At 41.8% G+C, this 127,871-nt stretch overlaps 3 protein-coding genes across 20 annotated transcripts in view; 1 reads left to right on the forward strand and 2 right to left on the reverse strand.

The window, feature by feature from the left end:
- Positions 1–19,628, reverse strand: part of card14 (caspase recruitment domain family, member 14) — a 20,932-nt gene extending 1,304 nt beyond the window's left edge. Inside the window, exons 1-20 of one of the 6 annotated variants that reach the window (XM_058068412.1) lie at positions 19,567–19,628; positions 19,405–19,469; positions 9,774–10,032; positions 8,321–8,458; positions 7,910–8,235; positions 7,555–7,713; positions 7,347–7,466; positions 5,723–5,848; positions 5,426–5,566; positions 5,228–5,350; positions 4,614–4,714; positions 4,274–4,335; positions 3,355–3,418; positions 2,536–2,752; positions 2,343–2,469; positions 1,841–2,081; positions 1,698–1,761; positions 1,445–1,565; positions 1,208–1,372; positions 354–472 (exon numbers count right to left, since the gene is read on the reverse strand). In XM_058068412.1, coding sequence (XP_057924395.1) covers positions 354–472; positions 1,208–1,372; positions 1,445–1,565; positions 1,698–1,761; positions 1,841–2,081; positions 2,343–2,469; positions 2,536–2,752; positions 3,355–3,418; positions 4,274–4,335; positions 4,614–4,714; positions 5,228–5,350; positions 5,426–5,566; positions 5,723–5,848; positions 7,347–7,466; positions 7,555–7,713; positions 7,910–8,235; positions 8,321–8,458; positions 9,774–9,987 — 2,628 coding nt within the window. In that variant the 5' untranslated portion in view covers positions 9,988–10,032; positions 19,405–19,469; positions 19,567–19,628. Of the gene's footprint in view, positions 1–353; positions 473–1,207; positions 1,373–1,444; positions 1,566–1,697; positions 1,762–1,840; positions 2,082–2,342; positions 2,470–2,535; positions 2,753–3,354; positions 3,419–4,273; positions 4,336–4,613; positions 4,715–5,227; positions 5,351–5,425; positions 5,567–5,722; positions 5,849–7,346; positions 7,467–7,554; positions 7,714–7,909; positions 8,236–8,320; positions 8,459–9,773; positions 11,042–11,063; positions 11,534–19,404 lie in introns of those variants that run through there. The other 5 variants (XM_058068369.1, XM_058068395.1, XM_058068404.1 and 2 more) reach the window with 5 other exon arrangements.
- An 83-nt stretch (positions 19,629–19,711) lies between these two features.
- Positions 19,712–39,870, reverse strand: LOC131126115 (FERM and PDZ domain-containing protein 1). 4 transcript variants are annotated; one of them, XM_058068319.1, is made up of 16 exons: positions 39,640–39,870; positions 36,270–36,383; positions 34,060–34,176; positions 33,807–33,970; positions 33,574–33,676; positions 33,455–33,500; positions 31,022–31,126; positions 29,691–29,786; positions 29,434–29,559; positions 29,223–29,342; positions 28,313–28,449; positions 26,978–27,197; positions 26,702–26,884; positions 26,414–26,558; positions 24,451–25,701; positions 19,713–23,413 (listed from the first exon to the last, which is right to left on the reverse strand). In XM_058068319.1, exons 3-16 carry the CDS (start codon positions 34,170–34,172, stop codon positions 20,637–20,639), a joined length of 5,586 nt encoding a protein of 1,861 aa, XP_057924302.1. In that variant the 5' UTR covers positions 34,173–34,176; positions 36,270–36,383; positions 39,640–39,870; the 3' UTR covers positions 19,713–20,636. The 4 variants fall into 4 exon arrangements, with proteins under 4 accessions (XP_057924328.1, XP_057924302.1, XP_057924310.1 ...); XM_058068336.1 differs by having other exon boundaries at positions 19,714–23,413; positions 24,475–25,701; XM_058068327.1 differs by lacking the exon at positions 36,270–36,383.
- A 19,265-nt stretch (positions 39,871–59,135) lies between these two features.
- On the forward strand, positions 59,136–120,290 carry LOC131126482 (axin-2-like). Of its 10 annotated transcripts, none has more exons than XM_058069088.1 (18): positions 59,136–59,300; positions 69,446–69,526; positions 73,362–73,541; positions 74,083–74,168; positions 77,098–77,268; positions 78,660–78,777; positions 80,958–81,069; positions 83,885–84,093; positions 89,023–89,160; positions 103,149–104,087; positions 107,447–107,587; positions 111,747–111,849; positions 113,636–113,776; positions 115,214–115,596; positions 115,677–115,817; positions 115,892–116,275; positions 116,360–116,485; positions 119,412–120,290. In XM_058069088.1, the coding sequence occupies exons 10-18, from the start codon at positions 103,267–103,269 to the stop codon at positions 119,536–119,538; spliced, it is 2,367 nt and encodes a 788-aa protein (XP_057925071.1). In that variant the 5' UTR covers positions 59,136–59,300; positions 69,446–69,526; positions 73,362–73,541; positions 74,083–74,168; positions 77,098–77,268; positions 78,660–78,777; positions 80,958–81,069; positions 83,885–84,093; positions 89,023–89,160; positions 103,149–103,266; the 3' UTR covers positions 119,539–120,290. The 10 variants fall into 10 exon arrangements, with proteins under 10 accessions (XP_057925071.1, XP_057925076.1, XP_057925081.1 ...); XM_058069093.1 differs by having other exon boundaries at positions 89,023–89,149; XM_058069098.1 differs by lacking the exon at positions 78,660–78,777.
- Positions 120,291–127,871: the final 7,581 nt, after the last annotated feature.

A 127,871-nucleotide genomic window follows, 5' to 3' on the forward strand; every position in this document is an offset into this window, starting at 1 on the left:
AATCCAGAAAGTCAGGAAATGTGACTAATTTAGAAAAGTCATTAGTTATAGTTACTAGTTACTTGGTCGCACGGCGGTCTAGTGGTTAGCGCACAGACCTCACAGCTAGGAGACCCGAGTTCAATTTCCCCGTGCATGCGTGGGTTTTCTCCGGGTACTCCGGTTTCCTCCCACATTCCAAAAACATGCTAGGTTAATTAGCGACTCCAAATTGTCCATAGGTATGAATGTGAGTGTGAATGGTTGTTTGTCTATATATGTGCCCTGTGAGTGGCTGGCCACCAGTCTTGCCCGAAGACAGCTGGGACGTCAAACAAGATGGCCGGTTTGCGTTTTGTGGACAAAGTGCTGACCTTCTGCATGACTTTCTTCACACACTGCAGGGTGTAACAGCAGTTCCTTCCCTGCTCACACTCCTCCAGCAGCTCAGACTTCTGAAGGCGGACGGAATGATCACTTGCGCTCAACATCTCTGCAACAATCGTGTTTTTTCAAAAATATCTTATTAGTCAAAAATATACGGATTTACGCGAATTGTACATATTTATTTGAATACATTCCTCATAATATGTCTACTATATTGGTCATGGGAGGTTAAAGGTGACTACAGGCGATCTATTTCATGTCTAGAGGGCTGTAATAATGTTCAAAACCGTACTTAGAAGGTCGTAAACAGGTTTTCTATGCTAGGATTATGAAAATATTAAACATATAAATAAGTAGACGAGACAATAATATATACAATAACAAGATATTGCAGTCTACTCGTATACTTTCTACTACGTTACACTCGTCTGCACTCAGTGTGTATGCTAGCAGCCCCGCCTCCACCCAAGGGCTCACTCAGTTCATGCCGTTGTTCTATGAGACGAACATGCCAAGATGCTGAAACCAATGAGTGAACCCTCTTCCTGTCTGTTTGGAGGCAGGAGACAACGGAAACAGACTTGTATGCACATGGCAATATATTGACGGTGACTATAGGGGTACTATTTCATGTCAAGAGGGCTCTAATAATGTTAAAAAACATTTCAAAAAACAGGTCGTAAACAGGTTTTTTGTGCTCTGGCTGTGAAAATATTCCATGTATAAATAAGGAACCCTACGTTGCGGAAATTCACTTATCACTGTCGGTTGTGGAACCGATTAACCGTGATAAACGAGGGACTGCCGTGGAAAAAACAATATTATTCGCAATGCGTCTTACCCGGTTCACAGAGCTCAAAGCCCTGCCAGCCTGCTACCTTCTTATCCAGGATGCGTCCCAGCATGGAGGGCAGTAACAGGACTGGTCTGCATATGGGGGGGAAGTGCGGGGTGACCAGCGTATACGGCATAAGGGTTACGCAACTTCTGGGTGCTGACGCGTCACCTACAAGAAGAGAACTATGAGCGATATTAAGAGTGCCGATGTCTTCTTACTTTTCCAAATGTGTCCTTGTACCCGAGTCGGCGCTCTTGGTCTTGTCGTTCTCCACGCTGACCCAAAGGGGGTTTCGACCCTGCAGTCCCAAGCTTACAATCCGCACCTCTTTCTGTCTGTTCTGGCCCACCAGGCGCCCATCCTTTTAAGAGACAACAATTAATTCCTGACTCGATGATTAATCAACAACTGGTGATGACCAGGACCACCATGAGGGTCATCATCTCCATTTCAACTGATACCTGGATTAGACGTGACTCCACACTCATCATACCTTGTGAGACTTCCGGATTTGAAAGTTCATTTCTTCGATCGCCCGAATGAGACGTTGCTGCGCTCTGCGACACAAACCAAAGATACGTTTTTCTCAGGTTCCTCGGGTTTCACGTCCAGCGTATCCATGTTGCGTATAAACACCTGTAGTAGTTGGCGACCAGCCCGCTGTGGAGTGCCAGGAGCTGGCAGGGGTGAACCTGACTGGCGTACCAAGAGCCGTCGGTGTCCGAGGGCCGGGTGTTGGTCACATGCAGGATGTCGTCGCAGGCCACGGCTAGAGTCCCGTTGGGACCTGCCGGGATGGTCACGTTGACGCGCACGTAGAAGGAGTCGCCGGATGACATTTCATTGTTTTGGAGTTGCTGAAGCAGGAGTTCATAATCTGAAAAATAGCAACATTAAGAAGACACGGACATCCAAGTCGGCGTTGTTGCTGGAGGTCAACCTGTTCGATAAATCATGTCAGGGACCATTTAAATGTTTATGTATGCCTTTCGGTCCTCATTTCTATGCATTCATAGTCGTTTTATATCCCTAATTTTCAATATTTTGGACGCAAAACAAGGACAAATTGTTAACCAAAAACATGCTAACCAGGGGCGGACTATAACCGAGGCTCCACTGTACATACGGTGGGACGTACCATGTTGCCTGGGCCGAAGAGATAGGTGGCAGAGATCAGTGACCTGGCCAAGAGCCCACATAGCTTCTTCTAAGGTGGAATCCTCCAGGACTACCCTGAGAACCTTCTGGTTCTGTTGGTACCTCACCTGCAAACGGTGATGGTAGCGTCAGACAGCTTCACATACGAAGCGTCAAATCGACCTTGATCTCACCTCCACTATCTGCGCTCCACGGCTGATTCCCACCGTGTGTGCAGCACTGCCTTCCGTGACTTCATGCACAAACACGCCGGTCTTATTCCCTCCCAGAACGGCCACCTGACTTAGCAGCGCGTCGCCCTGGAAGGAAATGGTGACCACGCGGCCGCTGATGCGAATCGCTTTTGGGCGGGAACGCACAAGGAACGGGGGTGCAAAGTTCTTGTCCAGACTGGTGGGAGATTAGAGAAGATGAAAACATCAAACATGGGGTAGAATCCTGCCACTGCTTGGAATCTAGATCGGGGGTGTCCAAAGCGAGGTGTTGCGGGTTGGCTTTTTCACCTTGATGATAAAACCGAGATGCAGTTTTTTTCTTGAAATGTGTAAATACAGGGCTGCACCGTGGTCGAGTGGTTGGCGCGCAGACCTCACAGCTAGGAGACTCGAGTTCAATCCCATTTTTTGCATGTTCTCCCTGTGCATGCGTGGGTTTTCTCCGGATACTCCGGTTTCCTCCCACATTCCAAAAACATGCTAGGTTAATTAGTCACTCCAAACTGTCCATAGGTATGAATGTGAGTGTGAATGGTTGTTTGTCTATATGTGCCCTGTGATTGGCTGGCCACCAGTCCAGGGTGGACCCCGCCTCTCGCCCGAAGACAAAAATGAATGAATGTAAATTGAGTATATTACAGTACATACAGTATATAAATACAGTATATACAGTCAGTATATTCTCATTCTTTCATTCTTCAGGATGTGCGCCTCGCTGGACACCCCCCCATCTCGAGATGTGTCTTAGACTTCCTGTTGGTTTGGGGATCTTCTCACCTGTACGTGTTGTTGGTTCTACCAGGCGTAAACTGTGATGATGTCTCTTTGTCATCATTCAACACTGGACAGAAGACAGGCTTTGTCATGTTTTGCCATCAAGGTGCTTTAACTGTGCAATAAACTGTGCAATAAATGTTGGTAAATTGTGTACATGTATAGCTGTTTGTGTATATGTGTGTTTTTTTTCATCATTGCACCTGAGTATTTCACCATCAAGGGGCTTTAACTGTGCAATAAACTGTGCAATAAACTGTATAAACATTGGTAAATTGTGTATATGTATAGCTGTTTGTGTATATGTGTGTTCACCATTGCACCTGAATGTTTCACACGCCACCCCCCCCCCCCCCAAACCCCCCCTCACTGTAGTTGGCTCTACCAGGCATAAACTGTGATGATGTCTCTTTGGCATCATTCAACACTGGACAGAAGACAGGCTTTGTCATGTTTTGCCATCAAGGTGCTTTAACTGTGCAATAAACTGTGCAATAAACTGTGCAATAAACTGTATAAACGTTGGTAAATTGGACAGAAGACAAAGACAAATCTGGACAGAAGACAGGCTTTGTCATGTTTTGCCATCAAGGTGCTTTAACTGTGCAATGAACTGTGCAATAAACTGTAAACACATTGGTAAATTGTGTATATGTATATCTCTTTGTGTATAAGTATAGCTGTAGTTGGTTCTACCAGGCGTAAACTGTGATGATGTCTCTTTGGCATCATTCAACACTGGACAGAAGACTTTGTCATGTTTTGCCATCAAGGTGCTTAAACTGTGCAATAAACTGTATAAACTTTGTTAAATTGTGTATATGTATAGCTGTATGTGTGTTTTTTTCATCATTGCACCTGAGTGTTTCACACTGCCAGTGGTTGGAGACCCCCCCTCTCACTGTGGGTTCGCAAAACTCACCACTGGGCAGGATCACAAAGTCGTCGTCCAATGAAAAATCATCAGTCTCCAATGTTTCCAGGCTGAAAATAAAAAAAAAGCATGTGTGAGATTTAGAAGTGAGGCATACATGCAAACACGTGTATTTTTTCCAAAACGTTTCGTAAACGTGGCGGCGCTGGGTGCCGGATGACTGACAGCTCAGACAGGTCCGACAGGTTAGACAAGCTGCCGTGATCACGTTGTGTCGAATAAATTCTTTCCTAACCGTGTCACAGAGTGGACGCCGTGCCAACACAGCCTGGCAGGCATCCATCATAATTTGCCGAGGGCCAAGCCAGGCTAAATATAACACACTCACCTGTTGTCGTCGTAAAGGGCCCCCTCTCTTCTGCGGAGAGACTGTGGACTGGGAGGTTCTACGTTTCGGGATCGGACACTACTCGCCATTGCTTCTTCGCACTTTAAGATACACAAGGATATATTGAAATATTATTAAGATTCAGTTATTAAGTCATTTCACATTCCAAAAACATGCTAGGTTAATTGGCCACTCCAAATTGTCCATAGGTATGAATGTGAGTGTGAATGGTTGTTTGTCTATATGTGCCCTGTGATTGGCTGGCCACCAGTCCAGGGTGTACCCCGCCTCTCGCCCCAAGACAGCTGGGATAGGCTCCAGCACCCCCGCGACCCTCGTGAAAATGAATGAATGAATAAATGCTCATAATGTCCAAAGTGATGCGTACTGACAGCTCCTTCCTATTTTCTAGCTTATTGCCTCCTTCCTGCTCTTTACTTTCTCTATCTGCAGTAGAGGGAAAGGAGTTTGATATCTTGTGGGTTCCGTGCAAAGTGATCCTGGTCATTGAGTGCCAATTATAACTCGAATTACGAGCCAGTTTGAGATGATCTTTCATTTAAATCTTTAACAATGCATATCTTTTGCTAGCTTAACAAAACCAAACTACACACCTCTGAAGAAAAGGGACTCGGTGATGATGGATTAATTGCGTCCATGCGGCATAGTCTCCGTCTATTTGGGAGTGAGGAGTCTTTAAAGTTGGACCTTGAGCATTCCCAGTCAAGTTCCGTCTCCTATAAAAAAAAAAATATATTTCATTGTTTTTTCTTGGTCTACATGCTAATTCACATCGGGTGGCATGTTAGTACATCAGGTCTCTGCCAGTCTTGAGGGTGTTTGTCATGCAAACTGAAGGCTTCCTTGAGCGCCATCATCTGAGACCTCAGGGTGTCCTTCTCAGACAGAATGGAGGCGATTTGGGTCTGAGCTTCGTTTCTGGAGAGGTATGCCTGCAGGACATAGAATTTGACTTGAATACCATTGTGGTGACATGTCCTGGTTACAGTCGGTACAGTACAGATCAATAAAGAGATATAATCAGTTTCTCAATATAAGTTCTAATCATGGGACGTGAAAACATTTCTGTCCTGCTTTTTTTTTCTTACCTGGTCTCTCTCGGTCTGCAGCTCCCTCATCTGGTTCTGGATCACAGTGCTCCTCTGTTGGTGCATGTTACAGTCCAGGGTCAGCTGCTGCACTTGGAGGGTCAGACATTCGCTCTGATCCAGAAGCTAAACAACACAACACCGTCCAAAGATGGACAAACAAAGTATCAGCACTGTGGAGATGTTGGTAGCAGTGAGAGACAGGAACTCTCTGTCATGGACAAACCACACAATATAGAGGAGTAGTGGAGGTCGTTCTCCAAGGTCACTCCCCCGGTTCCGTTCCCACAGTGAACGCGACAGGACTTAATTCATTCCACACCCCGTCCAGCTGGACCAGCTATTTATTATTAAATAGTACCGTATTTTCCGGACTATAAGTCGCACTTTTTTTCCTAGGTTGACTGTTCCTGCCACTTATACTCCAGAGCGACTTATACATGAAAAAAGTGTTTATGTTACATAAACACTGGACACATTTTTTTGTTTTTTTTTCTAATTATGCATTTTTGGCCTTGTGCAACTTATACTCCAGTGCGACTTATGTATGTTTTTTTCTACCTAATTATGCATTTTTGGCCTGGTGCGACTTATACTCCAGTGCGACTTATGTATGTTTTTTCTCTACCTAATTATGCATTTTTGGCCTTGTGCGACTTATACTCCGGTGCGACTTATGTATGTTTTTTTCTACTGAATTATGCATTTTTGACCTTGTGTGACTTATACTCCAGTGCGACTTATGTATGTTTTTTCTCTACCTAATTATGCATTTTTGGCCTTGTGCGACTTATGTATATTTTTTTCTACCGAATTATGGATTTTTGACCTTGTGTGACTTATACTCCAGTGCGACTTATGTATGTTTTTTCTCTACCTAATTATGCATTTTTGGCCTTGTGCGACTTATACTCCGGTGGGACTTATGTATGTTTTTTTTCTACCTAATTATGCATTATTGGCCTGGTGCGACTTATACTCCAGTGCGACTTATGTATGTTTTTTTCTACAAAATTGTGCATTTTTGGCCTTGTGCAACTTATACTCCAGTGCGACTTATGTATGTTTTTTTTTCTACCTAATTATGCATTTTTGGCCTTGTGTGACTTATACTCCAGTGCGACTTATGTATGTTTTTTTTTCTACCTAACTATGCATTTTTGGCCTTGTGCGACTTATACTCCAGTGCGACATATGTATGTTTTTTTCTACAAAATTATGCATTTTTTGCCTTGTTTATGTATGTTATTTTCTACCTAATTATGCATTTTTGGCCTTGTGCGACTTATACTCCAGTGCAACTTATGTATGTTTTTTTCTACAAAATTATGCATTTTTGGCCTTGTTTATGTATGTTTTTTTCTACCTAATTATGCATTTTTGGCCTTGTGCGACTTATACTCCAGTGCGACTTATGTATGTTTTTTTTCTACCTAATTATGCATTTTTGGATTTGTGCGACTTATAGTCCAGAGCGACTTATAGTCAAGAAAATACGGTAATACGTACATAGTCATACGTACACTTTGACCGGTTGAGCAAGGCATTGAACCAGGAACCCGCAGATTCCGAAACCGCCATTCTTTGCAGAGTCACGGACAAGTTGCACAATCACCACACTCACTTTTTGCTTCTCTCTGTGCAACTGTTCATTTTCTTCTCTGGAACATTTCAGCTGCTCCGCAAGCTCCACCTGGCTGTCTATGGCCTCGGCTAGATCCTGGGCCAGGATGTCCTGATGAGCCTGACAAAGGGCGAGATGAGATGAAACGCAAACGTCTCGCCTGAAACCGTGACGGACTCCCCCCCGATGTTGAAGCTGCTATTCTTACAGGGTTCAGTTTTTCCATCTTCAGCAGCTGGCAGCGCAGACTCCGTACTTCCTCTTGCAGTTGAGATGCCTCGGCAATCGGGACGCATCGGAGAGAGCGCCGCTTCTGGAAGTCGCTCTCCGTCTGGGCCTTCTGCAGCTCTGTTTGAAGCTGATATATCTACAGGATGGACACATGGACATCTTCTAACGGCAGGCTTGAGAGACTAGCCAGAAAAATAAATAACGTTTGTCTAACGAGGATACATGGATCATCTTGGAATGACACGTAACCCAGATAAGTGGAATAAAATGGATGACGAACCCGCAAATCAGATGCACTTTTCCACAAACGGCCATTAGCAATGACGACAAACCTGCAGGTTGAGATCATGGAGGCGCATACTCATGGCCGACTTCTCCTCAATGGCCGTCGTGTAGCGCGCGTACAAGTCGCACTTCTCTTCCTTGAGGTTGGTGACTTCCCGTTGCAGCGAGCACAAGTGTCTCTGAACACGTTTATACTCGGACTGGAGGCTCCGGGACTTCTCCTCATGCTCCATGACCTGCTGGATCTCAGACTCCAACGAGGCGCAGCGAGCATTCATTCTTCCGGCCTCACAACGGGCTTCCTGAAGCTCGTTCTGCATCCCGGTCACTGCTCTGATCAGGTACTCGGTCAGTTCCGAGTACTTTATCAGGCCTGTGAGGAGTCATTCAAGGAGTCAATCAAGTCAAAACAAAAGAAACGACGCACGTTTTCCAGCAAAAGAACTGAAGTAACCAACCACTGAATCTTGATGGTTCAGTACTGGGCTTGTGTCCGGTGACTTGAGTGTACAGGGTCGGGTAGTGGATCATGAGGCTCTCCAGCAGAGCCACAGCACCGTTTCTACCCTGCGTGCGAAGTAGATCCATCATATGGCCTGGAAACATTTCACATTATCATCAGATTCAATTAAAAAAGGTCTTTTCGCTGGAATGGGTGTAGATTCTCAAAGAACTAGAAAGCTTCCTGTGCTGGTTATGTAGTGTAGCTGCTCTATAGGAGTCCACAACTCAGTACAAAGGTCTGATACTTTGTTGTAAAAGTCTGATCCCCCTCCGGTGAGCTCGGATATGCTAATGTTGACAGGTCCGAAAAAACTAAATAAAACTAAACAAACCAAAAATGCAGGCTTTTCCTCTCCGTGGAAGGACGGCAATGACAAGAACCACAGAACCACCGCCGCGCAGTGCTTCAGTGCACACGCCGCCATCTTGTGTAGCACAACTTAGCAGCAGTGTATAGGCATATATAGGACGTTTACTTATTTTAATGCCTTATCGCGTTTCAATTTCATAAACCATCAATAAAAACATCAAAAGTCGCAAACAAACAAGGTTGTGCTACACAAGATGGCGGAAACAAAAACGTACGGCTCATTCGTTTTTCTACCCCTCCAGGATGAAGTGAGTACTGCAGCGCCTCCACGTACGATACATGTATTTCTGTGTATTTTATCGTCCCATTAGCAAGAATAATGACGTCATACTTCCATAGGAGACATGACACAGGCTGCAGGAAGTCATGGTGTGTCATTCATGTTCCTCGGAATCACTGCAGCGACAGCATTATTGATCAGGAAATGTGCAAATTCAGCAAGTTTTACTTAAAAATTTGACAACATTCTTTGTACAAAATATTACTAATACAGTTTGATGGACAAATAAATACTTATTGTATTATTATTTTTTATTTTTCCAATATAAAATTTCCTATATATTCAGAGAATATTTAATTTTAATTTGTATTTTTATTTGTATTTTAATTTTCTTTTATTTGAGAGCTGAAATATGAGGGATAAGTTGCAATGTAATACAAACAAACAAATAATAAAAAAAATAAAATAAAATAAGAAAAACAAATAATATGTATTGTTTAGAAAATTAAGTTGTGGAAAAAGTTGGGGATGGGAATGAAGTTATAATATTAATGGAATAAAGTATTAAAGTAGCAGTATTAAAGTATTAAATATTACGAAAAGACAAAAATGGAGTTAAAAAATGTAGAAAAAAAATTAAAACAACAACAAACAGCAAACATTTGGGAAAAAAAGGGCAAAGACTGAAGTGAAATGCTCAAATGCGGCATCAAAGAGGCAAGGTTGCATCCTTTCATTCATCATGATGTGGCATTCATTGGAAAATCTTTGGAAAACTCTGCAGACTTTTCCAAATGTAAAAAAAAAATTATCGTACTTGTTCTCATGGAGCGGTTGGTCAGGTTGTGGCAGGAAAGGATCTCATCCTCGTCCATCTCCGTGAGCACCCTGGCTTGTCGGAGGTACGGGATCACGATGCACGGCCGCACGCCCAAGGAGATCCGATGGCGATTGTCATTAATGAGTTCCCACAGTTCTTCCTCGCCCTTCTCCTTCAGGTCCAGACCTTCTGGCGTACTCTCTCCCGCCATTCTCGCCGTGTGTTTGTGTGAGTCAGCAATAAAAGCGTCTCGTCGCTGGATCCCCGGCGACAAAAACACACGTCAGTGACTCATTAATGGAACTTGACGGGAACGGCAGCCGGACTGGAAGAGGCAGAACCAGCAGTGCCGTATGAATGCGGCGTGGTTCCACACCCATGTTTGTTTGGGTGGAATCACGTGTGAGGAAAACCTGTAATTCAAGACCTTTTGTTGAAGTACAGTAAGGGACTGACAACATACAGTGAAGCTGAATGGACAAATAAAATTAGGGGATGTTGCATCACGTTTAAGGATAATAACACTAATAATAGTAACACTAATAGTACTAATAATAGTAGTGCTACTATAATAATAACAACGCTACTGCAACACGACTGAGACGTCAGACAGGCAATTCCTAATTATGTTCCAGTCAGAGGACAAAAACAAACATTGTGATCCGAGTTCAAAGTCCTGGTTGAAACGAGGAAGTGGAGGCGTCGCCACTGTAAACTATTTAACGTGCGAGGTGAAAGGGTTGATCTATTTTTAGCTCTGTTTGAGGCAAGCGAGCAAAGTATACGGTACATACTGTATGTCGGGGGTGTCAAACATACGGGGGGCGGGCCGGAATGGGTTTAATCCGGCCCACGAGACGATTTTATATAGTGTAAAAATTATCTGCATTTTCAATAAAATGAACTACTATTCTAATTATGACCACTGGATGGCGCTACAATAATTGAGTTAACTGTTTAGCTAACTGTTTATATGTCAATTCATTGTGTTTACTCACAACCAAGACGTCAGAGTGGAAGCTAGCATGATAATAATGTAAGGACACAAGTGTCATAAATGTCTTCCATATGCCGTTGGAACTGCATGGGTGACTACATCTTCCTTAATCACAAGCACAGGCATTACAATTTGTTGAAAATGTTGTAGCAATTCAATTTTTTTTTCCGATTTTCCTTACAGGGCCAGCTAGGTGGCTGACGGTGACAAGAAAAAACTATTCAAACAGCCAATTATGATGTAAGTTACTAATTCTTGAAGTTACTAGCAAAAATGAAAATCATGCGTACCTACGTATGACAATGTACTCAAAGAAATAAATGATAAATAACGATATTGTAGCAACCTGGCGGCGAGGTATAGCTTCAGTTAGCGTTCGCAATCAAAGCTAACGCCAACAAAATATTACAGTGGCTTTTAGGTTAGCTAAATGGTGGCGAGGCTTAGCTTCAGTTAGCATTCGCAATCAAAGCTAACGGCAACAAAATATTACAGTGGCTTTTAGGTTAGCTAAATGGCAGCGAGGTTTAGCTTCAGTTAGCGTTCGCAATCAAAGCTAACTCCAACAAAATATTACAGTGGCTTTTTGGATAGCTAAACCGGTTTCGCAGCCAGCTAGATCAAGACATTAGTTAACATGCAGGAAAAACACCGGCACGCCTTAAAAAGACCTAACACTCTAATTATAATTACAATGTTGTAAATGTAGCCCAAATGGGGTACCAGCCAGTGCCTTGTTGTACCAGTCCTTAGCCTGGCTAAATACAGAGGGTTGTGTCACACCCCACGTAAAATTTTGCCAAACCAAATTTAACAAATAATTCTAAAATCCTAATTCTAATTGTGGGAGCTATTTATTGGTGTGTTCCTAGGTTTTTGATATCTGTTGATTTATTTTTTGTTGTTGTTGTTTTGTTTGGATTCCTTGATGGTATTTTCTTGTTGGTTATTTATTTATTTTGTTTGTCTATCATATTTTGTTGGGGTTAATTGGTGGTTGATTTGTGGGTTTGTTTCATTGGATGGCACCCTGGGCACCTGCAATATATTTGGGTGGGCGGTGCTCAGGGGACCAGCATGCACCGGGGTGGGCCTATGGTTTTGTACCAGAGCAAGAGAGGCAATAGGAAAAGGCCCTTGTTCCTTTTTTATTCGTTTGCTTGCTTGGTAATAAAAGGAAAGAAGAAACGGAACAGGATTGTTTGGACTGACTCTTTGCCTGCGTGAAACAAACCCATGGTGCATCAGTGGCCGTTTGATTATAGGTTACGTTTATTGTTTTGGAGAAGGACAAATAGCCACTACACAAAGTACAAAACCTGCCCTTGGATAAAGGAAAGAACCCATCAATAATGGACTCGTTGGACTCTTTTGGACCTTGGATGAACGAAGCTCACGAATTGTTTTATTCATCTCCCATCTGAAATCCTGTCAGCTTCAAACTACGCCTGGCCCACACCAGCGACACACTCAGCTTGGCCATCAGAAACTGGTATGTGTTACTGCAAAAGCTGTATTGGAAAATGGTGATAACTCGGAGTTAAGTCGGCTATTAAGCGCTACTTTACGCAGAAGTGCTGGCGTATTTCATTCATTAAATCTACAACTCCAGTGCGCATCTATGCTTGCAAGAGTGGCTGTGCCGCCAGTGAGGATTATATTTGGCCTTTTACCCCCTCGCCTTCTGAATTAAATGGAATGGTTGACGGACTATATGATTAAAGATGTCTGATGTTAATACAGGGTCTCAGAACGATGTTGAAATACCAGCAACAAAAAGGAATATTAAATGGACATCGAAAGGATTGAGTTTTTACATAAAAACGTGTCAAGACAAAAGGAGTGTCAAATGTAGACAAGCCAAAGGGTATATGGAAAAAATCCGTGAGTTGATGGAATCAAACGAAAACGTGAAAACAGTTAATTCTGAACTTTGTAAGTTTATTGGTTGTTATCAAGACGCCCATGACGTGCATGAATCGTTCATGAATTTACCTTTACCAGAAGATGAAGCTGCAAAGCAAACGGGTTATTTTCAAGCAAAAATGACAATGTACTGTGATTTTACCGACAAGGTAAAGGCATGGTTAATTGAAGCCGGAAATCCATATGTGCAGCCGAATAAAGAATGTCCTGATCAGGATGTTGCAGATCTGGAGGAAATAAATCCTGAAGACAGTGCTTCTAACATATCACGTGCAAAATCAAAGTCTTCCAAGCATTCACAGGTATCACGCATTTCTTCTACAACATCTGCACGCATAAAAGCTGAAGCGGATAAAGCGGCACTAATGGAGCGTGTTGCCGCGCTGAAAAGGAAACATCTAATTGAAGCTCAGGAGGAACAGTTAAGGAAGCAAAAGGAGCAGCTGGAACTCGAAACAGAATTGGCAGCAACAAGTGCAAAACTTCATGTATTGGAAATCAACTCATCTCAATGTGGTTCAAATCGATCCGATGGCATGAACTCTTATTTTGAAAGGAACTGTCAAAGCACAAGTAAACTCAACCCAGATGCCGACACATTCCTGCCGAATAAAAAGGATGCAAAGGACAACGTTTTGATGCCTTATTCTATATCTCAACCACAGGTTGTTGGTTCCAAACAAAGGTCACATACCCAAATGAATGAAATGTTAATTAATGCTGAGGTTCCAACTCAAGCTGCACAAAGAAGGAATGAAACTCAAACTCATCCAACTGACATTACCACCATAATGCAAAGACAAAATTACATCACTTCCCTCCTGGTGCAGCAGAATCTATCCTCGGCCCTTCCATCTAGAAATATCCCAGTGTTTGATGGAGACCCTTTTCAATACAGGTCTTTCATTAGAGCCTTTGAAAATGGAGTGGAGGAGAAGACGGCTAATTGGAACGATCGTTTGCACTTCCTTGAACAATACACCAGGGGGCAGCCAAGAGACCTAGTGCAAAGTTGTCAGCACTTACCTGCGGAGCAAGGATATTGCAGAGCCAAAAATCTTCTCGCCGAACACTTTGGAAATGAGCATAGAATTGCCACTGCTTATATGGAAAAAATTCTCAACTGGACACCTGTTAAAAGTGAGGATGTTAAAGCACTACAGTCATTCTCCCTTTTTCTTAGAGGATGCTCAAATCTGACAGAACAGTTTATGTATATGAAAGAGCTGGACTTACCATCTAACATGAGGAGCATCATTCTTAAACTGCCATACAAATTACGGGAAAAATGGAGGAATGTTGCTTGTGATTTGCTGGAGCGACGTGGTCAAAGAGCGGTATTCACTGATCTTGTCACCTTCATTGAAAGACAAGTCAAAATAGCCTCGGATCCACTTTTTGGCAACATTCAAGACTCGCAACGTACCAACTTCAAGGCTTCCAATAGTAATCACACAAACCAAAGGAAAAAGCAAAGCAGTTTTGCCACTAATGTCACTGAAGTACAAGATTGTGGTACATCTCAACATACAATAACTCAAGCCAAAGTACCTTTTGTGCAGAATTGTCTGTTTTGCTCTCAAAGCAGTCATTCCTTGGACAAGTGCTCACAGTTTGAAGTGAAAGTACACCGGGATAAGATTACCTTTCTAAAGGAAAAGGGCATTTGTTTTGGTTGCCTGAAGCTAGGCCACACAAGCAAAGACTGTAGGAGTCGTTTGGATTGCAATGTGTGTCACCAAAAGCACCCGGGAGTCCTTCACATACACCGACAGGATACAGGCACATCCTCACCACAAAGGCCAAGTACTGTGAACCCTTCAAGTGTTTCTGCAAAGCTGTCTCAGACCTGTGGCCATATTGGGGCCGGTTGTGAAGATGACTCTGTCTTTTCTATTGTTGCAGTCAAGGTCAAGAGTCAGAAAAATAATCAAACTGTGCAAACATATGCCTTTTTGGATCCAGGAAGCTCAGGTACATTCTGCACAGATACTCTGGCAAGGAAATTGAACTTAAGAGGTAAAAAGGCAAGTATTCTGCTAAGAACAATGGGCCAAAGGAAAATAGTAAATGCTCAGATTTTGTCAGGACTTGAAGTGTCTGGTATGGATGGGAATGACTTCATTGAGTTACCTGATGTTCTAACCCAAAGGACTATGCCTGTGTCTGCAGTAAATATCCCACGACAGGAGGATGTGGACCAATGGTCTTATCTGAAAGGTGTTAAGCTCCATGACATCGATGCCGACGTCGATTTACTTATCGGTACAGATGCCCCAAAGGTAATGGAGCCTTGGGAGCTGATAAACAGCCAGGATGAAGGGCCCTATGCAGTAAGGACCAGGATTGGTTGGGCCATTAATGGTCCACTGCGCGGTGGATCTGACGGTAGGGGTAAGAGTGTCTGTCCTACTGTAACAACAAACCGAATCTCTGTTGATCATCTGCAAGAAATGCTGGTTAAGCAATACAATCATGACTTTAATGAGAAATCATCAGAGGAGAAGATTGAAATGTCCAGAGAAGACATCAAGTTCATGGATCTTATGAACAATACCGCAAACTTAATAGAAGACCACTATTGCATCGACTTACCTTTCAGACAGGAAAATCCCATGATGCCAAACAATCGCTGTGTTGCAGAACAGCGCCTCCAGAGCCTGAAAAGAAAGTTCAATAAAAATGGACATTTTAAGGAGGAATATGTCGCATTCCTGAATGACATGATCAATAAAGGATATGCAGAAAGGGTACCTGATGACCAAATGAGACAAAGTGATGGAACGCTTTGGTACATCCCCCATCACGGTGTCCACCATTCAAGAAAAGGTAAACTGAGAGTTGTGTTTGACTGTGGAGCTGTGTATAAAGGAACATCTTTGAACAGCCAGCTCTTGCAGGGTCCTGATCTTACCAGCTCTCTCATTGGAGTCCTCCTCCGATTTCGGCAAGAACCTGTGGCAGTAATGGCAGACATCCAAGCCATGTTTCATCAAGTTCGTGTCTCAGTCAAGCATGTTGACTTTCTCCGCTTCCTCTGGTGGCCTCAGGGAGATACTGCACAGTCTCCAGTAGAACATCGAATGAAAGTACATCTGTTTGGGGCTGTATCATCACCAAGTTGCGCAAATTATGCTTTGCGGAGAACAGCAGATGATAACGCACAACATTTCTCTTCTGATGTAGTGAACACAGTCAAACACAACTTTTATGTGGATGATTGTTTGAAATCCATGGCATCGGAAGAAGAGGCAGTGCAAATGGTAAAGGATTTGACTGCGCTTTGTCAGAAAGGAGGATTCAATCTTTCCAAGTGGATCAGCAACAGCCGCAAAGTGCTAATGTCAATTGCAGAGGACAGCAGAGCAAAGGAGATCATGGACTTGGACTTGGATACAGACCAACTTCCAGTAGAGCGAGCACTGGGACTACAGTGGTGCATTGAATCTGACAAATTCAAATTCAGGACGTCTGCAAAAGAACAGCCACAGACCAGAAGAGGTATTCTGTCAGTGGTCAGCTCATTGTATGACCCTTTGGGATTTTTAGCTCCATTCATTTTACCAGCCAAGTTGCTTCTCCAGGAACTATGTCGGAGGAACCTGGGCTGGGATGAAGCCATAATGGAGTTCTCCCGTAAGAAATGGTCCAACTGGCTTGAAGATCTTCAAAAGGTAGCAGAGTTTGAGGTGGATCGCTGTTTCAAGCCCAGAGAATTTGGAGACCACGTCGTTGCACAGCTTCATCACTTTTCCGATGCAAGTGAGGTTGGATATGGAACAGCATCCTACTTGAGACTACAAACTAATGGTAAAGTTTATGTTTCATTTCTCTTGGGAAAAGGTAGAGTTGCTCCACTCAAGCAGATGACAATTCCTCGCTTGGAACTCGTAGCTGCAGTTCTTGCTGTTAGGGTTGCTAAGCTGCTGCAAAAGGAGTTGCAGCTTCAACTGAAGGAATCCGTTTTTTGGACTGACAGCACAACAGTCCTTAAATACATACGGAATGAAACCAGCCGATTCCACACCTTTGTGGCAAACAGAGCAGCTTACATCCGAGAAGCAACTGATGTGGATCAGTGGAGGTATGTGAGCTCTAAAGAGAATCCAGCAGATGAAGCCTCTAGAGGAATGAGAGCTGAGGATTTCCTAAAAAACAGGAGGTGGATAATTGGACCAGAGTTTCTCTGGAGGCCAAAAGAGGAATGGCCTAAATTGGAGGTGGATCTTGATGGAGTTCCTGTAGATGATCCAGAGGTTAAAAGGAACCTGATGGTGAATGCTGTTATCAAGATCCAGGAAAATGCCACAACCAGCTTAATCAGTTACTTTTCCAGTTGGACGAAGCTAAAAACTGCAGTTGCTTGGTTTTTAAAGATCAAGATGATTCTCAAGATTCTGTGCAGGAAGAGGATGGAATTTTCTGCTGTTCCATGTCAAAGGGTTGAAGGAAGAATGCAGAGTTTCAAGGTCACACTCAGAGTTTGACGCCCGAGGATTATGACAAAGCAGAGAAAGCAATTGTGCAATATGAACAAAGAGAGAGGTTCAAGGTTGAAATTGCCTCACTGAAGAACGGGTTTAAAACCGTTTCTAAAGAGAGCTCATTGTACAAATTGGACCCAATAATGGATGATGGGATGCTCAGAGTGGGCGGCCGGTTGAATAAAGCAGCACTGCCAGCAGAGTCCAAACATCCACTTATCTTGTCCAAAGACCTGCATGTATCCACTCTTATTCTCCGGCACATACACCATCAGTTGGGACATGCCGGAAGAAATCACATGCTATCCAGATTGAGGCAGAAGTACTGGATTACTAATGCAAACTCTGCTGCCAGAAAAATCATATCAGACTGTGTTGTATGCAGACGTGACAGAGGAAAGCTTCTTGAACAGAAGATGGCAGACTTGCCTGAGGAGAGAGTGTTGCCTGACAAAGCTCCTTTTACGGACGTTGGGGTGGACTATTTTGGCCCAATTGAAGTAAAAAAAGGCAGAAGTCTTTTGAAAAGATATGGAGTGCTTTTCACATGTTTGACCAGCCGTGCTGTTCACTTGGAAGTAGCATATACACTGGATACAAATTCTTGTATCAATGCAGTTCGCAGGTTCATCTGCAGACGAGGACCTGTCCTAACTCTCAGGTCTGATAATGGCACAAACTTTGTTGGAGCTAACCGGGAGCTGAAGGAGAGTTTGGATGCTGTGAATCATGTCAGAATTCAAAAGGTTCTGGTCCAGGATGGCATAGAATGGAGGTTTAATACCCCCTCCGCTTCTCATCAAGGGGGTATTTGGGAACGCTTGATCCGTTCCGTAAAAAGGGTTTTCACCTCAGTTTTGCAACAGCAAAGCCTGGATGATGAAGGGCTCCAAACAATTTTTTGTGAGGTTGAGGCAATATTAAATAGCAGACCCATCACAAAGGTTTCCGACGACCCGGATGACCTTGAAGCACTCACTCCCAATCACATCCTGACGTTGAAAGGCAAACCTATCATGCCACCATCATGGCGGAACTCTTCTGGAAAAGGTGGCTTTCTGAATACTTACCTTTGATGCAGGAGAGACAAAAGTGGACAAGGCCAAGAAGGAGTCTCACCACCGGAGACATCGTCCTTGTGGCAGATGCTGCGGCTCCAAGAGGATCATGGATGATGGGGAAAGTTTTGGATGTCAAATCAGATGCTAAGGGACTGGTGCGCTCTGTGCGTCTTCAAACAAAGACCAGCATCCTGGAGAGGCCAGTGACGAAGCTCTGCCTGCTATTGGAAGCAGCAGTTTAGCATCATTGACATTGACTCACTGACTCTCTCTCTTTCTATGGCTCTGTCTCTCTCTCTCTCTCTCTCTCTCTCTCTCTTGTCTTTGCAGGTACTTCAAAAGGAAGAGACTGATTTATGGTGTATTCCATAATTGTAGTTCAGCTAAAGGAATAGCTCCTTTTTGGGACGTAAAAGTAATTGTGGGTTCATACACAATTAGGGGCCGGAATGTAGGAGCTATTTATTGGTGTGTTCCTAGGTTTTTGATATCTGTTGATTTATTTTTTGTTGTTGTTTTGTTTGGATTCCTTGATGGTATTTTCTTGTTGGTTATTTATTTATTTTGTTTGTCTATCATATTTTGTTGGGGTTAATTGGTGGTTGATTTGTGGGTTTGTTTCATTGGATGGCACCCTGGGCACCTGCAATATATTTGGGTGGGCGGTGCTCAGGGGACCAGCATGCACCGGGGTGGGCCTATGGTTTTGTACCAGAGCAAGAGAGGCAATAGGAAAAGGCCCTTGTTCCTTTTTTATTCGTTTGCTTGCTTGGTAATAAAAGGAAAGAAGAAACGGAACAGGATTGTTTGGACTGACTCTTTGCCTGCGTGAAACAAACCCATGGTGCATCAGTGGCCGTTTGATTATAGGTTACGTTTATTGTTTTGGAGAAGGACAAATAGCCACTACACTAATCCTAAAGTCAATTATCATGTATTTTGTTTTAGATACGCAGACACACCACGCCACCGTCCGACATGACGCGTGTAAATACTACCCTCTAGTGGTGAGCAAATTCATTACACGGCAAGTGTCGCCCAGCTCTCTCACCGATGTACTCTAAATGCGGCATTTTGTCCCACAAGTCAATTAAACTTTAACTTTTGAGCAGACATTTAGAAAGCAAGCATATACCACGATATTGTTGACTTTGAAATACCTCTCCCAATGATGTCTGGCTCGGCACTTGGGGTCTGGTTCGTGTTTGGGGATGCCCCACCGTCGCTTGTGTATGGCGTCACCAAGCACAATGTAAACAGAAAACACGTGACGATTTCAATTTTGAATGAAATGGATGCATGGGCATTTAAGATGAATTTACCTTCAATAAAGACAAGCGGCTACACTGGCCTAGCGTGTGGCTAGCATGTTGGCATATAGGAAGTAGATATGGAAGATCCGGTTTCTCTTTGCATGTTCTTTCCGGTCCATGAGCGGGAATCAAATCAAATCAAATCAAATCAACTTTAATTGTAGAGCCCTTTCCTGCATGCACACAAAGTGCTTTACAGAATTAAAAACAATTACCAATGGTTGTTTCAACGTGGCCGTTGTACTATACAGATGCATAGCTTCTTATTTACGCACAAATTGACCACAATTACTTGGAAAAATATTTAAAATATCTAAATATTTCACTTTATTTTGATAATGTCCCAGAATCAGGGTTGCCCTAAATGACAGTAAAATGACATATAAACGTATCAATGCAAATTTTAATAGTCAAACGGAGTGGTACAAAGCAAGAGCAATAAGTCATCATTTAGCCATTCAGACAATCCCTGATTAAACGCCGCTTGGTATGGCTTCAATGCATGCTTCTTAAGCACATATATTGATTTATATATGAAATTAACAGTTCCAGTCATGTGTTATATCATACTGATGCTGCGGTACAACAAAGTGTTCAGGTTAATCGGAATTTTTGTGGCAACATCGGAAAATTGCTCATTGCCAGTGGGCAAACAATAAGACTCGTTCTAATAAGTTTGGCCCTAAAGTGGAAAATAAAAGTATGAACAAATAAACTAAAAAATCTGCAAACCTAAACAAAATTATGCAACATTTGAATTAGGCTAACGTATTTTGGACGTCAATACTACCGAAGCAAAAGGCCTTCAACTGTTGCAAGCCACAACTCCCGAGACTAAGGCTGTAAACAATGACATAACATGGATACTTTTGTCTTTTCGACATTTCTTGCTCACGCCGTGGTGACCTTCATAAGTTGATTATTAGATCAACAATATCGAATACATTCAAGTCAGATCAAGACTGGTACATTTGCTGAGGCAACTTGCAGTTTGGTTAGCGGAGGTTTGCTGGGGTGGCTAAACACATGCACATGACCATTCCATCAACATGCTGCCGCTTTTGGGTTTGGCGCCGGCGTCACAGTGCCGTTAGCGTACGGAAGACCTGAGTGAGGCAGAAAACGGACGCGGTGAGAGCGGTGCACTGTTTAGCCAGCAGCTTGGTGCTCAGGTCGTGGCAGGTGCGATTGCCGCCCGCACGCTCGGCCGCCAGACACAAGTCCTTGAATGAGCGCGCCACGTCGGCTAGACTCGAGACGGCTTCGGCGTTCCTCCGCTCGCATCGGTCGCAACCGGAAAACCAAATGCATACGCCCGCCAACTCCACCAAGGTACGGAAGCTGTCAGCGAGTAAATTGAGCATTTCTTCCGGATTTTGCTCGATGCCGACGACCTTTTGGCAGCTCGTTGTGAGTCGCCTGGCTTCGGTTTGGAGCACCTGGTTGTTCTCTGTGAAGTGGGAAGCACACGTGTCCCTTGGGTGGCGACCTCCTTGACCAGCCGCGGAACGATCGGCAGCGCTTTTCTCCAAGACAGAAAGGAGCTGGTTGACGTCTACGCGGAGAACGTGGAATCCGGCGGGCGGCTTTGGGTAACGCTGCTTTCCGAGTCGATTAATGGTGTCTTTTTGCGTTTTACAGTTCATACAAACATCGGAGAGCGGCGAGAGGAGGGGGCTGAGCTCTGATGTCGGCGAGGTAAGAAAGGATGGAGGACCAGAAGGATCGGTCGTGAGAGGAAGAGCTAACCTGGAACTCGGCGGCTCGCCGCTGCCTTGGCATGAGAACTCATAAACGGTCATCTCCTCGTCGAAGCTGCCCCCCCCGCTGAAGCAGTTGGTGTAGACTGCTGGGCAGCCGCAGGCGTCCGTGTTCAAACCCTCGCAACGAGACGCCAGCGCAGGTTTCCAGCTTAAAGTAGTCCCTCCCTCTGATGACACCCCCGAATGGGACGGGTCCTCACAGACCTCAAAGACCAGGCAGCCTGAGGAAAGTGGGTTCCATGGGTCCGTGTTGGGTTCCGGTGGAATAGGAGGACTGATTAAGGGCCTGTCGATGCTACTTTGGTCTTTTTGGGATTGGCCGTGAAAATGTAGTCCCGGCCCGTTAAGATTTTGTGTGGTCACCACGATTGCAGGAGGAACGGAGGGCAACCTTGTGTCATTCATCTGGGATCTTGGAGCATCTTTGACAGGGCCAGGAGTGTCCACAGTCGGAATTGTGGAATGTCTTGCGGGGGTAAGCGCTATGGAAACTGGAGGCTGCGTTATCGGTCCTGGTGCTTTGTTTGATTCCAGCTGCTGTTGTCGCTGGGGTTCAGCCCGGACGGTTCTGTCATCTTCCAACATTCCTGGTGTTTCCCTCACTTCTGATCCTAAATCAGATTTGCTGGCCGGGGATGGAAGAACAGAAAACCTGTCCTCTACTTCCGATCCTGTGACAGTTGTATCCGAATCATCCGACTCCTCCGCCTGGAGTGTATCTCTGATACGCATGACATCATGGACGTCCATCGCCGTGTGCATGATGTCCGTGTTGGCGGAACACTGCCCGTCTTGGTTCAGGGATTCTTGGGAATGTGATAAAAACATGGGCAGCTTTTGGATCTTTTCTCTGAGTGTGGAAGCAGACAAACGGCCCATGACGTTGGGGGAACAGGACTGGAAGAGGAAGTGAGTCGGCGAAGGAGACCCTTTGGCAAGATTGTGGACCACGGTGGTGTTGGCGGGAAGTGAATCAGCACCCGAAGTGGACTCTCCTTTGGCTTTGTGGACAGTTTGAGTCTCGCATGAATTATTTAAAACGTCACTTTTCAATTCATCACTTGATGCTGTGATGGCGTTTGCCGCCAGCGTGTGTTCGGGATGAGCGTTCCTTTTCGTACCGCCGTCAGTGGCGGTGTGTTCAGGACGCGGACTACAATTCATGACTGTTGTCCGGTCATCTTTTCCACCCAAAGCATTTATTGCATCGTCGTCGTCAAAAACGTTATCGGAATTGGCGCCGTCTGCAACCTCGTCACTGGGAGTCCGACCAGAACAAACCACACCAGTACCTTCACCTTCATCGCTTGTGAGTAACTGTGGGTTCTTGAGTGCGTTTTCTTCTTCCTCGCAGCTGGATGTTCCTGTGCTGTGGTGAGCAACCGGCACTGGAAGCAGCGGGGATGAAGGTGGAGGAGGTGGCGGAGAGTACGAAGAAGAAGGCATTGCGTCATCATATTTTTGAACAGGGGCGCTTTTGTTATTCTGGTCCTGGTTGCCCAATTCCTCCTTCCCATCAGCTCTACGATCGGCGCTCTCCCACCCGTCTGGGTCCACTCGGCATCGCACAACAGTGATGGAAGGAGATCTGGTCTTGATGATGTCATTGACAGATTTTGATTCCATCGCGTCAGGTTCCATCTCCATGTCTTGTTTCCTTTTCCTGGTGGGGGCCAGGGGGTCTCTAGCTTGACCGCTGGATCCGAGACCATAAGCGATGAGAATGGGTTTGGTTTCAAGCTGGGCTGGTTCTCCTTCTGAGTGTGTCAGAGAGGAGACAGTCGGACTGGGATTCTGTGTTTGTTCTGAAGGTTCAGGGTCAGAGGTCAATGTGTGGGCATCAATGGCTTCTGCAAGATGGTTTTTACTTGACTTGGAACGGACCGGGTCCTGCGTTGATGCCGAATGAGGGTCTGGATAGGAGGCACCATCAGTTTCCTTGAAGGAACGACGCAAACGGGATCTTTTTCTATTATCGTATAAAGCTTTCCCGCCTCCGCCTTCCTTGTTCCCTCGTTGGCTCACTTCCTTCTTTGAGTCTGGCGTGGAGATTGTCATGTCACTCAAAAAACCCGCTTTCATCTCTGCACCATCTGCAAAAGGAGAAAAATACATATACATATTCAATATACAGCATGAAATACATTTATTGTTTATTATGATTTCGGCATTTGAATACTGATTGAGTCTTCACATCACGCACCGAAAAAAAAACAATCAGTGGTGAATATAAATATTGACAGTCATCGGGTCAAAATATTATTTTGCTGTCTTTTTAAATTATATGTATGCCAAACGGATGTCAAATATTAATAATTAAATAAATCATAGATCATTATTTCCTGTCTGCCACACCGTACATAAATGTGTAGTGTGAGAGCAGTCATTAAGGACAGTGTAATGACTGTAATGACCACAAGCTGCCACTAGATGGCAACAAAACCAAACATCTGGTCTGTTGAAATCATACACCTTATTCTCCATATACCCTGGTGCCTTGGTTAACGTTGTAATCCTTTCCAGAAGGATGGACTTAAAGCAAAACTGACTCCATCCATCCTGGACTCAGGGGCTCCTTTGGTTTTGGTTTGGTTTTCCGATTGGCACTCCCGCCTCTGGGTAATCCCGGACTAGTCGGCAGCCAATCACGGGGCACATTTGGACAAACAAACCAGAGAACCCGGAGAAAACCCACTCAACATGCAAAATCCACACAGAGATGCCCAAGCGGAGATTGCAAACCAGATCTTTCTGATCCCCTGTATGGTAAACATGCTCACCACCCGGCCACCATGCGGCCAGCAAATCTTCCCAAAGAAAATAATATAAATTCATTCATTCACCCAAAACATTTTAGAGACAATATTTATAGCTGTACATGCAGAAAATGATTAAAAAATAAACACTTTTAGCAAGTTTTGTTGGAAAAAGACAAAACCAAAACCTAAACAACACTTTTTTGTGGTCCATGTGTTTGTTATATCATGTCTGTTTTGGTTTGAGTTCATTCTGGAACGCATTAACGACGTTAACCAAGGCACCAGGTAGGTATTATCTAACAATATCTGATAAATAATGAAATAACATTTAGGAATACGCCAAGAACCAAGGAAAAACAAGCTTGGAGCACCTGTGAACTTCATGACAGTATCACCTTTAGGCCCCGCCCCGGAGCCTGGATCGTCAGGTGATGTCAAGCGATCCCTGGCATCGAAGAACTCCTCATCGGAGCTACTGTCTCCAAAGCCGGGTGGCGGCTGGAGAATGGGAAGCGGCCGCAGGTCACGTGCTGGGGCGTGTTCCTGCTCCGGATCCTCTCCTCTTTGCGTCCGGCTCCCAGGTCGGGAAAGGCTGCGAGCGCTGTCAGGGGTGATGTTGGAGCAAAGCTTGTAGTAACAGCGTGCGTCGCTTTGATCAAAGTTAAACACAAAGTCGGAGTGGGAGGAGGCGGAGGTTGAGGAAGGGGAATGGGGGTGTCGGCAAAAACTGCTGTTCCCTCCGTCACATAATCTTGTCAAAGCCTCGTCCGTGTGGTCAGTTAGCGCTGTTGTCCTTTTCCTCACATCATCCTCTTCATCCTCACTCGCCTCGGGGGGACTCGGGAGGTCCACAAGGCAGGACAGCTCGGCAAAACATGTGTTGTCGCTTTCCGAGTAGGAGCTGGTGGAGTAATTGGTGAGGTGAATGTCAAAGGAGCGTTGAGGTTCAGCTCCATCGCCACACATTTTTGCGCCGCCGTCGTCGCTGTAGGACGTGACGTGAAGAAGACGATGAGAGTGAGCCGGAGGAGGAGCAAGAAGGTGACCCTCGGAGTACGTGTGAGTGTACGGGTGGAGTTCCAGAGTGGAATATGTCTGGGCGTGGCTCGGTGTGGAAGCGCTGGGATGGAGGGAGGCACAGGAGCACAAAATCAAGTCGTCTTCCTCCAGGAAGTCGAGAGAGTCGCTGGAAGGGCTGGTTATGACACAGGAGTCGGTGTGACATGAATCTGACAGACACGGCTGGTCCTCAGTAACTGCACTTGCGGTCTTGGGTTCTTGGGGCTCGTTTTCAGGTTTCTCGCAGTCCTCGTCTGTCGCATGAATCCGTAATCGTCCGCCATTCTGGTTTCCTGTCTCTTGCTTGTCTTCTTTCTTACTCTCTTCAATTGTATCAGTTGGATCCTTTTCTGCGTCAGCATCATTTTCATCTTTCCGACTTCTACTTTCTCTGGCATGTTTGTTTATCTCGGGGTTCCTTTCAGGCCTGCGCCTTCCCTCTGGGCCCGATGAGGATCTGACACGTGGGCAACGTTTGCCATCACGAGACTGGCGGCTGACAAGCGGCTCCATGTCCAGGTCGGACGAGTTGTCAGAGTCGCTGCCGCAACGCGACACGTAACCTGTCGATGGAAATGGCCGTGAAAACATGACTTGGAACAGCGGAAGGCGTGTACTGTTCTTTTAAACAGACTCAATGTGGTCGTTCAAAAAAAAAAAAGAAATCATAGTGAATAAACAATTTATTATATATAGTGGAACATAAAAGTATGAACTATTGAGTATGGTTTGGAGCTACGGTAATATGAATACTGTTCAGAATATAAAAAAATATATGGTAAAATAGATACAAGACAATATGAACATAAAATAAAACAATAATAATAATGTTCAATTCTTCAATTAAAAAGAAATATGACAAAAATAAGTAAAAGAGATGTGAAAAAATAAAACTGTAAAATTGTATATACTAAAATAGATAATAACTTTTAAAAAATCATACAGAATAAACAATTTATTACATATAGTGGAATATAAAAGCATGAACTATTGAGTATGGTTTGAAGCTACAGTAATATGAATACTGTTCAGAATATAAAAATATACATGGTAAAATAGATCCAAGACAATATGGATATAAAATAAAACTAATAATAATGTTCAATTCTTAAATTAAAAATAAATATGACAAAAATAACAAAAAGAGATGTAGAAGAAGAAAAGAAAAAAAACAAAAAACAAAAACAAATAAATATAAATATAAATAAAAAAAAATAATAAAAAAAAAATTAAAAAAATTAAAAAAATTAATAAACAGAGCCTCAATGTGTGTACCTTCTTCAACTGACACTTTGTGCTTCTTCGGGGCATCCATCCAGGGAAAGATATTCATGGCGGGGTCAACAAACACTCGACAGTAGCCTGCTATTAGGCACGACATATCCTTGGCCGCTAGCGTCTCCAGTAGCAGTGTCATGGGCTGGAAGGACACCAAAGAGTATGAGAAAACCAGACCAAAAACATTGGCTGTTGTAGATACAAAAGATAGGAGCTCAAAGTCGAGACACTAATTCTTCACATCAAAATCCATAACTAAAGATCCAAACCTCCTCCCGGTCTCACCTTTATGTCCTGCAGGTATATTTTTACCAGGCTGACCTTGTCAGACTCCTGGATGAGCTCCAGGCGTGTGATGCTGTTAAATTCTGTGAGGGTGGACAGGATGCTCATTTTGTGGTTGATCACCTGACTCACGCCGTAGCGTGCGCCCACCAACAGGGTTACCGTGGACTCTCTGTCCTGCAGCTGAAGATAGAATTGATGGTTACCAGTACTGATACACGATGTCATGACCATATCATGACATACGTGTACAGTGCACAGGACTAATAGTCTTACCATCATAGTCGCACTAAAGGATTTCCCACCAAAGGACTTGAGCTCACTTAGTTCCTCCAGGTAGTTTAAGCGCGCCAGCTCAACTGTCAGTCCTTTCTGTTTGGAATCATTCTGGGATTGGCTCTTCTTCAATTGGAAGGTTATGGCCTTTTTCATGTCTTTCTCTCGCATGTTTCTCAACAGCGTGGAGGAAACAAAGGTTTCCATGCCCCACGTCTTGCTGGAGAAAGCACAGACACTCCGTCAGCAGTAATCAGTCGTACATTCATCAATTCATCTTTAGTTGTTCATACATGCAGGCAGTGGCAGTTTTAGCTTCGGGTCACATGGGCCATATTCTCTAGGCGGGGTTGCAAGGCGCTTTTGGCGCCCTCTACCTTCAATTGGAGTTTATTGTAATGGTAATGGTTTAATTTCATTTGAACATGCATCAGATTCCAATTGAGTGCATCCCATAATCAGTTCTCAGTTCCACATTTCCAAAAGTAGGAAGTAGGAAGAAGCAACGCTTATTAAATCCTACCCCTCCATCTGGTACTTTTACAATCAGGAACTGTTACATTTGTTCACTTCCTGCTTTCCTAATATAGTTAAAGTTTTTTTTTATTATTTCATTTATTTATTTTTTTTATCATGTACCGAAGTACGAGGTGATATGACCATACAATGACATAATGAAAGCTGAAGCGTTTATGGAATAAAAAAAAAACAAAACAACTTTAACTATATTAGGAAAGCAGGAAGTGAACAAATCCTTCAAGTACTCCTTTTGGACATGTGGAACTGTGAACTGATTATGGGATGCACTCAATTGTAATCAGATGTATGTTCAAATGAAATAAAACCATTACCATTACCATTACCATTTCTTCACCAAATTATTGACCATGAGCTTTCCTCTCACGTGGGAGCACCATACAAGCTAGAACCGCTACTACATGCTTTTAATTTCATATAATAGGGCCCCCTTAAAATGTTCTTAAGCCCCCCTAAATAATTTGATATTTTTTATTGATTTAAAAAAAAAAAAATCTGACAAATGTCATATAATAGGGAAAAAGCAGGCTAATAAACAAGCCAATAAGCAGGATAATACTAGCCTACTACTACTAGTAGTAGTAGTAATAATTAGAAGAAGAATAATGCTGATAGTAATAATAATAGGCTAATTAATAATATAATAATGATTATTAAATAATGATCACTGTCCACTGGACAAAATGGTTGCAGAGCTTGAGCTGCGGTTTTGCAGTGTAGATCCACGTGGGGGGCACCATACAAGCTAGAACCGCTACTGCATGCCTTCATCAGGACAAAATGCACGCGTGTCTTTACATGACTGTCTTCAGGCTGGTCTTTGGTGGCAGCCCGCAGCTCACCAGCCTCTCCTGGATGTGCAGAGCAGCAAGTCGCAGGGCAGTGTTACACCTCATCTCCACCGCAAAGCGCTCCTGCAGAACATCATTCACCCCCTGACAAAAACACAACTGTGTCATAACGGCGTCCCGATTCCTGATGTGCTCCTGTTTGCTTTCATCTTGAATAACATGGACTACTGCCAGGCTATTCTGTCGAGCTCAGGAAAGCTACCACAGCTACAGCATGTTCTTGTCTTCCACAAATCTAATTCTAAGATTGTTTTATTGATTTTTTAAATACGTGAATGGCCGAGCCCGATAATATTTCTCGGGCCTTTCTCGGATGGGCCCCTTTCAACTGTCTGGTTCGAATCTCGCAACTGCAGGAACCCTGGGAGGACTTATTTAGCATTGAATAGTGAATAAAATAAAATAAAATCTCGAATCTCACAACTGCAGGAACCCTGGGAGGACTTATTTAGCATTGAATAGTGAATAAAATAAAATAAAATCTCGAATCTCTCAACTGCAGGAACCCTGGGAGGACTTATTTAGCATTGAATAGTGAATAAAATAAAATAAAATCTCGAATCTCGCAACTGCAGGAACCCTGGGAGGACTTATTTAGCATTGAATAGTGAATAAAATAAAATAAAATCTCGAATCTTGCAACTGCAGGAACCCTGGGAGGACTTATTTAGCATTGAATAGTAAATAAAATAAAATAAAATCTCGAATCTCACAACTGCAGGAACCCACTCACACACTTGCTCACAATGCGTCAGGCCACTACCCAAAGTTAACTACATAATGGGGTTGCCGCCACTGCTCAAAATGGCCAAAATACAAGCTACAAGATGCTAATAGTCAACGCTTCCGCTGTTTACCTGCAGGTAAAAATACTCAAAGGCAGTCGGATCTCCCTGTAGTAGAGTCTCAGGTTGTTTGGGGACGAAACAAACACGGAAAAGACACCTGAAGTCATGGGACTCTTTCTTCTGGACCACCTGAGCTCTCACACACACACAAACACACACACACACACACACAGGTAATGCTGTATTGCCTGTACACGGTGTTATTTATATGTTTGTATACCTCTTGTATCTTCTCCTCGTCATGAAGCAGCAGCAGTTTAGTGACACTGTACTGCTGCTCCAGCACCAGGGAGAAATGTTCAATATTCCTTAGAGAAAGTTTTTCCTTGAGTGTCATCACGATGTCCTGACGCAAACATTAAATTAGAATACAAGTTTGGAGGTTAGAGTTTGATTAGAAAAAAAACCCAAAAAACGGAGAACCCAGAGAAAAGCCACAAGCACAAGAAGATGGTGACTGAAGCAACTGTACTTTACCTTGACTGTTGTGCTGGGTTCAAATTTAAAGGCTTTGGTCTGCCCATTCTCCAGATAAACCTTCAGAACATTCGGCAGGAATAGCAGCGAGTTGCCCTGCAAAAAAGTAAAAAGTAGAGTCATGGCGACAGACACCCGGAACGGCGTGAGCATGTCTTCGAGACGGTCAGGACATCGCCTCTGCTTCTTACAAACCCAGATTTGTCTCGGTAAACGTCTGGTTAGACATAAGGAATACTAGTGCTGCTCATACAGGATTTCATGTTTTCATGTTTTCCCAGTGTGTTTCCATGTACCATTCTCTGGCATTCCTGTATTTAAACTGACCGTGACACCCACTTCCATCTCTTCCTAACAAGGATCTTCCAGTCACGTAATCAGAGTCATTATTGGGAAACAAGACAAATATCGACCAGCATCTTCTCTGGGATTAGTAATGGCCACTCCAGCCTCTGTGGTTTTCCTCATCCAGCTAATTTCACATCCGCTAACAGGACGGGAGCAGCCAGAGCCAAGAGCCAAGAGCCAGAGCCTCTATGAAAAAACAGCAGCACGAGCCATATTAAGTGCATATGGGTATAGTCAGTGGCATCATTAGGCCTATTTTAGGGGGGCTTCGGACCCCCTAAAATGTTCTTAAGCCCTAAATAATTTGGTATTTTTATTGATTTTTTTTTTTTTTTACAAAAAAGTCTGATTAATTTCATATAATAGGGCCCCCGTAAAATGTTCTTAGGGTCCCCCTAAAATGTTCTTAAGCCCCCCTAAATAATTTGATATTTTTATTAATTTTTTTTTTACAAAACAATCTGACAAATTTCATATAATAGAGCCCCTTTAAAATGTTCTTAAGCCCCCTAAATAATTAGATATTTTTTTATTGATTTTTTACATTTTTATTGTCTTTTTTTACAAGAAAATCTGACAAATTTCATATCATAGGGCCCCCTTAAAATGTTCTTAAGCTCCCCTAAACAATTAGACTTTTTTATTTTTTTTTATGATTTTTATTTTTTTATAAAAAAATCTGACAAATTTCATGTAATAGGGCAAAAGCAGGCTAATAAGCAAGCCAATAAGCAGGCTAATACTAGTAGTAGTAATAATCAGAATAACAATGATGATAGTAATAATAATAATAGGCTAATTAATAATATAATAATGATTATTATATAATGATCAATGAATGGTTGCAGAGCTTGTGTACCTAATTTCCGTAAGTGACGCCATTGGGGTGATATCGCTCAAACAATATTATGTAACATATTCAAGCTCAAGCACAACAAAGTGAGGTCATTAGAAGTTGGCCAAAGTAACCTCGCCTCACTCACCTGAGCGTGTCCGTTCACTTCGACTTCCTCAGCAAAGCGGACTTTCACTGGGTTGGACTTCAGCTTGGCCCTCTTTTCCGGCGTGATGAAGGACGACTTAGGGCCCTAGAAGGTCGACAAGAATTAGCCTGTGGAACATTCTAACATTTCAATTACAAAGAAAAGTACCAATATCCATACAGAAATATCGATACCATCAATACCAGTTCTTTATGCTCTAAAATCAATTCTCAAATCAAAATATTGATACTTTGATACTTGAGTCATTCAGACAATACACGTCATTAACAGGAACAAAGTGGACCGTAACTAAATGATTGATATGTTGGCTAACGACTTTTTCCTCCGCATAGGCATGAATGAGTTTTACTTGGTATCCGATCAGAAAGAAAACGATTGGTATCGCACATGACTACTGGGCACTGAGTGAGGAAACGGGTAAATCCCATGACGACAATCTGGGGATGGGTCCGCATCAGGTGGGGTCTTTGAAGAAGCTGCCATCCAGGGAATGAAACGCAGTGGCGAAGATTGTATTGTATCCGGAAGTGAGGCTGGAATGAGCTCCTCCAACTCAAGGAAAATTGAATGCCCAATCTGAGACAATGTCTGTAGATGAAGTCTGAGGACTTGATCTACGAACAGTTGGGCTGTCTGGAAGCCTAAAGGGAACTTTTCTCGGGGGAAAAGGGTTGAGGAATCATCATCCCGCTGTGATGTGGAATGAAAAGGATCCGCCCTGATATGGAATCATTACGGCGATGTGGCAGCTCCTTAAATAGGGCCTACGATGATGCGGAACTTTGATTGTTGTCGACGCTTTAGTGTGCCGGTCTGTGTTTACCTACCTGAGCGTTATCCAGCAGCCTTTTAAGGGGCGGCCATCAATGGAATGAAAGAAAGTGGCAATGATTCTACCTCGTGGCTTATCCTTTATGATTCTGCATGATGCTTTAAGTCATGCATACAGTCACCATTGTACAGTAAAATAAAACAAAAAAAACAAGCTGCCTTTGGATTGTGTGTCGACATTCAGCAGTTTAACAACAATGTACCTTAACTGTGTAGACAGTCTTCCACCAAAATAAATATTTAGTGTAAATACTTCAAACTTCATATGGATTTATATGATCTGGCAGCCATGACTCAAATGAAACGAGAGTTGCTTCCATCAGCAGAGGCAGAAAGAAGAATTATTGAGGTTCAGTCACATTTATTTCGAGATCTCCCGACAACCAAGTGGAAACATATAAATCTGCTTGTGGGCTACTGATTGAAGTGCTGGACCTCGACACTTGCAAACCAAGCAGGCGTCCACCCTAACATACACAATGTGTCCATGTGGGGGCATCCACCCTCACATACACAATGTGTCCATGTAGGCAGCATTGTTGGAGTACTACAGTGTAGGACCTTGGTGATGGGGCAGTGTGATGCTAAGTTGACACCCTGATTTACGAGTATGTTGCCAGGCGGAAAACGTTGGTGAATGCAGTATACAGTATATGCATAATGTTGTTTTTTTATTTTAAATATTAAAAGGACAAGCTGTACAGCCCGGATATAAATAGACAAAGACAAATAGACAAATAGTTCAGCTGGAACTATTACCCCTGACACCCCTATGGAAAAGTCAGCATTTCAAAAAATGCTGCCAACGTTCGACAGACAGTACCAATTGCTGGAGAGTGTCTTTGCCAAACTTTACAAAGATTACATATTGCCATACGACTGTGGCGTCATTAGGCCTATTTTAGGGGGGGTTCAGACCCCCTAAAATGTTCTTAAGGTCTCTAAAATAATGTGATATTTCTTATTGATTTTTTTTTTTTTACAAAAAAAACCTCTGACTAATTTCATATAATAGTGCCCCCCTAAAATGTTCTTAAACCCCCCTAAATAATTAGGTATTTTTTATTGATTTTTTTCATAGATTGTTTTTTATTACAAAAAAAATCTCTGACTAATTTCATACAATAGGGCCCCCCTAAAATGTTCTTAAGCCCCCCTCAATAATTTGATATTTTTTATTTATTTTTTTAAACAAAAAAACTGACAAATTTCAAATAATAGGGCCCCCTTAAAATGTTCTTAAGCCCCCCTAAATAATTTGATATTTTTTATTGATTTTAATTTTTTTGTTGTTGATTTTGTCTTTTTTTTTTTTTTTTTACAAAAAAATAGTTCAGCTGGAAATATTACCCCTGACACCCCTATGGAAAAGCCAGCATTTCAAGAACTGCTGCAAATGTTCGACAGACAGTACCAATTGCCAGAGAGTGTCTTTGCCAAACTTTACAAAGATGACATATTGCCATATGACATATACCTAACAATGGTTTATTTGATCTCAAACAATGTTGACAATAATATCTTTGAACGTCAATTTGCGGGACAATAAACCGTGGGGACAGATTAGATATCGTGACTTACCAGCATTGTTCTGAGAATAGTCACCGATAACGCATCTTCACACTCTCTAAAAGAAAAAGGGACAGTAGTGTTCAGATACATTTTATACGGGTACTTGTACACACAACGCAAGCGTAGACCTGATTATTTCAGCAGCTTGCTCAGAGGTCAGATCATCAACAGTGACATTATTGATCTTCAGTAACTGGTCTCCAGGGACGAGCCGACCATCTGCAGGACCACCTGGGTGCACAAAATGTCCTTGTGTTGTCATGTCTGACCGAGTGTAATATACTCGTATTGCACAACATGTTTATTCAACAGGTCTCCTTTTATCTTCAAAGCAGGATAATTCCAATTCCGTGAATATTACCTGGGGTGACCGCTTCTACCAGGATGGGTGTGTGGGAGGAAAGGGTGAGGCCATGAGATCTGAAGTTTGGGTCCTGCTGGATCAAAACATTCAAGCGGAATGGGGAGTTCCTCTGGTCTGAAGTACTGCACTCTGCTGTCGTCCCATCTATTGCAATTCTGTCTCTGGGGGGGGGGTCGGAAAAGAGCATCAGAGTTATTGCTAGGAATGACTTGGGACGACCTCACACTAGCTTTAAAATGAGGTAGTTTACCTGCTCAAAGACCTGCTGCCCAACTCTCGGGACCGTCTCAGCCATCGTCCCACCACCTGCTCGACCCTGCTGGTCCTACGGGATGGGGAGTAACTCCTGTCCTGCAGTTCCATTTATCTAGAAGAGGATCACGAATAAAGCATTCGAGTACCTTGAGAAGGCCAGTGGGCTCTTGGATGGCCGCCATTGACCCTGGTTCAGATGTTAATTTATGGCCAGGGCAAATAAACCCGTGGCCCTCGGTTCTTAATAGATCTCAACATTCACGAGAGGACGGAGGGTTCTGAGAGCGTGATAAGAATTCTCAGACACCATCGATTTATATATATCGATTTATACCATCGATAAATATAATGAACTCCCCAAGTAATCATGACATTACTGAAGAAGCAGAAACAGTTTCAGATACAGTATATACATACTGGTCCACAATCATGGCTTACCGTTACATCCCATAATAACCATTAACGATATGTTGAAATGACTACAATAATCGATGGGTGGTTACACGGATAATCTTAGCAAGCTGAGGTGAACCAAACAGCTGCTGGAAGCAATCTCTAGCAGACGCACTTTGCTGATGATGGCCATTAGCGCCATCCATTAGAGGAACCACGCCGTCCAAGAGAGGAGGAGAAAAAGCAGGAGAGAAAAATGAACATATTTTGATCACAGCTCGAGGAGGCAAAGGCTTGGGATGAAGTGCAGAGTTGACACAGCGCTAATGTCTCCACTGGGATCTTGTCCCATAAGCACATTATCCATCTGTCTGTGGAAACCCCTCACTTGCTTCCAACTCTTGTTTTACCTCACGGTGCCACTCCCTGACTTTTCTGGACCCTCCTTCGCTCTAGCCTGTGTGGCATGACATAGCCACGGGTACAAGCCGGTGAAAGATAAACGGTGACACATCAGTGGTATTTGGTATCTGGGCCTTAAGTGGGGACTTAATGGACTCAGTCCACCTTTTAAGACCACCACTGTCACGTTGCAATCGAACAACCCATCAATACCAATGGGTCCTAGAACAGGACCATTGTTCAGTCTTTGTATGTCCCATCCGAGTCGGCTCCTCGCCTTCATAGACCGGGTAGACTACTGGTCTTTGTAGACCAGGCAGACGACTGTCCTTAGTAGACCGGGTAGACTACTGTCCTTAGTAGACCGGGTAGACTACTGTCCTTCGTAGACCGGGTAGACTACTGTCCTTAGTAGACCGAGTAGGCTACTGGCCTTCGTAGACCGGGTAGACTACTGGCCTTCATAAACCGGGTAGACTACTGGTCTTCGTAGACCGGGTAGGCTACTGTCTTTAGTAGACCAGGTAGACTACTGGCCTTTGTAGACTGGGTAGGCTACTGGCCTTCGTAGACCAGGTAGGCTACTGACCTTAGTAGACCGGGTAGACTACTGGCCTTCATAGACCGGGCAGCCTACTGGCCTTCATAGACAGGGTACGCTACTGGCCTAGTAGGATGCAGACCCCGAATTCAAACACAGCCATAGTCTCCCCAACGTATCCTTGGTCTTCTCCAAAGCCTCCTACCGATCGGACGTGCCCGGAACACCTCCCCAGGGGGGCATCCGGGAGGCATCCTGACCAGATTTCTGAGCCACCACATCTGGTTGCTCTCAATGCGGAGGAGCAGCGGTTCTACTCCAGGAGTTTCTCCCAGAATACAGTGCTTAGGAGAAAACGTATAGCTAAGCATAGCACAATCAGAGTTGCTCAACACTTACATATGACTGATAGAAAAATACTGGGAGAGGCAGACACACATAATATTGTTGCCATTTGTGTTGTTTTGTGACTCGGCTAATTAAAGTTAGTTGGTCGGTCCGGTGATTTGTTTTCATTGTACTTCTCTTAAACGTAATGTCTCGTTCTCCTGGACGCAATCATCTCGTATGGTAATTCATGTTAGCATCATGCATTTGCAAAGGCGCAGTCACACAGTGCAGGCAAATTAGATTACAACGTACGTCTGCAGGCGATGGCAGGTACTTTGTGCGTCACACGCACTTAGCCAGATTAGAATGAGCTTCTCCTTAACCTTCCAGGTCAGTTGAAGGCAACAGACTAAGCTATGGTATCACAGACAGTGTCTCTGATCCGCTACGCCCCACTCGGGACTCTCCAAATTGTTGCGTGTGGTCATTGGTTTTTATGTGGACGCTACAAATGGCTTCACATTCCCTGAACAACACACCTGATCTCAGGACTTTAGGTCAGGGCTCCATGAGGTCGCCAGTAAAAACCCCATTCTGCTAGCTCTCCATCCGTTATTGCCCTGCTGAGGAACAAGGTGACATGTCTTCCTCACCTGAAGACAAACATAGTTAGCAATTAGAGTTTGAGAAGGTACACATGGGCATCGAAAACGTATCAAATCAACGGTGGTACGTTCACAAGATGTGAGGGAAGCATGGAATAGCAAAGGTGTTAAAAAGGACACGAAGCAGGAAGACGAGGAAAAAGCACATCGGTGCTGCAAGGCTGCTTTTGCCTTGTGCTGTTGCACTTGCCCCGGCTCCAAACACCATCCATATTTTATGAGGGCCTTGGAAAATGTCCTGGGAAAAGTCCCATCAGCCCAACTGTCAGTTATTTCAATACGCGCCCCTAGCATTGCTTTTCCTACTGCGTTATTGAGTACAGGGTTACTACAGATTACACATTTCAAAATTCCTTACTAGACTAGCAGTAGCAGACTAGCTTAGAGCTGCAAACCGTGAATGATTGATTCATCGATTATCCAATAAATCGACAAATGGTAATGGCAATGGTAATGGTTTTATTTCATTTGAACATGCATCAGATTACAATTGAGTGCATCCCATAATCAGTTCCCAGTTCCACATGTTCAAAAGGAGTAGGAAGAAGCAAAGCTTATTAAATCCTACCCCTCCATCTGGTACTTTTACAATCACTAACTGTTACATTTGTTCACTTCCTGCTTTCCTAATATAGTTTACGTTATTATTTTATTTAATTATTTTTTGTCTCGTACCGAAGTACAAGGTGATATGAGCATCCAATGCCATAATGGGTACCATAGTAAGTGTCAATATAGTGATATATATAGCACATCATGACTGGTTCAAGACTCTTCATCCTTGTATTTTGCAAACATCAACTGCTTGTATCGTTTCTTGAATTGGCTCATCGTTGTGCATTGTTTGAGTTCCTTACTCAATCCATTCCATAGTTTTATTCCACATGGATTTTCATGGCTTTTTAACGTAGTCCTAGCAAATTGGTATTTGATTAATAATTTTTTATGTAATAATGTAAACAGAAACATTCCTAGACTTAAGTCTCTGAAATGTGAATATTTTTAACATTTCCCGAGTCATCCATGAAAGCCAGCTCATTATCAGATCAGTTTTGAAAACAGTTTTGCCTCCATTTTTGCCTTATCTTCCAAACCGCAACATATCCCCGCAAATGTCCCATTTCCCACCCGGTACATATTTCAATTGAGATACAGTTCCAGACTGTTTAAGTGAATTTCTGCAAAATAGGATTCCTTATGGCGGTTATGGCATAGAAACTTGTTTACAATTACAACCCTCTAGACTTGAACTAAGGCCCATATAACTCCTATGACCCAGTATACAAAGTGTCCGCTTTCTGGCAAACGGTGTTCTGTGTTTTTTTTCCAGAAAATCCGTTGTCTTTATGCACAAAAACGTAACTGAAACCGTAGTCCAAATTACCGAGCTCACCCCCTGTTATGTTTTATTATGAATGTACTTTTTTCTGGGTTTGAGTTTATGGTCTGACTTTATGTTAGGGTTTATGAATGTGTATGTGTCGTAGTCAAAGTGCTGCCCGCATCAATAATGCATTCAGATAATGCCAAGAACCTACAGTCATGTCAGCACATAGACCCGCGTCTGTGAACGAGAGAGCAAGGAGGGTGACTACAATACATGACATCCCAAAGATTTTCAGAAGGTTGCTGGGGTTATGCAAAATGCTCCCAGGACACGTGAAAAAATACCTGATGGATTGTGTTCCCTAACACTTCCACAGCCAAAGTAGTAACATTCTATCGGGACTTATTTGAAGGGATTGTGGTCACAGGTACTCCATTCAGGTTTTCGTCTTTGCACTTGGCTGATTACTATCTCTTCCCTCACATTCGCTTACTATATTAGCCAGGAAATTGGTGAATCCATCCATCCGTCCGTCTTCCAATGCTTATCCGAGGTCAGGTCGTGGAGGTAGCTAAAGCAGGGAAGCCCATATTTCCCTCACCCACTTTGTCCAGCTCCTCCTGGCGACTCGCAAGGTGTTCCCAGGTCAGTGGAGAGACATAGTCTCTCCAAAGTGTCCTGGGTCTTCTCAGAGGCCTCTATTAGTCAAACGTACCCTGAACACCTCCTGACCAGATGCCTGAGCCACCTCATCTCTCAATGTGGAGGACCAGCGTTTCCACTCTGACCTTCTCAACTTATCTCCTGGGGAGAGCCTAGCCGCCCTACAAAGAAAACGGCCAGAAACGGCAATCAAAACAAACATCCCTACCTGCTAGTGGGTTGTCCATAAATACTGAACATGGACGTATGGACGCATGGACACAAACCAAGGCCAAAACCTGCCCGGTTCCAAAGAAGATCTAATTTTATCTATCAATAAGATCCATTAAAACCAACTATTACTCTTCATGAGTATCCTTGCAGACCAGCTGTAGCAGTTTCATTGTGGCACACCCACCCTGAGCCATCGCCGGCTGTTAAACTTGACAAACGCAATTGCATCAAAAATGTATCCGTGGCTAAAAATAACACAATAAATTAGTAAAGCAGTCGGCCAATCTCGTATTTCATCTCTACTTTAATTCCAGATATGGCCATGAAACACACACAGTGCACACACACACAGTTACACAATGTATAAAGGACGGCCTGCAGGTCTCACGGCATCACGCGCATACATTGATGAGCACATAAAATGGCAACAATAAGGTTTGTCCAGGTCAGGGTGGCATGATGCGGCAAAATATCCACAGCGACCTTGTCCTGTAAAATGACTAGTGAGCATCTCTCTCTCTCTCTCTCGCTTGGAATTAAAGTATTGATCTGTCCCTGACTTTGATTTATTTGTGTAGTCATCAACTGTTCATCAAGTTGCTGAATAAAGAGAATGTTTACTTTTTTTTAATTGCAGTGATCCATCCGGACCATTAGCATCTCCCTGCTGATAACTCAATTTTTCACAACAGTCAGACTCTACATAAGAATATATAAAGAATATATAAACAAAATGCAAGCTTATGTCCAAGTTGTAGTATTAGTTAACAATTTAAAAGTTGCTAGCTGCACTCTATGCAAATATTGGTGGAGTTGGGATGTAGTTAATGTATGCTAATGAAGTGGTAGCTAGCTAATGTTGTTGTTATTGTTGCTACTTTTACAGCTTGCTAACATATTTCCTCCGACTTGGTGCTCAAAACGTACAATAATCATCCATGTGGTGTACAGTACACACACCATATACTGTATTTAACATACCGGAGCACATTTCTTAATCACTTTAGCTAGCCTTGTAATAATAACAGTTAAAGACCTTACCTATAGGCGGGGGGGTTGTTTGTGTCTCTAATCCCCCCCCGGAGAGCCACCGGGACCACCACATCAGACATGGAGTTATCAGAGCAGACACAGGAAGAAGAAAAGAAAGAAGAAAAGAAACAAATGTGAGTGGAGTCAGTATTCCAAAGGAAGTGTAAAGCCGCACATAGACGCTGTCTGTCCGCGATTAGAAAATCCCACAGCAGGTGAGACAGGCGGCCGGAAGGTTGAGGCGCGTGCACGCCGTTACCCCCCCGCCCCCTCCACATCCCGCCATCACCACACACACAAACACGAAGTGAATTCACCCCGATTTAATCGTTAATTCTGTTTAATATATTGATTATAACTTATATATGCCTTTTACAGCTTTTGTGTGGCGTACATTAACGTGTATTGTATTACTATATAACCCAAGTGGTATTCCCCAGAAAATTTATAGTTTATAGTTTATAGTTTTGGTTATTCACTTGGTCGTGTCATAAAATACTATTTTAATTAATTTCAATAAATACATATTTATATTGAATATTTACCACGACCTAATAACTGTTATATTTTGAACAGGAAGCGGTGTGCTTTATTTTGAAATCTCCTGTTTGCAGTCAATAAACGACTACAAGTTGAAATAAAAGTCACTGGATATTAATGGGGTTGACGAGGCGGGGTGTACTTCCGTTGTACACCATGTTGAGGGTTTAGACGCCATGATGGTGAGCAGAATCCGGAAACATTGCATTGTAAACGTGCCCTGGCACACTGCTCAGTGATCAATCAATTTGTTATTTTTTAAGCTCCCTTGTATGTGTCATAAATATGTTAATTGCTAATTTGTTTCTGTGTGTGGTTAGTGTCACACGTCAGTGATTATGATGATGATTTAGGTTATAGCCTAGCAAATGTGTTAAAAGTGGCTTTGGTAAAAAAAAAAATGGCGACATTGCTCCAAACAAATCATCCATGTGACTGTGGTGACACCTGGTGGAAGAAGTTGAAACACTACACTGAGCCCCGTCAGTATTGCCAGAGAGAGATCAATAATTGTTGCATTTAAATAAAAGATAATTAGTAATTATAACATTATAAAAGACATCCAAAAAATCCATAAAGTACCATAATTTGATCTGTTGAATACACGGCATTACCAAACACAAACATCCTGCACGTGGCCTGATGTCTCACGTGACTCGGGTGGGGCCGCTGTTGTGCCAGAGGCAGCTTTTATGCTATACTGCTTTTAGTTCATCTAAAAGCCAATATTTCATTCTAAACTACATTCTACTCCATATGTGTTAATGTTTAACTGTAATAGATGGTCCTGAGCAGTATGAAATTGTCATTTTTATTTCAAAATACGGTCCTTTTAAGCTTGTGGTACGACCATTTGTAATTTACTATCTGGCAACGTCAACCAGAGACACCGTTATGATGTTTTGTCATGGCCACAAGATGTCAGTGTTGCTCAAATATACAATTGCCTGCTAAAACCGTACTTGTTGCCCACAGTGATATTAAAATATATACATATTATTTTCTGTTTGTTTACAGTGTCATAAATACTGAGTAAGTGTATATTACTAAACTTATACTACTAAACTACTACTACTAAACTTTGTATGTATGTATGTATGTATGTATGTATGTATGTATGTATGTATGTATGTATGTATGTATGTATGTATGTATGTATGTATGTATGTATGTATGTATGTATGTATGTATGTATGTATGTATGGATGTATGGATGTATGGATGTATGTATGTATGGATGGATGTATGTATGTCATGTATGTATGGCTTGGAAAAAGCTCCACTAACATTTCACTGCCGTCCTGAGGAGGCATTGACTCGCACTCATTAGCCATAATTAGTGTCATTATTATAATATGAATGAATTTCCCAACACTAGCTTACAGATATCAGCTAGCTTGTTCTGTGTTGGAGTCCGGCTTGCAGTGTGAATGAAGTGGCCGTATGTGAAGAAAGCTGACAACAACATGCGGTTGTTGAGTTAACACTGTGACATTGTTGGGTAATGAGATAAAAAAGGGCAATCAGGATTTTGGATGGCCTTGGGATGGCAGGTGGGCCTTAAAACCAACGCCTACTTGACGCGGTTCCTTGCATCTTTATCAGGGAAGTGTTGGCTTGATGGTGGATAAGCCCCGGCAACGCTTCTTTAGTTTGAACTTGTCTTTTATTCATTCCATCGCTCTCAGTACCCACACCTCCACCGCGGCCCGGTTTCTCATGGCAAGCCTTAATCTCACGGCCTAATCGGCTGCAGATGCGAGGCTTTGCCATTCCCCACAGGGCTTTCCATGGGATATGGCCAAGTTTCAGAGGAAATGCTAAGGTACTTGGAGTAACAGTGGCATGAAGACACAGTCGGTACAGACAGCCCAGTGCGACTTTCCCCTTGAGTTGACAAGAATAACATGCAGACGTACCAGTACATGATATTGTACCAGTGGGAAAATCCCATCCCAACATTCCTAAAAGCATGCATGCTATTGTGAGAAGACTAAACCCAGGTGGAGCTCAGAGTATCCCAGTGAGGTATTAACGTTTTGCTTCTCCGAATGAGACAAATTAGCTAAGATTGTTTGACTTGAAGTTAAAATAAACATAACATAATTTTAAAAAGGGGGATAAACACGTTATTAATTTCAAACCAGGTCCTTTGAGAAGAGCTGGCGTTGGAACCTGGCCTTGGAGTATAGTTCCCTTGCAGCTCCATAATCAGACCATGGTGTCTTCCTGGTGTCTCCTTCGAGAACCTCTTGTCAGGCTGGGCTGACAGATGCAGACACGGGGGACAGTTCAAGTAGTTGAAAATAATGTAATAAAAACACAAAAATGTGTCCAAAAACAAGAACTCAGGGCGACGGTGCAAACAAAAGGCGGCACCGTGGGCAAAAAACCAGGAAGTGAATTTGCCGAAATATAGATGTTAAACCATGACCGACTGAGGTGACGATAAAAGTCATTATTCAAGCATTTCTGGGGTTTTTTCCATCACCAAATGAAGGTATTTGCTCAATTGTGCTAGCTAAAGATATAAGCTAAAACAAACACAGAAACACAATGAAAGAATCGGTTCAAGCAAGGGTAGTGACGAAAGCTGATTGGTCCAGTGTATAAAAGACCGGGCAGGGAAAGGAAGGGAGCTTTTTTGCAGCTTTGCTGTAATAAGACCCACTTACTTGTAGGTATACAGGGACTGCAGATAAGCCCGTATTGTTGTCAGGAATAAACAATCTGGTTCTGGTTCTAATTCTATAATTTGGTTCTTTAAGATTCCCTTATCCTCTATTCGAAACCCACTTAGGATTTCTACACTCTGGCAAAGTGTAGCATTTGTGATGCTTATATGGACTCGGACTGTTTCAGTGGCTCATCATCAGTGTCGCTTGCAACGTCTTTTGTGTGCCAGAACTGGCAGATGGCGAGTGTTAGCGTGGCCACAGCTCTTTATTTGTTCCCTTCATGTATGTTACGTCTGATTCACTGACACTGACCTAAATGCCTGTAGACGCAAATGAGACGAAAGACAATGTATGGCCGCATTTGGATGATGACAGTCTGGCTTTTGATAGAGCAGCATAACGTTGCCTTTAATGCCGTTAAGGCCTTTGATTTGTTTTGAATAAATTCGCCACTGCCCCCCCCACACACACACACACCCTGATTGTGCTGATGCACTGCACTTCCTTCGATGGGCAAATGCTGCTCAGTTATTTATTTTTTAATAAGCAGTGATGAATCAGTACGAGAATCTTCTGGCATGAAGAAAACCGATTGGTTAATCTCTGAATAAATTAGCATTTACTTCAAAAGGTTTCCACTTTTACACGCCGTTTATTCAAAGCTGGCAAATTTTCAAGATCATTGAATCAATTTGTGATTTGACCTTTGATTTGATGGTCGGTCAATCTTTAGGTCTCGGTCTTTCAGTCTTTCATGGACGGTACACCTGGAGACATAACCAAGTGCTAAAATGAGCCACAGGACCACCATCAATGCCTTGCCGCCCAGAAAAGCCCTCAGTGTTCCAAGGGAGGAACGAGGCCATCAAAGGTTCTGGCAGATGGCAGATGCTGGTGGATGTGGGGCAACGGCTCTTAGTTCCACCAGATAACAACAATAACCAACCTGAGGCCTGAGGCATACTTAGTGACGTGTACAGTTCCTGGGGAGAATTAGGGACCAGGAGACAATCTCTACTCCAGGCCATTAAGGAACTGTCGAAGACGGCAGAGAAGAGTAGCCGGTTCCTTACTGGTCTCTCAGATAATCTGGGATGGAGACGTTGTGGGCAAGTCAGCAAAACGACAACCCCAGTGATGTGTCAGTCCAGCCTCCCTCAACAAAAAAGTTGGTAGGTAGGTAGGTAGGTAGGTAGGTAGGGAGGTCGGTCGGTAGGTTGGTAGGTCGGTCGGTAGGTAGGTAGGTAGGTTGGTAGGTCGGTAGGTCAGTAGGTAGGTAGGTAGGTAGGTAGGTAGGTTGGTAGGTAGGTAAGTTGGTAGGTCGGTAGGTCGGTCGGTTGGTCGTTCGGTCGTTCGGTCGTTCGGTAGGTAGGTCGGTCGGTCGGTCGGTTGGTAGGTAGGTTGGTAGGTCGGTAGGTAGGTCGGTCGGTAGGTAGGTAGGTCAGTAGGTCGGTCGGTAGGTAGGTAGGTCGGTCGGTAGGCCGGTTGGTCGGTTGGTCGGTAGGTCGGTCAGTCGGTCGGTCGGTCGGTAGGTAGGTCAGTCCACATTCACCAGGGGTGATGTTATCATCCCGTCCTGTGTAGTCCGAGTCTATAGTAAGGCAATGACGTCTCCTTCTCTGTCCTTATAAACCACCAGAGTTGTGTTCCTGACAGATGTGGACGTCAATGTCATCTTTTAACCACAGCAGCAAAGGCAAGAGGAGACAGAAGCGCCACCGGCAACTTGGAATTCATTTTGACTTTTGAGGTGAAATTTCCCATGCCTCCCCTCTTCTATTGATGTCACATCGACCTCCGCTCTCTTAGTCACGCTGTCATTATCACATTGCTTACAGTCTAACATTATACCTCCATGACTTCTCCAACCCTTTCATCCTTGCCTGAAGGATCATCACCATTCTTGTATTTGTCATTTGTCCGTCCCCCATGATCGTGCCCAGCGCCATTCTCACGTTAATCTGCCCTTTTCATTTCCACTCTCCTCTGCTTATATGACATCTCTGTCTTTACTTTCTTCAACACGCCACACAATGACCCCATGAGGGCGGCATGGTGTGTGTATTTGCTACGGTAAGCTAAACCGTTTAGAAAACGCCCGATACTTCTGTACAGGGGGGCAGCATGGTTGCACTCTCCTAGTAACGGTATACCTGTGGCATACATTCACGTAGCCGGAAGTACGTCATCACGACTTAGCAGAAAAGGTTAAAAGTACCATTAACTTGTTTTTGGAAACTGCATGTTGAACTGAAAAACATGCAGCGTATCCTGACATGGGAAAAGCTCTGTTTGGACCATCCATCCATCCATCCATCAATCCACCCATCTATTCACTCATCCATCCATCCATCCATCAATCCACCCATCTATTCACTCATCCATCCATCCATCCATCCATCCATCCATCTATCCACCCATCCATCCATCTATCCACCCATCCATCCATCCATCCATCCACCTATCCATCCATCCATCCATCCACCCACCCACCCATCCATCCATCCATCCATCCATCCATCTATCCACCCATCCATCAATCCATCCACCCACCCATCCATCCACCCACCCATCCATCCATCCACCCATCCATCCATCCATCCATCCATCCATCCATCCATCCATCCATCCATCCATCCATCCATCTATCCACCCATCCACCCATCCATCCATCCATCCATCCATCCATCCATCCATCCATCCATCCATCCATCTATCCATCCATCCATCCATCCATCCATCCATCCATCCATCCATCCATCCAATCATGATGCTAAGAGTCCACTTGGCCGGTGCCAGTTGGTGCCAGTTGGCGCCAAAGATTATGTGATTGGCTCGCTGTTGTGCCAAAATAATATTCGCTCACCATGTTGCCATGGTTGCCGTTAATTCGGCACCACAGCGAGTCACTACGCGGCAACCACATAATCTTTGGCACGAACTGGCTCCAACTGGCGCCAGCCTCGTGGACTTGTAGCATCACTGGCGCAACTTGGCTATTAGACCCATACAGAAAATACATTTATAACACAGATATGAATATTTATTTTATGTTAGCATTTGTTTTTGTACTTTTTCATCATATCCCTATTGGACGTTGCATGTTCCGCTTTCCCCCCACATTCCCAGGAAGTGGGAGGAGATGTCCACTAATACATTTACTGATTATATATTATACTGCTATTTTGTTGCATCAAAATCCCTTTGAAAGCCAGTAAATCTTGGATTGCTTCCCCTATCAACTGTTTCAAACTTTACTGAAAAACACATAAACCTTTTATTCTTTTATTTAGATTTTTGATTCGCCGGGTAATGAGCCAGTATGGTCTTTGTAGTCGATGCTCACGCATGTTTGTCCAAGAGATTAGGAGTAGCTGTCACTAGTAATGAACTTCACAGGAAGCCAGCCCAAATATGTAAGCCGTTGTTTGCGTACGTGTGGGTGTGTTTAAGCTGTGCCGCGAAAGGCTGGCCTTTGAAGTCTGCTGCTTGGACCTTTTAGAAGTTAGCCGCTCCCAGGCTGTCTGAGCCTGTCCTTGTCTTTGTCAAGGGCAGGACACGCTGTGATAGAGATGGGAAAACCAGAGAGAAAGTCCTTTCTCCGCTTTGTCTATGGGTGTGTGCTATGAAAAGAAAACAAGTCAATTATCTTAAGAGCTCTCTAATTGCTTTTGAATGTGCGAGTCCATGTTGACGCCAATGTATGTGTGTTGTGTGTATGTGGGAGTATTTGTGGTGAGAATAATTAAATCGAGTATTTTTCTGGAATGACAACGATACATTGTTAAGCACGGTTAAACACCTATACTGAAATGCCTACTAGTGGTGTGTCGGTCATGAACGAACGGGTCAAAAGAACTACTTCTTTTTGTGAATGCAATGAACGAGGTCACCACCCCTAAAATACCCGTTCAGTCCGTTCAGTTGCAAATGCTTTTTTTTTGATTGGCTGAAGAGTCAGTTCACTGTTCTTTTTGCTGGGCAGGACTATTTGTGTGATTGCCTATCGTCGCGCCTCGCTCTTTGGGTGGGTGGGGTTAGCTGACTGAAAGACCGAGACCGAGAGATTGACCGACACTTGGTACACAATCCGTTCATTCATGACCGACAGTTGAGTCGGAACGAATGTGAACATGAGTGAATGGACTGACTCGACACGGTTGACCAGGCTAACGACTAATTGACCGAAATGAACGAAATGAACGAAATGAACGAAATGAACGAAATGAACGAAATGAACGAAATGAACGAAGTGAACGGATCTTTTTACTGAATGAACCGGAATGATCCACTTCACGGTTTTGCCCACTAGTCAGTAGCAGTTTTTGTGTTTCCTTATTTTTGCACTACTTTATTTTACATCCAATTGCATGTAAAGTAATGGTTTTATTTATTTCATATTGTTACATTGTTGTATATTTTTTTTGGCAGCTAATTAATGCACATAATGGAACACACCTGAATGGACTGACTCGATATGGCTGACCGAGTTGATACACAGTAGGAGATCACAGACTAACGACCAATTGACCGAAATGACCGAAATGAACAGATCTTTTTACTGAATGAACTGTAATGATCCGGTTCACTGGAAATGAACGGTTTTGCTCACCACTAAAACCTACTAGTTGTTTGAAATGTGATAAAAATAAAACAAAACAATTGCTAATTGACATCGCATATTCTCCGGGTAGTCCGTCTGCTGACTTCGTGGGGGAAACCGGACTTGGATAAATCCTGGGCTTTATCTCGCCCATGGGAAGCTCAGCGTCTCTGGCCCAGAATCCCTTTTTGATTGACAGTGAAATGAACGCATCTGCAATCTTGAAGTATAAACCAATTTCCAAGATTTTCATTCCGTTGTTCTGAACTGATCCGGAGATTTCACCAATACCTAGCGACTTTGTCTTCGTTAAAAACGACTAGCGTTGAGGAAAACGGTTCCATAACGACATTAACATGGTGTCAGTGTGTGCTACTTGGCGGCTCTTCTCACAGTTTCTCCTTTATCACCGCGCTTTGGCAAGAAACTTTGTTCAAAGCATATTTGCAGATTCTTGGACGCCAAAGACCAGACACCCACATGGGTGTGTTTGAACTCAGACTTGACTCACTTCAGTTCCATCTGTGTAGGTCTGCCTGTGACTCGTCTGAACGCAGTATGAGGGCAGCAGCTACACGGCAAAGTTTCAGCACTTTCTTCTTTGGCTGAACCCTCACCCACACCAGCACAATCTGGGGGACTGGAATAGATTTTACCAAGATGATTTACTGGTTTTACTTTTTATAATTATTACAGTTGCAGTCCTTTGTTGTGTAGCGCTGATTCAACATGCGATGCGTGGATATACTTAGCTCAATGAGAGGGGCAAAATATCCCAAGTACAGTGGAACCTTGGTTAGCATCATTAACTTAATCCAGAAGGTACGACTCTAACCAAAAACGAATGCTAACCAAATAAATGTTCTTTTCAGGACAGGATGTCTGAGTGAAAGAGGGGGGGGGAGTAAAGGGGAAAACAAGAGGAGAGCATGTCTTCTTCCATCCATCCATCCATCCATCCATTTTCCTCCGCTTATCCGTGTCCGGGTCGCGGGGGCAGCAGTCTCAGTCCCCGGCCACCTCCTCCAGCTCCACCAGGAGGACACCAAGGTGTTCCCTGTGAGAAATAATAATAATAATAATCCCAGGTCTGCCCCGGGGCCTTTTCCCGGCTGGGCATGCCCGGAACACTCCAGGGAGGCGTCCGGGAGGCATCCGGACTCGATGCCCGAGCCACCTTAACTGACTCCTCTCGATATAAAGGAGAAGCGACTCTACTCTGAGCCCTTCCCAGATCTCTTCGGGTGAGTCCAGCTACCCTACGGAGGAAACTCATTTCAGCCGCCTGCATCCAGGATCTCATTCTTTCCGTTATGACCCAAAGCTCATGACCATAGGTGAGGGTGGGAACATAGATCGACCGTGAACATCGTGAACAAGACCTCCTCCACCTGGGGCAGGACCTCATTCCCAACTCGGAGGGAGCACGCCACCCTTTTCCGACTGAGAACCATGGCCTCTGATTTGGAGGGACTGAGTCTCATCCCAGACGCTTCACACTCAGATGCAAACCGTCCCAGTAAACGCTGAAGGCCGCAGCCCGAAGAGACCATAAGAACCACATCATCTGCAAATAGCAGAGATGAGATTCCAAGGCCCCTGAACCGGACTCCATCAACACCTAGGAATTTTGTCCATGAAAATTGTGAACACAATCAGTGACAGTCTTTCGGACAGCCAGTTTTCGGTATAATTTGATGGAGATTTTGCAGCCTTGGATTTCCCCCCTGCTTCCCTGAAGTGCCGTGCTCCTTTGGCGATGTCGGGATTGGGTTTTGTCAGATGCTCATTCATGCCCACTTTTCCTTCTGTCCGGTGGGTAATTTGTTCACAGCTAAAATAACCATCAAAGTCATCCCAAGATCCTCCATGGAGACTTTGTAGATGCAGGACTTATTTTTGGATCTTTTTACAAGCAAGCCTTGGAATTCTGATCCACAAAAACCACATTGCCCAATTTGAAACGGAGCGTCGACCAAAACTTCAATGATCCACTTTTGTCTGATTGGAGGAAAGATTACCGATTTATACGTCAACACTTTTGAACCTTCAGTCAAGACTCATAGGCACTCGACGTTTTCAGTGATGGTGACAATAAGAAGAATCAAACTTTAGTATTATTGACTCAACCTTCCTTATCCACACGGATGGAAAGCCGATAATTCATTTGGGAAATGGTTGAACTCTTGCCAATGAAATTATGCATGGAGGACACTGCGGGGTCTGGTGCTTTCTGATAAGAACCCAAGATCAATATTGTCATTTTACACTTGGGTTTTGATTGTGTTTGGTAATGTTATCATCATTTACAGATGATATAAAAACTACAACAAAGACTGACATTTCCTTCTGTACGTGACCTTGAAATGGTGTTGGGTTTAGATATCTGGACGAAGTCATTGTCGACGATTTCTTTCTGTTTTCCGAATTGGCGTCGGATAGACCGTCACAGCCTTAGTGGATTTTCTGCAGCTGGTATTAGGAAAATGTTTGATAACAGATATAAATGCGTCTTTCTCGGTCCTGCTCATATATATATATAAAAAAAAATCTCTTTTTTTTTCTTTTTAGCAAAAAATTACTCCCTTTTTCCAATACATATTTACATGGCTTCTACTGCTAAATGGTGATACGGTAATCCCTCGTTTACAGTGGTTAACTAATTCCAGAAATTTCTGCAAAGTGGGATTCCTTCTTCATAAATGGAATATTTTTGTAGTTTGAGCATAAAAAAACCTGTTTACGATCTTTGAAATCCTTTTTTTTAACATTATTGGCACTCTCAAGACATGAAATAACACTTATAATCACCTTTATACTCCTATCACCAAATATAGTCGACATAAAACAACGTAAAGAAGTCATTTACAACACAAATAAGACTTATGAGTTTATCTTAAGTTTTATGTCGGTGTTGTTTACAGCCACAACAGTAGTCAGGATTTTTTTTTATCAGGGATTATTTTGCCTGCAATAAAAGGCTGTTGTACTGGCCATCAAGTCTGGTGTGTGTCTCGCTGTCATTTGCGTTTGCAATAAGTGAATTCCCACAAAATAGGATTCAAATTTAATAAATATAATATTTTTGAAGCATATAAAACCTGTGTATGGCTTTTTTTTTTTTTTTGCTCATATATTGACCATGTCAGGACAAAAGTATACAATCTGTTATGGTGAATACTAGGGGTGGGAATCTCAGAATTGAGGACGATTCGATACACATCTCCATGCACTGCTAGCGATACGATACTTTAACGAATCAGCGAATTCGGCCGACAGACGGTGCTTTCATGGAATTGTGTGCCTTGAACTGCTCGGCGATTTATTATTTAACGAGGTGGCCATGGATGTCTTTCTGCTGATGGTCCACCACCCAACCACGTTTATTGTAACTGAAATAGAGCAGCAGATCAGGTGTCAAACCGGAACATCTGATCGGGATTGTCATGTTTTAATCTAATCATAAATAAAAAAACACTTATTTACGTACATAAGAATTTCAAATACGGACTTGGATTCTTCCATTTGAGGAAATCTGATGAGTATCATACAAAGTCTTTAACATGAATGAGGATGTGCGAATGTAATTATTAAGAATATATTCAACAATTATGTTACACGGTACGCATAGTTTATTCTTCAGGTCTGAATTGAAATAGTGAGGTTTTCAACACGGAAATTCCCAGATGAATTAATTATGGAAAGCCCCGGGGAAATTTCCATTTCAATGGAACGGTAGTACGAGTTGTATACAAGCATTCAATAAATAACACATTATTTCAGCCTTGTCCGTGAGTGATATAATTGCTTAAATCCATGAAAAGCACACATCACAGGAGACTAACCGAGCCCGTAATGCCGAAGAATTGCATTGGTGAGTACTGCCGCCATGCCGTTGTCCTGCGGTTAATTGGTTCCAGCCCCGTCTGTGATAATTAATTTCTGAGATATACAATTCAATGTTAATAAATGTTCACATTTAAAGCATAGAATACATCTTTATGTGTCTGAATGGGTTTTTTAATACGTTATTACCACACTCCCGTTACTCTTGGTTTACTTACGGCACAACTCTGATGCTGCTAGCTAGCGAGCTAACAGCAGTGAGCAAGTAAGCAAACCATTTCTTTGAAATTTTAAGCAGCCAAAAACCACTTCCACACAAAATGGGGGGACTAACCACTCGACCTATGAAAATATAATAAAAGCCTTATCATTCCTTCGTCACACACTTTGTCGGTCTCTCTCTTTTGTTGCCTGGAGGCAAATTCACTCCACACAGAGATGGCCGCAAGTGGAATTGAACTCCGGTCTCCTAGCTGTGAGGTCTGTGGGCTAACCACACGTCCACCATGCAGCCCCTCCCAGAGGAGCATCCCATTGATGCTAAGCTATATTATTATTATTATTATTATTATTATTATTATTATTATTATTATTATTATTATTATTATTATTATTATTATTATTATTATTATTATTATTATTATTATTATTATTATTATTATTATTATTATTATGTATCTGTCACTGTGGTACAGTTGTGGGATTTCTGCCATCAGAAGGTCAACCAAATCATCAGAGATCTGAAACGTCGCCATGATTGTTATGTTTTACTAACAGATGGACACAGAAAGGCCAGAGTTTGTAAGACTAAATAAGATTAGCTCCAACTAACTCCAGGATGTAATTAGCGTACTTTGTCCAAATCCTTGCCCAAAAGTCGAGTGGAATATTGTGTTTGTCACACCATTACATTGGTCATGTATCCACATTGTTTTCCAATTCCGTGTGCATCTGCGGTTTGACAGATGAAACCGTTCTGCTTCAAACTAAGTCTGCCTGCCTGAAGGCGACCCGGTATGCAATTCCGGAACAAAGAAGCTTCTGTTTGATTTCTACACAGTGTGACCTTTTTTGATTGGGTGAGATTGCTTGGCATGGAAATCAATACTACGTTGCACATTTCAGGCAGCCTTATCTCTTCTCCACACCTTCTGCAGGTGGAGGTAAGGGGGCGGGGGGGCGGGGGGTTGTATATGTATGTATGTGTGTGTGTGTGTGTGTGTGTACGTCTGCTGGTATATATTTAACAACACTCGTCTTGTGTTTCCACAACAAACACACAAAAGCAATAAGTAAGAAAAGGAGTGAGGATGTACTACTTTTTCACTACACTTCCTAGCATGACCACAAGGGCTAGTCCAGTACTCCAATGCTGCCGAGCCATAAAATGACTGGAATAAATATTTTAATAAACATTATGACAGACATTTGTTATTGTCGCCGCTAACACGAAGAACTATTTTCCTGGAGTAGTGAAGCAGCGCCTCATGCTAATCCCGAGACGTCATGTGCTTGCTACAAACCAATGCGATAGGACACCAATCTGTACGGACTAGTGCAGGGGTCAGCAACCCGCGGCTCCAGAGCCGCATGTGGCTCTTCAGCGTCTTTGTTGCGGCTCCCTTTGCAATGTTTGAATATTTTTTGACACCCGAATGGGGAAAATGCAAGTTTTTTTGTAATGAGTCAAAAAATTCCAACTTTGTGTTAGACCATGAATGCATCCTGACTGAGTTCTGATTGGTGATTGGATGAGTACGAGGACGAGCAGACAGGATTGCTAATCAGGTCTGTCTCACACAGGTAAACATGAAGGAAAATAAGTCATACTTTCCCGGAGCTGTTTGACAGTTAAAAAAAAAATTGTTTAATTAATTAATTGAATTAATAAATAAAATAAAATAAAATATTATAATTGTTTATAATTTTGTTTTATAATTTTTTATAATTGTATTACAGTTTTATAATAATTTTATAATAATTTTATAATAATTTTATAATAATTTTATAATAATTTTATAATAATTTTATAATAATTTTCAAAAAGTCAAAGTTACAAGACAGAAAGTCGGAATTACGAGATAAAAAGTAAAAATTACCAGATAGAAAGTCAGAATTACGAGTTAATTAAAGTTAAAGTTGAGAAAACCAGAGTATTTATTCCTGATACAAACAATATCTAATACAGACATCCGGGCTTAGTTGCATTCCCTGTATGCCTACAGTAAGTAGGGTCTTAGTACAGCGCAGCTGCAAAAAAGCACCCAATCTTTCCCTGCCTGGCTTTTTATACATTTCAAGATTGTGCAAGACGTGGACCAATAAGCACGCGCCGTTGCCCTGGTTTCCATCTCTGTCTGTGTTTCTTGTCAGCAACGACGATGCCGGGACGTCTGGAACGTTCTGCCATTTCTGCGATAAGTGCAGATTCTGAAAGATCTAGAAAGCTTTCTGTGTGGGTTATTTGGTGTAGCCGCTCTATAGGAGTCCCCATCTCTTCGACTTTTCTTTATTATTTCTTATTCTTTATTTTATTTCCTAAGAAACATTTTGGTAGCATCATTTTGGTCACTAATTTTATTTCCACATGCCAATACTGTAGTATAGTAAAAAGCAATACAAGCGTATTCACTGTAAAGATAGACTAGGCGCATGTATTAATTATAATCTGGTGCATCTGTGGTTGATTCCCATTTGAGCCATATTGCATCCTGGAATGATCCATTATTACCATAACCTAATCATGATGAATAATCTTAGCATATTTCATTATTTTATGATTGAAATAGATCGTGCGGATGACCCTGTAACATTTGCAAAAACACTTCTATTGTTTGGTGGTAAATGGTTTCTTCCGGAGGAAGGATTCCTTATTAAAATTCCATGTGAAGCACAAATTACCATCCATCAAATAAAGGTTATTATTCATTTATTATTATTTATATTTCATCACAATCCACCAGACCTGTTTAAATATACACATCATCAGATGGGAATGCTTCCATATGGAAAAAAAATATTATCCCAATGGTCAGTCGAAATAATGAGATAAATTGAAATTATGAGATAGAAAGTCAAAATAACAAGATAAAAAGTCTAAATTAAAAGATAAAAAGTCTAATTTTTTAGATAAGAAAGTCAAAATTATGAGATAGAAAGTCATAATAATTCGATAAAAAGTCAAAATAATGAGATGAAAAGTTGAAATTTTGAGATAAAGTTGAAATTATGAGATAGAAAGTCATAATAATTTGATAAAAAGTCAAAATAATGAGATAAAATGTCGAAATAATGACATAAGTCAAAATTATGACATAGAAATTCGAAACAACGAGATAAAAAGTCAAACTTTTGAGATAAGAAAGTAATAATCCTCGTAAATTCCTCGTAATTTAGACTTTTTTTATCTCGTTGTTATGACTTTTTATCTTGTTATTTCGACTTTCTTATCTCAAAATTTTGACTTTTTTTCTTGCTATTTCGACTTATCTCAAAATTTTGACTTTTTATCTCAAAATTTTGACTTTTTATTTCATTATTAAGACTTTGTGTCTCATTATTTCAACTTTCTATTTCGTAATTTCGACTTTCTTATCTCAAAATTTTGACTTTTTATTTCGTAATTTCAACTTTCTATCTCGTAATTTCGACTTTTTATCTCATAATTTTGACTTTCTTATCTCAAAATTTTGACTTTTTATCTCGTAATTTCAACTTTCTATCTTGTAATTTCGACTTTATATCTCGTAATTTTGATTTTTATCTCGTAATTTTGATTTTTATCTCGGAATTTCGACTTTCTATCTTGCTATTTCGATTTACCATTGGGATAATTTTTTTTCCAGTGGCGGAAACGGGCTTCCATACTTCCAGGCACGGTTGACTGCTTCCAAATAAAACCTTCCATCTCATCCCAGAAAGGAACGCTAACACCTTTGTTGACTTTTCCAAAGTCCAAACAAAACCAGCCTGACGCAGTGTTAGCAGGTGTGATGAAACTAGCAAGCTACCCGGCGTGGTGTGGCGAGGTGTCACTACAGCGGTAGCGTAGTTCTTTGGTGTAATAATAATAGGATTGCGGATGATGGGCAAAATTCCAAATGCGGTTTTCCTTGAAGTTATTTCAGATGGGATTCCCTCAGCTCATTGAAGCGCGGCATCAACACCAGACAGACCTGTGGAAACATTCTCAGCTGCTGCTTTAATGTTGACGTTAGGATGCGCTACATGCACTAATGGCTCTGTCAAGATGTTTGCAAGGCTAGCACCCAACAGAAGATTGAGACTCACCAGATTTGGACCGGTCTGGTAAGCCCCCCCCCCCCTTCGTCTAACACCAGGAAATGAGTTTGTGTCAGGATTATTTTGCAGATGCTTTGAAGTCTTATTTTACTCCCTTTGCCTCCGGGGAGATAGCGTAAAAAGTAAGGAGTGGGGGGGAGGGGGGGGGGGGTTGTGTGTCTGCGTGGTACAGTTTGGAGAAATCTGCCCTCACATCCCAAATATCCCAAAAGGTTCACCCCGATCTTGTTCCTGGGTGGTCAAAGCGGTCTGATTTGCATGGGACTGTGCTGCATATTGCATGGGTGCGCTTGTTTTGCACACGTTACTTTGCACATCAATAATAATGAACCGCTGGTTTATTTATGCAATCATCGCACTGTGATGTATAGCTACTTATTTAAATGCAGTTATTGTATGCTAGCACTTGTTAGTCGGTGTTGACGTGTCATTTTTCCAAACGCTATTAAGATGAGAAGAAGAAGAAGAAGATGGTAAATGAAAAAGGAAAAAACGACTCCCACTGAAAAAGACATCAATATCCTCATATCGTACAATCAATAGTCGGCACCGAGTCCGTCCATATGAGCCTTGAGCCAAAGTCTTTGCACTAAAAAGAAGGCGGGGGAGGGGACGCTCCTGAAGCAGCTCAAATAACAGTTTGGCGTCTGTCTCGGAGATAAAATGAAGTCAAAAACAAATAGGCCTTAAACTGCTCATTGATGAAGGGAATTGAACACATTCACACGACACTAGAACATTTTCAAAATGTGTTAAACCTGATGATCAGCTAAATAAAATACGGAACCAAGTGTTTAAGCAAGGAACAAATATTTTTATTTGGGAGCAGTAGAAAAAACGAAATAAATGTCTTCCCTGGTTTATGTACGTTTATCTGATTGCATACTATATAGTGTACATCTGGTCAGAATATTAATACACTGCATGTGTGCAACTGATTGTATTTGTATGGCAAAAAAATCCTTGCTGGCAGCCCATTAGCTTGCAAATGCATGGAAACATACTCCGTCCCCCGTCCATGACACCATCAGCGACTGACTTCGTAGTTCACGAAGTCACTCAGCAGTTATTGTTAACATAACATAACATAACATAACATAACATAACATAACATAACATAACATAACATAACATAACATAACATAACATAACATAACATAACATAACATAACATAACATATCATAACATATCATAACATATCATAACATAACATTATTCTCCTGTTCCCTTTTTTTCTGTCTGACGAGACAGAAATTGGACTTTTTGGAAAGTTTGTCAAGTAACAGAAAAGTACAGTAAAATATAGTGGTGGTGGTGTGATGGTCTAGGGCTGTTTTGCTGCTTCAGGACCCGGAAGACTTAAATCCTGAAAGAGGATGTCCGGCCATCGGTTGGTAACCTCAAACTGAAACCAACTTGGTTCAGTCAAAATTACAAGATAGAAAGTCAAAATTATGATATAAAAAGTCGACATTATGAGATAAAAAGTCACAATTATGAGATTAAAAGTCGAAATTATGAGATAAAAAGTCAAAATTATGAGATAAAAAGTTGACATTACGATTATTGTTAGAACTTGCCTTCCAAGAGGACCTAATGTTTTGGTCAAGTAGTTTGGAAAATAAATTACTCACAAAAAATGCGACTTATACTCCAGTGCGACTTACGTATGTTTTTTCTACCTAAGTATGCATTTTTGGCCTTGTTCGACTTATACTCCAGTGCGACTTATGTATGTTTTTTTCTACCTAATTATGCATTTTTGGCATTGTGCGTCTTATATTCCAGTGCGACTTATGTATGTTTTTTTTCTACCTAAGTATGCATTTTTGGCCTTGTGCAACTTACTGTACTCCGGAGTGACTTATAGTCCAAAAAATACGGTAAATTTGTTTGAAAAATGTTTTTCACTCTTTTTCACACCACTCTAGATGGTGACATCATGGCAAGGGGAATCATCTGGCAACACCAAAAATCTTCTCACATCAGGAGAGGTCATTTTAGTTGCAAGCATGAATAAAAAATAGTATAGATATTGTACCGACCCCCCCCCCCCCCATCACGTACACAAGCAGCCATGAGCACAGAGACCTTCTTTGGTGGAGATGGTGAATGTGTCCCACCCGCTGTTGCTCCCAGAAGCGCCTTCCCGAGGTTGGGACAGTGAAAGGGACGTCCTGCTGTGCTGCCGGAGCGTCCTTGGCAGCGGCAGACAACGTCACTATCCCAGCGCTAGCAGGGGGCAATAATCACGTCAAGCTGCCCTGACAAGAGGCATTGAAATCATCTCCAGGCCCCTAAAGAGTTTGGCATCCAGCTGTTTCTTCTTGTACCACAACCGTCACTGACATTTAGAAAGAAGCATCGCAGGATTCCTTGTTGCTAGCCAAAAGTAGCATTTGGCACAATTGTTTACATTCGTGAAATAAACAGAAGCAGCATCAAAACCTAAAAAACCTCACAAATGGACCCAAACTTTGGGGTAAGGGTATCTGCAGTACATACAATATCCGCTTTGTTTACATTCTTGGTGTGCGGCAATCGAACGTTTCGTAAATCACAAGTGCAAATGACCCCAACCGGAACAAAACCCCCAGAACGGCTCATAAACAAGATGAAAACTAGACTGGACTCTAGAGGCCCAGCAGAGCTCATCCGCTACCCAGGGAGTCCGGCTTCCAGCAGCTCCGCTCCATTCATCACCTGCTTTCAATGGCCGCCACCAAGCCCAGAGGGCCAGGTAGGGAGCCTTGCGGCGCACATTGTTTTGGGGATTAGTCATGAAAGCAGTCTGGATGCTGGGGTTCTCCGTCTCAACCGGCCAAGGTCATCATCTCCTGCTCGGCAGGAGGTCATTGGAAAGAACCCTGGGAACCGGGCGTTTGGCTAACACGCTAGCAGTACAGCACTTTGGTTAGCATTGCTGAAAATATGCTAATGCAGTTTGCATGTCTGTCACTTTTATTTCTTGCTAATCCGTTCTCTGTTCCAGTTTAGACAAAGTGGTTGGATAGACTTTCCAGTTTAGACTTCCCAGATATTCCTGAGAAGGACTCGGTTGTGGGATGATTCTGGAAGATGACAAAGTCCGTTTGGATTAGCGAAATACCGGATCTTCCTCGGTCAGACATGGTCTTCAAAAATCTGTCATTGTTTTTATTAATTTGGATGAGTTTTGTTTTAGTTTGTCACGTCGTCTTTGGACGTCTGTCAGGACTCTGAATAGTTTTAAGCCGATTTGGCGTCCTGCGGAGCAAGACGCTGGGCTATTAAACCGTGATGGGACAGCTGCTCCAAGACTCGGATTGTCGTCCATACATACCCGACTAAAAAGATTACCGTAGCATGCTAGGACGCGAAGGGGGGGGGGCGGGGTTCTAAGCGATGCGGCAACCGTGATGCACAACGATTCGGAATCCGGTCCAGCCTGCCACAAACACACCCCTGTTGGGGTATTGGCAAGTTGTCATGACGACAAGGATGAAGTATTGCTCTGCCGTCGTCCAATCAGATCGAGGAACTAGCGTTGCAGCGTGAACAGGGCAGGAACGCACCTATTCCGGTTGCACAATTCCGAGAAAGGACAAGCGAAATCCAAGACCACCAAGGGAAAAACTGACAATCTATGGGATGTTGTCAATGGGATGCCATGGTTTAACAATGCACCATCAGCGGGGGTCTTGGATCCAGGGGCTGCCAGGTAGGGGGTCTTAATTATTATTCCGATAAAACGTCTTTCTATCCTGTTATTACTTTAAAGTGTTTTCCAGCAATGAAACGTTGGGTTTTTTCTACGACTTACTTGATGTTTGCTAAGTTGCTAAGCTATCCAGCTTCTTTGGTGCACTTTGCAAAAATGGTAAAACACTCCTGCAGGTGTTTTTTTTTTGTTTTTCTTTGTGAAAAGCAAAACAAAATTCCATGAAAGGGCTGGAAATGTCACGAAGCACCGAACAAACGTCCTGAACATCGTCGGGTATTAATTTGACTGCGGCGTAAAAAAGGCTAATATACGTAAAACTGCAGGTAGCCGAGTGAGCTAAAAACTCTCCTGGTGATAGCTTGAGTCGGGCCTTTTATCCCAAACTGCAGGGAGGATTTTTCCTTTCATTTTCCCCCCCCGTTTGACCAAAGGAGAAGCCCTGGCAACGTGAAAGATGGAGGACTTGGTGGGGGCGCATTCATTGTATTTGTCCGTGCACTGCAGGTAGCCGTTACGGTCATCATCGTCCTCTTAAGCTTATTACTACCGTTTATCAAATTTGACGTATTTGCAGTTGGAGTTAGATACTAAATACCGGCGAGTCCTTGAGTTTATTATTTCCGAGTAGTTTGTAGCATTTTTCCTCGTTTACCCCCCTCCCTCGCTCAACTGGGTTCCACGTAGCATGGCTTCTCTGTGGGTTGACAAACTCTACACAGATTGTCTTCAAGGCTTCCAACCTCACCATCAAATGTACATTGTCAGCATGGAAAGAACTCCATGCCTGTTTTTGTAGTAGTTGGTAAACCGCTAGTTAATACGTAATGGTAATGGTTGTATTTCATTTGAACATGCATCCCATAATCAGTTCCCAGTTCCACATGTCCAAAAGGAGTAGGAAGAAGCAAAGCTTATTAAATCCTACCCCTCCATCTGGTACTTTTACAATCAGTAACTCTTACATTTGTTCACTTCCTGCTTTCCTAATAGAGTTTAAGTGAATTTTTCATTTTTTTATTTTTTATTTTTTTGTCCCGTACTGAAGTAGGAGGTGATATGAGCATCCAATGCCATAATAGGTACCATAGTAAGTGTCAATATAGTGATATATATAGCACATCATGACTGGTTATACAAATATAAACTTTAAAAAAAACAGTAAAAATAGAACACTCATCAAGAAAAAAAAATTGAAAATTTAAAATTATGATTAATTATTAGGTCCAAATATGATGGGAATAAAGTTATTTTAATTGAATTAAATAATTGTTGTAATTAAAATTGTACGAGAAGAAAGTTGAAATAGTTGGAACATTTTTAAAAATAACAGAAACATATTTTTAAACGTCATTTAATGAGAATGAAATCAAAATATTTGTTAAAAAAGTTATTAAAAAATACAATAAAGTCAAAATATTGTGTTTTTTTAATTTTTATTTTCTATCTAATATCACTAAAATTTTGCTAAAATTTCTAAAAATTTCTTAAAAAATCGCTAAAAATTTATATCTAAAAATTTTCTTTTATTTTTGTCACATACCGAAGTAGGAGGTGATATGAGCATCCAATGCCATAATGGGTACCATAGTAAGTGTCAATATAGTGATATATATAGCACATCATGACTGGTTATAAAAATATAAACTTAAAAAAAAAAACAGCAAAAATAGAACACCCATCAAGAAAAAAAAATTGAAAATTTAAAATTATGATTAAGTCCAAATATGATGGGAATAAAGTTATTTTAATTGAATTAAATAATTATTGTAATTAAAATTGTACGAGAAGAAAGTTGAAATAGTTGGAACATTTTTTTAAATAACAGAAACATATTTTTAAACGTCATTTAATGAGAATGAAATCAAAATATTTGTTAAAAAAGTTATTAAAAAATACAATAAAGTCAAAATATTGTGTTTTTTATTTTTATTTTCTAATATCACTAAAAAATTTACAAAAAATTCTAAAAATGTCTTAAAAAATCACTAAAAATGTATATCTAATTTTTTATTTTTATTTTTGTCATGTACGGAAGTAGGAGGTGATATGAGCATCCAATGCCATAATGGGTACCATAGTAAGTGTCAATATAGTGATATATATAGCACATCATGACTGGTTATAAAAATATAAACTTTAAAAAAAACAGCAAAAATAGAACACCCATCAAGAAAAAAAATTTGAAAATTTAAAATTATGATTAAGTCCAAATATGATGGGAATAAAGTTATTTTAATTGAATTAAATAATTATTGTAATTAAAATTGTACGAGAAGAATGTTGAAATAGTTGGAACATTTTTTTAAATAACAGAAACATATTTTTAAACGTCATTTAATGAGAATGAAATCAAAATATTTGTTAAAAAAAGTTATTAAAAAATACAATAAAGTCAAAATATTGTGTTTTTTATTTTTATTTTCTAATATCACTAAAAAATTTACAAAAAATTCTAAAAATGTCTTAAAAAATCACTAAAAATGTATATCTAATTTTTTATTTTTATTTTTGTCATGTACGGAAGTAGGAGGTGATATGAGCATCCAATGCCATAATGGGTACCATAGTAAGTGTCAATATAGTGATATATATAGCACATCATGACTAGTTCAAGACTCTTCATCTTTGTATTTAGCAAACATCAACTGCTTGTATTGTTTCTGGAATTCTCGGATACGTGATTCATGAGATGTATTTTTGGATAGAATACTGGGTGAATGCTTTAGTTTTGTTTCGTTTCTACAGTTCTAACAAATGGACATTTGCGGATGTAGAGTTACCATTTACTTTTAGAGTTGCACTCAAAATGACCAACCATCCGGAGTACAGCGCTAACCACTCGCACAGCCCAACGTAATTCAAAAAAATATAATAAAAAAAAACAAATATAACAAACTTATGTGTAACCTGTTGACAAATGTAATTAAAGTCAATGTTTCAAAGCACTCATCTTAACAACCATCACAATTGAACAGCCTTATCATTCCTTCATCACACACTTTGTCGGTCTCTCTCTTTTGTTGTCTGGAGGCAAATTAGCCATTTAGCTTGTGCTCTCCTCCTACTTCAGTCCAGCCTATTGGTAGTAGTGGGTGGTTGACAGTCCAAGTAGTCCAAATAGAAGCTGTAGTAATGCGTATTAAGCTGTGCTAACCACTCGACCGCCGTGCAGCCAAGCAACACATATAATTTATTAATTTTATTAATGAATCCTACTTCACGGAAATTCATTTAACGCGAGTCAAGTCTGGAATTAGAGGGACGACTGTGATTAAGAAACTTTTCCGATGGGACGTGAGCCTTTGTACACATTGCTACAAATTGCTATACTGCAAAGAAGCTAGCTCTTGGCATAATGTTATCAATCCGAGTATGAGTTGGGAGATCCAATATGGAATCATGGATGGAGGTCACATGGAGGTTGTCTTTCTTCAGAGGTGTCCACTCAATGATTACGGGGTTATTGTTAGCCGCCATGAATTGGCGGTCACTTGTCAGGGAAGCGCATAAAAGTACGCAGTCCAACCAAGGACAATGAACGCATCCCAGCTTCCCTCTGATTTAATAAAGCCAGATGCGGAGCACACACAGGATTCTGGTCAGGTTGTAAACACAGATGTGAAATCAAGGTTTGATCTCCTTGAGGCTGCTCGGGGAGGAAGGGGCGGATGCAATGATCGGGGCTCCTTTTGTCTCCCATTTCTCCCATTAACTATCTCGGTATTGCCGGCAGCGTTGTCATTTGAGCTGTCCAGACGCCAGCCAAGGTCCGGCATTGACAGAAGCAGCACAATAAAGAGACAGACAAATGCACCCAGAGGCTGAAGACTCGGGAAACAGCTGAGACCCACTCGTTTATTAACAGCACCATTTCCAACCGCCTAACATTCTAACATTTCCCCTCCATCCCATCCGAGACTCGCTGTCTTTCATCTCTTTGTTCGTTAGTTACTCGGCAACACTTTCCGATTTTGTTGGTGGACTCGCATTTCATGGCAAACTAATCAAATTACATTTTTTAATTATTTTACAATTGTAGTCAATCTACTGAGATTACCGATAATAATATCTTTAGCTTTCTTCTTGTGCTGCTGGTCTTGGAACAGTTCTAGGAAGATGACGAGATTGCGGTTCTTTCTTCCTATGATAGTGAAAGTGGTGCGGAAAGATGAAGAAGCATCCTCCTCGTCCTCCCCAGCTAATTCACACTGAATTAAAAAGTCTGCAGAGCACCAAACGGAATGATGTCCTTGAGGTTAATGCGGGACATCAAATATCATTTGTGGCTCAAAGGCACTTTGGTCTATGAAAGGTAATTTATAGTACATCTGCAGGACAGATTTGACCGAAATCACTTTCCCCTTAAATGGATGCTCATTCATTAATGCTGAGTGATCTGGAATGTACGTATCTTTTTAGCGGGTACATGCTAGTCAGAGAAATTAAACACTTAAGTTCCCAAACACGGAACAGAGACTGCAGATCGTATCAGCCAGTAATAGGACAAAAGTGGTTACCTGTGTAGCATTATAGAGTGTGCATACATGGAGCAGAGTACTGGTGGGCAAAACCGATCATTCCGCTTCATTCAGTAAAAAGATCCGTTCATTTTGTTAATTTCGGTCAACTGGTCGTTAGCCTGCGATCTACCCCTGTGCACAGACCATGCAAGTGGATGTAAAATAAAGTAGTGTAAAAACACCAAAACTGCTACTGACTAGTGGTGGGCAAAAACGTTCATTTCAGTGAACCGGATCATTCCGGTTCATTCAGTAAAAAGATCCGTTCATTTCATTCATTTTGTTCATTTTGTTCATTTTGTTCATTTTGTTCATTTTGTTCATTTTGTTCATTTTGTTCATTTTGTTCATTTTGTTCATTTTGTTCATTTCGTTCATTTCGTTCATTTCGTTCATTTCGTTCATTTCGTTCATTTCGTTCAATTAGTCGTTAGCCTGGTTAGCCATGTCGAGTCAGTCCGTTCACTCATGTTCACGTTCGTTCCGACTCAACAAGTCGGTCATGAATGAACAGCCGATAAGTGTTGGTCAATCTCTCAGTCTCGGTCTTTCAGTCAATCCATCTATCCATCTATCCATCTATCCATCTATCCATCTATCCATCTATCCATCTATCCATCTATCCATCTATCCATCTATCCATCTATCCATCTATCCATCTATCCATCTATCCATCTATCCATCTATCCATCTATCCATCCATCTATCCACATCCATCCATCCATATCCATCCATCCATCCTTCCATCTATCCACATAAATCCATCCATCCATCCACATCCATCCATCCATCCATCCTTCCATCTATCCACATAAATCCATCCATCCATCCACATCCATCCGTCCATCCATCCATCCAGCCATCCATCCAGCCGTCCGTCCACCAGCCATCCATCCACATCCATCCATCCATTCATCCAGCCGTCCATCCATTTACATCCATCCATCCACATCCATCCATCCACATCCATCCATCCACATCCATCCATCCATCCACATCCATCCATCCACATCCATCCATCCACATCCATCCATCCATCCATCGATCCATCTCCATGAAAAATTCACAGTTTGAAAACCAGTAAAAATTGTGAAACGTGATTGAATGTTTTGAACTTGTGAATGGTGTATAGAAGGGTTTAGATTCTGTTCCACAGATGGCGCTAATGCACACCAAAGCTGCTTGCCAACCGCCAATAAACAACAGAAGAAGAAAAACACCACGAAGAAGAACGTACCTTGACAACTTTCCGTTTGAGCGGGTACAAGATACCTCAATCGGATTGGGGAAAGGAATATTCCATCCCTGGGAATCCGATTATATATTCATTGGGATTGGCACTTTTCTTTGGGAATGAGATGTATACAAAGGTTACATTCTTTCCGTTTTGAGCAAATAAACCGAATGGAATTGGAATATTTGGGTCCATGTATACGTGGCTAATGATATCAATCTGATACGCCATTTTATGCGGTCATCCGTATTCTACATGAATTGAAAAGACATCTGTTTAGTTTAGTTTAGCAGTTTAGTAAAAAAAAAAAAAAATGAGGACCACTTCTGTTCATTAACGTCACATGACTGCCCATTGGTTTTAATTATGGTTGGCTCTTTCAACTGACAATCAAACATACTTCAAAAACCTTTGCTGTTTGACCATTGTCCCATCTGTGGGACGTTGGGGGAGGGGCTACATGCATACATGTAAATGTGTGCAGCCAATCTGTGTAATATCTCACCTCGTTTATCCATCTGTGTATTTGCATACACACACACACACATGCTCGTCATTGATGAGCACCATACCGTGCGTATGCGTGCACACTTTTACAGGCTTTTGCAGGATCGCCGCGTTTTATTTTCCCCACAGCTGCAAAGGGACCGCATTGATGTGTAACCCAAGCCGGCACTTTAAAGGGCAAGAGGCCCGGACAGACGTGCTCTCGCTAGTAGACCAGATGGGGCTTTATGATGAAAAGAGCATAATCCCCATCCAGGCATCACTTCCATCGCTAGTGGCCCACAAAGCCATTCACAGCTTTATTTATTGCAATTCATTCATGTTTATGTCCTGGTTTGCTACTTTTACCATGTTTCTATCTTTTACATTTTTATCCTGTTCTTCTGTCTGCTTTATTTCTTTATCCCACAACCTCCTCGACCAGCCCCCCCCTTTGCACTTGAAGACTTGCAAATGTGGTATTAGCTCAAATTCACAGAGCCGCTGCAAGAGCAAGTGATCTCTTTTTATCCACCGGGGTTCTTCTGATTGAGCTGCAGTGGGCGCACTGGGAATAAGCGCTGCACCGAGGCTGGCAAACGCCATGCTTCTGATTGGTATTCAATATGCGGTCACTGCAGGACACGCTGGTTTGGGGCTCAGGGTCTGCTAGTTCTCTATTGCTCGCACATAATTCCAATCATAGAAAAGGTCACTTACGTACAAACAGAGAATTGAACTCTCTAAATATTACAATTTGTGTATTGGGTGTGGATTTGTGTCCTTTTTGTGTGTCCTGAGTTTTGCTGTGATCCTCGAGGGAGCCTAGGATTTCTCTCTGATACTTGCATCACGCTTGCAGAACATGTCAGCCATTGGATTAGCATTTACATAAGGTACGCATGCAATTAAAAAAAGGGTGGTGTCCACAAAGAGACTCAGGCGTTGATGTCTGAAAGCATCTGTGTTTTTATATGACTTACATCTGGACTAGTAATATGATTCACACTAGTGGCTTGTGTTCATCTGTTCAGGTTAGGAATTAGAATTTGTTTTAAACCAGCACATTACACCCAGTTGAAGGTGTAGCACAGTATACCATCCATCCATCCATCCATCCGTCCATCCATCTGTCCATCCGTCCATCCATCCATCCGTCCATCTATCCGTCCATCCGTCCGTCCATCCACATCCATCCATCCGTCCATCCACATCCATCCATCCATCCATCCATCATCCATCATCCATCATCCATCATCCATCATCCATCATCCACATCCACATCCACATCCACATCCATCCATCATCCACATCCATCCATCCACATCCATCCGTCCATCTGTCCATCCATCCACATCCATCTACATCCATCCATCCATCCACATCCATCTATCCATCTATCCATCTATCCATCCATCCATCCATCCACATCCATCCATCCGTCCATCCACATCCGTCCATCTGTCCATCCGTCCATCCATCCATCCACATCCATCTATCCATCCATCCATCCATCCATCCATCCATCCATCCACATCCATCTATCCATCCATCCATCCACATCCATCCATCCGTCCATCCACATCCATCCATCTGTCCATCCGTCCATCCACATCCATCCATCCATCCACATACATCTATCCATCCATCCACATCCATTCATCCACATCCGTCCATCCGTCCATCCACATCCATCCACATCCATCCATCCATCCATCCACATCCACATCCACATCCACATCCACATCCACATCCACATCCACATCCACATCCACATCCACATCCACATCCACATCCATCCATCTATCCATCCGTCCATCCATCCATCCATCCACATCCATCCATCCATCCATCCATCCAACGGGCTGGTGGATCACCAAAGACAGGACTCCAAATGTTAAAAAATGAACGATTACCGTTCCCATTGATGCCCAAAGCCCAACCCTCTTCTTTTGCTGAGGTCACAACCGGTCGTACGGGCGCCAAAGGCCAGTCTACATGCTGATTTTCATATTTTTTGTAACCTTCTTAAACCTCATAAAGATTGCATTAATTTGCATTTTGCTTTGTTTTTTTCAATGACAAAAATCAGTATGATGTTGTGAGTTGAGTTGCAAGGTAAGACAAATTAGACGGCATAAAGAATTCATCAACTATTCAAGAAATCTGCCTTTTGAATATATTTTGAATACAAATGTTCCACTTCCGTCGTCTTCTGTCACACCAATGATTTTTTGTCCCCCCCCCCCCCCCCCACCGGGGAACAGAAAGCAATGAAGCATTCCAGCATATTCAAGAATGAAATTGCATGCTGATGATGACAAATTCATACATGTTGGCAGGTTCGCGCTAATATTGAAAGTCCTCCCTGTTCACTGTGGCCCCCATGGGGGCCCCGCCCCACTATTTGAAAAGCACTGTATTAGGCTGTTACACTGATTTTTTTTACACATTTTAGAGCTGTAATTATAACACCGTGAAACAGTGATGTGTTTGCCCAAGGGTATTTCACCATCAGAATCTCATACCGGCTCAGGCCTAATTACTAGGAGTGTCACCAGACGCCCAACTCACCAGACAAGATGATACCCGACATTGGGTCCTTGAGTGTTGATACAGGATTGAAATGACAGTGGGGAGGGGCAGATGGAGGAGCGGATAGTGATGCTTTTGTAGCAATGTGGAGATGGGAAATGGGAATGTGGTGCTGGGGAGACAATAGTCCGCTCCAAGACAGAAGCCCCCATACCTAAAAACTAAGGTTTTTCTCGGGAAGTGAAGAGTAAACCGGTTCAGCTGGGTGGAATGCTACCCTGGTTCCTGTGACCTCCAGGGTGGCACGTTGGCGACCTAAAGAGTGTGTCCGACCACAGTGCACCGTGCTCCAGTTTCCTCCCACATTCCAAAAACATGCTAGGTTAATTAGCGACTCCAAATTGTCCATAGGTATGAATGTGAGTGTGAATGGTTGTTTGTCTATATGTGCCCTGTGATTGGCTGGCCACCAGTCCAGGGTCTACATCCACTGCCTTCCGCCCAAAGTCAGCATGGTAAGGCTCCAGCATTTCCCTCGGAAGGACAGGCGGGAGAGAAAATGATTGGATGGATATTCATTGGCAGATTATGGATGCACAAAAAGGGAGGGCTCATTCTCTCCTGTATTCTCGAATAATAAATTAATATTATTTTAATAATAACAATATTTTTTAAATATTTTTAATAATATTTTTTATTTTGATATTTTTTAATTTTTATTTTTTTTTATTTTTGCCTCTTACCGAAGTAGGAGGTGATCCAGTCATCCAGTGACATAATGGGTACCATAGTAAGTGTCAATATAGTGATATATATAGCACATCATGACTGGTTATAAAAATATAAACTTAAAAATAAATAGAACACTCATCAAGAAAAAAAATTTGAAAATTTTAAATTATGATTAATTATTAAGTCCAAACATGATGGGAATAAAGTTATTTTAATTGACTTAAATAATTATTGTAATTAAAATTGTACAAGAAGAAAGTTGAAATACATTTTTAAAAATAACAGAAACATATTTTTAAACGTGATTTAATGAGAATAAAATCAAAATATTTGTTAAAAAAAGTTATTAAAAAACACAATAAAATCAAAATATTATGGGTTTTTTCTATTTTTATTTTCTATCTAATATCACTAAAATTTTACAAAAATTTCCAAAAATTTCTAAAAAAAATCACTAAAAATTTATATCTAAATTTTTTTTTTTTGTCCCGTATCAAAGTAGGAGGTGATATGAGCATCCAATGCCATAATGTGTCATAAGTGTCAATATAGTGATATATATACTAGCACATCATGACTGGTTCAAGACTCTTCATCCTTGTATTTAGCTTTGGTGTTACTTCTGTGATTGACAGGTGATGATTTGATATCATCCACCCAGCAGGAATGGACTCCAGCGTCGCCGTGACCCGTGACCAGGATAACCAGTCTAGGAAGTATGTATGTATTATTGTGTACCTCTTATATGATGGTAGTATTCTCAATGCAGCTGAGCTAGCTATACAGCACGGCAAAATGAGGTGGCGGCGACAAAGAGCTTTGAGGAAGTCGACACGTATCTCCAAGGACACATACCACCCAACAGATCAAAGGACCCGGAGGACGTGTTTGATGGGGAAACCACACTGCTTTTCAAAGCATTGTCGTCCCGCATCTCACCATCCCACCCAGGCCCACCATAGAAATTCTAATACATGCGCCTGTCAGTTAATTGAAGCTCCATTCCGTCCCCCTGGGGGGGCTCGGCAGGCAAGTCTTTGGAGAGCATCTTTGTACCGCTGCATGCTCATGGTTAATTATTGTTCCCCAATCACCTCCTCGCTAAAGTCATTTATTGTTCTGTCACTAATATCTCGGATTGGGAGAAGACAGGGTGGAGATCACAGTCGTTCCCATACGTCCCACCCGTCTAACTTTGGGGGTGTTTGTGTGTGGAGGGGATGGGTGGGGGGTATTTGGGAGTGTTTGCATTTGATCATGGAGGGACTCTTTGTATGTCTGTCTTTCTCGTAGAGGACATAAGGAGGACGTTGCTGGCTTTTGTTCTGCGGTTTTACATTTTTTTTTACAGCAGTCCTGTCATTGCAAGAAATGAGTACAATAAAAATCGAATTATGACAATATCATAATAATTATTATTATGATGACACATCATCAGTAGGGTAAAAATAACCTGTCTCACGACGGTCTAAACCCAGCTCACGTTCCCTATTGGTGGGTGAACAATCCAACACTTGGTAATAATAATAATAATAATAACTATTATTATTATTATAATCATTATTATAATAAATGAATAAATGAATAAATAATCATAATAATTATTATTTTTATTTTTATTATTATATTTAATAATAATAATTATTATTATTAATATTCATATTGTTATTATTTTATAATTCATATTGTTATGTTATTTATTAATAATAACAATAATAACAATAGGAATAATAATAATTTGATCATGGAGGGACTTTTTGTATGTCTGTCTTTCTCGTAGAGGACATGAGGAGGACGTTGTTGGGTTTTGTTCTGCAGTTTTTCGGGGAAATTTTTGTTGCAATTTTTTTTACAGCAGTCCTGTCATTGCAAGAAATTAGTACAATAAAAATCGAATTATGACAATATCATAATGGACGAGAGAAGAGTTCATCCCATAATCAGTTCCCAGTTCCACATGTCCAAAAGGAGTAGGAAGAAGCAAAGCTTATTAAATCCTACCCCTCCATCTGGTACTTTTACAATCAGTAACTGTTACATTTGTTCACTTCCTGCTTTCCTAATAAGTTTTTTTTTTCTTCTTGCTATCTTGCTAGTATTGAACATAAACCAATGTAAACTTATGCTTATTCTGGTACCAACCAGTACTCAGTACTGAAATGCTAATGCTTCTTTTTGATTGACAGTGCTCTGTGACTTCACTTTAAATATGGAATAAACACGAGACCGCCACTTTTGGTGCGTATTTATCTTTATAGCCATCAACTTGTGGGGTGGTAATGACGAGGAACGTTCAGTTCAGTTTTACATTTCAAAGAATGCTGAATAATAATGTGATAAATGAAAAAAAAACAGAAACATGTTCTTTTGTGTCACAATTAAGGTCGAATTTCTGTTTGTTTTTTGATTTAGTATTGAACGTGTAGGTGGGGGTCATTGCTGATTGATCTTGGTTGGTTATCCTGGGTGGGCGGAATAACCCGAGGCCTCAGCCCACTCCTTTTACGACCAGTTGTCAAATTATCTTTTCAATTAGTACTGAATCTATAAGTTTGTTATCGTAAGCTGAATGTTTATTTTCTGTGTGTCTGTGAAGGAGGGATGCTCATGCTTTTCAATGTCAAAGTTGCCGGGGTGTCCAACGTTCATCATCCCTTTTAGAGCTGTCGACTATTTGTGTTTTATTTTGGACGGGCAACATTTGATTATATAATTGTACACCACTTTATTTACGAAGCAGATCCATCATCTTGATGCTAATTTGTGCTCATTTGTCATTATATAAAAGGCGTACTGTCTGATAAAAACTGTTATAATCCAAAACTACAAACAGTTGAAACAGATATTCTTTGACATAAGAATATGACCCCCTTGTAGGGGAGCAGAGTGGGTGGTGGACAGGAAGTGACATCAGGGGTTCGTTTGTTGTGGGCTTTGGCTGCAACAGGAGCCCTTGTAATAATAATAATAATAATAATAATAATAATAATAATAATAATAATAATAATAATAATAATAATAATAATAATAATAATAATAATAATAATAATAATAATAATAATAATAATAATAATAATAATAATAATAATAGTAATTATTATTATTGTTTTATGTTATGTTATTTATTATTATTATTATTATTAATAGTAGTAATAATAACAATAATAATAATAAAATAAAATAAAATCATTATTATTAATAATAATAAATAACAATAATAAAATAAAATACAAATTATTATTAATATTAATATTGAATAAGAATTATATAATTATAATAATTGCATATAATTGCATAATAATGCATTACGTGCATAATAATAATTTTTCATTCATTTTATTGTATTTTATTTTATTTCATTTTATTTATTTCATTCCATTTTATTCAATTTATTATTATAATTGTATTTAATATTTATTGTTATTATTATTATTATTATTATTATTATTATTATTATTATTATTATTATTATTATTATTATTATTATTATTATTATTATTATTATTATTATTATTATTATTATTATTATTATTATTATTATTATTATTATTATTATTATTATTATTATTATTATTATTATTATCTGGTGCCTGTCTCACCAAACAATTACTGACACCTAGTGGCCCATGTAGATTACTACACACACTACATCTATGAGTGGATGGTGGTCTTAATGTCTTATATTTATATTTGAGTTGATTAAGCCCTGTTTATACATGAAAATGCACAATATGGGCTGAAAAAAATACAATGTACTTTTTGGACTAATAATAAGTTGTAATCAAGCATGAATGAGGAATCCTGTATTAATTAAGACATTTTAAGGACGCACCACGTAGCGGGGGAGGGGGGGGAGGCTGTATTTCCATATATGTGGGACCATCCACTGGTTTTGAACAAAAGCATTGCTGCCATTTGCCTTGCTAATGTAGTTTTTACTTAAGCACCCCGGCCGGCACGGCCATTCATTTCAGGGATCAAGTGCATGCAGTGAAAGAAAGAGAGAAAGCGGGGGTGTAGACGAGAAAATGTTCAAAGCGTGCAAGGTCACTGTCACCCTTGAAGGTCAATATCTGCACCTTTTCAATATCTGCATGCAAACATCCTGTAACTTTGGAGGGCTTTTGTGGGAATGTCATAGAATGTTAGATTCCATGCATCGAAAGCAACTATGCACAATAATTTGGGATTCTACCGGGTTGCCTTTAGCCGGGTGTGTTTCCTCTGAAATCCAAAATGACAGCCAACCATTTCCTGCAAACATAAAAGCCCCCCCGTCACTGGATTTTCCTCTGATTGGATCAAAGCTTTGACCTGTGTTGCCAAGTGACCTTTCCTGATCCCATTGGAGCGTGCGGAGAAGGGGCCATCGGCTGTCCACCTGGGAATTGCTTCAATGCGGGCACATTGAGGGGCTCTAACCTCGGCTCTTTGATGCCGTCACGTGGGGACGTCTAATTCCCTCGTGGTGCTGGGAGTTCTAGAATACATTTCCTGCAATAAGAGTTATGTATGCGTACCTTGAGCGCTGACGTGGTCTTTCTGTTTCAGGGTGCAGAAAGAGGTGGCGGTGGGCGACCACGGTGGAGACCACAGTGGGGAAGGTGGCTCGGCTGGCAGAGCTCCGAGCTCCCATGAGGAAACGGAGACGTTTGAAGAGGACGTTGAAGGATGACAAGGAACAGCTGGAGAAGAAGTGGCCTGACCGGAGACTGTGGACGACATGTGATGGTTTGTCCTTTGTTCAGTAATGAGACACATGAGCTCATTAAAACGTCGTAGCACAACGCCGGTGGGCAGGCATAATGACTAGAGTAGGGCTTAGTTACTTCCTTTATTGATTGCTTTTTATAAATATCATTTAATGTCAAAATCTGTGACGTTACATATCCCGTTTTATGTGACATATTCCTTATTTTATTCCTTATTTGACAATAACTGGACAGAACCTCCATGAATCGAAATCTAAACCAAAGTTCTGATACTTTGTTGTAAAAGTCTGGTAACCTTCTGGTGAGCTTGGGTTTGTAGTCCTCACACTTACAATGAAGGCATTACGCAGGTTCTAGAAAATCATGGTGGGTAAAACCACACCCACTTCCTGTCTATGTGGATTGTGCCCAATCAGAGTATGAATACAGTTAATTTAGATTTACAGTGAACAGATACAAATACAGATAGTGGTGTACTCACTCATCCCTACTATATATGTATGACATTTTCAAACCCCCCCCCCCCCCCCCCCCAAAAAAAAACAACCCTCCCCTCACAGGAACGTTACCATGTGGATAGTACCTGGAAGAAGCCAAGAACTGGAAAGTCAACTCCAGCAGAAGGAGGTGTGGAGAAGAATGAGAGGTAGATTATTGTCTTTGCTTCAAAAGACCATCACATCACCCGCGGAGGGATGTGGGGGGCACACTCGATAGACACCTCGGTTTCCATAGAAACCACGATCCCAGTCACACCTGCAAACGTAGAGTTCACCTAGCATGTGAACGATATGTTTTCTCTGCTCTAGCTACTAAAATATTCTTTCCATATCATGAATCCTACTTCATGGAAATTCACTTATTCAATTAACCTAGCATGTTTTTGGAATGTGGGAGGCAACCGGAGTACCCGGAGAAAACCCACGCATGCACGGGGAGAACATGCAAACTCCACGCAGACATGGCCGAGGGTGGAATTGAACCCGGGTCTTCTAGCTGTGAGGTCTGCGCGCTAACCAGTCGACTGCCGTACAGATCGATGGAATCGTTCACCTCAAATCTCAAAAGTTGAGCTGCCAGAGTGTTCAAACGGGACAATGATCCCAAACCGGAATGATTAAGCAAGCCTTCGCCAAGACCAGATCTCAACCTGTATACGGGTCTGGGTCGGGATCCCAGCCCTGACAATTCCCCGAATGAAACTAATGTTTTGGATTAGGAGAGAAAACGGGAGTGAAACCAGAGAGGAGATCCAACCTCCATTCCTGTTCTTACTGTTAGCTTCCTGCAACCTCGGCCTTATTATATGTTAGCGCCTGCTCTTGCTAGGTCTCGCTAAGCTGTTTGGTGATATAAACGTACATAGCTCATTCCACACACAAAGGCCGAGTGCTCCAGTGTCAGCATTTTGTCAAATGGGCTCCCCAGCCACCCATCACCCCCCTCACCCCCCCTCACCCTCCCAACACCGACAGTACTTGCACACAAACATTTGGAGAAGGAGAAATCTGGTAAATCTGCCCAAGTCAGGAATGTATTTTCATTAGACAAGTTTGTTTGAAGGGATTGCTAGCTTGCAGGAGAAAAAGCTATCTGCTTCAAGCTATCACAAACTGGTGTTGGTGGAATAAGTTGACTTAGCCAGACTATCATCTCGCTGAGGAGACAGCTTCCGTCTCCAATCCCCGCTTTTGCTTGTGTGTGTTGGTGTGTATGTGTGTCTAACCTCTATTAGCCAAAACCATCACAACCTCCTGGACTCGGACCTTTTCAGCCTGTGCATGTATTTCTTATGCTTATCAGAAGTGTTAATTGTCAACTAAGGAAACAAAGGAATTCATATTGGAGTCATATTGGGAGGCTTGTTTAGTGGAGGAAGATAAGGATGAAGGAGAACCAGGAGACAAAGCCTGGATGCTGCTGATGTTTCTCCTTTCTTTATAAGAACAAGAACTAGCATTGGTACGTCGTAGCATAGCTGCGCGTAGCTGATAGCACAGCAATTGGCACGTGAACACACATTAAAGACGTAAACATACACACTCACGCTTCCTTTGCTTGCGGGACGTGGCAATTGCCATGGTAACACAATGTACAGAACAGGGGTGGGATATTTTTAAGACATGGAAACAACAACAGGGACAACAAAGGGAGGAAGAGAACTGAAGGGGGGGTGGGGGGGTTGGGGGGGTATGAGTCTTACATCAATGTAAGTGTAAGCAGATGGAAATCTGAGTTGTGTGTCTCTCCAAGGTCACAGTCTAGAACCATCTGTACTTTGCATATAAGGCCAATATTTATACGTGGATGGCCTCTCAAGTCAACGAGGGCATTTGTTTAATTGATGGAATGCAAATATGTCCATTGTAAACGAATTTTATGTGTTTAATTCAGAAAAATATAACATTTTTTAAAAACTAAAGTCAATGTCTCAAAGTACTCATCTTGACAACCATCACAATTGAACAGCCTTATCATTCCTTCATCACACACTTTGTCAGTCTCTCTCTTTTGTTGTCGTTTTTGTTATCTTTTGTCAAATTAGCCAATTAGCCTGGGCTATCCTCTTACTTCAGTCCAGCCTATTGGTGGTAGTGGGTGGTTGATGGATGGATGGATGGATGGATGGATGGATGGATGGCTGGCTGGCTGGATGGACGGATGGACAGATGGACGAATGGACGGATGGACGGAGGGATGTATGGATGTATGGATGGATAGACAGATGGACGGATGGACAGATGGATGGACGGACGGACAGATGGATGGATGGATGGATGTGGATGATGGATGGATGGATGCATGGATGGGTGGATGATGGATGGATGGATGGATGGATAGATGGGTGGATGGAGGGATGGATGGATGGATGGATGGATGGACAGATGGATGTATGGACGGATGGATGGACAGATGGATAGATGGATGGACAGATGGACGGATGGACGGATGGGTGGATGGGTGGATGGGTGGGTAGATGGATGGATGGATGGATGTGGATGGACCGATGGATGGATGGATGAATGGATGGATGGACTTTATTCATCTCCAAGAGAAATTCACAGTTAACAGTCCAAAATGAATTTTATGTTTATGCACACAATGTCATTCAGAAAAACACAATTAAAAAAAAAAGCTAATATAACAAACGTATGTGTAACCTGTTGACAAATGTAATTAAAGTCAATGTTTCAAAGCACTCATCTTAACAACCATCACAATTGAACAGGCTTATCATTCCTTCATCACACACTTTGTCGGTCTCTCTCTTTCATTGTCTCCAGTCCAGCCTATTGGTGGTAGTGGGTGGTTGACAGTCCAAGTAGTCCAAACAGAAGCCGTAGTCATGCTACGCTTGATCAAACGTATTAAGATCGCTGCCTAAGAGATGTTAGCTTCCACTTCATTAGTCCAGGTCATAAAGGAAGGTAAAAATGAAGGTCATGACTTTGTGCATAGCTACTAGTTTGTTTTGCTGTGTGACCCTCAACTATAATGAAACAGGATGAGGGAAAAATAATTTGTGGATTATGGAGCATTGTAATATTCTGTTTGTGTTTTTGATTGTTGGCTAGGGAGCTCACAAAAGAGACTTCAGGAAAAGGCGATGAAAGAGCAAAGATGGACTCGTATGGAGGGATGGGCCCGAGAGAGAGAGAGAGGGCAAATCGTCCTTGGTGATCAGGGCTTGCTCGTCTGTTCCTTTCCTTTGTCCACGAGGATGAAGGACGAAAGGAGGCACACAGGTGAGGCAAGTGAAGTATTCGGTTTGCTGCTTGCATATTTTGAACAATGTCCAACAACAAATGTAGGAACAATATAAAGCCTTCTGATCGTAAGTTGGGTTTTTTGAGTTTCATAATATTACAAGAAAAATAGTACAAGAAGAAAGTTGACAGTAAATTAGTTTGTCCCCCCTTAACCTAGGTGATTATCCATCCATCCATCCATCCATCTTCTAGCGCTTATCCGAGGTCTGGGAAGCCCAGACTTTCCTCTCTTTGTCCAGCTCCTCTTGGTGGATCCCAAGGTATTCCCAGTTGAGACATACCCTGAACATCTCCCCAGGGAGGTGTCCGGGAGGCACCCTGACCAGATGCCCAAGTCTACTTTAAGTTTCTCTCGGATTTCTCAGCCACCTTACGAAGAAAACAAATTTCGGCCACTTGTACCCACGATCTTGTCCTCTAAGTCACTACCCAAAGCTCATGACCAAAGGTGAGGGGTAGGAACGTAGTTTGACCGGTCAACTGAGAGCTTTGACCTTGGGTCAGTTCCTCATCGCCACAACGGGCTGATGCACCAATCTGCCTGTCCATCTCAGGTTCCAACTCGGAGTGATTATACACACTTTTATCGTGGTTGTTTTGTGACTATTGCAGGATATCGCTTCCCCAAAATGTGTCCAGTTCTGGTCAGTTTTTGGTGTTGAGGAAAGCAGTTCTGGCAAGTTGATAGGGTACCCACTGAACTGAGCTAAGACTAGATCAATGTCAGCAAATGATATCCAGACGAGGAAAGGGATTGAACTACCAGAAGGCAACATAAAAGAAGTACAGGACAGCTACAAAAACTGTACCAATACCAAAACAAGAAAGCTCCTTCCAATGCATGGACGCTTCTACCCCGAGTCCAGCATCCCGAGGCTGTACACAGAGCAAAAAGGGCCGAGGACTAGTGAGCGTCACAGGCCCGATCAGGAAAGAAAGAACAGGCCTCCAAGAATACATCAAGAAGATGGCCCCCAAGGACGACCAGCTAAGTGAAAGCCTCTGGCAGCACAAGCCGAGAACGGGGGAAGAGCCAGTTAGGTTTACTCTAACTGAGAGCGATAGAGATATATTAAATAAAGGTTAAAAATGACTTTTGATTGATGGAAACAAGTCTTGGGTCCTCTACCAACCAGCAAGCTCTCTGTCCCTGGTTTACACCAGTTCTTCTCAGTTCATTTCTGTCATGTTTTCACGGCCGTTCCAATTAGAAAGGGGGGACTGGTTTACACATGTTGGGGAAATCTTTTGAAGCTGCAGATTCTAAAATCAGTACTGTCAACAATTGTACAAAATTGTATTGAATTATTGCCGTTGTGTCACCAAGATGACAAAGTCTGCAAGGCAACCAATACTTTCACCCTCAGATGGAAGGAAATTGGTGAGCATGCACTGGAACTGGACCCTACCCTGAACTGGAAACTACCGGAACACCAGTGTCATCGTCCACAGTGAAGCCAACATTACATCGTCATGAACTAACAGGTACCAACCCAGGAAGCTCCAACATTGACTAGCCAGATACCTTGTGGGTGTTTTAACAGGTCAGTGGCCGCGCATCAACATAAAATGAAAACATCTCAAAACTAAAATGAAGCTTCTTGGATGGCGTTTTGGAAGCCCAGAACTCAGCCATTTGGAAAATCTTTGGACTATGCTCAAACGCCAGGCAGTGAAATTACAAGCCGGAATTCTGCCAGAAGGTTGTTGATGGCTACAAAATGAATGTGCTTGAGATGAAACTTTCTAAGGGACGTTTACCCAACAGTGACAGTTCTACCGAGGTCACTGCAGCCCAGATTTCCTTATATGGGCCTGCCTGGATGAGTAAGGGCTACCGGGAAATATTTATTTCCGGTGTGAGGCAAAGCTAATTTTGTTTAGCTTAGGCAAGCATCACACAGAAGTAACTGAATTTTATGATTTTCGGCCAGCAAGAGAAAAATATGCTCAGTCAGTTAGTCAACGACACTTCACACGGGACGGTTTTGTGAAATTGGGCCACAATACGAAACTGGACTACTTTTGTGTAAGTCATCGATCAAAAAGGGTTCGGCAGCTGTCCGGAAGTCCTCGGGAGCATTTATATGGAGCGACTAATAACAGCGGAGAAAATTACACAGACTGTTGAGTGGGCGGCAGGAAAATCCATGCAAACATTGCAAGAAGAGGCACCAAGCCTGGAAGATCTGGAAAGCTTTGTGTGGGTTATTGAGTATAGCTGCTCTACAGGACTCCAGAACACAATACCAGGTCTTCTTTAAGGACCCAAAATGACCAGAACTGCACATGTCGACCGCTGCAGCTGAGAAGTAAATAAAACCAACTAAATAAAACTAAAAGATGCTGCAATGCTTTGATGGAGGAGAAAGCAGTAAGTTTAACAGTTAGCCCGTTTAACTCTCAAAGTGGGCTAATTAAAGCTTGAGAAAAAAAAAAAATCCCGATACCCGAGTAAGGTCAAGCGGTCGGTTGTGGCGCTTGAGGCAACCCCTCGCCTGTTAGACAGCACGCTATTAGGAGCACAAAAGGCTAATGTTGTTTTTCTGTAATAATGGGCATTATTTTTCACTTTTATGTGTTCCTCCTATGGAGAAAATAGGACTGATCTCCGCCTTTGTGGTTGCGCCAACTGCTTACTTCCACCACCCACACAACACATTTTCCCAGGCAATATTGTTCCTCCACACAACAAATAACGATACGCCTAAAGCAGTTAACAGTGGCTCCACGCTCTGCTTCCTGGCTAGGGTTGAAATGAAATGGTAATTTTGACTTGAGGAGGATTTCAAAGGCTTGGTCTCTACTTTTCATCTTGTTGCATACCACAAGCTCGCCGACACATTCACGTTGGGATTTGCGACAAAAAAGCTTTGTGTTCTTGATTTTTTTTTTTTTCTACCATCTTCCCACAGACAAAGAAACGAAGCGGTGTTAAGATGTTTATCTTACATAAACATTCGCCCACGGTTTGGGGGAGATTTGATTGTTGTGTCATCGTCTGAAGAGTGTTTCCTGGTATTTAAGTAGAAATATTTGAAAACATTACTTTTTCACTCCAGTGTTATTCTTCAAAGGTCTTAAGGTCTGTTGTGTGGGTGGACAAGGAGTGTCCTCTATTGTCCATCTTAGTTTACATCCAATCATCCAAGGCTTGACGGACGTATCACTTGTCAAAAATAAGGGAATGAAATCTAAGAAACAAAAATTCTCGCATTTTGATGATGACCAAAGATCCCAAACAGAATCGCTTCTGGTACAAAAGATGAACCAGTTTTGGTTCAGAATGCAGCATTCATGATGCCATGCAGAGGTTGGGTAAATTCTGTGGTGATGGGAGTCGGACTATGCATCAGTTCATCGTGGCGAAGAGGGAGCTGAGCCCAAAGGCAAACCAGCCACCCTGATTTCTGGTTTTAGCTTTGGATAGCTTTGGGTTCGACCAAAATACATTTCCTGCGTAGGGTGGTCGCTTAGAGAGATTGTTCGAAAAGCATTAGGCTAATTGGAAGACCCAGGACAATTTGGAGAGACTATTTCCCTCAGCCTGGGAAAACCTTGGGATGCTCCGGGAGGTGCTGGAGACAAAGTATCCAGGGAGTCTGGGCTTTTCTTCTTGGATGGAAATGACATTTAAATCATCTGGTTTGATTGCTTTTTTTCAGGGCGACTTTCAAACTCTGGATTCAGATGACGTCACCGTTCTTGGAATGGGCAGTGTATCGACCTCCTTAACAAAACCATGGAAAAATACAACAACACGGCAAAATGCAAACGGTAAGAAACACTCATCCGTCAATACTATATCATTTTACTGCAGAACTAAAAGCTTGATTAATGGTAATGGTAATATGGTAATGGTTTTATTTGATTTGAACTTGCATCAGATTCCAATTGAGTGCATCCCATAATCAGTTCCCAGTTCCACATGTCCAAAAGGAGTAGGAAGAAGCAAAGCTTATTAAATCCTACCCCTCCATCTGGTACTTTTACAATCACTAACTGTTACATTTGTTCACTTCCTGCTTTCCTAATATAGTTTTTTTTCCTACCTAATATCACTAAAATTTTACTAAAATTTCTAAAAAATTCTAAAAAATCACAAAAAATTTATATGAAAAACATTTTTTTTTATTTTTGTCACGTACCAAAGTACAAGGTGATATGAGCATCCAATGACATAATGTGTACCATAGTAAGTGTCATAGTTTAAGTTAAATTTAAAATTTGAAATTTGAAATTTGAAATTTGAAATTTGAAATTTGAAATTTGAAATTTGAAATTTGAAATTTAAAATTTAAAATGTTTTGTCACGTACCAAAGTATGAGGTGATATGAGCATCCAATGCCATAATGGGTACCATAGTAAGTGTCAATATAGTGATACTATATATAGCACATCATGACTGGTTCAAGACTCTTCATCCTTGTATTTAGCAAACATCAACTGCTTGTTTTGTTTCTTAAATTGGCTCATAGTTATGCATTAGGTTTAGAAACCGTTCAATTCTGGCCCTGAAACCCTGTCATCGGGAGATAGTCGCGGTATTTAAGCGAAACAGTCTGTCTTTCCGTAGTTTGCCCGTGCAGGTGGATAAGGACCTGACTGTCATGTTTTTATTGTTGTTCGTTTATAGTTGGAGCTGTAGGGCACACCTGCTTCCGATTAGTAATTACTGTTACTATACTATATTTCACTTCAGTCCACTGTATTGTACATACTCTAGGTGTAATCCTTATCTGAGACTGTTCTGATACTTCCGCATACTTCTGTGTATACATTTCAATTGATTATGATTACTACTTTCTTCAGGTGAGAGTAAGTTTTGTTAGTCCACAGTTTTTCCAGAGACCCCTAGACCGACTGGAAGCGGAACCACTGGGCACGCCTGCAGTTGATTGACACGGTTGATTCTTCTTTGTCTCCACAAGCGGTGACTGACTACCTTCAAGCTCATTGTGGCTTTGTTGCTTTTTCTGTTTTCTCAAAACGAACTCTGCTTTGCTCCGTTGCAGTTGCTGACTATTCCAGCCGGCGTCTCCTGGAGGTATGCCCTGTGGTTCCTGGCCTTCCAGCTCGGCTCTTATCTGCCCTTATCTTATGCCTGCTTCCTCACGGTGTGCACCTTCTCGCCCCGTTGCTTTTTGTTACCCTTGCCGACTGAATTAAAGAAAGCTTTTGTCGCTGCCATCTGCCTCTTGTAGATAGTCAAACCCCAGCGCCTCACAGCTGTAAACCTATGGAAAACACTGAATGGGGATTTACCTAAGAAGCATGTTTTTGGAATGTGGAAGGAAGTCAAACCATTCCATGAAATCAAAATAGCAATGCCACAGTCACAGACACACAAATGAAATGTGCTCTTCACTCCCATTCCATGATCAGACAGCTCCATGGAGATTTGCCGTCATCCAGGTCGCTAACGAGGAAGGATGTTTTGTGATTTAAAAAAATACATTATCCATGTTTATTGTGGTTAATTGGTGGAAGTATCATGAAGTAGGAGCCAATGTTCATAAAAGTAATATTTTTATAGTCACAGAAAAACGCTTTCTAAATACAGGTTTTAAGACAATAACACTCCACTAGTCACTTATTATTATTAATAATTAATTATTATTCTTTGTTTACATCACATTGCACAGGCAGCCATGACCATAACAAGCTAGCAAGCTAAAAAGCTAGCCGGACCAATTTACTTATTCTAAACTTTAAAAAATGTTTCAAAATTTTTTTACCATTTTTTTCCCCAAATTTTACCACTTCCACACAGATTGAGAGGCAAATCTTTTTTCATTGGATCTCAGCCTAGTGGCCAGAATACTACATATGTATTACTATATAATTACTGTATAATTATTTTTTAAACACCACCATGGAATGTATTAATAACACAACATATTTTATGCTAACTGGAAAATACACAATTGTGGCATAAATTGTAAACATTAACCAAAAAACACACTGACCGGGGCGGTTGGTATCTAACCAAGGTTTTTTCTTTGAGACCTGTTGTCAAACCTTCCAAATGTTTTTTGCATCCTAAACGGTACAGTTCATTTTCACTTGTCATGTAAATTTAGCGTCGTTTTGGTTCCAGCTATTATTCGACCGTACGATTACAGGACTCTCAATATAGTAATTAGTCTGAAAGATGAAACACCTCGCCACGTCTGAAGATGTTGAGGTCGTCAGTTATTTTTGACAGAAAAACTTTGCCCGTGGGAAGGACAGCACTCGGATTCAGTTTCATTCTGCAGGCGGCAGCGACAGCTCTGGTGACTGGTGTTTGATTGCCCCATGAATGTTCTCCTCTTGGCGTCACGATGAGAAAGGAAAGCAGGGGTGGAGGTGAAACGATTGCCTGCGGATTTTTTTTTCTTTTTTTGTACGACCTGTTCTCTGAAATCACTATTCATCACTATAGCCAGTAGTGGTGTGCTAATATTATTTGGATGAAAATACTCGCATGATAAATGTAATCGACTTGGTTCACTTTCATTAATACAGTAGTCATGCTAAAATGTTGTGTTGCTGCTGGATGTTCACAGTATCCCAGTCATACTGTAAGTTTGTTTTCTTTTCCCCAAGAGCAAGGTTTAAGGCAACAATGGACGAAGCAAGTGCAGAAACCGAGAGACAGATGGACGGCCAACTGGAGTTCTGTTCTTTGCAGTGATCATTTCACTGATGACTGCTATGAAGGCACACCTTTACAAAGCTTGCTTGAAAAAGCATGCTATTCTGATGGTACACGAAAAAAAGACATTGAAGAACGATCACAAAGTTGGCACAAGAGTGTAAGTCATGTCTTGGTTACATAATTTCTTCTAGACACTATTCCGCATTTATTTATAAATTCCTATGTATAAATGGTATATTCCGGTATTTCGAGCATAGAAAACCTGTTTAAGACCTAATAAATGTGCTTTTTAGCATTATTAGAGCCCTCTACACATGAAATAACACCCCTGTAGTCACTTTAACATTTGTATTGCACGATATAGTTGACATAATAATAGCAAAGACAGCTAAGCTAATAGCTAAGACATTACATAGACATGACATGTTAGCATTGACAGGATATTGGTGGTTATCGTCTCATCAGTGTAACGTTGCTGACACCTAATGGCCAGTGCAATAGCGAAGTGAGGATGCACACAGGAGCTGCTGTTGGTCTCAAACACTCTCACTGCTAACTAGCGCTCGCTACATGCTAAGCATGCTCGTACTTAGCAACTCTTCACTTCCCAACATCTTCTAACTACTAAATACTCGCATGCATGAAGTCATGAAGCCCGCCATGGCATGTCCAACATGATAAAGCTAAAAAAGGTTCTCCTCCCATTCCATGTGGAAGTGGTAAGTTTTTGTCTTCTTTTGTTTAGAAGAAAGCTCGCTAGCTAGCGGCCATCTCAAGTCCCTGTGATGTAATTAATGACTAATAAGAATGTAAAGGTGACTATAGGTCTCATTTCATGTGTTAAAAAAACATGTTTAGAAAGTCATGAACAGGTATACCTCTAAGTACTCGGATGTTGAAATAAACAACTATAAGGTATTTTGCCATTTTTGTGATTGGAAAAAATGCTTAATTTTGGCAGATAAATTGTACAATTTGCTAATATATGCATAAGTTTTGCATATGATGAAACAATAACCACCAAGTATCCTGTCAATGCTAACATGTCATGTCTATGTAATGTCTTATTTGTTATTATTATGTCAACTATATTGCGCAATACAAATGTAAAAGTGACCATAGGGGTGTTATTTCATGTGTAGAGGGCTCTAATAATGCTAAAAAAGCATATTTATTAGGTCCTAATATTACTGTAGGCGGTATTCAATGGTCATACATTGATGAAAAACCGTGATTTAGTGAGGGAGCAATGTTTGAACCGTGATATAGCGAGGGACGCCTCGACGGTCATGAAAAACATGCAATGATTTTTCACCAGTAGGGGGAACCCTTTCACTTATCCATTTGGCTTCTAAGTGTGTGCTTTTAATTGAACATTAACTCTTGAAGATGAACAATGAAGATGTCCAATCAAGATTTGTCTTCTTAAAAGTACTTTAAAAATTCCTGTACTTCTGTACATTTTTTTTATTTGGAAAGAATATTGTCTTCTGTGACAAAGAGCCTCCCTTCTCGCTGGGAGAAACAAAGAGTGTTAGATGTAGTTTGATTACGTCGGTGCCTTGCGAATGGGCCTGTCTTTTCTCCCAGCAGTGAGAAATGCGTTGCGTTTGTTGTCACTTCAAGGCTTTCCAAAGGATGTGCTGGCATGAACAAGGCTCTGGCAGAGAGGAAACTTGGGGTGTTTGCGAGGGGTGAACTGTTATTTGCAAAGCATGGAAGCGACCATCACAACACCCACATCCGCAAGAAATGAAGCTCAGTCACACACAGAAAGAGAGAGAGAGAGAAATGCAGCTGTGACTGGCGATTTAACAAGCGAAACGGAATTTTTCTTTTGCCGAAAGACGTCAGATGCGTTGCCAGTGAGCGAGAGCGGTGGCGAGCGAGGAAGAGAAAGAGCAAAAGCATCTTTCCTGTGTCTTTTTTGCCCTCCCCTTGTGAAAGCAGCAACTGTGAATATACGTACGTTGTTGTGTTCCAGTATCCGCATGAAACGGAGATGGCGGAACGTTGTCACAGATACAAAGCAGGTTGCTTCCAGTTCTTTACTTGAGCTCCGCATAAACATGGAGGGAAGCCAAACATCCTGCATACCTCAGATGTTCACCATCTTCACCCCCGACCAACCAAACAGAGGGGTCCGTTAGGGGTGGAAGATACCACATCTTTATTCTCCCGTTGCACATGAGGATTGTGGATGAAGGGCGATATTTTTTTAAGTGTAGTTTTCCTTTAAAGGTCCAACAGTGCAAAATGTGAATTGTTAACACTTTTCAATAAGGTAAACATTACAATTACAATTACAATACAAGGAATGGAATAAACCTACCTAACCCTAATTACTCATTAGTTCCTCATCAGTTCCTCTGTAAGCAGTGTTGGGCACGTTACTTTAAAAAAAACATCGTTAGTTATAGTTAATAGTTACTTCTCATAAAAACTGAGTTACTCCACGACAAAAGTAACTACTTACCACCATTACCACCATACCATACCACTAGGTACCATTACAGAGGTTTGCATTTATTGCAGTGGACAGGTGTTTCTGTGGGTTTGAGTTGCTCACACAAGACGTGGATAAAGTTTTTTTTTTCTGATACATAAGGTAAATTTTTACCTTTGACATCAACGAGGTTAAAGTGGCGTCTGTAGTTCCATTTGGTAAACGCTGTTTGGACTTGCTCTAAACACCCCCCCACTCAAGTTCTCTGATTTCCTGAAGACGCAATTTTACTAAACCTTAACCAATCCTCATCGCTTATGTGCGCTAAACACCCGCCCACCGAAGTTCTCTGATTGGCTGAAGACAAGTTTACTAAACCTTAGCCAATCGCCATTGCTTTTGTGCTCTAAACACCCGCCCACCCAAGTTCTCTGTTTTTCCTGAAGACGCAATTTTACTAAACCTCAGCCAATCCTCATTGCTTATGTGCTCTAAACACCCGCCCACTTAAGTTATCTGATTGGCTGAAGACGCACTCTTACTAAACCTTAGCCAATCCTCATTGCTTATGTGCGCTAAACACCCGCCCACTCAAGTTCTCTGATCGGCTGAAGACAAGCTTACTAAACCTTATAGCCAATCGCTATTGCTTTTGTGCTCTAAAAACCCGCCCACTTAAGTTCTCTGATTTCTTGAAGACGCAATTTTACTAAACCTTAGCCAATCTTCATTGCTTATGTGCTCTAAACACCCGCCCACTTAAGTTCTCTGATTGGCTGAATTCGCAATCTTACTAAACCTTAGCCAATCGTCATTGCTTAATTGCTCTAAACACCCGCCCACTCAAGTTTTCTGATTCTCTGACTCTCACTGCGCTGCATATTAGTTAGATTAGATTAGATTAAATCGGTGATATATTTTTAGGCGGCTTCACTAACGTGCAATAACGGGGTGTCGAAAATGGTAACAGCTTTATGCTGACAGTAAAAGTAATAAGTTTGATTACCCGTTACTGAAAGAAGTAACGGTGTTAGTAACCCATCACTGTCGGTAAGTACTCTAAATGTATGTGCCTTAGTCATTAGTTAGTTAGCTAGTTAGCTAGTTAATAATAACAAATAATAGCACACTTGTTTGGAAAAGAACTAAATTGCCACTAGGGGGCTGAAAAAGGGAAAAGGGAACTGTTACACAAAGTCTTGTCTTTTTCAGCCCTTCTCATTTAATCCCTTTTATTTTATCCAGTACTGGCTTCTTTCTTTCATCAGCACTTTGAATACACACACAAACATTCTCTATTCACGTCTGCCACCCCCTTGCCCCCCAGCTGTCCACCCCCCCCCGTGTTGACCCGATGACACCGCTGCTGGTGTTTGGCCGTGTCCGGGTCTGATGTCCGATGTTCATGACATCATGCATCACTGCGACTCCACGGCTCGGAGCAGCTGGACTGTCCATTGTTGTCCTCACAGGGAGGGGCGTTGTTTCCAGCGAGGACAGGGCTGGTGTGGCACACTTCCTCGGACACCAAGCTCTCCTCGGACCACAACTTATTAAAACAAGAATGTGTTTGAAGTGTAGATGTGAAAGCATTCCGTGACGTCAACAGCTTCGCAGCGTGAATCATATTTGATCTTTCTGTGTCTTTGTGTCTGCAAGCAGATTTATTCAGCGAGCGTTACTATTGTATAATTCATGATTGTATACGTCAGCATGTGATGATTTATTGCTTCAAAATGAATTTGAAAGGGAATTTGTGCTTTGGGAGAGATACAAAAACTATGATTTATGAATAATGACTTTGTCTTTACAAAGCGGGCTTAATGTTTGATCCCCACACATATCCCGTTCAGCTTTCATGGCCATGCAAATTCACAGATTTATGGTCAAAAATATATATTTTTATTTTTAGCTCATTAACTATAAATCAGTAAAAAAATACAAATACATAAAAATGTACAGCATACACTTGTACTGCTTTTAGAAAGCCCACAATTTTTATGTTTATGTCGTTCTTTCATCAAGCTTTGGCATTGGGTGGTCCTTGAACCTACCATGGTTGCATGCTGTGCCTGGCTGTGACCAGGGACACACTGTATTTGGTTTTTACACTAAATCAAATCGAATAATCACATTTATGAGATGTTTGGGGTTAAAGTTGTATTTGTCATGACAGCGTTTGGGCAACAAAGCAGAGCTGGGGGGATTCCGGGGGCAATTTGGGTTGTAAAAATCCTCCCCCTGAGGACTCTAAGTGGGTTTCGAATAGAGGATAAGGGAATCTTAAAGAACCAAATCATAGAATGAGAACCAGATTGTTTATTCCTGACAACAATACCTAATATAGACATCCGGGCTTATCTGCAGTCCCTGTATGCCTACAAGTAAGCGGGTCTTATTACAGCGCAGCTGCAAAAAAGCTCCCTTCCTTTCCCCAGGGTGAAGTGACTGGGTGGATGACCCCCCTCGACCATCAACATCATTGTTGTTGTTTACAGTGGAGCACAACTTGAGCCATATACCGACATATTAAAAACCATTGTTCACCTTTTTAACTATTTTTAGTACATGTACATGTACAGTAGCATACATATGGACGAACAAATCAGCGAAGCTCATGTTTTTCCTTGAATTTCCCAGAGATCAACATCTGGAAAGGATTGTTGCTGTTATGAAAGACCCAGCAGCTGAGCTAAAGCCTGAAAGGAATGGTCCTCACAAGTTGAAATCTGGAAGCCTGGAGAAGAACCTCAAGAACAAGCATCATGTAAGCATCATGTAAGCATCTGGCTGCAATATGACTTCCATGCAACTCTGGTGAAAGTGCTTTCCTTGAATTCCTTGGCTTAAGAATACAGTGGAACCTTGGATAGTGTCTGTTCTGGTTACAGTTCACTAATTTTCTTCATATTTCAGTTAATACTAGTCAATATTTAGGAGCCCAATGTCCTACTACATGAACTTGTATCACACCTAGCTATCTAGCATAGAAAACCTGTTCATGACTTGCTAAATATGGTTTTTAACACATGAAATAAGACACCTATGGTCACCTTTACACTCTTATTAGTCACTGATTACATCACAGGGACTAGCTAGTGAGCTTTCTTCTAAACATAAGAAGAACATAAGAAGAAAAAACATACCACTTCCACATGGAATGGGAGGATAACCTTTTTTGGCTCTATCATGTCAGACATGCCATAGCGGGCTTCATGACTTCATGCATGTAAGGTAATGTGTCATTACTGCCACCTTGTGACCACAACATTACATATCAATTGTATTTCAATACGTATGCTTTGACTAATAATAGATTATAATCTACTACAAAACAGTGATAGATTAGAATTTAAGATTGAACAGTGCTGTCCATTCGACACACAGCTGCAGATATCTGCTGGAAAAGAGCGCCGCAGAGGACAGTCTATTTATATTTATAATGTATTTTCTTATAATATTTTATTATAATCTTATAATAACATTTAAATGTTAATTCAACTTTTATATTCATATTTAAATTTATCATTAGCATTTATATTTAGGTTTAACATTTAAATATATATTTATATTTAACATTTCGTGCTGCACGGTGAACAAGTGGTTAGCATGCAGGCCTCACAGGAAGGAGACCCGAGTTCAATTCCATCTCTGTGTGGAGTTTGCATGTTCTCCCTGTGCATGCGTGTGTTTTCTCCGGGTACTCCGGTTTCCTCCCACATTCCAAAAACATGCTAGGTTAATTAGTGACTCCAAATTGTTGCTGGCCACCGGTCCAGGGTGTACCCCGCCTCTCGCCCGAAAACAGCTGGGATAGGCTCCAGCACCCCCGCGACCCTCGTGAGGATAAGCGGTAGAAAATGAATGAATGAATGAATGAATGAACATTTCAACCCCAAATGTGAAGAATGAGCTAAATGCTAAATGCTAAATACGTGATTTGCTGATGTTTGGTACACGTGATCAACAGTAACGGGCGTTTCATCATCTGTTGTATTTTTAGTTGTTGAGTTTAAAACCTCTGACGAACCCTTCCTCGCAGGGGTCACAGAAGCAAAGCCTAGTCGAAAGACCAGAAGAAGCTCGCTTCCTCGGACACCATATGGAGAACTGTGCCCATTCCTTCTTCCTTTGAACAAACGCAAGGCGTTTCAAGTGAAACATTTGATGGCGTACACCACATGCCATGTGGGCTCTTGTGCGGCAACGCAAACTTAGTGACTTTTTGATATCTCCGTGAGTGCTGCCTGACAAGTTTCTGTCACTTGCCTCTTTTTATTCCGCTTTCTTTGGCTTCCACAGCAAGTATGTTTTCAAACCCCACTGATTGATTAGCATACATCCAGCACTTGTCGTCATGGCAAAAACTTCTTTTGAGTCTTCAGTAGGTTCCCCGTGTCTTTCAAGCAGCAGCTGTCATCCGCATCAACACAAGATGCATTCTAGGTCAGACAAAGACACAGACACACTCTTAACACTGTATAGAAAGACAGATAAAATGTTCCTTCCACCTTCAAAGGTGTCAATACAGAGTGTTTTATCATCGGCAAAATAACTTTTCAACTAGAGCGCAGAGAAAAGATGAAACGACGACTCTCTCGCTCCACTTACAAGCTTGAAAGTGTGAAAAGAACTAAATTGTTCTTAAGCGGGAAGACGCGTTTAGGAGGCTTGGTTTTTCATCTTTCCGTCCTTCCACAAAACCGCTGAGCACCTCCTAATGCTTTTTTATTAGTGTTGCTAAAGCCCTGGCACGCTGAGCACCGATCGAGCTGAACCAACCCGAATGAAAAAGTTTCAAAATTCACACCCCAGTCAGGAGAGGTTTTGAAATTCGTAAGAATTTGCAGTATGTATAGATCCGACAAAAGACATCCTAATAACTAAATTAGAAAGGTACGGAATAACAGGACTAGTCTTGAATTGGGTCAAAAGCACATCTACCAGTTTAAATATTACGGGTGGAGTACCCCAGGGGTCAATCCTGGGACCAAAACTGTTCAACTTGTCTCCAAGTCGGTAAATCTGTCACGAAAGATTTAAAGCTGGTATTACCGTATTTTCTGGACTATAAGTCGCTCCTGAGTATAAGTCGCACAAGGCCAAAAATGCATCACTAGGTAGAAAAAAAACATACATAAGTCGCACTGGAGTATAAGTCGCACAAGGACAAAAATGCATCATTAGGTAGAAAAAAACATACATAAGTCACACTGGAGTATAAGTCGCACAAGGCCAAAAATGCATAATTAGGTAGAAAAAAACATACATACTAAGTCACACTGGAGTATAAGTCGCAAAAGGACAAAAATGCATCATTAGGTAGAAAAAAAACATACATAAGTCGCACTGGAGTATAAGCCGCGCAAGGCCAAAAATGCATAATTAGGTAGAAAAAAACATACATAAGTCACACTGGAGTATAAGTCGCACAAGGCCAAAAATCTATCATTAGGTAGAAAAAACACATACATAAGTCACACTAGAGTATAAGTCGCGCAAGGCCAAAAATGCATAATTAGGTAGAAAAAAAACATACATAAGTCACACTGGAGTATAAGTCGCACAAGGCCAAAAATCTATCATTAGGTAGAAAAAAAACATACATAAGTCGCACTGGAGTATAAGTCGCACAAGGACAAAAATGCATCATTAGGTAGAAAAAAACATACATAAGTTGCACTGGAGTATAAGTCGCACAAGGCCAAAAATGCATCATTAGGTAGAAAAAAACATACATAAGTCGCACTGGAGTATAAGTCGCACAAGGCCAAAAATGCATCATTAGGTAGAAAAAAACATACATAAGTCCCACTGGAGTATAAGTCACGTTTTTTGTGCCGTTTGATTATAGCGGCAATTGGAATATTTCTTTCCATGTATACCATTGTTTTCGGAAAAGTCATTCAGAAAGATTCCATTGGGAAAAAGGAAAACCCCTCATGTAAACGCGGCTATTGATCCCAACTTCTGCCAACATCTTGGCAATAGAAATGTATTTCTGGGGCAAAATTGCGACTAACGAGATGATATTGTTGGTTGTAGCTGACACAAGACCAAACAACACACGGTTCTCAAACATGGCACCTCAATCCCACTATTGCTTCTTTGACTGTCTTGTTGTGAGGTGTTTCTTTGTAGTTGAAAAGTTCTTTTCAAGCCCCAACTTTGTGCCGTCTTCAGTTTTCGGCTGGCAAGCCGCTATATCGGCGGGACAATATATTGAAGGAAGAGCTTTTGACAAGACTTCTGAAGGCCCGGGAGCTGGTTCCATGGCTGCCTTGTGCAGTTTTCCCTTAACAGGCTTTCTCACGTGGCTGTTTAAAAAAAGACCAAGATCAAATGCAAACGAAGAAGTCATCGGCTTTCAACATACATCAGTGAGGCCCTGGCGGGGATGCTACCTGGCTCGCTTTTGTACTACTTTTGAAAAATGAGAAATTTGTGCAGTCTTACTTTTCCTTTTGCCATGTTCAGTTTATACAGACACACTTGAAGGAACAACTTGTAACTAGAGACTTTCCTAAATAGCATGTGATTGATAATTAAACAGTCCATTTTATGACGAGACAGTGAAACCTGGCTTAGCCTGTTTTACGGTAAAATTTCGCCTTGGTTTGTATATGTTGTCCGGTTACGGTAAAATATGGAGCGCGTCTTGTCGTGTTATTTTTTTTAATGCGGCAAGGGCGTCATCAACAGTGTTGGGCACTTTACTTTAAAAAAGTAATTAGTTACTAGGAACTTCTCAAAAAACGTAACCGAGTTACTAACTGAGTTACTCCACTACAAAAGTAACTAGTTTTTTAGGGGGGCTGAAGTTCTTAAGCCCCTATAAATAATTTGATATTTTTTATTGATTAAAAAATATATATATTGATTTTTTAAATTATTATTTATTATATATTTTATTTTAGGGGGTCTTCAGCCCCCCCCCCTAAAATGTTCCAAATTCTCTCCTAAATAATTTGATAAATAATTTGTAATTTTTAATAGATTTTTTTATTTTATTTTTTTTTTTTTTTACAAAAAATCTCTGACAAATTATAACAATACAATAACAATAATAGGGCAAAAGCAGGCTTAATAAGCAAGCCAATAAGCAGGCTAATACTAGCCTACCACTACGACCAGGAGTAGTAGTAATAATCAGAAGAAGAATAATGATGATAGTAATAATGATAGGCTAATTAATAATATATTAATGATTATTATATAATTGATCACGGTCCACTGGTTTTGCAGTGTAGATTGTGTGTACTTTAAATTTAATGGTGGCCTAAAACAATTGAGTATCTTTACTAAAGCTGTCCAAAATTGGGAAAGTTATATCCCGGTTCTTGTTCCTTATTTGTTTTTTGGATTTTTTAAATTTTTTTGAATGTCTACTACATTCATTCATATCCTGTGCATCTCCAGGGGGCTAAGCCCCCCCGTCCTCAGAACCTAGTGACGCCCCTGGTGGCCACAATGCTCCGTAGTGCTACTAGAGACCTGCTGTCATAGCAACACAGTTGAGGTGCCAGTCCTGTCTCTTATTGAGGTTATGCTTATTGTATCGTCTGTTGAAGTGGAACGTACGCCTTAGTGATGGGTTTCATTGTCTCATTTGGAGGTGTTTGAAATCCATCCATCCATTTTCTATGGCGCTAGGGTCAGGGGTATGCTGGAGCCTATCCCAGCTGTGTTGAAATGCATTTTGTTTACATTATGTGGTTGCCTTTGTGGTTGAGTTTAACAGCATTTCAAAGTAAAGGCTTTGAAAGGAACCTCAACTGAACTCGTTGTTGAGAACGTATCTGTCTGCTGAGCAAGCAAGTACGAACCAAATGTTTCAAAATGTCCACAATTTGGTTCGCCGCTTGTCATTAACGTTTGAGGACCACGGGTCTAACCCTCCTACCCAGACGCCCTCTTTCTCTCTCAGCAGTCAGCTGTTGGGCTCCTCCATAAATCTGTTTTTTATGAAATACCAGCGAGAACCAAAGGTCAAAGGAGGAAATGAACCGCTGTTTTTTCCTCTCCTTTCATGTTCGCCGCAGGGCGTCTCGCCAAGTGTGCCATCAGTCTCATTTCCACTTTAAAACAAAGTGGGCAACATGCAAGAGGGATGCTTGACCAGACACAAACAGTTTGTAGTCATTTGAATGATTTCATTCCCGCAGCTTTGTAGGAGTTCTTTCCTATGAACACATAATTTTCAGTTCCAAACGGGACAATTATAAATAGTTAATGGTGTTATATTTGTAGAAATAGTGGCCGTACGGTGTACGAGTGTTTATCATGTTGGCCACACTTTCAGGAGATCCTCCCCCATACCAAAAACATGCTAGGTTAATTGGCCACTCCAAAGAATGTGAGTGTGAATGGTTGTTTGTCTATACGTGTCCTGTGATTGGCTGGCCACCAGTCCGCTGGGATAGGCTCCAGTACCGCCCACGACCTTCGTGAGGATAAGTGGTAGAAAATAGATGGATGGACTTTGGTATAGTTGTTTAGATATTCTAATATTTTCCTGAAACGTACTTTTGTTCTATAAATGGAAAAAGGTCGAACTAAGTCTTTGTTTTGGTATGTTCTATGTGTTTGTCTGTATGCAGCCATAGAAGACAATATCCTGTGTGCCCTCAGTCAAAATCGTCTAAAACAGACGCTATTGAAGTAGCTCTCATTTGAATGATTTCATTCCCGCAGCTTCGTAGGAGTTCTTTCCTATGAACACATAATTTTCAGTTCCAAACGGGACAATTATAAATAGTTAATGGTGTTAGAAAATGGATGGAAGGATGTTGGTATAGTTGTTTAGATATGCTTGAAATATATCTTTTTGCAATAAGCTGGTTTTCTCCCTTTTTAGTCGGGAACTGATATTTTCCTGAAACTTACTTTTGTTCTATAAATGGAAAAAGGTCAAACTAAACTTTTTTTCTGGTGAAAGACCGGGGTATAATGTTTCTACGTGTTCCTCTGTAGGCAGCCATAGAAGACAATATTCTGTAATCGTCTAAAACGGACGCTACTCAAGTAGCTGTCATTTGAATGATTTCATTCCCGCAGCTTCGTAGGAGTTCTTTCCTATAAACACAGGACTAATGTGACAACCGGCCTGTTTGACAGGGGATCAAAAACATATCCCGCTCAATCAAATCCAAAAGAATTGATATCCTTTATTTCATGTTGAGGTTTTTTCTTGAGGCTCCAGGCTGACTTGGTGAGCATCAGCTGGCTTTTGCTTACCGCAAAGCTTCAAAGGATATGGCCGAACATCACATACGCTGTCTCTATACATTATTAAACTTGTAAGCCACCAAAAAAAAAAAAACTGGATTGTGAGAGAAAAAAGCTTGAGAGTGGGCAGAGAAAGTAATTATTCATCCTCCGTGTTCACACACGGACCCGAGCCTTCTTGGGCTCGCGTTTCAAAAGATGACGTTTCCTTTTTTCCCTCCTCTTTTAGCCGCGTCGAAAACCTCAGTTATTACCAGTTTTGATTTATTTATACAAGTCCAAACTCGGAATTAAAAGTGTATTTTGTCAAATTGAAGCTTTTAAAAGGCGCAGCCTTCACTCGCCGTAGCACAAAGACGAATGGCTGGCCTCCCCGATTTGAAGGGTGTTATGAACCATGTCTAACTTCAAAGCCTGTCTTAACTCCACACTTTAATTGTATCTTCTTCAAGCCCGTCTGCCTGACCGCCATCTGATTCTGCTGACAACTGCAGTCCTCTCCCTTTTTCATGCCCATCTTTCCGTCTCTTTCTCCCGCCGTCCGTCGTGACAGATCTTCTTAAGTCGCTCCGCTACAAGTGTCAACTCGAGCGTGAGCCTGAAATGACTTTTTGCTATGGATTTTGACACAGAGCACTCATTTCATGCAAGCGGCACGATTCCGCTCCCTGCTCTATTTACTGCAATTTTTCCCCTCATTATTTCACACTGAGCCTACAAACAGCCATTCACGCCTTTCTCCATATGGGCTTTAATTTGCCATTGTCCCCCAAGATATTCCTCGCTCAGACTTGAGATAAAGGGATAATCACTTCAAAGAGAAGCTAGAGGGGAGACTGCCCTCTCGCTCCCGTTCTGAAAGGAGAAGTGGACAATACGCTAATTGAGAGGGGGAACTGATCACAGGGTCTCTTCAAAGGGATGCGCGGCCACACCCCCTCAGACGCACTTAATTTTATTAGTGTTTATAGAGATGCTTCAGCCAAAATCATCACCCAACCCACCAAAGCCTTTGAACTCCCAAATATCGGGTTATGTGCAATTATCCGCCCTCTCCGCTTCTGTAGGATTTGCGTCGGGTGATGAAACGGAATCATGCCGGATACTGTGGGCTGATGCACATCTCAAAGTTCTCAAGAAAAGTCCCAACAAACAAGGCGGCTTCTTCCACGTCAAGGAAACATGCTAAAACTCAGATCAAGGAGTAAGCACGGTCCAAAAAGTCCAAAGCGACTGCTCCCCTCAGCTCCTCTGGATTGTGCCACTAGCCACGTTTACATGGACCCAAATATTCCAATTCCATTCGGTTTATTTGCTGAAACGGAAAGAATGTAACCTTTGTATACACCTCATTCCCAAAGAAAAGTGCCAATCCGAATTAATATATAATCGGATTCATAGGGGTGGAATATTCCTTTCCCCAATCCGATTGTATCCGCTCAATCGGAAAGTTGTCAGACTGCGTTCTTCTTTGTGGTGTTTTTCTTCTTCTGTTGTTTATTGGCGGTTAGCAAGCGGCTTTCGTGTGCATTAGCGCCATCTGTGGAACAGAATCTAAACCCTTATATACGCCATTTACAAGTCCAGTTTTATTTAAAAAAATAAATATATATCTATATAAAACACGTGCCGAGCTTAATTATAAAATATTAGCAAGATTGAACTTTATCTTTTCCTGTTCCCGGGTGCGTTCTTTCAGCGAATACTGAGATATGATGTAACACGCAGCTCCAGATGTTTTAACGCCCTTTTAAATCTTTTGATTTAAAAAAATGGAGGCGAGCAATCGGCACTGGACTGCTGCGGAAAAGTTTCTTTTTGATTCAAACTAAATTTCAAGTCTGGACGAAGGAAAAACTAGCAATACGGAGTTATTCCAACAAGTGAAAGAAAAACTCAAGGAAGTCGGTATCATGTCGGTTGATTATAGCGGCGCATGTAGACACGCGATTGGAATATACCTTCCCATGTATACCATTGCTTTTGGAAAGGTCATTCGAAAAGATTCCATTCGGAAAGAGAAAAACTCCTCACGTAAACGTGGCTACTGACGTAAACGACCTCTGTTAAACACACGCCTCATTTTTTATTCTTTATAAACACGAAGGAGGCTTTTTCAATCAAAACGGGGAATTTTTAACAAAAAATGGAGGCGAGCAATCGGCACTGGACTGCTGCAGAAAGTTTGTTTTTGATTCAAACTAAATTTCAATACTGGACGAACGAAAAACTAGAAGTACGGAGTTATTCCAACAAGTGAAAGAAAAACTCGAGGAAGTCGGTATCACGTGATGTTGGTGTTTACGTTTTACTGCGTATGCCCCATTGACTATTCTGGTTGATTATAGCGCGATTGGAATATTCCTTTCCATGTATACCATTGCTTTTGGAAAGGTCATTCGGTAAGATTCCATTCGGAAAGAGAAAAACTCCTCATGTAAACGTGGCTACTGACGTAAACGACCTCTGTTAAACACACGCCTCATTTTTTATTCTTTATAAACACAAAGTAGGCTTTTTTAATCAAAACGGCCAATCTATAACAAAAAATGTGTGCTCAACAGCACCCCAAGTCACCCTGCATTTAGTCGGAATGGTACAGTCCTGATCACAGGACACTTTTATATGATTCGACGGCAAGATTTTAGTCAAATCAGACTCCTTCAAAATCACTTTCACCGTGTTGTTAGTCTGCCCTGCAATTAAACAACAGCTTCATCTCCGATCTCCGCTGATAGACCAGGCGGGCATCGTTCCTCCCAATTAGCCTCCAGGTCACCCTGCTTTATTGAGGCATAATTGCCCTCCCATCCTGTCTTGGGCTTTTAAAAGGCTTTGGGTGGTTGTGTGAATTGGTTAGGGCACCAACAAAGGGGTCAGGGCAGGGTCGACATCAAAAAAAGGGCTTTGGTGTGGCTACTTTACAGCTCCCTCCTTTGTCGCGGATAAACACAAGTGTGGGCGTTCAAGGGGTCAACAGGTGTGGTCGCGGAAAGTGGACTCAAATGATCAATGGCGGCTATCTACAATCGTCATAACTGGGTGGAGATAGAACTTACGATCGGATATTTCTGAACTAGTCGGAACTTTCCTGTTTCCTGTTGCCTAAATCACCTGCTGCTGATTTAAGGTTCCATTTATTAGTTCTTTGTCTGAATATGTCGGTTTGATTCCCCGCTCGCGGTACGGTGCTTCAGTGCTTGCAACAATAATTACTTTTTACCTGCATTGGGTTTGATTTCTTTTACATTTTTTAAATCAAGCGGTCTAGATATATAGAAAGTTTTTTTATATTTTGAAGGAAACAACAACAAACATAACAAAGTACAAACCTTTCCTCCTTTTTTAACTATATTTTGGTAATATTATAACATTATCCTGACAATATTTAAATTTTACTATCATAATATTAGAACTTGGGATGAGTGGTGTAGAAATCCTCCCCCTGAGGACTCTTAAGTGAATTCAAGAATGAGAACCAGATCGTTTATTCCTGACAACAATACCTAATACAGACATCCGGGCTTATCTGCAGTCCCTGTATGCCTACAAGTAAGCTGGTCTTATTATAGCGCAGCTGCAAAAAAAAGCACCCTTCCTTTCCCGAGTTCGATTTCACCCTCGGCCATCTCTGTGTGGAGTTTGCATGTTCTCCCCGTACATGCGTGGGTTTTCTCCGGGTACTCCGGTTTCCTCCCACATTCCAAAAATATGCTAGGTTAATTGGTGACTCAGAATTGTCCATAGGTATGAATGTGGATGGAAATGGTTGAGGAATAATAATAATTATTATTAATAATAATAATGAGGAAAAATAATGTCATTTTAGTAGCTTGAGTTGAAATATACAAAAATATATATTTAAAAAAAAGTTAAAACATGTTTTTTAAATAGGCAAAAAATAGGAAAAAAAGTTGTAATATTATGAGGAAAAATAATGTCATTTTAGTAGCGTTTTAGTAGAGTTGAAATATGAAAGAAAATACACTATTTTTTAAAAAGTGGTAATATTATGAGGAACAAACAAATCAAGGCCGCACAGTGGACCAGTGGTTAGTATATTGGCCACACAGTTTTTTCCTCCCACGTGCATGTTCTCCCCGTGCATGTGTGGGTTTTCTCCGGGTACTCTGGTTTCCACCCACATTCCAAAAACATGCTAGGTTAATTAGCCACCCCAAATTGTCCATAGGTATGAATGTGAGTGTGAATGGTTGTTTGTCTATATGTGCCCTGTGATTGACTGACCACCAGTCCAGGGTGGACCCCGCCTGAAGACAGCTGGGATAGGCCCCAGCACCCCCCGCGACCCTCGTGAGGAAAAGCGGTAGAAAATGAATGAATGAATATTGGAACTTTTTCCCAAATTTTCCAAAAATAGCACATTTATTCTTTTGTTTTTTCTTTGTCATATTCCAACTTATTTCCTTTCATTTTCAGCTTTCTGCTATAAGCTTTCTATTTATTTCCCCACAACCCGACATGGAATAATGTCAGATGCTGGCTTCCATTAGTTCTCTTGTCCTGTGCCATCAGGAGAGTCTTAGAATTTCAGTGGTCTGACTTCCACGATGATATGCTCCATGAAGTTGATTTTCAACATCAAAGGGACCTTTGAAGCACCATGAGACTGGATCACTGTCTAAACCCTCTCGAAGAAGATTCTGTCACAATGACATTAGGGAAGTCATGTGAATTAAAAGACTAGCAAACAGCTCTTGCCTTTGCTCTCTGTCCAATTTTAGTCAAAATGTCGTACTGTGCCATTTTCCCTGAATGTGGAACTAATAACTGTAGTGGGTGACATCTTTGTGGTACGGCCTGAGACTAATATGTCTTCCATTTGACAAGGACTCGTATACGATTTCCCAGGCTGTGACTTCAATATGTTTTAGCTTGTTTAGATACTGCTCTGTATACGCGGCTATTATTCTATGTGGGGTTCATGTTCAACGTAGGAGTGGGAACAGAGAAAAAAGTTGCAATATTACAAGAATAAACTAGTAATGAGGGAATAATGTCATTTTAGTAGCATAGAACTGAAATAGCGATAAAAAAATTGTTATTTTCTTGTTAAATTGTAAAGAGAAACAAAGGCTTTTATACAGTAGATACTGTATACTGTTGATATATTGACTTATTTCATATGATGTGACACGGATTTGTCTCCTAGTGGCATAAACGGCCCCCGCCCTCCCTACAGCTTGTCTTTTTCTCTCACCATTAGTCCTCCAGACTTGTGTGTGTGTGTGTGTGTAGCGAGCTCACCGTGGTTGATGTAGCAGCGTATACAGTGGATTCCAGCATGTTCTCATTTCAGCTTTCCCGGCCCCTGCAAATTAGTGAATCTGTGACCAAAATGTTAAGTTGCGGGAAATGCTGACCGATGCCGTTCTTGCAAATGTTGATGGATCTGAAACAGGGGCGTCACTAGGTTCTGGGGACAGGGGGGGGCTTTGCCCCCTGGAGATGCACAGGATATGAATGAATGTAGTAGACATTTAAAAAAAAATCACCAAAATAAAAAAAGTACGACTAGTAGTAGTAGTAGTCTAGTATTAGCCTGCTTTTGTCCTATTATATGAAATTTGTCAGATTTTTATGTAAAAAAAATCTATTTAAAAAATCAATAGAAAATTACAATATTTAGGGGAGATTCACCCCCTGGAGATGCACAGGATATGAATGAATGTAGTAGACATTTAAAAAAAATCACAAAAAAAAAATACAACTAGTAGTAGTAGTAGTAGTAGGCTAGTATTAGCCTGCTTTTGCCCTATTATATGAAATTTGTCAGATTTTTTTGTTCAATGAAAAAAATCAATGAAAAAAAATCAAAAATCAATAAAAAAATACAAATTATTTATCAAATTATTTAGATGGATTTGGAACATTTTAGGGGGGTTGAAGACCCCCTAAAATAGGCATAATAACGCCACTGATCTGAAATCAGCATGAGGGTTATGTTAGTCGAGTGTCAAAAATAGTCACTCAGTCACTCCATTTTTCAGCATATGGATTTGTTTTATATATAGTCCGATCCTTTAAAAGTACAACACGACCTATAAAGTTAATCCACGCAATAATTGGTCTTGTTAGTACATATAAAGCGATGGTTGATATCTTTGACGTTCCAAAGCATCAGTGACTTGGCCGTATTGTAACATTGCTAAGGTCCTGACATGCAAGTAAATTAAATCATTCTACACACAAGGTTATGAAGCAATAATTTAATCACAAACGTATTTATTTGATTGACAATGCCATATGTATCAATTTAAGTACATTTGGGTCATTATGTTGCGTTTGTTGCTATTTCTTAAAGAAGGAACAAGTCGCGTGTTGTTATGTGTCTTCCGGGACCAGGCCAGTCTGTATTTTTTCCTCCGCTATGAAGTCCACATTTGAACATTGAGCTCAATTGGTCTAGAAACATCCTCCGTGGATGATACTTCATCTCCTGGCACATCACCTGGGCTGGAAATGGGGGGGTTTCCATTGTCCTTACGAGATAACACGCTCGGTGTGAATCCGGACCGCTTAACTTTGAACGATTCGGAATCAGGCGGGATGAGAACACGGACGGTAAGTTGTAGTGAAAGTGTTCCACGGAGCCCCACTCCACGGACGCTTTGATGTGCTGCTGCTGGGCTTTGAAGTTGAGAAACGCGGGGCTGTGTTTCTTGTTTGTGGGCGAGCAACACGACGAGATAAGAGGCTTATGTGTCTTGTCTATGGATGCGAGTCTGTGCGCCTGCGCGCCTGCGCGCGTCCATGTGGCTCAGATTAAAAAGGGGAGAAAAAAGTACAATTTGTCGCTCGGCGCGTCTCTTATAGCTGTGGGGGGAAAAGTGGGATGTATTCCACAACCGGAGCCTCCTCCTTTTTTGGTTTATTTGCCTGAGATTGTGACACCCCCTGAGAGCCGCATAGGAACGGAGCCTTCCTCCGTAGAGGTCAGTTCTTGAACGGAGCACGACGCATGTGGTGTGCATTTTTTTTGTTCCTGCATTACGAGTTTTTAAGAGTTGGGGACCGGAAATGGAGTATGAGTTGATATTTTTCCGAAAAAGTCCGATTGGACTCAGGCTGCGATGGTAGGTTGCTTTATGCGGTGATGGAACCTTTTACGCACGCACCGGAACGCATGAAAGATGTTCTTATTTGAGCCTCTGTTGGTTATTTCTTTATCGGTAATGACCTCTAACCTCCACATGACGACGTTGGAAGGTCATGTGAGATGTCTGCGATTGTGAGTGGGGAGCGTGGGTTTGTGTAAAATGTTAAAGAGTGATGAAGCCATGTGGTACAAACCAGGACTGAGAGGTAATTGTCATTGGAGGCTTTGGCGTGGACGTTAAGGACGTTAAGTGTTTTTGATGTGACATCTTTGGATCTCTGATTTATGTTATAAATAGAATAATAAGCCTTTCATTTCTCTTTTTGCTGTTTTTTTTAAAGTGAGTGTTTACTTGATGTGGCTCTTTGAAGTTCAGCAGGATACGGCTTTGATTAGATCAATACTTTGTGTGTTTCAGAGTGGGAAAAAAAGCTGAGAAGCTCCCCCGCTGCTTTCAGAGAAGTGAGGAGGATTAAGCTGGCGCTCGGCGGAGGCACCCAGCCACTCTTCTCGCACAGGCACCCGGAGCTGGAGCCATGAGCAGGGCGCTGACTGAGCACATCAGCAGTAGCTTCCGCGAAGATGCTCCTCGTCCTCCGGTGCCGGGGGAGGAGGGAGAGTCGTCATGCTATATCTCCAGCAGGTCTGGGAAAATGAAAGCCCTCAACAAGGTTAAAGACGCCGCTGTTGCCGCGCTCCCCGGTTCCGCACCACGGAGGAACGAGGATGGACTGGGGGAACCGGAGGGGAGTGCGTCCCCGGACTCGCCGCTGATCCGGTGGACAAAGTCTTTACATTTTCTTCTCGGCGATCAAGATGGTGCTCACCTCTTCAGGACCTTCTTGGAGCAGGATAACTGCGTGGACACGTTGGACTTTTGGTTCGCCTGCAACGGTTTCCGGCAAATGGACCTCAAGGATACCAAAACGCTGAGAGTCGCCAAAGTTATTTTCAAAAAGTACATCGAGAACACCAACATTGTGGCCGAGCAGCTGAAACCCGCCACCAAGACCTTCATAAGGGATAGTATCAAAAAGCAACAAATAGACTCGGCCATGTTCGACCAGGCGCAGATGGAGATCCAGTCCAACATGGAAGAGAGTGCTTACCAGATGTTTTTGACTTCGGACATGTACCGCAACTACGTGCGCACTGGCTGTGAGAACGCGGCGTACGTGAATCACGGGAACCTCAAGCTGATGTGCGGATATCTTCCTCCTCTTCTGGAGGAAGAGGAGTGGAGCTGTCATGACCTGAAGGCTAAAGCTTTAGCTTCTGTTATCGGACTGTCTGCCAAATCCCTGAGGGCCGCCGCGACCTTCGGGACAGCAGCTGGAATCGTGGAGAACGGTTGCAGGTGAGAAGACGTTCCAGAGCGGATGTGTTGTCTGTGGCACCGCAACATGTTTGTTTTCATTGGGTACTTCGCTCTTTTAAAGGGGGGGGGGGGGGGGGGGGTTGATCAAAGGCTCTCAGAAGAACATACTGTTATCTTTGTGCTCTCCTGTCTTGCAGTTAGTCAAGGGGTTAGGGGGTGGGGGGGTGTTGGGTACAAAACATCAATGGATCGCTGCCTTCCTTTTAAGTAAATGCTGTCTTGCAGGCAAGGCAGCCCGCTGCTGGCTTGCTCAAGTTTCCTGTGCTTTGAAACCCTTCCTCCGGTGCAGGCATGAATTCATACACAAAGTGCCAGACTGTTACAGCCACATGAAAGAAAAAAGTTTTTTTTTTTTTTTTTTTAAACGAAGCACTACAATTCTTTGTAGTGTGTCTAATTTTACTTATTAAAGGAAAACGGCTTTTTTTTGGGGGGGGGGGTATTGCCTGTCATCCACAATCCTTATGCAAGACATGGACACACGTCTCTTGGTGGTGTGTTCGAAAGATATAAAACAGATAAAAATAGGTCACACCAATGCATCCTAAAAAGACCGCTTTTAAAAACAAAGTTTTATAAACATGTTCTGACTATGTCGAACGCGGTATTTTGACATATTTTGACATATTTTAAGCATTAGCAGAACTTCCTTCCTGGGTGCCACAATGGATACTTACGCCTAGCGTTAGTTAACTTTGCCAACAGCTAGCGCTCCCGATACGTAGCGTTACCCTTGGGTGCTTGCCTCTTGGTGGTGTGTTCTAAAGATATAAAACAGATAAAAATAGGTCACACCAATGCGTCCTACAAAGATCGCTATTAAAAACAGGGTTTTATAAACATGCTCTGACCATGTCGTAACACGGTATTTTGACATATTTTGCCATATTTTCCGCATTAGCGGAACAATTAGCACCTTCCTGGGTGCCACAACGGATGCTTACGCTTAGCGTTAGTTAACTTTGCCAACAGCTAGCGCTCCCGATACGTAGCGTTACCCTTGGGTGCTTGCCTGAGGCATTGTAAGCAAGTGTGTGGTGAAGTAGTCGCTAGCCGGCACGTAGCTAGCAAGGTGTCAAAATGCCAGCAAAGTAGTTCTTCCGCTTAAGTCGATAGTCATAGCTCGGTTAATATGCACGTCACATTTTCCATGTCAATGGGTGTTGTTGCCGCTTTTTAGAGTTTATTGATTATCAGTACGTGCATTCAAACGAGGAAGATGCGTTCATGTCTCCCAGGATTGTCCATGATGAGCACATTTCTCCAAAAAGTGTAGTATTAGTGTAGTAGTAAAGGTATATTTACAAACGAAAGCCACTCATTGAGGGCGGCCCAAACTATGTGAACGTGTCACCCTGTTATTGGTAGAGCCCCCTTCTCTTTCTTGCATCACATGCCCCCCCACCCCCTCCCTCCCTTCTCCTGGCCCTCAGCATGTCTGCAGGTCAACCAATTTCCATCTCAAACATGTGGAACTAATTTTGGCACTGCACAGATTTTCTGTTCCATTCTTCCATTTTTTTGTAGCTCTCCCGTACACAACTCCAGAGTGTTAAAAAAAACAAAAAAACATCCCCGATTCAGCTCCACGACTTTGTGTTTTCCTTCCTCTGTCTTTGCAATCCAACACTTTTATCTCCCCTGTTGTGGAAAAAAATCTCCCTGTCAAAGCCTAAGCATGCTTTGCAGCGAGAGACAAGAGGGGAGGAAGAGGGAAGGCAGGAAAAGGGGGGTGTCATGAAAGGGAGAAGAGCCGGAGAAGAAGAGCGGGGTTGCAGAAAGCCCAGCTGTGCTAAATACCTGACTCCTTGCGTGGACCTTCCAAAGGTCAGGTTTGCGCTTGGGGCCTACGTCTTAAGTCACGCTGGGGTTCCTCTCTCAGCACTCCCAGCAGAAGGCATTCTCATAAAGAAAGGGGCCCTCCTTCCCCCCGTTGAATCTCCCCCACCCTCTTAAAAGCTCAAGTTCCCCCTTCCTTCTCTTCCTCATCCACCCCCATCACTACTGGAACTGGAATGCAACACAGCAGGAGAGTAGATAGTCTCACAGAAGGACTTCACAAAGGAGCAAGGAAGATTAGGAATGAGAGCATTCCCAGACTGGATGATGGAGAAAGAGTGGAAAGGGGATGGTGTGAAAGAAAGACAAACACTTTCATCTCTGACGTGGTTGACAAATCCTTTATCTATCTATAAATCTACACATGATGTCAGCAAAATAAACTTCTAAATGTCCCCAGACGGGTTTTGACTGTCCCACTGACTCACACTGAAATACCGTATTTTCTGGACGATACATTGCTCCCGAGTATAAGTCGCACCAGGCCAAAAATGCATCATTAGGTAGAAAAAAACATACATAAGTCGCACTTGAGTATAAGTCGCACAAGGCCAAAATGCATAATTAGGTAGAAAAAAACATACATAAGTCGCACTGGAGGTAGAAAAAAACATACATAAGTCGCACAAGGCCAAATATGTATAATTAGGTTAAAAAAAAACATAAGTCGCACAAGGCAAAAAATGAATAATTAGGTAGAAAAAAACATACATAAGTCGCACTGGAGTATAAGTCGCGGAGTATAAGTCGCTCAAGGCCAAAAATGCATAAATAGGTTAAATAAACATACATAAGTCGCACAAGGCCAAAAATGCATAATTAGGTAGAAAAAAAACATACGTAAATCGCACTAGAGTATAAGTCGCGGAGTATAAGTCGCTCAAGGCCAAAAATGCATAAATAGGTTAAATAAACATACATAAGTCGCACAAGGCCAAAAATGCATAATTAGGTAGAAAAAAACATACATAAGTCACACTGGAATATAAGTCGCACCAGGCCAAAAATGCATCATTAGGTAGAAAAAAACATACATAAGTCGCACTGGCATATAAGTCGCACAAGGCCAAAAATGCATAATGAGGTAGAAAAAAACATACATAAGTCACACTGGAGTATAAGTCGCACAAGGCCAAAAATGCACAATTAGGTAGAAAAAAAACATACATAAGTCGCACTGGACTATAAGTGGCATTTTTTGCGGGTAATTTATTTTCCAAACTACTCGACCAAAACAGACATTACGTCCTCTTGGAAGGCAAGTTGTAACAATAAAAGAATAGAGAACAGGCTGAATAGGTGTAAGATATGCTAACACAATGCTTATTCAGCTACACAAAAAAAAAAAACATGAACAGTGTCCAGTGTTTACGTAACATAAACACTTTTTTAAATTTATAAGTCGCTCTGGAGTATAAGTCGCGGGAACAGCCAACCTTATAGTCCGTAAAATACGGTATATGACATAAAAATGCTAACAGTTCTCCTTGGTTTTGCAGGGCGCACCATCGAGGAGACAACGCCAGCCCTTATTTTGTCAACTCTGGCTACATTTTTGCTCCTGCCACCAGTGCCAATGACAGCGAGATCTCCAGTGATGCTGCGACGGATGATTCCATGTCCATGACGGACAGCAGTGTGTAAGTGTTGGCGGTGGCCATCGTGTTGACCAAAACATTGCTTGATCACTTCTATTGTGTGGCATGCTGATTTTCGAGGTGAAGACTTTGTGCAGATCGTTTTCTTTTTGGTTGGTGTCTAGGTTTGGGCAAAATGTCTCCTGTGTGTGTCGTACACACATAAACCCCCAAATACATAATTAGTGTAGCCAACGCGTGTTCAGATATTTCATACGTCCTCCGTCTTTGTCGAGATCTTACTCCTTCATGGTGAGTGGTCACCCCAAACTACGTTCTCGTACATTCAGTCGGGACCTAGGCTTTCATCTGAAGCTTGTTTTGATTAATCGAGTTAGACCAATGGTTCTTCACTGGTGGGTCGGGACCCAAAAATGGCTCACGGGTCTTTGCCCGTGAAAGCAAACTGTCAAGATTGAGCGGGAGAGGAAGGACATGAGGTATAGACTTAGGATTTCGTCCGTCCGACACACAGTTGCAGATATCTGCTAGAGAAGAGTGCACCATAACAACACTGTGTCTTAGCTCTGCAGCTTGTGTTGTAAAGAGTCTTTTCGAGGTCTAGAAGGACCAAAAACACAAACTGTCACTGGTTTGGTTCGCATCACATCAGATAATCAATTGCTCTTTTCCAAAGTCAAAACTGACTTGTGCGAACGCTTTTTTTACCCCCAAAACCCAAATATAATATGTCTGTTTTCATGGCTAATGAAGGAAATGTCAAAATATTCAAATTTCAGAGGCTAAAATCAGAGATTATTTCAATTTTCCAATCAAAAAATGATCGATCAAACACCGAAATGGAGTTGTTCGGCTCTCGACATTAAATTGAATCGTCACTTCCTGAGTTGGGTCTACAACTTTGCAGAAAAATGACTTGTGAAAGCGTAATAATCAGATGGTAATTTCATCAATGCGTCGTTGCCAAGGCCTCCAGGGAGATGACTGTGTGAAAGACCTTCTGAAGTTTATTCTGGTGCATCACAGGTGGAGGGCGGCGGGAGGAGGGGATCAGATTGTCTCGATGTGGGTGGGGTGTTGCGTTGTATTCCTCAAACGTAAAATGTGTCTACTCCTCCATCCTTCTGACAGAACTGATCTTTTCCCTTCATACCATCTAATGCTCTTGTCTTGAAAAGCTAAAAAAAGGGGGGCGGGGGCAGGGGGGTGGGGGGATAAATGGCCGTTTTGGCCTCAAGACAGACTCATTGAAAAATGTTGGCACCAAATGAAAGGAGGCTTACTCACATGGTGGGTCGCTTTCTTGCCACTCGTTTCTGTGGCGTGCTGAGATCATGTGTCTGCAAGGCTTTCACAGAGGTTACTCATTAGCCCCTTTCCACCAAATGTTCAGGAACTGTTCTTGGAATTGGGCTTCCCGGAACTCAAAAGGTTCCTGTGGTCCTTTGTTTTATGTTATTGTGCGATGCAAACATGGCCAAATAAAATATGTGCTAACGGGAAAGTAATGGTAGTGGTAATGGTTTTATTTCATTTGAACATGCATCAGATTCCAATTGAGTGCATCCCATAATCAGTTCCCATTTCCACATGTCCAAAAGGAGTAGGAAGAAGCAAAGCTTATTAAATCCTACCCCTCCATCTGGTACTTTTACAATCACTAACTGTTACATTTGTCCACTTCCTGCTTTCCATAATACAGTTTTAAGTTGTTTTTTTTTTTTAATAATGTACCGAAGTAGGAGGTGACATGAGCATCCAATGACATAATGGGTACCATAGTAAGTGTCAATATAGTGATATATATAGCACATCATGACTGGTTATAAAAATATAAACTTCACAAAAACAGCAAAAATAGAACACTCAAGAAAAAAAATAAAAATTTAAAATTATGATTAATTATTAAGTCCACATATGATAGAAATAGTTGTTTTAATTGAATTAAATAATTAGTGTAATTAAAATTGTACGAGAAGAAAGTTGAAATAGTTTGAACATTTTTAAAAATAACAAACATATTTTTAAACGTCATTTAATGAAAATGAAATCAAAATATTTGTTAAAAAAAGTTATTAAAAAATACAATAAAGTCAAAGTATTATGGGTTTTTTATTTTTATTTTCTATCTAATATCATTAAAATGTCTAAAAACTTCTAAAAAAAACACAAAAAATGTATATCTAAAATTTTTGGGGAATTTTTGTAACGTACGGAAGTACGAGTATTATTAAAGCATCTTCTGTCTTTTAGCCCGTCTCCCCAACGCTTATCCTCTGCCTTCAAAACGTAGTCCTGCCAGGTTGGAGTGTCTTTAAAAGATTCATTTTTTCGTGACTCATGACCTATGACAGTTTGACTTGGACTTGCAAATAAAGACTTGTGAGCCTCTTGCCGTTCCTGCGGTGCCAAGTAGGCTATTGGTAGATATTTGCCCTGGCCGGACGGGGGCGCTCTCAATAATCCGACCCAGTCCCCTTTTGCACCTTCCAAGGCAGATGCGGGGAGGCTCAAAGTGCAAAGGAGTGAGAAAATAAAGCACACGGAGTATAAAGGGTTTAACTGAATCGCTTTCAGCCGATTGTTGGGTGAGGAGGGAGGGGGTGGGGGGTCTTAGGGGGATAAAAGGGTGGCTGGCTGCTTTGAAAACGACTCGCACAACTGAATAGGAAAGATTCTTGTAAAGTGGCCACCACGCCATGAAAGAGTGTCTTGTTTTCTCCCCCGAAACCTCCACAAAGCGTCGAGCCGTCAAACGGTTCACCAGGTCGCAGACGGTTCAGGTTGATCAAATCGTGGCGTGCACGATGTTTTACTTTGCTTGCTAACCAGGCTCCTTATGGCGCCGTGAGGACGGATGCCTTGGGATCTCAAGGGCACAGTTGAGGAGATACCAGGACTACCGTTGGCACCTAATTTAATAAAAGCTCATTTTGTCCTGTTCAATGTGACCGCATCACTTTAATAGCACTCAGCAAGGTCTTTGATGGGGATCTCTGCTGTCCTTGTCCTTGACTGATGCGCTTCTTTTGTCTTTCCACCCAAAAGGATTTCAATAACAGACAAAAAAATGTTGCTTCTTCCGTTCCTTTAAGGGAACAATTTGAATGTTTTCTTTTTAAATCGCTTAAAATGCCTTGTGAAAATTTTTGAATGTAAAAATTCCCAGATAAAGAGCAAGATAAGATTTTTTTTTTTGGGGGGGGGGGTTCAGTTGTTGCTTATATCTTATTTATGAATTTACTCGGACGCTGGGGAATGTTACTCCACCAACTTCAAACATTACCTTATCTTACAAACCAGCCTTTTGATGTTGCTCAGATCAGAGGCCCACAGCAAAGTACTTGCCAAACGTGTGCGTGTAGACATACTGTGTGTATATATATATATATATATATATATATATATATATATATATATATATATATATATATATATATATATATATATATATATATATATATATATATATATATATATATATACTATATATGTGTGTGTATGTGTCTGAGATTTCAAAGAAAAAGTAGCATTTGGGCTAGGTCAGACACTTCTGAGCGACCAAAACACCAAAGACGATTGGCTCCTGGTAACTGTCAACTTGACTCAAACGTCTCACAGAAGGACAAACTGGAGAAAATAAGATTCCCACATCATAATAATAATAACTTCATTGTCAGGAAACTAGAACGTACGCCGCCGATTCCCATACCGATCATCCATGAGTGAAATCAGACGATTCCGATCACATGGTTGGTCGGAGTCTTAGCAGGACTTCCTGGTAAATGAACGTAAAAAATGCAACTTATACTCCAGTGTGACTTATGTATGTTTTTTTCTACCTAATTATGCATTTTTGGCCTTGTGCGACTTATATTCCAGTGCGACTTATGCATGTTTATTTGTACCTAATTATGCATTTTTGGCCTTGTACAACTTATGTATGTTTTTTTCTACCTAATTAGGCATTTTTGGCCTTGTGCGACTTATAGTCCGGAGCGACTTATAGTCCAGAAAATACGAGTTTCAGACACCGGGAAAAAAGCCTCGACTTTTGTTGCCTTGCCTACCAAGAATGAGTGGTTTGTACTGGGAGGGGGTTATGTCAAATAGGAATGGGTGGCAGGCATCGTCTACATGAGAGATTTGAGTATTTTTTTTGTGTAAATAAATTCTAATGTGCCATTGTTGTACTTTACAGAGATGGAATACCTCCGTATAAGGTGGGCACCAAGAAGCATCTCCAGCGGGAGATGAATCGCAGCGTCAAGATCAATGGACAGGTTACACTTCCCCACTTTCCCGTAAGTCTTACTTCTTTAACGCCCACATCCACACTGTATGAAGAGTGAGAAAGTACGTTATAAAGGCATGATGAAAAAGGATGCTATTCTGCCGGTGCACAAAACAAGGAAAAATGACCGCCATGTCAAAGTTGCCACAGAACAGCCACATCTCGTTGACATGTCTACGAAACACAGTTCCATGATAGCGACAAGGCTGCATAGCATTTTTACATTTTATATAAACATCTTTTCACAAGGATATACTGTGTGGTGTGCCGGTGGCATTAGCCATGTTTACATGAGGAGTTTTTCTCTTTCCAAATGGAATCTTTCCATTTGACTTGACATTGACTTTTCCAAAAACAATGGTATACATGGAAAGGAATATTCCAATCAATCAGTAACTGTTACATTTGTTCACTTCCTGCTTTCCATAATACAGTTTAAGGTTGTTTTGGTTTTTTTAAATGTACCTCGTACCAAAGTACGAGGTGATGTGACCCTACATTGACATAATGTGTACCATAGTAACTGTCAATACTGTTTGTGTAGCGGAGTGATAGTACTCTGATGATGTCACTTCCGGAGTTGGGGCCAAACTGCTGGGTCGTGGGTGGCGCCGTGAACTATAAATGTAGAACATAATTCAAAAACAATATAAAACGTTGCTAACAGCTAATAGGCGCTGTTTAACTGGACCCTCTGACGTTGTCGTGGAATGTCCAAAAAAAGCCTCTTCTGTCTGCAGACAACGTTTTTGGTCTTCATATCTAACGCGTCTTTGTTTGTAGAAAAGTTGTGTGCTTTCTGTATGTGCACTCCATGTGGCTGTTTGGTCCACTTTTTTTTTCCTTCCTCTCACTTTTTTTTGTCTCCATCTCTTTTTTTTGCCCCCTTCCCCACTTGCACTCTTTTAATGTCTCCCTCCTGATTTGGAGATGGCTCCGTCTCCCAGGATGTACCAGCCCCAGGCAGGGGGGCCCCATGTAGGGCTGGCGCTCCTTTGCCAGCAGCCTTCTCTCGCCTTTGTTCTTTTCCCTTCATCCTGGTATACAAAGAAACGAGAGAAACAAAAAGAGTCAAAGTCAAGAAAGCCAGCGTTCCAAATGAAAGGGGAGTTACATATATTTCAAGGAAAAGTAGTACAATGTGATACTGTCGCAGTATCTCAGAGTATCTCTACAGATTCTCTTCTATCTGAGCTTTGCCTGTTTCGTCCCGCTCGCCCGCTCGCTCTCTTGTCGCCGCTTCCAGCTCGCAGTTTCTTATTGTCATTTTTCGTCATAATTCTCCCATTTTCTTGCCTTCTTTACTTGCCCCCATCTTCACTGTCAATAACTGGCTTTCATTGCGAGGTTTTAAAGCTGCGGCCCCTCCCACCCCGAGCATGTGTTTGATGTTTGACAAGGGCCCTTTGAAGTGTGCTGACTTCAGAGGCTGCCTAGCTGATGGCTCGGTCGGGCTACAGAGGGCGCAGGCGGGGGGCCGCCCCTCCGAGCAAGCGACCAACTGCTACACCGCCATCGCTAACGCTTCCCTCTGCCGGTCGCCAGCCTGGCGCTGCCAAGGGCGCGTTGGCCGTGAGGAGAGCCGGGGGGGGGGAGGGGCGGCGGTGAAGTTTGGGGTGAGCTTGAGGGCGAGGGCATCTGGATCATCGGGCCTTTTTGGAACGGTTGCATGACCGGATTAGGACAAGGGCGGCCTGATGAATGCGTCATCTTGCATCTGTCAGGAAGACCGCGCGGTTAAGCTAGCTCATATAAAAGTGTAAAGCTAATATGCCGCTGTGTTGTTTACCCCGCAGAGGACGCATCGACTGCCCAAGGAGATGACCCCCGTTGAGCCCTCGGCCTTTGCCGCCCAACTCATTGTACGTCTGGAGAAGCTGAAGCAAGAACAGGAAACCGTGAGCTCGCTAGCGGAGAGACTGCAGCAGATCCGAGAGGTAGACTCCCGGGGAGCCGTTCTACATTTCCACGCCGCTTGACTTCAACTTGAAACATCTAACCAATTTCCAATGCGGCGTGAGACGGCAGCGGCAGCTCGAGAATGTCGAAGAACCGGTGTCGTCTTGTCTCCGTCTTCCCATTTCCACGCCGTCCTCCCAATATTTCATCCGGCGGAACTCTCAAACTTATGTTTCTAGACGCACTTGGAAGTTTCTTCAAACAGCACTTAGCTACTCTCTGGTGGCACGTTTGCTGAATATGTGTAGTGCCACTCTTTGTGATGCATAGGCACACCCTGCATTATAGATGAAGCCTGTTAGCCGCGATAACAGTGCAGCGGAAAGGAAATTCTAATCGTTCTGCAGGCATTTGCTGTCAGAGAGTGATAGATATAGGCCACTGTGATTTCCACGGAATCGCGGAATTGACAAAAAAAAACGGAATCCACTGTTAAACGCGGGAACTCGCGGAAATTGACACAATGTGAATTAAATGTTGTCAACTGTGCGGGGAAGTATTTTCCGGGTGGACAGCTCAATCATGGCGGAATCTCACCACAAACACTATCCCGCCCCCCTAAAGTCGTTGTTACAGTAACCAGTAAAAGTTGCTGTAAAAACATAGAAACCCATTTCTCAAGGCTAGGTCACAAGTGCGATTTATTTTAGATTTTTTTTTTTTTTTAAACGTAAAAATGACCTAAGTTGGTCTTGGAACTTGAAAAAAAGGTCGGCGCCTGTGGAGTTTGTTTTACCCCCCCTAAAGTCGTTGTTACAGCAACCTGTAAAAGTTGCCGTAAAAACATAGAAACTCATCTCTTAAGGCTAGGTTACAAGTGCGATTTATTTTTGAATTTTTTTTTTACCAAAACGTACAAATGACCTAAGTTGGTCTTGGAACTTGAAAAAAAATGTAGGCGCCTGTAGAGTTTGTTTGACTCCCCTAAAGTCGTTGTTACAGCAACCGGTAAAAGTTGCCGAAAAAACATAGAAACTCATCTCTTAAGGCTAGGTCACAAGTGCGATTTATTTTGAAAAAAATAACAAAATCGTACAAATGACCTAAGTTGGTATTGGAACTTGAAAAATTTTGAAAAAGTTTTTTTTTTGTGAACGTAGACCAGCCGTAGTAGCCCGCACGGTGGATTTACGGAGTGTGAACGGAAGCTAGCTGGGTTAGCTTAGTTTAGCAGAGCATGCTTGGGCGGCTGTGCGATTCAGGCTGTTAAATCGTGCTGTGTTTTATGCTGACTAAAGTTCTGAAGATATAAAGACAGATAGAAAGAGATCATTGATGCATGTGATGGGCCGCCTACCAAGACATCTTAAAACGACAACCACAAATTTTTCTTGGCTTTGTAGATTATTTCCAGTCTTATTTTGAGTGGTTTCCAGTTCCCACATTTAACTGTATTCCCTTCCTTGCCCGACCAGGAAGAAGAAAGCAGCAACGACTCCCATCAGGCTCTTCTTCCATCCGGCAGCCAGTGTGAGGAAGACCCCCAAGCTATCCTAGATGAGCACCTCTTGCGGGTCCTGAAGACGCCCGGCTGCCAGTCACCCGCTGTGGTTCGCCACTCACCACGCTCGCAATCCCCCGAACGGAGCGGCGCCTCGCTCTCTTCGGGCCACGCTTGTCCGGGGGCCGCCAGGGTTCCAATGTCAGGGCGGCAATCCACAAAACACACTCACCACCACTACATCCACCACCATCACGCCGGGCCCAAGACCAAGGAGCAGGCTGAGGTTGAAGCAGCTCAGCGTGTTCAGTGCTTCTGCCCATCAGGAGGCACCAATTACTCGGACTTTAGCCCCGCGTGAGTGTTAGTTCAAAGCGTTTGGTCGCTTTTTGTACTTGGATGTTAAAGACGTTATTTCTTGAACGGCCTTCCTGCAGGACGCTGACGAGACGACCAATGAAATCCTCCACCGAGGGTTGGTCTTCACCATGCCTTCCGCTCGATGCATCTGACCGGTCTCAGAATGTCTGGCAGTGGATTCTGGAGAGCGAGAGGCAGGGCAAACACAAGGCCCACAGGTAATTGTTACCAACACGGCCTCGACACAGCGCTACTAGCGTGAGTTCTTACCCGTATGGCCCGTTTTGAACAGCTCTCACGGCCTTAAGAAACCCAACCCTCTGGACTCCAAGCCTGGTCGAATTCACTCCTTGTGGGGCGGAGGTGGCATCGGTTCCGGCATTCATCTCCGTGGGCACCACCCTGGCCATCCCTTCATACTGGACCCGGCCATTCCGCCTCTGCCGCCACCCAACACTTTAGCACAGCTCGAAGAGGCCTGTCGCCGACTGGAGGGGGTCTCTAAACCCCCAAAACAGAGGTTGGTCTCAGCTGCAATGACAGCAAAGCTTAGCAATCGCATGACATTTTCGTCTTTAATTCAAAATGTCTTCAGCTTCAGAGACAGGAACCATCCAGCCACGGCCATGCCTGCCGGAGGTAGCGCCAAAGCCACTTCGGGACTCCAGTCAGACGAGTATGGACCTTACGACCAAGTCGTTCACCTTTTTCATGGAACCCAGCAAAGATTGTGTTTGACCGACTGATTTTGCGCACACAGGTCCAAGGAGCTCATGATCACCTACTTCTTCTGTGGTGAGGAGATTCCTTACCGGAGCGTAATGAAGACCCACTGCCTCACATTGGGACACTTTAAAGAACAGCTCAGCAAGAAAGGCAACTACCGGTAAATATAGCACAAACACAAAAATGAAGAAAAACACTGGAAATAGTCCACCGAGTCAGAAACACATAATTAGACAAAATAAAAGTCGATTAATCGACAACTATTTTGGTATTGATTAATTCATGAATTAATTGATTTAAACATATAAACAATCTCTGTTTTCACTTTCAAATGGGGTAAAAGTACATATATACATTTTTTTCCCCTAGAAAAGTCAATTAATCGACAACTAATTAATTGATTTAAACATATAAACAATCTCTGGTTTCACTTTCAAATGGGGTAAAAGTACATATATATTTTTTGTCCTAGAAAAGTCAATTAATCGACAACTATTTTGGTATTTGATTAATTCATGAATTAATTGATTTAAACATATAAACTGTTTTCACTTTCAAATGGGGTAAAAGTACATATATATATATATATGTTTTTTCCTAGAAAAGTCAATTAATCGACAACTAATTAATTGATTTAAACATATAAACAATCTCTGTTTTCACTTTCAAATGGAGTAAAAGTCAATTTTTTTTTTCCTTATACATCTGTGAAAGCAAACCTGTTATCGTTTTTGGTAAAATAACATTTCCATCATCTTTGACTCCAAAACAGCAATCGACATTTTTGCCTTTTTTTTTTTGCTGTGTTGCTGATCAACACTGTTTGTTTGGCTCATATGGATGTCCAAAGTGCGGCCCAGGGGCCATTTGTGGCACATTGTAAAAATGTAACTGAACAAGAAAACATAAAGAATTGGAATTTAAGGAGAAAAAGTTATGATTTTGAAAAATGTGGTAATAAAATGAGGAAAATATCATTTAGCATTCAATTTAAATATGACTTAATTAAGTCCTAATATTGGGATAAACTAACAAAGCAGGTTGAGAAAATTGCGTTGGTGAAAAGTTAGATTAAAAAGTTATAACCAAGTCATAATTAAAAGCAAATGCATGTTAGGGTGAATTGAAAGCACCATCTCTTCCCAGTGTTTTAGATGTGCTGTGTTCAATGACACCAGTAATATATGCTCTTAGGATAAAAAGAAGGGAATGTGAAGTGCTGGAGCCTCATAGTTGAAAAGAAACTTGGAGTGGGGGGGCGGTAGGGGGGTGTTCTGCAGCAATATTGTTTACACATCTGGTACTGATTTTGATGGTAAGGCAGCCTTAATAAAACGGCTTTGAAGAGCTGGCGCACAAAGGCTGTTGAGAGGCCTTCAGATTCCTCTTCCACATCGACTGGACTGAACTGGAATCAGTTGCCGTCCCTGAAAACTCCCATCCGTCCATGTCAGATAAAGATGGACTTAATAATAATAAATATGCATTTGTTTGTTTTGTTAATTACAATTTCGGATGAAGAAATGGTTACTTTTTTCCAGGCGTTGCAAGATGAAGAGAAGTGGGGGCGGGGGTGGGGAGGGTGATGCGTTTGGCTTGAATGGGAGCAGAATGTGTGGAACTGGTTAATTTGGACATGGCGCTGGTACAGCAGAGAACACTACGCTAGAGCTCTGCCAGACAATATTGGTGCCAGATGTTGCAAAGGGAGAAAAAATCCTTCCACATAAAAAAAACCTGGATGGAAAGGCTTCGTTTTGTGTGTGTGTGTGTGTGTGTGTGTGTGTGTGTGTGTGTGTGTGTGTGTGTGTGTGTGTGTGTGTGTGTGTGTGTGTGTGTGTGTCCGAGTCCCTCACGCTCTGTAACAAAGTGATGACTTTGACGTATTTGCGAGGGAGAATGTCGCACCATTCTAAATCCAGCCAACAGAGAAATAGCCAATGGCAATACGGCATAGACAATCCCTTCGTTGATGGCGGTAATTGCTTCCAGACCCGACCGTCTCAAGTCAATTTATTTATAAATGGAATATTTTTCTACTTAGCGCATCGATAACCTGTTTATGACCTTCGGAGAAGTGTTTTTAATATCATGAGCTGGGTTTGTCGACAGCGGTCCCAAAAAAACATGGTTGACCAAGCACATTCTGGTCGTTCTGGTCACGACAGTCCGATGTTGAGACTAGGCATGCCTCTTGTTTGTGGACATATAACATCGAGTCGGAGGTTTGGAGGAACCCTACATTTCAATCTGAACTCTAAAGTTTAATTAAACTGATTGGAAGGCTAACAATATGCACATAATTGATGAACTCACAGATGAAAGGATGCAGACAATTGTGGTGTTTATATTAAGCGTCTAGCTATGAAAATGGCTACAAATCCTACTATGCTAATATTAAGCATGCTAGTATGATAGTTCTAGTGTTTATGTGTCTATCCATGATAGCAATGCTAGCATGCTAACAACTTCCCAATGTATGAAGTAGTTCGAACTCTTTAGATTCCAAAAAAAAAGAATGTCAAGAAAAATGGGAATTTGTGGTCTGAAAGAAACAACATGAATGTCCTCAATTATGGAATTATTAGGTGATGCTATGATGTGGAATGTGGAAGTAGCTAGACCTCTTTAGATCAAAGGTCATTTTTGAGTTTTGGATCAGTTCTTCTATATCCCAATTCCGAAAATTCCTGATACTCATCAAAATCCTTTTCAAGTTATTTTGAACACAAACAGATCAAATCCAGCAAAATGCTAACCCGACATGAATGTCGTCAATTATGGAATTATTTGGTGATGCTTTGATGTGGAATGTGGAAGTAGCTAGACTTCTTTAAATCAAAGGTATTTTTCATTCTGGAAGAATTTGGGAAAATTTAGAGTTTTAGATCAGCTCTTCTATATCCCAATTCCAACAATTCCTGATACTCAGCTAAATCCTTTTCAAGTTATTTTGAACACAAACAGATAAAATCCGGCAAAATGCTAACCCGAGGAATAACTGCGCTTTGCTTTGCAGACCCCTTCTTATAATAAGATGTACATTTTTTAAAATATTTTTTTTTCCGTTTGTCGCCCCTCTACAGGTACTACTTTAAGAAGGCCAGCGATGAGTTTGAGTGCGGCGCCGTGTTCGAGGAGGTGTGGGAGGACGCCTCGGTGCTGCCCATGTACGAGGGCAAGGTCCTGGGGAAGGTGGAGAGGATCGACTAAAAAAAAAAAAAAAGCAAACAAAAAAAAACAAACAGACCCAAACAAACTTGAGGAAGACACTTTGCAATTCACCTTTTGTGTTTTTTTTATGTTTTGTATTAATACTAAGCTAAACAAGAGTTAATATATCCAGCACAATATGTGATTGAAGGAAAACGAGCCAATGAAGTAATGCCTAACCCAGAGGAGGTGCCCCCCCACTCCCCCCTCCCTGATTTTTCTCAACCAGTCAGCCTTAGAAAAACGTTGCAAGGGAACGACATAAAGGACAACAGATTGGAGGCCAGCGAGGCGGGACCCGTGCCGCTGTTTGAATATAACCACTGTTTTGATTTGGCGGGACTGGAGATGCGCGGCACTTCCGATGACTGCATTGCTAATTGCTAACATACATGCGTATACAGGATGTATATATACATGTATTGTATTTCGATGAGTTTAAAGTATTTATTTTGTACAAAAAAAAAAAAACTTTCTCGCCATCGGGCAAGCTACTATGAATGCTGGGGGAGTACTGTCGTGATTTTGTTGTTTTGTTTTTACGACACAAAAAGGACAATACGCTAGCCTAGCACCTCCCATAGCCTTGTTAGTCGGCCAAGACCAGTTTTTCTATGCTGCTGAAAGTTTGCAATGTTAGGTTTGTCACACGAGCGTTTTGCCGTTTGTTTTTCCGTTTGCCTCTTTAGTTTGGTGACAGAGCTCCATGTTTTGTTGTGCCTTTGTTGGTAAACCAGGCTTTTGCACAGGGGGATACGTGCAAAGCAGAGACCTGAAGCACAAGTTGTACCATCTAATAATGGCCGTGTTTACAGCTCACGCACCAAAATCATTTCAGCTAACAAGAAGGAAGTGAGACGGTAAAAAGTGAACAATGAAGAACAATAGCTCTGATATTCTTTCTTTGAATGTTGTTCCCGTGACTAATATGTACATGTGGTAATTATGCATCGCAAAGTACGGATACCGACACAAACACAGTATTGCTGGTGTTTTAGGAGTACAGTCGTGTGCCTAAATGAATGCCATACCATGTGCTTACCCTGTTTCAGGGTTTTAATATATATCCCTTGGTTTTCAGAAGGGTTTTATGTTGAAAAGATATTTTTATGCTTTTATGAATATCTTGTAATCATGTTTGTTTTGTGCTTTTTTTGTTTTTCTCCACACCACAGCTTTTTTTTTCATTCTATCAGAACTGTAAATTATACATTTATATAAAGAGTTCCATTTAAAAGTTGACATGGACCTATAAGTATTGTAATTATTGAGATGTAGCCTTTATTAAAAGTTTTATATTTTTCAATGAAATATGTGCTTTTTGTCTTTTGATCAACCAAGTAACTTTAAATAGTCAAATAACAGTGTATTATTTTGTTTGCCTTCCCATTCATGCCTTTATTAGCCCACTCTTAAAGGGGTAGAACCAGCTAGCCACTGTTATAGCCCACTACGGTCCAAGTCCCTGTAGTTTTACCTACAGCCTTGTCGTTGGTTGTAGGCTCAAAGGTATTCCGGCACCGGATCTCTGGCGTTTTAATATGAACAAAAAAAACCTGCCGGACCCTGACAAACACAAACAGTTGGACTCTGAATGCAACTCTTAGCTAGCCCCTACCCCCAAACCGCTACAGTCCAATCCTACGATTATGCTGCATTCAAGACAACTCTAGGAAAAGTGTATGTTTTTGTATGCTGTGCTCCAAGAAGCGAGTGTATGCTATAGTTGTGGAGCCGAACCCGAATTCGGTATGACTTTTTTACGGATAAATCGAACAAATACTTTTAAAATGTTTGTATTCGGGAACAAATTAAAACATATCATTGAGCTGAGTTTCTTCCTGAGACCGCAGCACATGCCGAGATCAGCCAATCAGCAGTCGGGGGTGGAGTCTGCCCGCCTCTCACAAGTCCCTAAGGCGGAAGAAGGAAGCTGAACTTAGTAGCATCCGTATTTTGCTTTGTAAACATACTAACTTTCACCTCAACTGGGTTTAAGATGCTGTTTTCAACTATCAGTAATAGCGGAGTTTATTATGATAATTCTGTTGGGCTGCATTTAGTTATTTACTTCTGCGGTTGGATGTCCTCTGTTAGCATTAGCTTGCTAACGTTAAGGCTGTTGACTGTGTAACGTTCACATTGGCTAGAATTGGATGCATTTCTGGTTGGTATTTGGTACTTTAAACTCAGTGGGGGTGGGGGGGGGGGTCATGTTCACAATGATATTTGAGATATTTTTAGTGGTTTTTGGTTCAGACCGATTGTGTTTGTAAAGAAACGTGTCTACTCTTTCATGAACAGCTCGTGGATCTGTGCGAAAAGTTTCCGTGGATAATAATTTTTTTTGTAGGGAAAAAAAATCTTGAGCCTTTTTTTATATATATATGTATATATTTTAAATCTTTGTCTTTTTTATATACATATATATTTTTATTATTTTTTGTGTGAAAAAAGGCTCAAGATTTTTTTTTAATAATTAATATATATATATATATATATATTATTTATTTATTTATTCATTTATTTTTTACTTTAAGCCCCGTGTCTGCTTACCTGCATACACGGATCCAATGCATCCTGATCCAACGTCCACTTTGTGACAAGTCAGACGGGGGAGAATAATGCAGAATTACATGAAAACGTCCCAAAAAAGGCAAGTATATGACAATAAAGTCATAACATGACGAGTGCAAAAACATGCCTGCATTAAAAGGACGACTGTTAGCTAGGTAGGTAGGAACGTAGGTGGGTAGTTAGGTAGATACTCTCTTCAAATTCGCAGTTCGCAAAAAATTCGCAGTTCATCATCTTGTCATCAAATTAGACCAAAGTGTGGCACTGGGGCCATTTTGTGCGGCACAGCCGTTCCCAATAGACTTACTTTGTCTAGCGAAAACTCTCCCCAATGTCCGATGATCTAACCTATACGTGTCGGCTGCCCTTTGCCTTGTGGCCGTAAGATGGAGGTGCGGTACGCCTTTTTTGAACGTACTTTACTTTGTATGAAATAGGGCGTATGGAACCTTTCTGACCTGTTTTGTTCGTACGCAAGCTTTCTCGATGAGCCTCCGGAACGTATTAGCCACAGTGATTCAGACAAAAATATAATCCTACATTTTTTGGATCAGTCTTTTAAATTTTGTAAGTGCTTTGACCATTTGTTGTGGACTTATACGTCCAAATGATCTCGCAGTAGTTTCCTGGGAGAACGCACAACCTTTGCGGGAAAAGTTCTCTTGCAAAATTACGTGAGCTTTCGCTAAAATTGGTCTATTCTTTCCTTCGTCCAGGTTCCCTCCGGGGGCTCCGTACTAATGATATCTATTTACAGGGAAAGGTCTTGAACTTGGAAAATGCCGTATCGGCAAGCCCCCCCCCCGCTTACTGTGTCATTGAAAGTGCGGTCATGTAAAAAGAGTTGCAATAAGCCAAGATAGATAAAGCCATCATTAGTGCAAAACTTTCTCTCCCAGTAAAAAATCATTTGTCTTCTTCCCACCCTGGAAGATGTTCCCGGCTAAATGGCACAGAAGGTATTTCTCTTTTAAAAAGAACATAACACTTTCCGTTTCTCCTCCAACGTCATTTGACTCCAGCGTTTCCTTTGAAGTCGCTCTTTTTAACACTGCCAAATAGCAAATTAATTTCCCAGACCCTTCATCAAAGGCTCGGAGCGATAAAACCTCAACGCGTAATCAGTGTATTACATAGCACCCAAACCCCAAAATCAATTCCTGCATGGATTTATTAGCACAATGTGGCAGGTTTGATCAGACCCAAGCACCTAGTTTGTGTCTGGATAGGACGGGTGAATCCATCTGCTATTTTTACAGCCTCTTGGGGTTCTGACTTTGAAAGAAAAGCCACGCTGGAAAATTGCTTGCATTTCTCCCCACTGAAGGGAGAAGGTGAGTGTTAACTGTCATAGTCCCTCTTACCTTCTCCTTCCTTCTCCTTTGCCCACAATGCTGTCTGTCCGCCTTTCTTTGGCATTCCAGGTGCTTTGTCCGGGTATTCTTTCAGGTTCTGCTTTCATGGAAACTTCGCTTCCTTTCCATGCCCTTGACTTTTTCAACTCGCTACAATACATGCATAAAACAGTCGGGGTTCCGAAAATTTTTTCCACTCTTTGAAGTCCTGATTTTGGTCATTTTTAAGCTGAGTTTTTCCATGAGGAAGAAAATGCCAACTAAACTGGTTGGTGGAGTCAAATGGATCCAAAATGGACGTCCTTTGAAGGTACGGCAGGTAAGGCATAAACCCTAAAGGGGACCAATATTGTCGTTTGTATTGAGTTGTGTACTCCTATGGAGCAGCTACACACAATAACCCGCACAGAACGCTTTCTAGATCTTTTAGAATCTGCACCTATTTCAGCTGTTTCCTTGGATTTCCCGCTTCCCGCCAAAATGGTCTGTTTTTAATTTATTTCACTCATGGCCCGCCTCCAGGCACGCCCTCACACTCTCTCCGCTGTGAGTGGCCACACTCCCAAGGGCTCCCGAGGACTTCCGGACAGCTGCCGAAACCCACTTTTAATTATTTTGGGATAGGAGTTGATAATACAGTAAATGTGGTTTACTGTGGTGTTTAAAAAACAGGTAGTCTACGTTAGGGTCCTCAACCGCCGGGCCGGGGACCGGTACCGGTCCGCACAAATTATTAACGACTCACTGTCTCCCATCACACCTAGATGGGACCGTCTCGTCTCAACGAAACAAGCTCAGGCCTCCCACTGATTCAACGGGTGAGTTATATTTTCCCTGCAATTCATTTTATTTCTTTCAGTACTGATACGCATTTCCAATTGTTTTCTGCATGTAAAACTACAAAAAGTACATTGGATTTCCATAATTTCTTCTGGGAAAAATATATTTGGTTCGCATCCATTTACGTTAAAAGCTGGGATAGGCTCCAGCACCCCCGCGACCCTCGTGAGGAAAAGCGGTAGAAAATGAATGAATGAATGAACAGCACATTGTGCTATCATGCTAGGTGTTAGCTTGCTAGGGTGTGTTCCACATTGTAAGGAATTGTAATTCCTGTAATTGTAATTTTAATTATGCACACACACGTTTCAGCTCCAAATGCGAAAATAGTAAATAGTTCATGGCGTTATATTTGTAAATAAATAGTTTTGATGTAAAACTGCCCCTTTTTGTGTTGTAGTATATGCTTGAAATGTATCTTTTCACAAAAGGCTGTTTTTCTCCCTGTTTTAGTCAGGAACCAATATTTTCCTGAAACTTACCTACGTTCTACTGCTGATGACTGAAGAACAAAAAAGGTAAAACAAATGTTTTTTCTGATGAAAACTTTCTTTTGGTACGTGTCCATGTTGATATATCCATAGAACACAATATCTTATTTGCCTTGAGTCGTTTTAAAAATTGTTGTCTTTTGAAAAATGGCTGGGAGTTAATGATGCTAACCAAGGTTCCCCTGTAATTTGTTTTTTTTAGTGCATGTAAAAGGACTGAATGAGGAACAATTGTTCCGTCTCTTCAAGCCCCTCATACCCTTCACATCTCACGTATTCCACTACTTACATCTTACCTTTCATGCACACACTTGCATTCATTTCCCTTAGCTTTGTGCTAATTGGCACGGCGTAGTTGGTGCTATTATAAACACGGCTGTGCGAGACGGCTGTAAAGGCGGCATCAGTGGCTCCCCAGGCTAAGCTCGTGCACGAGGCCAGCAGAGGCTGCTGCCTATTGTGCTGCCTGCAGCCTTTGAAGATTTGTTAAATCACCTTCTCATACGCAGCCCGACGATTCGCTTTACATATTTAATTGCCAGGTAAAATCACTGTCGACAAGCCGTTTAATTATTTGATTGTACAGTCACCGTAAAGCGCGAGCGGAGGGAAAAGGGAAGCATGAATGGGGATTGGGAGAAGGCGAGAGGCAGAGATAGAGCAGCAGGCAGCGCAGAAAGAAAAAAGTCAGTTGCCAGAATAGACATCAAAGCCGGGCCTTGATGTTGACATTGAATGGGCGTTAATGGTTTCTGAAGGCAAGAGATTGCAGAGCAAAAAAACAAAAAAGAGACAAAAGAATGAAAAATAAACCCTTTTTTTTCCCCCTCTGACAATCTCGCCAACAATCTGAGTCGAGGCATAAACATTGCAAACCCGGTGCCGGAAAGAAGGACGGACGGATAAAGAAAATGAGACGGAAACAAAAGAACTGTCATGTAATGCTTTCGTTGATTTGGAACAGTTTTTCGTTAACGTTCATTCCAACACGTCCGGAAAGAATCAGGAAGTGGCAAGGCTTAATTCATCCTACCTTTTATCCGTGGATCATCATTACTGATTACTGTTCACTTCCAGGAGAGAAAAGGATGGAAAATGCATGGTAGTAAAGTTGGCTAAGGGTTTGTTGTTAGTCAGTAATTAGTCTCCGCGGCCGTACACATAACATAAAAGGGCAGACATGTTGGACGATTTGCGTTATTTGACAATAAACACCCAAAAGTGAAACAGAAAGTCAACAAGCAAACTTCGCCTGGGGCCCTTAAGGAAGGAAGCCATTCGCTTTGACAGGTTCAGACAGGCAACAATGCTGTGGAAGAGCGACGTCAATTCCGCTGTTTTATCCTCAGGATCCATCCTGGTTGGCCAATCCGGACTGCATCGGTCCATCGTGGTGAAAACGGACTTGAGCCGAAAGACAAAGCATCGATCCTACCGTCACCCATGGTCATGAGCGTTGGGGAGTGAACGAAAGGTCAACATCACCGGTACAAGCACAAAATGTTAGCTAAAATTGTTTGGCTTCCTGGTATGGACCCGACTTAGCATAGATCAAAAATGTTGAATAGGGTCGAGGGCTTAATCATTCTAGTTTGGGATCTGTAGAAATCCTCCCCATGAGGACTCTAAGTGGGTTTCGAATAGAGGATAAGGGAATCTTAAAGAACCAAATCATAGTCCCTGTATACCTACAAGTAAGCGGGTCTTATTACAGCGCAGCTGCAAAAAAAAAAAAAGCACTCTTCCTTTCCCTGCCCGGTCGTTTTTATACATTCAAGACCGTGTAAGAGGCTGGAGTCCTGGACCAATCAGCTTTCGCCACTGCCCTTTGCTTGAACCGCTTCTTTCCTGATTTCGTTTGTTCGCAGGGGCATCAAGGCGTCTGGAATGTTCTGCTTTTCCTTTGTTGCAAAGCAACATATGCGCACCCGATGTTTCTATTACGCGCTGACGATGGATCTGCGCGATCGATCGATAGCGCTGCGCACAAGATGATGCTAAAGCTAAGTCAACACCTTTAGCACGAAGCACTGCGGTTTGAATCCCACTGAGGATAAACGGCAACGTATGGGAATATTATTCTTTATCAATCCCGGCCCTCACCGTGTCTGCCAAGAACAATCGTGGCTAGCCAAGTATCGTTGATTCTTCTCGGTAAAAGCGTAGTACTGGAGTGTGTACTTTCTGGTTACTGCTGCTACTTTAGGATCACACGTTTTCTTTCATTCATTTGCCTCGTTTTCAGTGACAACGGCAGACGAGTTCCTATTTTGTTCCTAGTACCTCCTGGAGCTCCTCCGTTGGTTCTTGTGCAAGGTGGAGCTTTGGATCCAAACCACTGTCAACAAGCGGAACAATTTGGTTCTTAAGGCCATATTTACAGATCGGTGAACCACAGCTGAATTTAGCTGTGTTCTTTTGTCAGTAAACACCACAGGATTGTTTCTTTCTCAGATCTCAAGAGGGGCCACAGGGTTAAGTGTATGCTTGCGGTCCCAAGGTGGTCTCGGTACGGTCCGTCTGGGCCGCCGTTGTTTAACCTTGAGCCCGTCCAAATGTCTAATAGCGCAAGACTGTCATGGCATGCAGTCTTGTTCACATTCCCCGGTGGCCTACTGGAATGTAGCCTCTCCAAGAATTGGTCTGTGGCCTCGGATGGAGGCTGTGTGGTATGTTTGCAGTCGGATTCTTGTCTTTTCTTGAATGTTTCTGTATATTGGGAGCATCAGATCCAAAAACACAGAAACACTGGTAGCGGGTCTACTTCTCATTAGCCACTAAAGTAACTTCGCAAGGCACTGAAGAACGTTGGTGGTTCTCAGAAACGACCAGTCACAGACCCGCGTTAAAATGACCATAGAAATTATGAAAATATAAGGAAATTTGTGTTATTATTGGGGGGGTTTACCACAACAACAAACATTTGAAAAGGATTCCATCACTGTTTCCATGCGAAGTTAGCTTGAAGTGAAACTTTTCCAAACACAAACGTAAGAACGTTCGGGTGTTTACCCAGATTGTCACATAAAGACAAAAATTTTGGATTGTGTGTTTAAGCTAAAGAAAAATA

Source organism: Doryrhamphus excisus, chromosome 1 (genome assembly GCF_030265055.1).
Source record: "Doryrhamphus excisus isolate RoL2022-K1 chromosome 1, RoL_Dexc_1.0, whole genome shotgun sequence".
Classification (NCBI taxonomy): Eukaryota; Metazoa; Chordata; class Actinopteri; order Syngnathiformes; family Syngnathidae; genus Doryrhamphus; species Doryrhamphus excisus.

Excerpts from the sequence above, each read along its gene's own strand:
- LOC131126482 (XM_058069088.1), top strand. The coding sequence starts at position 103,267 with ATGAGCAGGGCGCTGACTGAGCACATCAGCAGTAGCTTCCGCGAAGAT. Across the intron at positions 113,777-115,213 it reads GACTGCAGCAGATCCGAGAG|GAAGAAGAAAGCAGCAACGA; the intron begins GTAGACTCCCGG and ends TTGCCCGACCAG. Across the intron at positions 115,818-115,891 it reads GGCAAACACAAGGCCCACAG|CTCTCACGGCCTTAAGAAAC; the intron begins GTAATTGTTACC and ends CGTTTTGAACAG.
- LOC131126115 (XM_058068327.1), bottom strand. The coding sequence starts at position 34,172 with ATGGAACTGCAGGACAGGAGTTACTCCCCATCCCGTAGGACCAGCAGG. Across the intron at positions 33,677-33,806 it reads GGTAGAAGCGGTCACCCCAG|GTGGTCCTGCAGATGGTCGG; the intron begins GTAATATTCACG and ends TTGTGCACCCAG. Across the intron at positions 29,787-31,021 it reads AAGTGAACGGACACGCTCAG|GGCAACTCGCTGCTATTCCT; the intron begins GTGAGTGAGGCG and ends ACTTTTTTGCAG.